At 39.5% G+C, this 144,179-nt stretch overlaps 1 protein-coding gene across 1 annotated transcript; it reads right to left on the minus strand.

Annotated features, from left to right (window-relative positions):
• Positions 1-7,155: 7,155 nt before the first annotated feature.
• On the minus strand, positions 7,156-100,448 carry SAMSN1 (SAM domain, SH3 domain and nuclear localization signals 1). The gene is made up of 17 exons (XM_026107973.2): positions 100,295-100,448; positions 96,555-96,691; positions 88,852-88,989; positions 81,868-81,908; positions 79,478-79,515; positions 77,926-78,012; positions 73,281-73,357; positions 67,739-67,807; positions 62,428-62,551; positions 60,920-61,296; positions 24,799-24,870; positions 24,087-24,242; positions 21,849-21,969; positions 20,315-20,466; positions 18,837-19,043; positions 17,636-17,786; positions 7,156-8,365 (listed from the first exon to the last, which is right to left on the minus strand). Exons 2-17 carry the CDS (start codon positions 96,576-96,578, stop codon positions 8,160-8,162), a joined length of 2,040 nt encoding a protein of 679 aa, XP_025963758.2. The 5' UTR covers positions 96,579-96,691; positions 100,295-100,448; the 3' UTR covers positions 7,156-8,159.
• Between the last annotated feature and the right edge of the window lie 43,731 nt (positions 100,449-144,179).

Here is a 144,179-nt window from a genome sequence, read left to right on the forward strand (position 1 = left end):
TCCTCTCTTATATTAGAGATGTGAGCAAACTTAGGAGGAGGTAAAGTAGTGAGGTAATATGCAGAGATATTTCTCTGAAAGCATGCAAGCTCTTCTGTTTTGTTGCATTAATTTTTCTATAAAGCATATTTTCCCCACGAGTGGCTTGCTTTTACCATTTCTTTTACATTTGCACTCTGTAAAATAGAAGGTTATTGCTGATAGTATTTTAGGAAGTGCTTCTCCTGCAGGATGTTTTTTTTTTATAGCCAGCAAGGGACTGCTCTCAAATATGATGGTGATCATTTTAGAGACATCTGCAACACAATGTGTGTCACAGACACACCTGGCAGGTACCTTGTTTGTTTTTACAGAAAAGTGGCAAAAGGCTGGGGGCCTGATTTTTCAGGGCTGACTGAGATCCTGGCTAACCAACTCCAGAAGCAGTTGCTGAGAGACACGCTGAGTACCAGGCGTCCAAGCAAAGCAGGTCACTAGCATCTAGATGAGGATGCTCAGAGAACTGAGACAGCAGGAGCAGCAGAGGATGTTTGTCACGACAGCTGAGTATAGACTGCGGGGTCTCCAGGTCACACTCAAGCCCAAGTCCCCCAGTGACTTGTAACGCTATGTGCGATTCACGCAGTTTGGCTCCTTTCGCAGGAAAGCTAGGGATTGGGAATGATTCATGTTGAAGTCTTCCCACTCCTTCCCTAGGCAATATGGACATGACTAGTAGCCAAACAGTGTCAACCAACTTAACCGTGGTTTGCCCAAACTAACTACCCCATGCACCTTCCTGACCTGTCCCCATGACCTAATACTGAGTTGTGCCACATTGCTAGTGCTTCGGTGTACCACCCAAAGAAGTCACATATGACAGACAATAATACAGTCCTTTCATATTTGAACACCTCTAAATACCAGTGACTGAGGAAGGGGGATAGGTATTCCGGAAAAAAAAAAGAGTTAGCCCAGTGAATGCATAACTTCTCTGATGGAAAATAATGAGACAGTAGTAAGGGTTCATCTAACCCTCACTTGCTATGAACACAAAGGAGCCATGGAGGATCAGATTTTGAGCTCTCTGAATGTGGACTGTCTAAGAAAACCCAAGGTTTCCCACAGCCGTGCCTCAGATCACCTGTCAGTGTGGGGGCATTAGTGTAGTTGGTTGACATGGGACATGGGCCTTCAGAGGTGAGGACACGTGGGGTCTGCCTGGGGAAAACATGCATTGTGGGACACTGGCCAGGTTCAAATCAGGCAGCCAAGGTATGACAGCCGGTAAAACACACCGCTTGCCCTCCGCTTGCCCTCCAACTCTCTTGTCCCTCATTTGGACATGACTTTCTGGCCTAAGCAGATTTGCTGTATTCTTACTGTCTCCAGGCAGCAGAGATAGCTAGACAGGCCAGACCAAATTCTGCCTAGCTGCCTAGCCACAAAAGATGAAATGACCGTCTAGGATCCCCTCAGTATATCACTGACCACCTCCCCCCACTCAGTTCCTCCTAGAGTATATGCATTTCCGAAGAAATTCATGCTCATTGCCATGACTATTGTTGATTATACAAACAAGACATGACCCTGTAGAGTTACCAGTTGCGTTTCTATCCCCGATACCAGTTGTATTACTATCCCCATCCCTTTTGCCACATGCTCAGAGTGAAATTTCTTGGCCTTTCCTACTCGGGAGGAAATGGAAGTTTTGATACCACTTTTGGTCTTCCAGTGAATAGCCAATCCCTTCTTCTGGGGCTGGGTAAAATATAGAGCTTGACAGGATCACTGGCTAGCCATCAGTATGTGGCAAAGATGCCAGCCAGCATCTCCCCTTTGGCTGGCCCTCAGGACTCCAGGGTCAGACATGGAGCTCTAGGCTAGCAGGTTCATCACAAAAGATGAGCATGGGAGACAGGTACCAATGAATGCACTATGCAGAGGGCAGGCACTGAAGGGGAGCCCTTCCACAACCTCTTCCATGTGTCCCCTCTGCATTGTAGGGAACAGTTTGTTCATCGCCTACCGGGCACCAAAGAGCAGGGACGTAAACAAACACCTCATGCAATAGGAACTCTTAGACCGAAAGAAGCAGCTTATAGTATCCTAAGTAACAAATTCCTGGAACTGCTCAATAAGTGTCATTGCACAAAGCAGTGGTACAACATACATATGGCTGGCAGAGGTCAGAGCCTGATGCACAGACTGCTTCAGTAGCTAATGTAATCCAAAATCTCAGCTTCAGGCTGTGAAAAGAGAACAGAGCTTTTTTTTTTTTTTTTTTTTTTTTTTTTTTTTTTTTTTGCCATGCTGTTAGTAAGCCTGATGGAACTATTTCCTGCTAACGTTAAAGAAGGCTCAGCCATCTATAACAACATATGAACCAGTTGGGAAACTGCCACTGAATCCCTTTTAGGGCAGACACCATGCCACTAATATGACCCAAGGCACTGAAACAGTCTATGGCACCTCTTCCATGGCATGCACACATCACTGATCTCTCTGTGTGTGTGTGTGTGTGTGTTTCTGTGGGCAGAAGGAGCTATATAACCTTGATCTAATGGAACAGCCATTTCCTAAGGAAAGGGGCAGATTGTGCTCACCCCATTAACCTAAAGGTGACATCTAGAAACTGGCCTGTCTGGTCCATAGCACCTGAGGAAACCCTTTTTTCTTTCAATATTGTTTTGCACTCCCTGCACCAGCCTTTTTCTCCACTATTATCATACAAATCCCCTGATGATGCCAGAAATTCTTTTGATGGTCACTAGTGGGGAACAAGTGCTATGGTATAAAGGGCTCCCTTTTATATCATAGCTACTGAGCTTGGGCCTTCACGTTGCAGGAGAGACTGGCCACTCAGCGGTAGGAGTCAGGGAACTAGCTAGCTGACAGAGAATGAGGATTGTTCATTTGGATATCATGTTAGGGGCTTTGAAATACCTTGCATAGCTTGATGTCAGCAAGGCCTTTCACACAGTGTCCCATCATCTTCTTATCACCAAATTGGTGAGGTATGAGCTGTATAAGCGGATGGTAAGTAGGTGGAAAGCTGGCTGGACTGCTGTGCTCTATGGGTTGTGCGAGAGGTGCAAAGTCCAGCTGGTACCTGGTAACTAGGGGAGTCCCTTATGGATCAGTATTGGGACCGATACTGTTCAAAGTTTTCGTTAGTGATCCAGACAACGAGTCAGATTGCACTCAGGAGTTTTGCAGACGCAACCAGATTGGGGAGGGATGTCAATACGCTGGAGGGCAGGGCTGCTATTCAGACCTAGATGGCTGAAGAAACGGGCTGGCAGGAACCTCATGAAACTGAACAGAAGCAAATATGACATCCTGCATCTGAGGCTCAGTAACCCCATGCAAAAATACAGGCTGTCTATCCAGGCCAACCCACTGCAAAGCAGCTTTGCAGAAAAGGCCCTGGGGATACTGGTGGACAATAAATTGACCATGAGCCAGCAATATGCCCTTGTGGCAAAGAAGGCCAACAGCATCCTGGGCTGCATTAGGAAGAGTGCAACTTGAGGAGGATGATGGTGGGGGGGTGATCAAGAACAGGCACATGTTGACCAGAGATGTTGTGGGATTTCTGTCCTTGGGGGAGATCAAGACTCAACTGGACACAGCCTTGAGCAACCACATCTAATTACACCTGCTTTGAGCAGGGGGTTGGACTAGAGACCTCCAGAGGCCCCTTCCACCCTTAGTGATGCTGTGATGTGAATAAAGGTATAGGCAATCTCTGTAGAGGATCATTTGGGGCAGTATTTAATCCCAAAGGTACAGTAGAGACTGAGGGGCAACATCAACCTCTGTCCCCCAGTGCAAATTCCTTTTTGTCACTGGGGACCTTGTACAGCCCCATAGCAGCTGTAAAAAGCAACATGCAGTTGGACAGTGAGACACTGTATGCACAGCTACTTGTATGGGGAGTCCTGGAGGACCACAGGACAAGCGAAGCATGGAGGATGAGTAGAAAATAAGGGCTTATTGCAGTGGAGTGCAAACATGCAGAGGATAGTTGGTTAGAACAAGTTTTCTTCTAACAAAAACAGTGGGAGCCAAAACACAGTGTACATGCTCCTTGGCGCTGAAAACCTGGTTCAGGTTTGCATATGAACGACAAAAGACAGTATTAGAAAAATGATTTGCTCAACATCACAAAGTGTGTCAGAGCACGCTCTGGAAACAAAATGTGGGCCTTTAAGTCCAGTGATCTAACAGTATAGCAATGGCATCAGCCACTCACTTTCTCTGCAGCCGGAAACTTTCTCAGCAGCTAGAAAAGGCAGATGGAAAACACAGAACTTGGGCCAGACATGAATGACATTAATACAAGAGTACAGAATTGTTCTTACATTTGACTCCTGAGAGTTCAACTACAATAAAGCAGTCATAAATGTTTATATGCATTTGTTTTCATGAATAACTACACTAAAGAAAGTCTTCTGTCATTTGTTTATGAAGTCAGTCTCCCCCCAGTCTTCAGCATCAACAAGATGCAAGCATTTACTCTGTATTTTATACATGGGGAGAGGAAGGTGCTGAACTGCAATCCAGTATGATTTATACATACTTTAAACACTGTTGGCAGTGCTTAAAAGAAAAAAGGATAAAGGCAAAAAAAAATCTCCTCCAGCTTTTCCACACACATACCCATGTTCTGCCTTATACTTCATGCACTCATTCATACCAAAGCAAAAGGAGTGCTAAACCCTCCTGTTTCTAACCTCTGTGCCAATGCATTTATACCCACTGAAATTCATAAGCTTTATGACAAAACCTGGAGAACAGGACACAGATTCCTGAGGTTTGCAGGCTAGTCCACATGGATCACAGGGCCTCAGTCTGACATGCTGCTACCCTTATACTAAAGGAGCCCTCCACTAAAGTGATTGCAGCTGTAAGCAGCAGCCAACTGGGGCTGAGCATGAGGAGATGCTGCTAAAAGCAACACTAACTGCACCCATAGGCAGTTCTTCAAGAGGGAAAAGGGGGCCCCTGCTACCACCTGAGCTTTACCAAGGGTCACTTTGGGCAAGCCTTTCTGAGTTACAGCCTTTTCGCTAAGCACCGGTGGCAGCACACGTGCCAGCGGTGAGCCCAGCACCCCAGATGTGGAGGGGGATGTGTGCTGCACCTGCATCGCAGCACTCAGCGGCGCGGGGCAATCCCCACAGGGCAAAGCCCAGCAGAGCCACTGCTAGCTTCAGCAAGATTACTCATGTTAGCTTAGCCTCTGCCGGATGGTTTTGTGCCTCTTTGCACACCATATAACCACAGGGAATGGTGGACTTGCAGTTATCTCCCAATCAGAGAATTACAAACGTTATGGCCCACCACCACCCTCATAGAGGAAAGTAATTAAAAATGAGAAGGGACATGACACCATGGAGCAAGTAGTAGAGAAGAACAAAACCTCTGCTGCTTGCTTCTCTTCCTTACCTCCAGGACCTTTTGAGCTTCCTTACAGGCAGTTCGGTTCTCCACCAGACCTTCTCTAAATTTGTAATAATTGCTATAAAAAAATCCTTAAAAAGAAGAAAAAACAGTTACACCTCTTATTCAGGTTAGCCAGCACTAAAGCCAGTGAGAGGAATGTTTATGCAGAGACAAACATTTTAATCCATGATCAGTATGGTTAGCAAGACCACCGTGAGATGAAAGACAGTTGGGCATGCTTTTTGTAGGAAACCTGCATTTTTTACTCTTTGTGGTATGAAATTTCCTCATTCTTTTTCTCAGAATAGCTTGAGAGAACGGAAGTTTCTCAGTTTGAGATCTAATCTATGCTGCCTTCACAGGAAGTTACAAATGTCTTGAACAAGCTTTCAGTTGACACGTTTTTCTAAGCAAGAAACCCTTTGGACAAAGCCTTACTGATTAAAGGCAGAAGTGGGTAAACCGCAGCTCCTGGCCATAGTTACCAATTAGTTAATCTTACATGTTTAGAGCTTACATGCTCTTGCCATCTATGCAAGTTTATGAAAGGTTTGATTCTTGTAAAATAGTAATAGCAGTTGGGTATTTTAGTCCACTGAAAGTCAGCCTTAACTGCCTGACTGTAACTAGTTAAGGAGACATGTTTTCATTTCTAAATCTATGCAAATAAACATTTCTTAGTGTGTTTGTATCACGGCATATCTCTGGTCTCTGCGGTTGTTAGCCCTTGACACAGTTAACTCAACTGTTTCTTGACGGTCATAATCATATTTAAACTCACTTCAATATATTTTTCCATGTTCAGCATTTGCACAGATAGAAGTAATCTGAAGAGTAAGCACTTCTATTGCAAAAGCCAAAAAATAACCCACTCTTAGAGGAATTCAAGCAGATTTTAGTCATTCTGTAGAATGAGGAGATGATACAAGCCAATCCAAGAGCATTATTTCAGAAAAGTTTACTGGACTCATACTACTTAAAGTCAGTACTATGTGTGAGGACACGTTACTCATTAGGAATGCATTAAGAAATGAACATAGCTGCTTGGTACAAGTTTGCGTGTACTTCATCCCTTCAAGGGATTAAATTCTGGCTCTGCATCACCAGCACACCTGGCAATATGGGGTCATTGCTGTTAAATGATGATGATTGTTGCCAGCTGAAGCTTACAAGGTAAGAAGTTAAAAACAGAAACAAATCTCAGCATCTCCCATGGTTATTTTCTAACCTATGTTAATTTTTAATCAAAAACTTTGAAATTTAGTGTATGTAATTTTTTATAATTGCCACTTTCATACTATAATTTTCAAAGTAGATCTGTGTATTAGGAATCTGACAACAGCAGCCATGTGAGGTGTCATGAAAACTACAGAAAGCATTTCTATCCAAAAGAAAAAAAAAAGAGAGAGAAAAGTTTTCCACTTGTTTATAGCTTCTTCAGAAATACTTTTTTTGGGTGGAACTTTCCATGTTTGGTCCATTCTGAAAATGATTTTAAGTTGATAGCAATCTGTGGAAATTATTTAACATAAATACAAAATGCCATAAATTATGAAAACTGTGTGACTAATTAGTGAACAGAAAGTTTCTATATTGATTTGATACACAGATGATTATTCATGATAAAAGTGTTCAGTGTACTTGCCATTTACTGTGTTAATGTTTGAACAGAGCGGTCTTTGCAATGTAATGACCACATTAAAAATCAACTAGTTTTTAAAGGGCTCAAACACATAATTCTGTTTATTTTCAAAGGAAGTACTTTAAAAGAAGACAGGCAAATACAATGTGTATTCCAGTGCAAAATATGCTGAGAAATGACAAATATCATATGAAAGACAGTAATGTACAATAACCTTATTAGCTTCTGAGATTTGTTCACAAACAAGTATTTCTATTAACAAATTTCACACAACACACAAAAGGCAAGCGCTTCACAAAAAAAAATCATAAAAGCATAGCATTGATACTGGTCTTTTGCTCTGAGCTTGCATTATTTTTACAATGTTTGGAAAGTATCAGAACAGTTGTGAAAATAACAGTAGAGAAATTGCCAGTGTATAAGTTCAGATGGCTATATACTCCTAAAAGGTATTGACAGGTAGAGTTTGATTCAGATTCATGCTAAAGTTCTTTTGTACCTTTAGGACAAAGTGTAGAAGACTGTCTGCTTTAGAGCCCATTTTGGAGAAGAACAGTATGAAACAGCTTTAATATTAATGAGAATTAGCTTAGTACTTTCCAAAGTAGGACATGAATGTAGCCACCTTTTTATTACAATATTAATGAAAATACGTTCTGTACAAATACCAGTGAAACACATCTGAAAATAAAGACAGTGTGATGTCTTTATCTTTTTAAAATAATGAAGATGTACAATATTTACAACATTTGCTTCAGAAATGAACATGTCCTGATTATATACCACTACCTAAAACAATTTCCATTATAGAAAATGCATTTGCTGTACAAATATAAATATATAGATAAAAATTGCAGTCAAACATCTGTGGATTCATTAAAAAGAAAAACATAAGATATTCTTATTATCAGCTAAGATTTAGCCATCAAATGTTCATATTTTAAACAGTCTAGAGCACCATACTTCAGAGGGAAGCAGACTTTTGGTGTTGAGAATATTTTGTGCTCTGCTTCTGTGGTGTCATACCAGCACATTAACTTATTTAATCGTCCTTTCTGGAAATCTGCAGAAAAGCACCAGGATGGGATCAGTTTGACTCAGTGATCACTATTGACTGTACCATGTCAGACAGGGTTTCTGGATCTACTTCTTCTTTACCATTATCTGAATTTTCTGATGAAACGTAACAGCCAGAATCTCTTGGACAGTCATTTGACTGTGTTTTGTCAAAGCTGTGGTGAGGGCTTAAGCTCTGGGACTCTTGACCATCTTCACTTTCATGCTGTTGTTCAGCTATAAAGAACAAAAAGAGAAAGAAACGTCTAAACAAGTACTCTGGGAAAGAGTTTGAGATAGCAATGTAGCTAATCTTGAAGAACTGTAGAAACAAAGTTGGTAATATATGCATGACTAGATCATTAACTTTTGTCTATCAGAAACAGAAACCTCAGCATAAGGAACTAAAAATATCATTACATGAATATAACAACATCTAAGTTCCTGTTCAGGCTGGCTTTGATCCTGTGCTATATTGCACAGTGATGAACGCCTAAGGCTTTGGCCTCACCTAGCGAAGTCCTTTAGACTGTACACGGGTGCAACAGTTTGCATGGTCACAATGTCCTGAAACAGTAGATTTAGGTAGCAGTCTTCCCCCTCCTACACATATATATCCCAAAGACTTGTAAGACACCCCCCAGTGCTCATTCAACATCATAATTAATGATGTAGCCTTCTGTGCCTTCTTCATCCTATATTAGAGATGTTGTGTCTTCTGAATGTATCCCCCAATATTTTACCTAATTCCTGCACTGCATAGCAACGTATAGTTGGCTGATCCTCAGAAGTGCTCAGCATCAGAATGAAGTACTTAGATTTTCTAAAGCACTCGACTTTTCAGTGGGAGTTGCTGGCTGAATGAAACTTCCTAACCTTAGCTTGATATCCAAAAAGGAGATTTTCCAAAAGGCATCTAGCTCTCTGAGGCCTTTGCATAACTCCTGCTACACCTTTGAAAACCCCTCCACATATAAGTAGAAGCAAATTCACTTGCTAATAATTTGTCCTTGTTTCGCTGTTAGGTGACCAATCTGTTCAAACTCAAAAATCTGCAGCTTAGAAAGAGTATCAACAGACCTCTCAAAAACATTCAACAACTTGGTGTCTTGTAGACAGGACATACCTGCGTACCATGAATCTGATATATCTTGTAGATAAAGTTTATGTTTCTATTTTTTGGCCATGAAATACATGATGTTTACTCACAATAACTTTCTTCAGAAAACAAACTATAAAATACAAAATCTTTCTCATTCATTTGTTCTTTTTTTCTTACTTCCTTCTTGTGACTGTATTGTTACTTCAGACTTTCTCTTGCTTTCCAAACAAAGCATGAGGAACAGGTCTCACAGAAAACAGATGCTTTTACCCCAGATTTTAATCTTTCAGAAAAATGATACCTTTCTTTTAGAGCGAATGTCCTGTTATTTCACTTATACTGTTACTCCATTGTAAAATAGTGAGATTCAGATCTTCGGTGTTGACTCTGATTTATATTGTCCCAACTCAAGTAAGGCAGAATGGAAGTCCTGGTTTACGAATGATTTTATTTTGAAATCTAGCTTAGTTCCAGGTGGAACCCCCAAATTATAAAATTTCCACAAGGAAAGTTCCTACCAAAATTTGTTTCAGCTGTTGGAAACTGTAAGCTTTGGCAACAGGGGAAAGATTTTCAGTTTGGATTTGTTTCTACTCGTGTTATGTTGTACAACTAAGAGGAATTTAGAAATGAAAAACTGAAATGTTTTACTCTGAAAATATTGAAATGGGTGAGTAAGTAAGACCTTTTTCATTTTATAAATGGGATTTCAATACACTTATTTCAAAGAGCATTTTGATATATTTAGGAACATTTTTAGATTAGAAACATTAGAAACATTTTTAGGTCCTCATGGAAGTCTCATAGATTTGTTTGGACTGATTAGTACTGTTTAATATTTTCGAACTTTTAATTAACTAATTAAGTTAATAAACTAATCTGATTTTTGAAGAGAAGAATCCAAAGTTTCAAGTCAATCATTTTTCCATTAAGCCTGATGTTATAGGCATAACCTTATGTATTTAGAAGGAGATCTAGGATTACTTTAAACATTTTCCAAGGAGTAGAAGTCCCACCTTGTTCCTAGATAAATTAATGGTTAATTGCACTTGCATGAAAAAATACACCTTTCAGCAGCTTTAATTGATTCCTATAACTGTTTGATCTCTTTCTCATTTTACAGAACATAGTTTGCCATGTCAAATGTTATCTCTCTTTGCAGGGAAAATATTTGATCATGAAGGGTCAAATTGATTTCTGATTTAAGTCAGAAAGGAATTACTGAAGGAATTACACCAGTGAAGGCATTACTGCTGCTATTAGTAGCAGCAGAAGCAGTTTAGCACAAATAACAGCAGATGCCTAAGTAAAGCCTTGCCTAAACTGTCTCATTAGCTCATAGCATCCATCCTCACAGTGCCGGGATGCCCAGCATCTGCCTGGTCACCGCGAGCTGACCGAACTCAGCCTGCGCCTGTACGAACGCCTCCTTTGCTGCAGCATGCTGGTCTCCCACTTCCTCCCTCCTAATCCTCCGATCAGCCGTAATACTGCTTGCTAGTACTTTTATCAGCTTCTGTACAATCATCTGCTGTCCTGTCAAGCAGTGACCTAAAAAGTGTTAATCCTGTTTACATTTTCAAGGTCAAAGAGGAATCTCCATCCACTTTGTTTATTTTACAGTGGGAAAGAAGACCAAGTAACTAGTGGATTAAAAAAAAATCCGATTTTGGTCAATATATTAGAGCCCAAAAACTAGTTGTGATAATCCAAGTAGTTCTATGTGAAAAACATAGCTTATGTTCTCTTGTAGCAATGCCTTCCCCCTGTGTATTTCAGTGTTAGAGATGCAAACAAACCAGAAACTGCCATTTTTATTAAATCTGAATTTAGCTTTCAAATAGATCAGCTATTTTTGAATAGCTATATACTCAGTAGCTACAGGCAAAACTATCTGTAACCTTCTGAAAGGAGGGTGTCTTTGTGCAGATCTTTGTAACAAAGCTACCATATGTCTCTGCTAATTTAACTTGTAAGTGATATACAGCAAAGCTTTGAGCTCACGCAGCATGTGACTTCACATAGTAACAGAAATATTTCAGATCTGTTAGAAAAATAACAAATTTCTATGAAGAAAACGTATATGGAAATGTAAAACTTCTACCTCCTCCCATAACGTTGAGAATTTTTTACACGAAAATCTGAAAACCAAAAGTGTTCAGATACTTGAGAAAATGAAAAATAGAAAATATCGCATTTTCACTGTGAATAGAAAAAGTTGAGGAGAAAACATGTTTAAGAAGAAAAGATGGAAAGCAAACTTTTTTTTTAAGGCAGCCCTAGGTATTATGCAGTAACTACGAAACCACTTGAACAGGACACTGAGTATTAAAAAAGTGGAGCATACAGCTTTGGCTGTTGCTTCACAGAAAAAGAAACTATGCTTTTTTTAGCTTTTGGCTTTTACATTCAGTTGTTGTTAATTCCTTCATCTAAAAAATACATGTTCAAGTTGCACGTTAGTAAAGGTAAATTTGCTGGTGTAATCTTTTGGCTTAAGCAGAAGAAAGATACAATTCACAGGAAACAGGAATTGATAAAATTAAACTGCCGTTAGATGTTGCAGAATCATCAGAAATCACTATCCTATCAACAAATGGAAGCCCTATCATTTTTCTATAGTAAAGGAGTTTCATATAAGATAAATAGCTTTCAGTCACTGTTGTCTACGATATGGCCAGAAGAGTCCAAGATATGCATCATTTTGACACGTATATTCTAATACTACTTTACACTGTAGGATTATATTCAGAATACTGAAAAAAAGTTAGGCTTTTAGCCTTGGCAATAGCTGTGTGATACATATGAATTTTCCTCGTTATTTAGATCTTGGAAATGAACTTTTTTTGATGCAGTGGCATAGATGTGCTCTGGCACATGAGTGGAGGGATTTCTTTTTTTCTTCTCGTCTTCTTATTTTTCCTTCTTCTTTAATCAGTTTAAAGTCCTGATTAGGAGAGCACTTTAAGCTCAGGTTTAAAGCAATTCTGCTTGAGAACATACTGAGGTCAGAGTGACACTGGTGCAGTTATGTCAGTTTAAACCAGATGAGTGGTAGAAGGCTTAATTATTGTCTTAAAAAAAAAGGTACTCAGCAATGAGCCATACTTCCTGAATGTGCCCTCTGAGTTTTGCCAGATCCCAGAAGGCAAATGGGACGGGGAGGTTATCTGTGACCGATCCTTTAGCTGAGCCACTTCTGTGCCTTCCTGAGAGGTGCTTTGGTGTCACGCTGATCAGCGTAAAAGAAGGCCCAAACAGAACAAAATGTGTCTCGAAGGCTGAACAAGAGCTCCTAAGCACATATGAAAGCCACGTATCAACCTGTAGTGCTGGTACCAGTCAGACTTTCTAACCATTAAAATGAAACAAAACCTCATAAAGAATCATTTTAAAGAAGTAAATGGTGAGACTTCTTGAAAAAGAAGAGAAACCTGAAGCAAATCTATAGACACTTTAGGGAATCAAAGGAATAAGTCTTTTGTGCATATTTACAGACATGCAAAATAAAAAAAATTGCACTTGCTGAAGTCAGCTGCACAGATTCTTATGAGCTCAGTAGCAGAGGTTGCATTGACTTCAGTGGGGCCATCTCATCCTGATGGCAAAGGTTCTCCAGCTCTCAGAGCAGATTACAAATGGTGGGATACTGAACTGATATGAGAGGAGCTCTACAGTGAAAACAGAGAGGTGAGAAGCTCCTTTTTCTCTAAAACCAAGAAACAAACAGACATGCCTGAAAATAGGTGAAAAATACTATTACTCAAGCAAGGAAGATTTGTTCATTAGTAGCACTCTTTTCCACTAGATGCATGTCCCTCAGAAAAGTAACTTTTGGTGTAAGTTCCTGGGGAAATCTGAAAATATTACTTACAGATCAATGAATTGCAACTACCACAGTTCAGGAAGGGAGTGCTATTTTGAATACTATTTGACTTGGACATGATGTCTGTGTAATTCCACTTACATAAAAGGACTGAACAGTGTAAAGTGGTATGTTAATTTACACTTGGTGCTAGGTCCTTACACAAGGAATGCAACTAAAACTCAAAGCCATGTCCTTACAGCTATCTACTATCCTGCTGTCTAAGCACAGTAAATAAAGAAACAACTTTCTGTGTTACTAGCAGTAGGAATTTAGGATCTGGCTCTCACTCAGATATGAAAAGTATGCTAAGGAAGGAATGGATGTGGGGGATATGGGTAGAATGATTATCTCAAAGATTATACCCTGCACCTTTTTTCTGTATAATTAACTATATGCACATACTCAGTAAAGTCTAATTCTTCACTGTTTTTTTCAGAAGCTTCAAAATAATGTAACCCCTCAGACTTCAGGAATTAGCCTCTTGACTTGCATCATCTAAGTGAGAAGAGAATCAAGCCTATTTTACACACGTGTGCACACACACACACACGTATGTCCCAGGAAGCGGTCAAGAAAGAACTTACAAACTTCTTTTATTACTTTATTCATTAACCAGCCAGCAACAGCTTCACTTTAAAAACAGCATCCTAGGAAAGCACAGACATCCATCTCCTGTCTAGAAGCCATCTGGGAGAAGAATGGATGGCTATTAAGAAATACTTTCTGAAGAAGGGCCTTCCCCCCCCCCCCCAGCCAGGCATTCATGGAACCTACTCATTCTATGCCAAATATGTAGGTCTGATCAACTTATAGCAACTAAACCTCTAAAACAAAAGAGGTTTGTGGGGAAGGTTGTGAGAAGTTTACAAGACATTCTTATTCTATGATAATCTTGCTCCTCAAGTACTTGCAGGTGGTGAATTTGAGCCTTCTCAGCTCCCAAAGGTAAAAGTGCAGTGCAGTCCCAGGAAGCAAAATTTGTTTAAAAAACACTTTGTGGTAGCATTTTTAGGTAAAACTAATTAAAAACTTAGTTTTTAATTCCTGGCATGAGATGGGTAAAACTTTTTATTTTCAAACTCCTTCAGATCTAAACCATATGTAAAATGGAAAAAACATATTCTCACTCCCAGAAATCTTACATTTTGGCCAGCTTTAAGGAATATATAATTTGGAGACTATTGCTGCAGGTCTCTTGGTGAGAACACTCAATAACAGTTTTTTTCTGCAGCATGAATTATATAGTCTCAAGTATATAGTATAGAGAAATCACTCAGCATAACATATAATAAATGTCAAGAAAAATCCAAGAAAAGAGAAGAAAAGCCCAGTAAAAACATCTGAACACTTCACAGTGGCAGATTTCACATTAAAGAAATATTAAATTGTGTTTTATTACATTTATAGTAAAATCAACTAAATGGAAGCTATGCTCCAGTATACTTGGCTATTGTGAGTAATATTAGCATCACAGAAATTCAGAAGCTCCTGCTTTTTAACTCTGGACGGTATCTTAGACTCCATCCATGAATCAAACACAGGTTTCACGGAAATATGAATATAATGCAAAAATGTGGAACTATTCCAAGCTCTATGAGAAAGGTGGGCTTAGAAGAGAAAATGTGACCTATGGCATTAGTATTTTTTTCTATGAAGCTTATAAAAAGAATGAACTTTTACCTGGAAGAACGCTGGCTTACATCTGGAATACTTCAGTGTATTCTTGGCCAGTAAACAGATTACCTTGTAGCTGTGGGTAATTATACTGCTCACTTCTAAGCAATGCAGAAAATCAATTTTAATTAAGAAATCATTTATGCTGGACTGAGTCATGCCCACTGCAGGAGGAGGGGGAATATTGACCTAGGAAAGTTCAGTTCAGATGCAGAATTCACTTATACAGTAGCACCCAGCTCTTTCAACCCAATTTTCCAATTGGACTGACAGAAGCACAGGGAGGTCAAATGATTAGGACAAGGTCAGGCAAATGCTGAGCTTATCCCCAAGATCATCTTGACTCCCCATCTTTCATTATAACTGCTTAACAGATGGCTTCTATCAGTTTTAGTCTTTAATATCTTCCTTCTCAGAGCAGGTTGTTAAATCCTGTTCTTGCACTACCAGTCATATGACAAACAAGAATCTTTGGCAACTAGATAAGGCAAGGACTTGATACAGCCCTGAATCAAGAGAGCATCCCAAACCAAGAAATTATTTGTGTGGCTTGCCTTAAAATATACATAAGTATTTTGAAATTCAATTACACTTAAATGACTACATATAGCTAGGACTGTATCTAAGGAGCTGTCTTAGATACTGGTCCCTGTGAGTATTCATAATTTCTAGGAACATTATTTTATTGAATTCAAATACTAGAAAAGTTGGCTATACCTAAGGTGGATGTGAAGCAAATATTCATTACATTTCTTGATCTAAGAATGCAATATTGCCAGTTTTGATGCACGGACCACTTTAGAGGATTTAATATTATTATTTCCAGAACTGTTAGAAGAATTTAAACTATTAAGCTACCATACAGATATCATCAGGAATACCATTCTGCCTGGAGAAAAGTGGCTTAATCTCATGCTGTCAATCAGGAAAAACCCTATTTGGATAATTAGGATAAACTTGTTAATGTTCAGTATACAGGACATGCATACTTCTCAGGTTTGCTCCTTGCAGAGGAATATGAAGTGATTAAGACACCTTGAAAAAAAAATTCTTTGTGGTGTCATCTTAAGTGGTTAAGAGTCTAAGGCTGCTTGCTATGCTTTTTATTACACAAGGAGCATAAATGGTAAACCATAGCTATGCTATCTCAGAATAGTTTGACACTTGCACGGCCTGTTAAAAACCACTATGTTTTGGTCTTGTTCTTCAGATTGATGGAAAACTCTGCAAGAACTATAATGTAGCATCTTCCATTAAAGTTTTTTCATGTTAAATATTGATATAAAAAAACAAATGTCATAAAATGTCCAGGAAGTACAGCAAGGCTAGTTACCAAGACGTAGACACACAGACACTCAATTCAAGGGCAAAGCAAGGAAGCAAGCATATTTTCATGCGACTCCCAGCTAGATCTCTGCAGCATAATTCTTGGAGAATTTAACTCTTTCTTACTCAGATTAACTCTTTCAATCACTACCTCTGTACAGAGTCCTTCAAGAGTCCTCTCCTAGCCCTTAGCCTCATAAAGCTATAGGCCAAAAAGTAGTAGTGATCCTGGTGGGCAAAGAAAAAAATTTAAATGCTTTTCCAACATGTTTGCAAGGACCTTACCTTCTTTCTGGTATCTATTTAAGAGAATAGGAAAGACTGCATGTATAAATGGGGTCCAGAAAGACCCAGACGTAGAGTCAAAAACAAGATCAACAAAGACCCAAAGAGGGAGATTTGAGAACATCTGCAGTGAAAGTTGAATGGATGAGGCAGACAAAGATATGCTTAGAAACTCAGAGAAATTTATGTACTGAAAGCATATGTGTACATGCAGGTATGTGTGTATGTATGTACATGTGTTGGAATAAGGAATGGAAATTCACCTATGTATCAAGGAGAGAAAAACTGGACAGCTGAAAATCGACTGATATTAAAATATCCCAGGAAGGCATTGCTGTTCTAAGTCTCTTTTTATATTTCAGATGCTTCACAATGGAGATGCTTTCGATCAAGCAATTGCTCAGGATAGCGATGACTGTGCATGAATATCAATGAAGAGGAAAATCTTTCCTGTTTTGGTTGAATATCTAATTATATAGATGCTTAACTGAAGTTTCTAGGAACTTGACACAAATGGTTTCAAACTAGAAGCTAAGCTGGAAATATCATGAAAATATCACGAGAACAGCATTTCCTGTTCTGTATTCTGGCACTCCCATTCCCAATGAAAGGAACAACCAAAGAAAACATAATGGCAACCAATACACATCCATGTACACACACACAGAGTAAAATCAGTTTTCTGAAGCTCACAGGAAGCTTGAGTCTGTTTGTTCTGCTTGTTTTTTTCCAAACCCTTCCTACAAGTGACACTGATTTGGCTAGGAATTTAAGTGTGGGATGATGTGCGAGAAGGAAAACTATTCTTCTGCAGACAAAATTTCACAAAAATAAAGAAAAATCTTCATTGTACTTTTTGAAAATGGCTCTATTTTGGTTAAGATGCTAGCCCAGAGTTTGGGATGTTTGATTATCTGCTCTGCCACAAACCTTGTGACTTTTGGCAAGTCACTCAACCTCTCTGGGTGGTGGTTACCCAACCATAAGTAGGAGATAATAATGTTTAGTTGCTGTTTGCCTGTAGTTTAGGATCTATAAATGAGAAGTTTTAAAGCATTCGGGTGTAACTAGCACAGTAATCATGTACATAGCTAGAAGAGACATAGTTAGTCACCTAAAAAAAATAAAAAAACCACCTAACTCTCCATTTCATATTTAAAAGAAGAATCATTTAATAGATCAATGTAGGAATCACTATTTCTTTAAACGTGTTTCTTCAAATAAAATGTACTCTTAAAGCTTAAATACTTACTGTCATAGTCCTGTAGATTTTCAATTGCTGATAATAATCTTGCCCTGTCTTCTGGGTTTGAAATATTTAATTCAATCAAATGGCTCTCCTGTAGATCCTTTAAGTCCTCTAGAGTTTCGTAGCCATTTAGCAAGAGGGCTGAGGCATAATCCTACAAAAAGAAACAAGTAAATCCTCTTACAAACAAGCACTATGTTTAGTAAAGGAATAAACACAAATTCTATTTAATTTTTTTTGTCAGGTTAAGAAAGATGGGTTCCATTCTCCAGTCTGATTGATCTGCTTTTGGCATAAAACCAGAGAGTAAGAGGATGAGAGGACAGAGGCAGAGGTGCCCTGGAGTCTGTTTGGCCATCCCAGAATCTGTGGCTGAGTTTTCAACCCAGAGTCTGGCAGCAAATTGGATCAGGACAGAGCTCTGCTATAAATCATAAAATCTGCCCAGCTTCTGCACGTTCCTGGGGTCACCCCATAGACTACTTTCCACGCTGGGTCCAGGAGGGCCTCTGAAACAAGGTCTGCTCTGCCTTTGCAAAGAAGGAGCCCTTGGATATATGAGAGAGTGAGAAGCTGAGAGAGCCCTCAGCTGTGCTGCATTCATTGCACATGGTCCTCCTTCAGCTGTGTATCAATGCAGTATGAAACTCTGTGTACTCCAGGAAAAGAAGTGTTCGCCTCAGCACAAAAGCAATAACCATTATTAGAAGGGTTGCTTGTAAATCATGATATAAGAATGCTTTGAAGCCTAGTCAAGAACTAGGGTTCCAGAGGGGGAGAGAGGCACAACACAACCACAGTGTAGAAAAAATATTTCTCCCTAAAGATCATAAAAATTAGAAAAAAAGAATTACGATGTTGGCAATGGAGTCAGACCGCAGTTCTGCCTCTGAGACTTCCATGTATTCACACACCTCCTACCCTTAGGCACACAATCACGTTCAAGTTACCATGACTTGACAAGTCACCACTCTTGAACTGAGTGCCTCTTTGCATGGACTCTTTTAGCTTAACCAAGTCACGTGGTAAAATGCAGTTATACAAACCACTCACATAGCATAAAAGATGGAAATGAAGCTTCTTTACTTTACTGACTTCAAAACTGCTGAAACCTGCCGTTCTAGTTCTGTCCATAAATTACCTCCAAGCCCAAGTGCACTCAAATCAAATATTTCAAATACGACTGGGAAACATGTTTGCTGACCTGCAGATGGACACATTCCAAGAGTTCTTGCAAAGTTTTAGGCTTGATCCTTTTGCTTCCTCTGTGCAGCTTTATCTTTCTGGGTGCAGTTTCCTCTTCCAAAATTATATCCACATAAATGAACTTAAAGTTTCCTACTTTGTTGTTCAGCATGCCTGTCCAGATGCCCATAGGGGTTTTACAGATGATGTCTATAATATCTCCTTTCTAGAACAATAAAAAAGAACACCACTGCTTACACATCTGGTTTGTGATACGTGTCTTTTCCTTTATGGAGCAAAAATAGCATGGACAGCACAGAATCATGACTAGCCAGAGCAAAGTAACTTTTTAAAATAACCCAGATCAAGGTCCTCTGCTTTTATAAAATCCCTGCAAACAGAATTACAGATAATGGTGTTAGTTCTTATCTCCAAACTTTGCAAAGGAAAGGTAAGGATGAACAGCACCCTCCACAGATTGTATGCCCTACTTGGTCCTTGAAAAGGGGTAAGGTCACATCCAGCAAGCAACTACTGCCATGGATAGTGGGAATAGCTTTGCCAAAAAAGCAAGAGTACCTGAGTGACTTAAAAATGAACCTGTATGATCCAGCACAAGTTTGCCATTTCTGGACTAGTTAAAAGTTTTTGAAAGAAATGGCCCGTGTGTGTGTGGAAGTGGGGGGGCAAGCAGTGAAGACTGCAAGTACTGGCACAGCAACAGCTGTTATCCAGGCTGGAGAGGAGAGAGAGACTGCAATGAGATGTGGCTGAGGATTTTGACAAAAAAAGGCTATGAAGAAGAAAAGATGATGAAGTATGGCTATAATCTGGATATGAAAGTGTTTAAAAAGAGGGAAGAGAAAGAAGTCCAGCTTACAGATGTGCCTGATCTGAAGGGCAGTGATATCACCAGTACCTGCACATGGAGGGAGAAGAAAAGGACTGGGCCTTTTTAGCACTGTTTAACTGGGCACTTCAGGAGTTCCTTTTTTGCACTGACACAGCCCAGACATCCCTGCCAGGATGTCAGGGCCAGGGAATAATTCAAAAGTATGCTTACAGAAAGGCTTAAAGGAATGGCAAGCTTTTCCTTTAAGGACAATGAGTGCCACTGAGTTTCTGATATTCATTCCCCAGCTGAGACTGAAAAACTAGGGAGGTTACTTGCATGTCTCATGAGACCCACGTTATTCTTACTCCAGACCTCGCAGGGTGTAGGAAGCAACTTGCGTTTTACTCTGAAGAAAGCTGCATAATACACTATGATGAGATACCTACTACATGGAGTTTATGACCTAAGAGCCCTTTGCAGCCATTGGGTTGGCAGCACTATCTGAACTAAGTCCTTACAGAAACATTGCTAAAATAGATCTGTGTTGCTTTTTAAAGTGCACATCCTTAACAGTTAAAAATGCTGTAGTAAACATAATCTTCACATGCAAAAATAGCCCTCTGGTATGCTTACTGGAAAAGAAATCCTGACGGTTGTCTTACCTTAATTTTCAGAGAGTCGGTGTCATAGGGACTTGGTGTGAAGTCAGTGTGTACTTTGGCTCGGCCACAGAACGGCCCGCTGTAAGGGACTTCGTCATCAAACCTCAGGCTATCCCTGTTGCTGGTTCCATCAGAGCAGCTGGTGACTCCACCTGACAGAGATTCAAGTGAAAATTTAGATGTCCTGAACTAGATGACCAGATATCCAATTTTGCACAGCAGCAAAGAGAAAACATACAAAAGCACAGAATTAAGAAAGAGTGTGTTCTATATGGTTTTGACATATCCCAGGAAAAATACATTGCACAAAATACATACTACAAGAGACTGAACAAAATAGGTTGGAGACCTTTCATTAACATCTTCCCTGCAATAATCTTTTTCTGGTGATGATACTAATAGACTACATATTTTACTTACAGACTTTTTGAAATATTACCTCTGCAGATTAATAATATGTACTCTAAAAGTGCAATTTAGGGAATTAATTCTGCTGAACTTCTCCTGTTTATTCAGCGAAATGAAAACAAGTACTGTAGAAATTGTTTTATTTCATTACAGAGCTAGCTAAAACATCAAAGGAACCTGCATTGCAGAGGGAAATTTTAATCTTATCAACATTTCTGCCTGTCATTTTATCCAAGTCGAGCAATAAAATATCGGCACAGTACTTCAAGCAAATTTGAGCAAGCTCTGCAATATCCCATCCAAATATGTTTTTAGATAACAGCAACAGTGTGTTGGAAGTAAACTCTCACATACAATTTTCACAAATCATATCATAAAAAATGATCATAAAAATGGTTTTGTTTGAGGTGATTGCTTAAGTGCACAGCTCCGTCTGAGGGCCAGATTAATGCCTACCTGCAAATGGCCTGCACTGCAATTTGAGTCCTCGATTACGGCTCACGTGACGCCTGCAGTGACGGCACAGCAATGTCATCATGGACAGCTGTGACCTGCTGCCACAGCAGAGCAATTGATAGATATGCGGACACAAACTCCACTTCTCCTCAGAGATTTGTCTACTCTCCAATGGAGACTGCCTTGTTGGGTGAGGCTTTTTGGTGGGTTTACAGAGCTCCCCAACCACCTAGCATTTCAGACAGGCTTCTCACATTGTCTATCTGCAGAGCGAAGAACAAGCGCACAAACACCATCTCCAGCTTGTGCAGCTGGACCCAGTAACCACAATTTCACAGGTGCCAGTGCCACAGCAGTGCTAGCCATAAAAACCATGTATGGCATATATATCAGCTACATTTCCCACAGTCCTTGGTGGGGGGGGGGGGGCTTGTTGTTGTTTTGTTTTTAACTGCTGTTAATATCTCCGCTCTTAAAAACACTCAGCTTATTTCTGGAGCGAGAGAAACCTAGTCTAGCTGCTACCCATTTGATCAAATTACACTTTTGTCTGCCAGACTACAGATCTCTCTGCTATCACATTTTGGATCACCAACTCTGACACCTCAGACTTAAACAAAAATAATATTGAACCACAGACTGAACAGAAGGATGGATATCTTATACTTACTAGATGAGCTTTGGCCACTATTCAGACTGTACAGACTGTCCATAGAGTCACTGTTTTTTAGGGAGACCTTCTCTGTGTGTATTCCACCACCAGGATCACCATCATCTTTTCCTTCTTCATTCTTTAATGCAAAATTCAGATGTTAACCACCATGAGATATATATCATACAAACATTTGTGGTTTTTTTAATTATCATTGCCCTGGCAGTTTAATTTGGGTTCCTTTATTAAGAACCACTCTGAGACAGAAAGCATTTTAGAAGCTGATGCATGGCATTAAGGATGCCCAACACCACCATTAACACACTGATCTTGGAGAAATCACTTGTTTCCTCTCTGCCCCACTCATTTCATTCTATTCCTGTTCAAGTAGCCAAATTGATTCTCCATCTTAAAAGATTGCAATGGTGAATATACCACAGTGCAACAAAGGCTTATAATGAGAAATTCAGAGGTAACCAGATAGGATGTTTTTTCTGGCTATCTCTGAGGAGGAAGCATAAAGTTTAATTCTCAAAGCACATGGTGAAGTACATTCTGACACAGCTATATTTTGCATTGAACTTCTGAAAATCATAGGCACTTAGAGGCCCACTGGATCCCGGATGAGAGCATTCCAGAGGCAGCGCGCACACATGAACGGCATCAATGCATTTTAGCACCATACTCGGTAAGTTGCCCAACCTACAGAACATTAGCTTCAAAACCCAGTGTATTTCAGAATTAACAGAAACCTGTCTTTCACACAAAATCTAATGGTGTGGTGTAGCAAATTGGCCCATTGAAGTTATTGCATCAAATCACACCTCAGAAATCAAAGCTTATAGACATAATAAATTCAAAACAGTAAGATCCATACTTCAGTCACAGCTAACTTAGAGATGATGTAACAGCTAAAAGAATTACAGTGAGCTTGCAAAGGAAGCAATTTCTTCATCTAATTGCATCACATTGTCAATGTGCGTGATATCCTGATGCAACTGAGACGTCACCTAGTACTTAGGATGTTACATCAGAACATCCAGTTCTATTCAGAACACGGTCACTTTTCAGAAAAATGTTAATCACTCATCAGTCAACTGATGAAGTCAAGCAAAGGTGACAGTGCATATATGAAGTAGAGACCTATACAGGTGCATATATGGCATATCACCAAAATTAAAGATTATATTGGTTTTCAACAAGGAGAGTGCTAGTTACACCCATCAGGAGCACAACCCACTGATTAATCAGTGGACCAGTACTGATTGTCATCAGCTACTGCAGGAATGAAGATTGCACCATATGTGTGCCCAGTGAGATATTTCATTGAATTCCTGTCACGTGAACAGTTGCAGTAAATGTGCAGAATGTAAATGCTGAACTTTTGATTTTTCTCTCCAAAAATCATGGATTGCATCCTCCTGAATTTTAGCACAAAGTACAAACTAAGCTCATAACAGGGAAATACAATAGCCTGTAAAACACTATGTTATGGTTGCAAAGTTTCTTCTTCATTTTTCCTAATTATTTGATATTGACCCATGTATGAGATAGGATGCAGGCCTAGGTAGGCTGAGTCAGGATGACCAGTCCTTTTTTATGTGTTTTAAAATTTGGAACTCATTGACCCAAGCCATTGAGAAAACAGGGTTTGCAGGGTGCATAAAGGATTAGATGTTTTTATGTTTAATAAAGATATTACCTTGAAGATCACTTTGATTAGATAAGGTAAAAGCAAATAAGGCACAGGAGCTGTCATGCTCTAGGATGCTGGCTACCCTCTGCAGAATGGGCTTTGGAAAAAATTCTTGTATTCAAAACATTTGATAAATTCTCCTAATAAAGCATTTTGTATAGGTTGGGTATCAGACTAGACTGGGTTCATCCAGCACTCCCAAGTGTTCACATCAAGAGGTTTTTTTGTAATGGTTATACAAATGTGGAATTATTGATTTTGTAAGACACACTTCCACTTATTGATGACAAAGCAAAATCTTCAATGATATAAAACACTTATGTCTATCTTGGGCCTTTATGGTGTGAGGCTGTAAGTGTATATATGCATGTGCATATACATTAATACACACAGGAAAGAGAAGGTGCATATTAAAAGCTGTTTTAATTCAGTATGTGTAACCATGTTTTTATGGATCCTTGTAACTCACAGCTGCTTGAAACATGAAAAAGGAAAAAGCACAAAACATTTTTACTTCACATGCATTATCATCAAATACATTATTCTTGAGCTGTATTTACCATCTCCTCAGAGAGTGCCTTGATGTACTTTTTACCCATCTTTTTCTTCATGGTAAGGGAAATGGCTCTCATCTTCTTACCCAAGCTTCCTCCATTACTTGCTGCTTTACCATGTACTGCATATCCAACATCGCTTATAGTCTCCAATTCAGATATCTGGTTTGAAATAGAAAAGTAAGCAACAACTCGCCATGAAAATAAAATCTGGTGTCCTGGAGTAAAAATTACAGAAAAATACTTAGGACACCCATGCCATTAGGATGACTAAAGTCATAGCCATTTTCCTGAGGAACTGTGTACCTAAACAGTTTTGCAACAAACCACTGTATGTGTGAATGACAGAAAGAAAATACGTATTATGCTAGAAAAAGTTGTTTCTCTTTGTCTATGGTCCTCGATCCAAAAAGAGGTGAGGTAATTTATGTAGGGTACTTGAAAACAAACAAGAAACATCTCTGGATTGCATGAATGTATAAATTACTTTGGGAACATGCCAACCTGAGGTGTATTTTTGTGTTTTTGAAAAATTGTTTCTAATCTTCATATCAAAGTAACAAAATTTACATGCAATTCTCTTGTTCATTTTCACAAGGACTCAATCACCCAAATAAGAGCCAGGTACATCACTGAAGTTCTCACCAGTGTAAAATTTACACACAAGTTCTCTGTCATGGGAAAGAACTGAAGAAAGTGAAGTAGTGGTGGTACAGACCTCAGCTGAATCATCTGCCTTTGATATTGAGTGATGTCTGAAACGGTCAAAGCTTCCAAAACTGCTTGTGCGCTGTAAAGAAACAAAAGAAAAAATTTAACTTAGTGACAGTATTTTGTTATATTATTAAGACTTAAATACAACTGAAAGTCACCTGTTTCTGTTAAAAATTCCTTGCAGATTAGTAGACCATGAACTACTACAGTTAACTGGAAAAAAACTAGGAGGTAACTAGAGGGACGAATTATGCCTGTACAGCTGGAAACACGAGAATGAGTAAGAGAAATAACACTGCTTCATATACGAATTAGATAATGGCTATGATCTGAGTTCTGCATCAGTTCCACAGCAGTTATACACTGACATCAGTGAGTTACTTCTAGGTTACATTGCTCTCTGCGAGATCAGTATAAAACTATTTGCATAAGCATCAAGCGAGCTGGAGAATTGGCTATGGTGCTGCAAACTGTTGCAATTTAGTTTTATAGTTTTCTTTCTCAACCAGGGACAGCTGCTGGAGACTGTTGAAGGCCTCAGTCAGCAGGAATCGTCTGGGACCTTTGAGAATTCTGAATATATTTTGTCTGAAATACACACTTTGGGGAGGGAACTTTGGGTTATTATGTAAAATAAACTATGTAAGAGAATAATCCAGCGGGTCCTATGTTTTTTATCCAATCCTCCAATTTGAAAATCTGATTCTTAAACATAAAGGGTACAATTTTTTCCCCTGTGCCACGGCTGTGCTTAACATAAGAAAGGCTGTACTACCTGCACTGTGCATTAGGACCATGAATGGGTTGCTCTTATTTCCTTCTCATCTGGGCTCTTTCCGACGTGGATAATTGACATGGTAAGAATGGCACAGCACATTTTTGCAATAGGGAGTGCTGTTTCTCCCACAGAACTACCGGCCGGGTATCCCCATGCAGGATCCCCTGGCACTGCCCTGCTGGATTGGCAAACTGCACAAAGCTGGCATCGATGACAAGTCAGAAGTCTCTTTTGAAAGTATGGACCTAAATCACAGCCAAAATTCTGACATTTATCAACAATACAGTATCTTTTAAGGGCTTGTTTTACATTTTCACTAGTACTCAATACTAAGTTAAGACCAACTCCTTCCTTTAATTTTCAGTCTTCCGTAGTAAATGGAAGTCTTTTAATACAGTACTGATACTTGAACAGGATTTATTATCTTATACTACTCAATAACATCTCAGTATGTATCTCAGTACCCAAAATCCTCTCTGGAGGAAAGAACACTAAACTAAATGGTGACCCACAAACTGAATCATGACCCACATCTTGAATCATTTAATCAGCAATGATTTGAAACTACCTGGCTACAAGATTTCCCTGTATGGATTCTTCCATTTTCCTCACCCATGTGATTTCAGCCAAAGTGCTTCCTTGCTCCACTGCTCTCTTCCCACCTACTCATATCAGCACTCTCCTCATCTGCCCCAGGTTTCTACTGTGCCTGGCATGCCCCTTTCCCCTGGCATCTCCAGCCAACTCCTTCAGCTTTCTGCCTGGGAATTAACTGCACAAGACCGAGAAGGGCCTGCTAGCTCTTTGGCCTGGTCAACTGTTTCAAGAAGCTTTCAAGTCTTCTCTATCAGGTCAGAGCCTGAATATCTGACAGTTTTCACCAGTTAGTCTCAGACATGACAGAGGTAGATCATCCTTTGGGCGACAGATGAGGAGGAGGAAAGAACTGGTTTCATAGCTGGTGCATTGCCCGTGTTCATGTCATCAGACATGTTTAATGCTGGCGTGAACCTGCTTCCAGTAATGCTAACGAGAAATCACTCAGTGAACTCTAATTACACGAACACCGAGTGCCTCTGAAGACATCCTGTGCCACATCCATCCTCAGTTCCCCATCCAGCAACAGGGCACGCTGTGGAGCTGCCATGCTCTGAAAAGCTGCAAAACCAAATCCCTTCTTGAGCTGAGACCTAAGTAAAAATTTCAGTGTCTGGCAAATTTCTGATTGCTAATATAGTACTGTACCTATTCTGCCCACAGTTACCAAGCCACTCTTTCCTTACACTCTCTTTTTCTGGCTCCAGTTACTCCTCTGAGGGGCTCATCGGTAAAAATATTGTGCTGCTGATGGTGCACAGGGTGAGAAGTTAGCATTCAGGCTTAGCGCTTGTGGTGTTAAGGAAGGAGCTCATCAGAGTGATCCCAACTATGCAGAGTACACACACACCTCCCCTGGGTATTTCCATTCCCGAAGGACCCCATCTTATTCTGTCCCTGCTCATAAATCACAGGGTTACTACCCATATTAGCTCCTTCAGCTCTTACATACAGTTGTCTTTAAACTAAAAATAGTTGGCAGAGAGGGCGAAAAATAAGACAAAAAAAAGCTGTGGGAAACCATATGAAAACATTTGGTCTTAAAGTCTCCATTTAAAAAGACAAAAAAATCAGCATCCTCTGGAACACAACTGAAAATAAAAGCTCCTTGCTGTTTCTTTTCCCTGTTTTCCCCACACTTTTTTTTTTTTTTTTTTTTTTTTTACTAACTAGCTCTCTTCCCCCCCCCCCCCCCAAAAAAAAAAAAATAATAATAATGTGGACACAGCAGTGCAACAGGCCTGAGCACAGCCAGGAAGAGGAGGAAGGTGTACCCACATTTTGAGTATATGTTCTAACCATTGCAACTTAAGAGAAACTGAGACCGCATTTTTTCAACTAACATTTCTGTGCATATCTAACCTGAAAAAATCTTTCCAGCTAAAGGTTATTTGGAGAAGCTGACCAAGATTTGTGAATATTTTTGGACAAGTAAAATGACATATACTATTCACTAGGGAGAAAAGAAAAAAGAAAAAAATCACACAGCTCTCTTCTTAATTGATTGTAATCTCTCAGAAAATCTCTGTTGGTGAAACACTGGTTTATTTGTTTGGTTTTTTTGCTATGAAATTGAAAAAGGACAGTTTAGCCTGTACACTTAAATTTTATCTAAAATTCCCAGGAAGACCTTTGCTATTAACTAGCTGAACAATATCCTGTGACAGGGGGTTAGTTCAATAGTATGATATAAAAACATAGCCCCAAGGATTATGGTTCTATTAGACAGGATTAACACCTTTCCCTGGCTTGTCAACCCAGCCAAATACGCCCTGCAGCATGGAGCAGGAGGGACAGACCGAGGGAGGCTGGGCTGGGATTCGCGACAACATTGGGAAAGTATAAAGTAGTTTCACACGGTGATCTCTGAACATACACTGACCTTTCTGTTGCATTCAATCATTTCAAGATGTCTAGTAGGAATAACTGTATATTAAAGTGCAGATATGCTGCAAATACTTTAGAAGAAATAGAGGGAAAACAGTGTTTATTGTTGGTCTTGCTCATAAACAGCTTGAGCATGGGGAAATCAGTTATTCTTTTTCGACTCTTGAAGCAACTTTATATCCTGCATGGGCAGAAGCCTTGGGCTATTTTGTAGTGTACCTCAGTGTTGCTTCATACCTATTAAATATTAATAAGGGTTACAGGATGATTTCCACTATTCTAGATAATGGTCTTGTTGCACTAGAGAGCACTAAATAGGGCTGCTTCAGCAATTCCTTATACTAACTTTTTCCATTAAGTAATCAATAGCTACCACCTTTTAAAAATGTATTCAACCCCATTATACTGATAACAAAAGGTAGATTTAGAAGCCACGGGCTACAAAGGGAACAGGACTATTACTTTCAGCAGCGTCAGTCACTGCATTAGTGTCAGGGAACACCTATTTTGTGAAGATAAGGCAGGCCTTACTTCCAGGTGAAGGGAAGCTTTTAAAGTAAATGCAAAACTACTAGGAGAAAATATGCTATTGATTTTTGATAACAGTATTCTACAAAATTAAGTGATTTTGCTGGCTAAATTCATGCAAGACCTACTGATGGACACATTAAGCAAATATGAATTTGCTCAGTAAAAGCTAATGCAGGCATGCGAAGAAAAAAAAAAAAAAAAAAATCAAAAAACCACACTTGTTTTTCCACAAAAGGACTGATCAACTGATGCCTACAAATCAATGCATTAACTTTCATGTTTTCCTTTCTGGTATTCCAAATTAGTATAATGGAAAATATCAAAGACATTTCAGTATTTTAACTCCTTCTTCCACCTCTTCCCGTATCTATAATTCCCTGAAATCCAGGAACTCTAAATAATCATTTTAAGGAGATAAATGGCATATAATTGTTTTTAATTTTAATTTGGACATTCTACAGTTTGTGATCAGGCTTGTCTGCAAATAGCCTATCATTTTCCCCAGAAAATGGCATAGTATACAAACAGAAAAGCAGCAACAACAGACTCTGCAATCCTTGCCTTTCTGTTATAAAATAAGCTGGCCTCGTAGAGCAAATCATAGGATAGTTCTTATGATAAACTAGTCAGAGCTTCTCCAGGTCTAAAGACAACCTTTTAGCCAAAACTGACAGCAGTCATCCTGCTAAATAATCATATTTGGATAATTTACACTACTCAGATCTGTTTCCCTGCTGTGAGAAATTCTGGCCCATTTCGTTTTGCTTCAGTCCTATTCAAAATAGCATTTAAGTCCAGTGTGACGCAATGCCTTCGTACTGACCCTCTCACACAAGTAAATCTCCTGAAATTCCTCTGTACATTTTTCATTTTTAGCTTCCATTCATCCCTAGACTGCCCAGACCAGGTAAGCTGTATAGGGGCAAATGCAATAATAAGGGAGCTCAGCAGGCTGCCCAATTTCCTCGCCTGCTGCAGACACTTTTATTCTTCCCTCTCTGCACACAAGAAGCCCCAGTAGCTCCCAAGAGGACAGACTGTGCCCACTACTCCGATCTACGGAGATAAGTGGAGGTAGGGAAGGCTCAGTATTTGATTCATTTCATCTATTCTCTGATGTTTCCAGTCCCTTCAAAATGAGGGGACCATTCTGGGAATGAAATTTAGGGTTAGCAAAGTATGCATGATTATGACTCTGCTAGCTTATTTTACCTCTTGCATCAAAGAAAATTGTCTCCTGCTTTCCTAGAAGGAAAGATAGCAAATTTTAAGTTTTGGGATGTTCTGTGGGGAAGAAGAAAACAACCCTCACTTATGTATAAAGAATTACTATTTGCATACATGATTCAGTAACTCTCAAAAGTGTAATCAAGAAGTGGGGAAAAAAAAGACATCATGACCTCCTTACCTTAGAGATTTTTCCTATTTACACATTAGTTACACATATACAACATCTGACCACTAACCAAGCTATTAATATTACTTCATAGCCCACACAAAATGTGGTCTAAACCTTGTTCTTCACTAGTCAAAAGCAATAAAAAAGATACACCTTGTTCTTGCTAACTCAAATAGGGCAATCTACTGAAATGGCATTTTTAACTGGCTTAAAAATGACTCTATAAAAGACTCTTGTTGTTAACGTGGCCTGGTATTCAGTAACTGTATGGGGGTGGGGAGACAGAGGCAGAGAGGTCTTGGAACAAAACTGCAACCATGAAGCATCAGAGCAAACACCATGATTTTAATGATGGAAAATGACTGGAAAATAAAAAGGTGTATAAAAAAAATGAGTTAATCATAGTTAGCACTCCTCCAGGTCAACCAACATCACGTTTCAAAGTAAACATTGAGCAGTTGTTTTATCAGACTCTCTATCTGTTACGAGCCGCAGCCTCCTCTCAAGCCATAACCAATGCTTGCATAAAACTTGTGGCTCCTGATAACTCACTCTGCATGTCAGCATTTCCCCTGGAAACCCGCTTTCTCCGGTGCTTTCGAAACTGTGGCCCCATCCCGAAGATGCTTTGTACAGGGGACTGGCTCAGCTGAGAGCAAGAGAGAAGCTGGAGTTTATAAAGGCAGAAGAGGACACGATGGCTTGCAGGAGCAGAGCCCATTTCTGTATGTCTCCCTGTGGAAGATGCAAAGCTCATAAGAAGCCTGAGCAAAAATGGCAATTTGACCCAGCAAAAAATGTTCGTATTGGTTTAACAAGGTAGTGAGGAACTAAATAAAGAGGTAATTCAAGAAACAGTGATCTTACCATTGAGAATGGTTTTTACAACTGAGTTTTACAAAATGTGGAAGGGGGGAGGGATCTGACTGCTCATTCTTTAAGTGCACATTGACCCCGAAATTCAAACACCTGCCTGGTTACTGCAGAGCACTCGCAGCTCCCTGGGAAAAAAGGCACCGCAAGTGCTCTTTTGGCAATCTGTCCAATTCTGGGAGTGTGCACACAGGTATTTGCAATAATTATGTAATTAAGACTTTATTATTTATATGACATTTAATTAAAAGTGACTTTCAGTGGCACACAAAACCATGAAAAGAAAATGACTTTAAAAGAAGGTTAAGGATGTGTGACAAACTCCGAGGAGCTATGAAAGTGACAGTTAAGGACTTGGCACGATGTGCACTTCTACCGCGCTGTTACCCTTTTCTACCCTTCGTTTACACGTGGGCAGAAACAGCTAGGGACAAACCTTGAAATCCACCCTCCACAAAGCCATACCTGCAGTAAAAGGGAGTGCTGTCTGAGTAAAGACTGGTTAAACTCTACATATGAATTGCAGGCTATGATCTTTATTCCCTTAAATACCAACATCTTTTCTCTCCTGAAACGTCCTCCTCCCTGAACCAGAGTAATTCACACGCAAATTCCCATATTTTAAATGCATCACCTTGTTTTAATTAAAGTCCTTCCACTACTTACTTATACAGCATGATTTTATTAACGCTGCGTTTTATCTAGGCCCTGATCTTGCAGAGTGCAATTGGATTTCTCATGTGAGAGAAATCGCTCTCGTGCACGTTTGCAGGACAGGCTTCACAGAACAAAGAAAATGTATACACCAAATATGAGCTAAGAAGATTGCACTCCCAGAGTACTCCATTTTAAAGGGAACCCAGGGCCTCTCCAGCATGCACAGAACAGGACAGGGTTTGTGGCCAACGTACTCTCCTAGCCAAGGTGGAAATCGCCTGTGTGTGTTTATCACTGAATACTCCCACACTAGAACAGAAGCAGCAATAAGGAACCTACTGCCTTGTTGTGCTATAGATAGACCATACACAGAATAGTCCAGGGAAACACAGCACGTCAGAGGGCTTTGCTGTTCCCTTCTGCAAGGGTGAAAAGTGGTGGCAGCTGCTGATGGTGGCATACTTGCCTGCCAACCCCGGAGTAAAGCAGCAAGGGCTAGGCAGATAATATTCCTGCCTGGTATGATAGTGTTTTGATCAGCAGTTCTGAGGCTGTTGTACCCCAGCCATACAAGACCCTTCACAGAGGTTATTTGGATAGCAGGACGAGCCTCCTTGCCTATCTTATGTTTCATTCACGCCAGACATGGGAGCTGGTCCTGCTCCCAGGGAGGTCACCAAGAATGAAATGCAGCTTCTATATTCCTTGGTAGGGAGAGGCACAAATACTCCTTTGAATGACCTTGCAAAGGGAACCAAGATTAAAAGGTAACTTCTAAGTCACAGTTAAATCTGACCATCCTGAAAGCTCATTTGGTTTTTGAGGAGTAAGCAAACTTTGGAAAACCCTTACACAAGTTTTACTGCAGTCCTACAGACTTATCCTTGACAACAGGTAATGACCAACAATAAGCTAATTCTAAGAAAGTTGGGGAGAGGGAGAGTTAGTTTTTATTACTTTTAAATGAGTGTTTGATACATCATGTTGGTTCCCCTGATTAATGTTCACAGCAAACTCAGCCATTGGAGTTGTAATGTTTCTGCAAGCTTCCCTACAGCAAAGCTTAGCCATTAATTCAGTGGCATATGTCAGCTCAGCAGAGCAAGGTCACTCTTCTCTTTCAAGGGGAACCTTTTTAGAAATAATAAAACTGACAGAAAGTTCTTTTTTGCATGCTTTATGTCACCTGAGGTTGAGTGCTGCAGTTAATATCACAGAGCTTATAAACATTCCCATCTTCAGCAGTCTCCAACCACACTGAGCTTTTGGAACCTAAATTCTTCTTTTTTTTTCCCTCCTCTCTCCTCTTTTTTTTTTGGGGGGGGGGGGGGAAGGGGAGGGTGTAATATAATGACAGTTTTATCTGGGACAGATATACTGTATGTAATCCTAAATGAGAAAAAAAAACCCAAATCTTTTCTTAGGCTCTTTAGAGGAGAAATTTTGGAAGCCATTAAGATACTGCTGATCTGCTTGTAGTTTGCATTAGGATGTTAGTGCTTAGAGAAGATGACATAGATTAAGGTCTTTGTCTCCATCTGTTTCTACCTTTGGCTAAAAGGTGTGAAAATTTACTTAAAATATTACTGGTTCATCTTGTTTTCATTTTACTGTCAACTGATACTGCAGGCTGGAAATATGTATAAACACATAACGTAAACAAGAACACAAAGTTAACTGATGTATTTATAGAATCATTTTAAGATGCAAGTAAATAAAGATGCATTAGTCATCTGTTATGATGGCTAATTGCAACTGGAACTTATTTATTGGGATACAAATATTGCAGAGAATGATAAACAAGAACTAACTGAAGAATAAGATCTAAACAATAGGCCAATTTTTCCCCCTCATTATCTCCCTTCAGACATCCTGACTACCTTTGATTAATGAATCTGTAGCAAGATTAGCTGAAATTGCCTTAATGGAGATGCACTATAGTGGAGTAGCAAAATTCAGAACGCTATCTGCCATCAGTCACTGTGAATTTTAGTGTTTCATCAAATTTATATAGCCATTTATTTACATTATTTTTATCCTGGAGAACAATAAAAAAACAAAAACAAATGACTACTCTTATTACAGTGGGCTAATCCTTGACTCCTCTACAGCGATGACAAAAGTCACCATCTTTTTTTCCCTGCATCTATGCTCCCCTGTCAGAAGGCTTACTTTCTGTGTTTGCTTATTGCCATCGATGGGTCATAGTTGTCCTTACCATCCTGTTGAAGGTACTGGCACACTTATTTCATTGCAGCCTTCCAACTGCACATACATGCACAAAATATGCCTGGGAATTTAAAATAGGCTCATTGGAGATTTGAATTCATAAAATAAACTTGATAAGCTTTTGGCATGGGGACCACTAAGCTGAAAGAAGGCTTCCAGCTCAGACTTTCTTAGTGATTTAGCAATGCCTAAAAATATTTCTTAGTACAGCATATACAAGTTAAATTCTAGGTTTATTGCTTTTGTAACGTAAGTTCCATAACTGCAATTCCAGGAAAAAAAAATCTAGTCTTCTGAAGACAAGATAGCATCCTAATTCTGTTCAGGACATTTTTATACCAGAAATGAATGTATACAAGCAACAGCTCCCTGGGGGTGCTGGATGCAGCAAATAGTGTGAGTCTAGTACTGGCGCATCAGTTCCCCTCTCTCCATTCAATTATCTCTGTGGCAGTGGGTTTATTGTGATTGCAGCTCAGCTGAAAACTATAGTTTCATTTCATGGAAGACAAATGAACCAGACACTTGAACTGCATTTCCATTCTGGTGCAGTACAAAATTGAAACTAAGCTTTTCTTCTCCTCCTGCTCCTCCAGCCTCCATGAAAAACACACATAACAGAGAACCACACAAATGAGATGATTCTACCAACACACAGACACCAGTAAGCACTTCTAGGTGATAGGTGTCAAGGCCATACTCCAAATCCCACAGGGACTCAGATCAGGTCTACAGCTGTGAAGGTAATTACACCAGCTACAGGGTTTTAAGCTTTCATGAGCAGATAGGAACCCTTCCATTCTTCCCATACCCTCAGATGCTAACCAATATCCCATACATATAGTTTTCACATATTTTACCCACATAGACAGAAACATTCTCCAACACTACAAAAAGACACTCAGCAAGCATATGTAAGAGCTACTACAGAGAAGGGAAGAAAACTACGGAAATATCCCACCAGACAGTATCAAAGCAGCCTTACCTCACATTTATGATTACAACTGACTGCCCGCTCAACTGTTAACAGTCATTTTACACACCCACTTCACAGGCTCTGAGCTGCTCATCCATCAGTGAACCATGTACCCTCTTTGACTCTATGAAGCCCTTTCTGGGCTTCACATCTGACCTTAAAAAGGAGACAGACAGACAGAATAATGAGAGAAAAACAGCTCAGCTGTGGAGAGCAAAAGCAATTCATGAGTGGTAAAGCTCAACATCCTCTTTGCACAGGTGAAGACAGCAGAGAATCGAGCTTCCTGAGTTCTTTCAGCTGTCTTGGCCACCTTGTTATCTCATCTTCACACATCTGCTTCCGGCTGTGCTGTTGCTAAGCAAAGCCGACTCCTTTATCTCACTGCTGCAAGCTATCTGTGATAAAGCTCTATCTCAGTCTCAAACATAATGAAAGAGGGGAAAACAAGGGAAAGCAAGACACTGCATCATCATTTTTCCTTGCTTTCTGGTTGAACAACACTCCTGTGGTAATTCTTCTGCCTGAAGATGCCATGAGAAACCCTACAGAAAACCCCCAAACCAAGTACTCAGATATTTCAGTAGCCCGAGATCTCACTTACCTTTCAACATACTAGAAAAGCAGTCCCACAGCACCCTTTGAATGAAGTCAGTATAACCAAGTAGAGGAACTCACTACTTCCTATAGTTCTCAAGCAAGTAATCATTCAGCATCCAATGGAAATCAAGGACAGGAGACTGAGATTACATTGATTTTCTTGTGAAGAGATGATAAAAGAGATGAAGGCATAAAACGGTAGAAAAGAGACTGAGAATGCATAAAGAAGACATAATGGTGCAGAACATCAGTTGCATCTCCAGATCTTTTTTCCCAGAGAAGGGCTTTCTTGTCAGCCTCTGAATGCTGGATGATAGTTAAAGATGACAAACTCCTTGCTGTTGACATTCACCTTACCAAAAAGATGCCAGTGCTTGTTAGGACTGGCAACCAAGCACCTTAAAGACTGCGTACAGGTGAAATTGTTATCCATCTTTCTGTATATCCATGGAATAAACCAAAGAGATACAAGGAAGAAAAATGGCAGTGTGGTGTGTATATGTACAGTCAAAGCAGCAGCTTGCTGAAGCAGTTCAAAATCTCCAGACTTTTCCCTAGGATGGAATTTCAGTCTCAGATTTAAGAATAAAAAAAATAAAAATATGCTCTTGGGCACACTGTAAGTGGAGGAAGATATAAAAACCTAGAAAGGTAACAGTAGGTGGATATATATGAAAGATTTCACTTGGAAAAAGGTTGTTGACGACTCATCTTCCTTTAGAATACCAACACGCATGCACACCATCTCCTTCATCTGATGTGTGAAACACAGTTTTCCATTACGATTATTTAAAGAGCACATGACTAAATATTCAGAGCGTATGTAATCTGCAACCTCATGCAAAGCAGCAAAATGTCCAGAGCAAAACCACTGACATTGCTAATTTGTGGAAAACAGTGCAACTGTTCCTGATATCGAAAGTAACTCTGCTGTCTCTGCTGCAAGCTTTCAGAAGATAAAGGTAAAGAGATATCGTGAGGACAGAGGCCCAGAATACTTTTGTTTTCTCTTCCCGGAATAGTTAACGCCTGTGATTCCAGCTCACATCAAATGAGCGATTCTTCTGGCTAAAGTGTTTGTAGCCATCCACAAATTGCATATACCTCCTGGGCAGTGATTACCCTATAATGACTTAAAGCTGGATTTACACTCTGACGTAGTTTACTAGAAAAATGTTTAAAACCTATGAAGAACTATAGGCCACATCCTCTGCCTTTCCTGTCCCTATACAGCTACTACTGTTTTTCAAGCAATGATGGGTCTCCTGGTCAATGTTTGATCTGGGGTCTTCTTGGTTTCCTAGAAACATGATATTGAAGCAAGTCAAATGCTCTATAAAACTACTTAAAGAAGTAGGAGATAAATAGGTTTCAGTGGATGTATGCTGATATATTTCACCTTAGTATTTGTGTGGCAGTATTTATTGGAGAGTGGAGTTATATGCTGGTGTGGTTGATAGTCCAGTTTTCAAAAATGGCCCTAGAAGGCAGTTCAGGCATGCTCCTTGAAATGCTTTTGCTTGCTTAGAGAAACAGATGACAAACTTAACTGGGATTGTAACTGTCAGCAAAACTTCTATTTCTATGAAAATATTTCCTTCAGGAAATTTGTTTTCACTTGTTTTAAAATACTCAAATATCTAAGGATTTAAGTCTGACTAGTGATACAGAATCAAGGCAAGGAATTATTTTTTCCACAAAGTTGGTCAACATTTGAAAGGTGCTATAATCAAGGGAATTCTCTACCACAAAAGAGGCCAGGACTGGACCAGGCCACAGATTTTCCTTGCTTTTTCCTCTGACAGGTAAGGTAGTCAGTAGTTGTGTGGGCCCTCAATGTACCTATGTATCAATCTGAACACCAGAATGGGGAGTCTGGACATCCTCATCCACCTACTGGCAAGGGGGAGAAGACTGTTCTTTTCCCCCAAGACCACAAAAACCCTGGAATTTTAGAACCTTTTATAAGATATACATTAACTTACATATTAAGACACAAGCAGCCTGAAAAGAAAACTTTCTGAGCCTGCTATTGATGAAAATCCCCAAATTAATGCATTTTGGCTGAAGATCAATAGTTAAAAACAAGATCCTAATACAAATGAAAAAAGAGATATAAGAGGAGCAGCAGTACGATTGTGAAGCCTTCCACTCACACAGGAAAAATAATCCAAGGTTAACTCTAACCTTGTTCTAGTTTTTTATGAAGCCTGAGGGAGACAGGAAACACCTTTTGATGAGTCACTTGTAATCCCCTTTTTCCCCATCTACACATACATGGTTATTTCTAGTATCATTTTTTTCTTTCTCCAAACCTTTTTGGATAAAGGCCCACAGGTATTTCCACTATAAACCAGATTCTTAAAACTACTTCCCAGATGTTGTCATCTGTGTCTGGTTATTTTAACGGAGTTCAAATGTATTTTGACAAATAGTCTTTCTTCAAGAGGCAATGCAGTAAAGACCTTTAATGACAAAACTATGTGTCATCTTTGCCTATGAGCATAAATTTGCACAGCGGGCAGTACGGTGAAAACAGCTTATCATCAACTCATCACCTCTCATCATTGTTAGAATGAAATGCAAATGGAAGTGAACATCACTTCAGTCATGGTTGTGAAAATTAGCATTTGTGACATTAACAGTGGCTCATCTATTATGCACTCAAAATTTCAGGGGGAAAGAAAAGAATATAAAACTTGCTATTTTCAGAACTGTACCAGTCTATACCTTTGAAATAAAATTAAAACCTCAGCTTTCCCCACTCAAGGATAAATCCTATTTAATATTCATTAACACTGAGCAATCTCTTCAGTGCAGATCTTGTCCTACAGAAGATCTAATTATGTCACGAATTATTTTTGGTGTTTAGGTTTGCTGTACCTATTTTCTAGTTTCTTTTCTTTAATACGTATTCTACATTAGAGAATGCTGCACAAGCCACAGTCTGAGAAAAAAGCAGCACCAGAAAACTTGCCTATAGAATCTGTCTGTACTACAGGCTCCAAACACTTAGGCAAGTGATAAACTTTACTCAGATGACAAATCCCATTGAAATCAATGGGATCACAGCTAATTTATTCATTTAAGTGTCTTCAGGATCAGGCCTTCTGTGAAGAATATATACAAAGGGGAAATCCTGGGCTTAATAAATCTATGGGAAAATGTGCAATGATTTCCATGGAGGCAGGATTAATTTAAAGCTTATAAAAAGTAAAATTATTGGTATAAAATAGTACTAGGGAATAAAGTTGCACAGTAAAATATTTTCTTGCATTGGATTTGCCTCTTTATTCTCGTAACCCTGAAAATAAATAATAGTTTATCACCTAAATAAACTAACATGGATGTAATTAGAAGCTTGAACATATTTTTGCCTAAACAAAACACATTGACACTGACCCTAAATTGCTGAATGCCAAAACTAAGCTGTGTGTCAAGCACTAAGCATATTTGGAAGCAGAGTAAGAGAACTAAAATGTCTCAAACCCTTAGCATAAACATAGCTCAGCTGTGTTTCTTCAGTCGAGCCTGGAAAACATGGCATAAAGTTGTATTTACTTCAGCTTGAACTACAGTGGAGAATCATCATGCAGTTCTCAAGTTTACTCTTATTTGTAGGAATTTCAGAGAGAGAAAGAAAGGAATAGGTCTTGTTCAGCACATTACATTGTGTGAAGTGTGCAAGACCAATGCAGGGTGATTTTACAGATTATTTGCACCTTCCCCTGTCATTTACACCTGGTCAAAGGTGTAAAACAGTGCAGAGTGGAATGCAGAGTAGCTGCAAAATGCTTTAACAAGAGGACTAATGTTTTTTTGTTCTTGTGGTGCCAGCGTATGGTGCTGCCCAAAGGACATAAAAGAGAAGATCCTGTATTATTTCTTAGAATGGTTCTCTTACCACCTTTCTAACCCTGCTTCATGCTGCTCCCCAGACAGATACATGGAAATCTGTAATGTCATAAGGGCCAAAGGCTAAAATCAGGTGATTTCAGAGGACATTGTTTCCTTCTCTAAATCAATTGCTCTTCTCCTCCTCTACTCTCTAAGAGGCAGTGGGACAGACTGCACAAACCCATAGCCGAAATACATCTAGTAAAAGCCTCCGTTTCCCCGCTTGCTATAGTCATCTCCTACTCTGCAACTAAAGCTCCACATTTACGGCAGCCACAGGCTATCTCTGCAGCGAGCTGCCGGGTCCGAGGCTGCCTCCGGGAGATCAGTGTGACCACGAACTGTAGGGTTAGGTGCAAGAGCTAGTTTGTTTGACTTCACCGATCCACAAATAATACCACAGCTCAGAAGAGCTACACCAAACAAACCAAGCCCTGTCTCAGCTGACTGCAAAGAAAGGGGGGCCAGAGAGAATGGAAAGGAGGCGCTGATAGAGAGCTGCCTCTTGCTGGATGCATTGATGGGAGATGCTCAGGTTCCATCAGGATAGAAAAGTCATTTAAGGACCTGGACAGAAAGAGGTTAGATTAGAAAGAGGAAAGGCTTGAAAGAGACAGCTGAACCCTACAGTTAAATTGAATTTCTCTAATAATGTGCAGAATATTTTTAAGCCTTAGGACTTTTCCTTTACATTTCAACTCTCTGGGTCCTCAGCTGATGTATAAGGTACAAATGGATAATTCCACAGCAGGAAGTGCAGCTACAACGTTAAACATTAGCAAAAGATCAGACTCCCTCCAGTACCTCTTTCGAAAACACATCCCTCACAACCTGGTAGTCAATTTAACCAGATGGATTAAAAAACAAAAAATTGTCACAACCCTCTTCCCACAAAACCCACAATTTTTCTTTACATTTTATGAGACACAGTATACTTCTGGGATGACACCATGTGTAGAAAATTTTTCTCAAAAATGATTGTTTATTTATTTAGTTTTTACATAAAACATACAGTAGTTCTATAATATATATCCCTGCATATGCATAAGCTGCCAGAAATGTGAAGTGGTTATTACTGTGGTACTATAGAAATATTCTATAAGGAATAATTACTCTGTAAGTAATAACTATGAATACTGATATTTCATAGCAGTGGACAAGTATCAACCTTTTAATAGCAGAAACTGAGAGCTGTAAGATGCTACCTTTTATCTAACCAGCATCTAACACATCTGCAGAAGTCCCTTACACACTACAGAAATAAATGAGGTAAAGTAAATGCATTTTACACTGAGAACTGGAACCTAGATACTGAAAATCCATACTACTCCTGTGCTGCCCATTGACTTGCCCACCACTATGAAAAGCTTTATACGGACAAGGACTGCAGATTGCCTAGAGAGGGGTTTTGACACGAGCCTTGCATGGTTTTCCTTCATCCCCATCAAATGGCATAACTGGATGCCAGACACTCTTCATGGACATACATGGGACATCTAAACTTCACACTAGTAAGTAATACAAAAATAAAGGCTTAAAAAGAAAAACCTGGTGAAACACTTAAATTAATTCACAGACGTTCATACAATTATGGTAAAGACAACTGGTCACTGTGGGTAAGATTCAGTTGCCTAAAAAGATAGTTTGGGGGTCATCTTAGAGGGCCTAAGGTAGTAAACCTGACCTTCATCCAGCACTCCAGACCATGGCTCTCCCACAGGTCTTGAGTCCTATCTGCCAGCCCCCTGTGGATGTCTTGGATATACCAGGGTGCCTAAGACAGCCACCTAAAGGCAAGGCGAGATAGCCCAAGGCCCCCACTATGACAACATCCTTCCCTGGGAGTATAAGAAGATACCTGATTTTGCCTATGTAAAGGCAAGGTAGCCAGGAAATAACCTAAGGAAGTCACTTGTGAAATTCTGTAACTTCTGCCATGAGGTAAAGACCTGCACCCCATGTTAGCCAACTCTACATTGAGTAAGTTAGGTAGCTGCCTTGCTTAAATGATGCATGTTTTGAAATGTGCTTCAATGAACTAAGATAATATATTTTGTGCGACAGCAGGGGCTCTCTCCTCCCACACCTTTTTTTTGAATAGCACCTTCAGCAAAACATTCTCATTGTGGAAAGTTCACACAATTCTGTGCAAAAGTGGGCCTACAGACGGAGAAGTGTTTCAATCCCAAGCCACTTCACTGGGACCTTTCATTTTTTCGTAAACATTTACAAAAAGACAAAGTCAGCATAGCAAAGTCAGCAGGTCTGATAATCCGGCATTCTGTTTAGACACGTTTTATCCCTGCTTTACACATATGGTGAATCAAATCTGTGAGCCTGATATATATTTTTTTGAGAAGCTACAATGCCAGCATTTTAACAGCATGGCATGCATTCATGAATGAGTAACCAGCCGTGGGGAAAAAAAAATCAGCTGTTTGTTAAGGAAAGTATTACTCTGGAAGATGAGAATGACCAAATCTGGATTTTGCAAATATTTACTAGAAAATAAAATAAAGCCCATCCACAGAGTGTCTCATGCTCATTTCTTCTTTAACCTATAGTTCCATTAGCCAGTATTTATACCGGTTCCTCGCTTATAAAATATAGCATGATAATTGAACAGAAGAAAATACATACCATATAAACAATTTAAATGCTTAAAAAACATGCAATAGAATAATCTAGAGCTGTTTCAAATCCATGGAAAAAACATTTATTTTAATCATTAATGAGTCATAGTCTAAAACTGCAAGTGTGATACATAAAAGCCACTGCTGGGTAAAACCAGAAAACATTCTTGATGAAATAGTCTGCAGTAATCTTTCAGTACCTAGAAGTCAAAAAGTGAGGTGTACTCCCAAACAATGAGAAAACAGGTCTATAAACTAGGCGACACTGAGTTATTAAGAGCAGAGAGATGCTGAAAGGAGTTTTCTAATCTTAGTTAAATTTTCAGCACTGGCAAATTGAAATTGAAAAGAAAACTCAAGGGTTTGGGTCTAGCAGTAGTGATTTCTCTCCACACTCACAATATACTTTAAAAAGCCATTCTGCACCCAGTCCCAGGGGCTGAGATAAATTCCCAAGGCAGAACACATCCTTACACAGCTTGGAAAACCCTTACTTTCTGTCTTGCAACTTTAGATTGTAAAAAGTGTCCACTGTAGCACATTATGAATTTATTCAGAGTATTTCTTTCAGGCTGAGAGTATAGGCATTTCCAGAAAAGTGAAGATGTCAAACACTGATTGTCAAGGGCCCTCTCCTCTTTTTGCTATGATGACGAAAAAGCAAATTTATTAAATGAGGTACAAACTTAATAGTGTCTCTTATCCTTCACTAATTCTCACATGCTTTCTTGGGACATCCTCAGTTTATCATAAGTGAAAAGGGAGATAGGGAATTTTTGTGAGCCTCTCTGTTAAAACACTGACGCAGAACATATCACAATGGAGAAAGACCACTACCAGGACTCGTTAACACAACAATAGCAGCTTCATAAAAATGATTCCTTGAATTGGATCATTACGTTTCTAAATTGAGTATATACAAATAGATTCTTGAGATTATACCAGTGAAACACTGTCCAGCACATCATGAAATCCTGAAGTACTCATGGTCATATTTTCCAACTCCACATTTCTGTAGAGGCTGCAAAATCTTCAGAGCTACTTCGCTGCATTATGACCAGTCTTGGACCCTTTCAAACACCATTTAAACACTCCTCTTAAAAACTGTGAAGAATTCCCTTTATTGTTAATATAACTCAAGCGTTCCTACCTTTGGCTTTTGACTTTTCTCCTTATCAGACACGTTGGATGGTTTTCTCTTCAACATGTTTAATTCAGGTTTATCCAACTGATGGGCAACTGCCTCTAGACTGCAACCAAACTGAGTACGACAAGACGTACTGCACAAGTGTACATCAGTTGCAGTAGTTCCTTATTCTGTCAGGATGTGACTTCACCCAGCTGCTTTGCAGAATGGGTGAGCAAGTTGAAATACTTGTTCGGGGAGGCAGTTAGGAACGAAGGGAGGAAGTGACGGGGAAAGAGAAAAGTGTGCTAAGGGATTTGTCGAAGAAGAAGAGACAGGGTTCAGAGTGAGAAATGCTTTAAAGGTATTCCCTTCTGTGTCACCAGCAGGCCTCACTAAGACTTTGCACACTCTCAAGAAAATCCACCTCTTCTCCTCTCTCATTTTTCCCCCTCAGCCTTGTGGCACTAACTGCACCCTTCATTTCAACTTGTGCTGGGACTCAAATGTGAAGAAGGTACTGCTGTTTGACCCTCCAGTAATCCTATTTCCCAGAAGATTTGCACCGCGTTGTGCTACCTGGTTGAGCTGTTCCCTAACTCATCCCTTTCTCTCTTAGCTCTATAGCAATGCAGTAAATGCAAAGAGATTAAAGGACACTATTTGGGAGAGAAAGGATGCTTTCTAAAGCCTTTTTTTTTCACAGTGGAATAATTTTTGGCCTTTTATCACAAAATTTGGACACCCTGAAATGGCACTTCTCAGTCCTCCACTCTCATAAATCAATGCCATCAAATCAGATGGCAAAGTTAGAGGGCGAAGCAGTAAGTCTTACAGAACACTTAAAGAGTCAGAGGAGAACAACAAATTTAAGTCCTTTATACTGCCTTTAAACATAGCCAAGAAGCTAAATGAGCTTAGCTAAATGAGCTAAGACTTAGCTTTGAATTCCTGCTTCATTTTGTTTGATATTATTAGCCAAAGTCAAACAAACAAACAAAGTCTTGAGTATCTTAAATATAACTTATTTGATTGTGAATCATTACCCACAAAACCTGAAACCATCCAAAATTCCCTACTTTTTGCTGAAAGAGGGAAACAAATTCTCAATTTCAAACCCAAAACTTTTGAGTCACACATACAGCTTCAATTAAATATTAGTTTAATGTTCTACAAATGGACCAAGAAAGCTATTTCAAAGTTAGCTGTAGAAAGAGCTAATGAAAAAAATGAAAGAAAATCTTTAGTAAAATTTCATTTCTTTCAAAATTTTGGTAACATTTTTCCAAAATGAAAATACATTTTTTTCAACCTAATCTACTTTACACATCACAAATTTCAAAAGGTAAGAACTCTTAAAAAAAAGTCACGGTGGAGGTCTCCTGCACCAAACGAACACTGAGTCCAAACACTCAGTGCACATATCTTAGTAAAACTCATCTGCATGTCATCCTTTTAATATTAGATCTGGGTGAGATCAAACTTCAAGGGAAGCTAAAACAAAAAACCATATCAACTGAAAACCAAAAGAATTGACAGTTGAAAGGTGGTAAGAGATGCACAGATCTTATTTTGTAAAGTTGCATTTCTCAGTCCCATAAACACTTTTAACTTTTTGAAACATTAATGAAGGTGACAATGCTAGATAGGCAGATAGTCCCTCTGCTGAAAAGCTCTCTTCCTCTGCCACATGAATACTCTAGGGAAAAGACACTACTCATCAGATGAATTCCCATATCAATTTGCTATTTGGACTACTGTTTATATGTTTAAGCAAAGTTTTGGAGGCCTTCTTGGATTCTGATGGATGGGCAACTGAATGGACTGAGACCGACTAATGAAAAAATAATTATTTTATGTTAATGGCAAAACGAGGTTTTCTTTCTCAGACCTCCTAAGAACTAGGTGGGTAGTAAGGGGAGGAGGAACTGGGGTTAAGGAACAAGACTGCCAAATATAATACAAGATTATTCTTTGGGTTAGCTGGATTGCAATGAAGTGCATGTCGAAGTTTAACCCTTCAACCAAGACATTTCATTTCACATTTTAATCAGAGCTACAGTCATTTAAAAAAGAGATTTTTTTATTAATACCAATAATAATGAACTGTGAGGGGTATGTTTCTTTCATATATCTGATAACAACCTTTGAAAAGTCCATTTAAATTTCATACCATACGGAGGTTTTACCATAGATTTTTAATCAACCTTGGTAATTCAGTCAGGCCATATGTTGTTATAAAAGCTGTATGTATGTCTATAGTAATTAAACTTGATTATTTATCTACATAGATATATAGATGTATAATGCAGTATATTGGTTTTCTTTATAATCTGATCCAAACACCAGGATTTTATCAGACTGTGCTGATCATTAGACTGTGATTTCCTGTCTCAGGTCACTGTTAAAATCTTCATGAGTAATAAAATGGGAACTCATCTGAAGAGTAATATATGAGCTTCCTTTCTGTAGAATATTTATTGTTAAACAGGAAGAAAGAGGCCATTTCAAGAGATATAGTACCCACCCATATCTATTTCCTCTCCTCATCCACATATCAGAAAAATTATAGCAGCTTGAAAGCTGACCTGATTATGTTCTTGCCCTTGGAAAGTTGACCCACACACTAGTTTTAAAAAGTAACAAAGTGAAGAAAAATCAAACATATATAACACTAAGTTCACTTAATTTAGTTAACCAATACATTTCAAAGAGGGCTCTTCTGAATTAAAAATTAATCATATGCTTAGTGTTTATACCCTCTGTATTTCAAGCTGATTTTCAAAGGAGAATGAATGTATGTAAAATTAAAATAAAAATTCTCATATTCTGTTTTCTGTTGGACATGATTACAGGGAACTCACTCCTCCTTGCTGCTCCTTGGGCCTGATCCAAACCCCAGTGAAATCAATAGAAGTTTTTCAGCTGAATTTGATGGGGCTTGAATTCCATCCTAAAATACCCAGATAATGCTACTCTTCTATGTGGAAAGTCTTATGGGGAAGAAGGTTTTCCACGTAAAAAATGATTAAGAAGAACCCAAGAAAATTATTCTCACTGTCAAGAGATTTATAAGAGGCAACATACATTATAATTTATTATCTTGTATTCAGTTTTAAAAAATGGCACATGGATGGCCCTGGATACTCGAGTACTTTATGTGTCTCCCACATAATATCAAATACAGCAACAGTGTCATATCACCTCAGTGGCTCCATCCAGTTACCTTGCCTTGAATGGAGAGGCCATTTCCAGGAATGAAAGTGTAAACTTACCAACTTGTAAACTTATGTGCTTGAAAGGGTATTCTGATAAAACTAAAGGTAGAATGCAAAGTAAAAGGAATGGTTTAGCATAGTGGTCACTTGTCTAAAAGCAAATGAAAGGAGACTCTTTTTTCATATTAGCAGCTCATTTTTTCATAGCCGATCACACAAATCTGGCCTGTAGTTTAAACAGATACTCAGAGATACCTTTGGGCTGTGCATTGCTTTCCTTTGTGTTAGGCAGTCCCAAACTGTGTTGCTCTATTTTTTTTTTTAATTAAAGTAAGAATTGCATTTTGTAGTGGAGAAAGAATCACTGCTTTCACAGCCGTGCCTCTCTCCCTGTGTGATCCAGCTTGCTTAGATATTGCAGAAGTCTCAGAATACCAAGTACAGCTGAATAATTTGCAGTGAATAATTTACTCAACAAATTTAGTCCTTATTTCCTCAAGGAATGATCATGAGCAGAACACAATTTCCTCAAATGTATTAATTATGGGTCAGAATATAGCTAGATACTTCCCTCTCCTGGTCTAATCTGTGCAAGGGTCAGACACAGTTAGAGTCACTGTTACTTGCCAGTACAGATCCTGTTCTCTCCATAAACAACCACAGCAAAGACACTGCAGAAACTAAAAGGAACAAGCACGAAAAAGTGAAGTTAAGCTCTTCCTCCCCCACAGCAGCCCATGAAAGAAGCCAGATGTTGCAGGCTGGGCTGTCTTTATAACTATTTAAACACCGACTTTTTTTCTTTTAACTCCAGAGACTGGGGCTGTGATTTTCCATGTTTAAGGTCCCATCTTTAAAACTCGGCGCAAACTGTAAGCATTCAGTACTTAGCATGGCAAATTGGTCTGTAATGCTTAGGGGCTTTTTTTCATGCACCCCAGTGTGTAATTTCCTATCGAATAGGCACCCATATGCTTTCTGTCAGAAGAAAAAATGAAGAAGCTACAGAAACTCAGAATCTTTGAGAAGCAAGACAGGATTAAAAAACATTTTAAGCCTACATCCTTGATTTAGTAGAGAGTTGAAAATCATCTTTGTCTGGACACTATATCAAGAAGACTCCTTTCTTGTAAAAAGTATGATTCTTACAAAGTCTGCAGAAACTGGCTATTCAGCAAAGCTAATAACTAAGTATCTCAAGTTTGCATCAAAAAATTTGACCTTCTTGAAATAATTTAAAATCATGCCATACATTCACTGAAACAGCATCAGGGAACAAAAACAGAGTAGAGTCTAAAGCTTGTTTAGGCAACAGTCAGGGCGCAGAGTGGCAGGAATACCCTCATTGTGCAGAGTCTCTGGAACTCTGGATTCAGCCTCTCGGAAACTCTCGGTCTTCCTTCTCTTCCTGAAAAAATAATTTTGTGTTTCTTTCTTCTCTTATGCTAATCCTTTGCCACTAAGATCAATGGAATCACAGTGAAATATAGCAGGGACAGGCTCCAGAGTGTCACTACCAAAGCTCCTACTGAATTTAAAGGCATGTCTGGTACCAACAGCAGTTGCTTACTGGGCAAGTAAGAAAAAGTGTCTCTTTGCCAGGCCCTCAGAATATGTCCTTGGCATGCTTCCAACATCTCCTGGTCTAGAGGGGAAATGAAGTACCAAAAAGTTATCTCAAACTTTGATCCCAACACATTCTCTTGTATTAACCTTAGATGAACAGATCAGTCATACCTAGACTATGTCAGGTTAGCACTAACACTAATAAAAATCTATACTATTGTGACAGTAGGATTCTCAAGGAGATTGGCTTTCACCTATTGAATAAATCCCTTTCTTATTACCTTGAAGAGTAAGGGCCAAAGCTGTATTATATCTTCTAGATATTCCTGTCGGGAAAACTCAGAGTCAGCAGGTGTCTTGTAAAGGTTGGTGTCTTGTAAAACACAGCCACAGGCTTATCCAGCATCCGTGTAATAATTTCCAACAGATATATGTGCGTCACTGGTGGTTTTCCTGTACAATTTATTGTAAGCAGAACACATTTTACTGTCTGTGACGAATAACAGAAAGTAACTGGCAGGACGATTCTGTGGGTTCAGGTATGTATGTGAACAGCACTCTTTCTCAGAGTGAAAGTTAAAACGTAGTTAAAAGCCGCATTGCAATGTTCATGCTTAGGACATCTCACTGGATTCTGTTAGTGAGCACTGGGATTACTAATCACCTACAAGAGCATTTTATCCATTTATCCATTTAATTTGCAGGTTTATACAGCTGCAGCTCAGCCTCCCTGAAATGCATTTACAAATAAAGAATGATCGCTGCCTTGCACATCTATTCAGAAAGCCCAAATATGAAATTTTCGGTAAAGGGAACTCATATAAAAACATATTTAGGTTCTCTGTGTTAATCTTACATGCAAAACATGACATGCTTCATTCGACACTGAAGGTCAGTTTAGCGCACAAGCACTGGCAACACAGCAAGGGATTTTTTCTAGGTATGTACATGATGTCTGCCTGCCTATCTCTGATTAGAATCAAATTCTGATTAACTGTAAAGCACAGCCTGCCGTCAGGAAACTCTTTGTAGTTTGAGCCATCTTTTACCAGTAAACATCTCCTGCTGAAATTCTTCCTTGCTGTCAGAATGTCAAGTTGCTGCACCACCGTAGCATTAGAACCGCTGTTTAAATGCTAACTTGAAAAGGAATAAAGGGTAGTGCACTCTGTATTCACTTGCAGGGCTCCAAAATCTCATTTTGCTTCTAGTGGAAAAGGCTATTCTTCCTTTCTCCTTCAACACAGTTTCAAGCAGGTAAAAATCAAAATCACGCTGTATGAAGGTCTCTCTCCTGTGCTGAGTCCACTTGGCATACGCAGCTGGTTGGCCCGACCTGCGGTCTGCTAACCATTCACTACCGGGAAATGGGGCCACAGAGGACAGGCAGACTGCAGGCGGTGCTGAGCTCCCTCGTGCAGAAGGGGAGGCGCATTGCCCACTGGAGTGCGGCAACTGGTCCTCCCCTGGCTCTGCTCCCAGTGTGTGATGCACCGGGAGGGGGGACACCTGTCCGGCCTGCAGGAAGGCAATGTCGGGGCTCTGATGTTTAGGTCTGGATCTGGCTGCCTGGGCTCAGGGTGGTGCAGGCATCTGGATGCAAGAGAGCTCCGCAATGGCCTGCCCCTCCTTCACTTGGGAGCTGTTTTTAAGCTCAGACTCTCACCTTTGGCCTTTGCCTGAGCAACTTGGCAGCTCTACCTGTGCTAGTCTTGCACCTTTCTGGTCCTGGTCCTGGTCCTGGCTCTCTGACTTGACTTCTTAGCTTGATCATGCACCAGCCTCACCGGTATGGGCTGGCCTGGAGGTCACTGCACCCATCACCGATCATAGGTGCTGCCCCTGGCTGTGCCCTGCTCAGTGAGGACGCTGCCCTGCCAGCCTCGCTGTCTCTTTTGTCTCCCTGCTGATCTCCCCTTTTGGGGTAGCCTGTCTTTGCTGCTCACCAACATGGAGACTAGCTGGGAGTGGCTCTTTGGTTCAGGGGATTTGGAAGAACCAAGACAGATCCAGGCCTAGAAAAAAGGCCCTTAGGGTTAGCTATGCTCAAAGGAAGCATTTACCTTGATGGTGACAGGCTGCTTGGGCTTCATTGGGAGGCTTCAGGCTCAGGCTGAATAATCAAAATTGAATAAAATTGCCTCAAGTCAGCTGTGCCTCACTAACTGAGTGGTAACATGCTCTTAGCCCTTCACAAAGATGAAGTAAAACACATTCACATAAATTTATTTCATTAAGGATTTAAGATAATGTGTTTTATCTCAGCTTTACTGTGGGCTAAAAGCACTCATAGGGACAATCATGGTACTTAATAGGTATAAAATAATTAACTATGTTTCAGTAACTTGTCTTGGGGGGCAGAGAGGGTGGAATGAGAAGGGCCTCCCCTATATCCAAAGTCTGTGTTGTGTGGAAAGACAGATGCATACTTTGCCTCTTTACAAACACCCACTTTTGTCCTGAATCCCCTCTGCCAATCTTGATTATTTTCAATGTATCATCAAACTCTTCCCTTTTTCTTCCCTCAAAAGTATATGAGCGTTTTGGTTCAATCCTTGTATACTGCTTCTCTAGAGAGTTTTTTAGTACCTTACTCTTACATATCTGATCCTTGTTACTTCTTTTGCACACATTATCTTGTGTGTCTTCTAGGTCCTTGCCTTGCTGCTGCCAAGGAAAGCAGAGGTAGATGAAAAAAGCTACACAGCTTTTTCTTCCAACTGCTCCATGATCTTCTACTGAGCTGCAGAGTGGAAAAGCAAACTGGAGAACAGTCTCACTCAAGGAGTAGCAAAACTCTGAAAGTTAGCTTTAGGTCTTTTAGTTTACAGCAAATAAAATAAAAATGTTTATATGCATAAAACTGGTAAAGACTGGTAAAACTGGGAGGTAGCTCCTCTAGTTTGGGAGGTTAAGGTTCACAAAAATCTTTGAACCATTTTTGGGATCAAACACCTCTGTAAACCCAAATGATAAAATAAAATCACTCTCAGGTAGCATATACATACAAACTCTTTACAATAAAATTAAAAAAAAAATGTTTTAAAACCAAGGATCAAGGACTCAGGGAAGACAGAATTAATGTTATCTGTGCAACCTGAATCTCACCCCTTTGCATGTGTGTGTTATGATGCAGTTTTAAATATGTGATTACTTACTACATTTTCTCCACTGAATCTCTGATTCATTCAATGTGAAGGATGAATCTGAATGGAGGCATCAGAGCCTGCAAATAAACTGTTTGAACTCTTGCTCTCCTGTGGCACAAATGGGAATGCGTGTTCTTGTTCTTGCAACAACCATCTGATGTGCAAAATAACACACTATCCCCATCTTGCAAATGGGGCCTGAGGCAGACAAGTTAAATGATTTGTCTAGTATCACACAGGAGGTCTACAAAAGTGTAGGGAATTGAATCTGCAGTATCTACATCCTTAATCACTGGGTCATGATTCGTAGTGTTAAGATAGTAGAATGCTGCTATGGAGTATGAGAATAAGGATATATTTCTTCATTATAGTCAGTGCACACTAAAAAAGTGTGTTAAAACATATTTGCTTTGCAACTGACCGCTGACTGCAAGTATTCCTCAGTTTTTGACCCCATGGTTAGATGCGCAGAAAATCTGAGTGCATGTAGCTGCAAGTGAAGTTTGGGGAGCTGGACTCTAAACATTTTCAAGGCTTTCAGACTAAAAAAGAACATCCTAGCTACTTTAAAATGGTCATGCAAAATGAATTGATTTTGACCTTTTCCACTTGTACATTTCCAGCTGTAGGACTTAAGCTTTATGTATCTGGGGACAAGAACTGTCACAGCTGGCATAGCAGCTAATGCCCTAGTCACCTGTCATAACTGAGGGCACATGTATTGCTGCATCGCTATGATTAATTTTTAGGTGGGTCATGTGAAAGCAAGGATGATCTGTGAGAAAGGAAATCCATGTATTATTAAAACACCTACACAATTCAGAACTAAATATAGAAGACACAAAAATATCCACAATAAAGTCTGTCTCATGATCTTAAACTATCTGAACTCTCGATTTTCCCACTTCCCACACACTGTTTGTCGTCATTTCTTGTAGTATACTTCTAAATGCAAGTTGTAAGTGGAAGTGAACAAGAAGTTTCATGTCATTTAACCTAATTAATTTGATTCCTTCACGAAAAATATTCAGCCAGATTTCTTCAAATGGATTACAGTGTAAGCACTTCCAACAAGAATTACATTCAAGTTTCCAATTTGCTTTGTTCATGTATTAGAGAAGGTGAACTTTTTCAATCAGTTAAATGTTTACAGAAAGTCAGTCCAGCAATTTCATTACCATAGGTGAATTCTTTTCAAAATAAAAGGGCATATTCAGATACAAGTCATTGCTCAGTTCTTACTGAAAAGCCCTGGTCTCTGACTTCTAATGATCTGTTCGTGTAATTGAAAGTATTTAACTAGCGGACTTAGGGGTGCGTGTCCATTGTTTCACTTATAAACTTATTTTTCAGGCACTATTCTTGTTCATTTTGCTTACAATTCTTTTTTCAAAGCTGGATGAAAACCCACTATTCAAATTAAATTTCTAATTTCTAAAAACAAGTTTGAAATTATGCAAAACATGCCCACCCACCTCTAGCTTAAAATATATTTGCCCTGTTTTTGGTGAATGTCATAACAGAACTTCTTTTACTGGACTTTAAAACACACTGATTATAATAATGCTCCAGCACTGGAAATCTTAATGTCTTTCTGGCACTGAAAATCTGCGCTCTTCCATTTATGCCATTGCTGAGCACTGATATGATGTGACTTTTCCAACATTTCTATGCGAGGGAGACGAAAACAACAGTACTTTAATTTCTTCTGATTTATGAAAGACTTATTTCACAAATAGGCTTTACAGGAACACTTTAAAGCGTACAGAAGTGACTTACCAGAGAGAATAGTTAGCCCAATCTACACTCACAAAACAAGCAAGCACAGACAGTCAGCTCCTGAGCCAACTCAGAAGCTCAAGAAAATGAATGTTCCTTCAATGAAAAGTAATTTAAATTACTTGGAGAAGACAAGGAATATAAGGCTTCGATGTATGCCCTGCTACCTACCACCTATATATTCCTGTAAATTAAGAGGACTGGCAATAAGGATCCCTGGGTCATCTTAGGCTGTGGCTTTCTTAACCCTACATTCAATCAAATCCTTATCAAGTTAGTAATATAGGTAGCACTTCAACTTCAGCTTCACCAGGTACATTGAAGAAATCTGAAGCTGGGCTTATACTCCTGAATGAAGACAAGCACACATAAAAGGTATACCGAGCTAACGCAAGCAAAATGAAGATCAAACATTTTGACCATAAATGGAAAGCTTGTCACCGACTCAACAAGCATAAGATGAGGCCAAAATTTAAGTTTCAAAAGTGAATCTATACAGAAGAAAAACTGCATTACTCTGTGTAATAAATTGCACGTAAAAAGTTGCAGTCTCAGATAGCCAGATCCCAAGCAATTGATGATGGCTTCATTGGTCAACCACCACGAGCACCACGAGCACCAGGAGCTACTGTGCTAGCGCCAGACAGCATCAAAACACAGCTATGTTACAGCTGAATCATTTATTGGAATCACTACTCAATCAAAGTTACAGATGCTTCATGTTGTTTTCCATGATGTATGGGAAGAAACAATAACTCTTTATAAATTTGTTAATATTTAAAAAAAAGAAGAAAAATGTCAAATATGAAATACTGGACTGACAACAGATCCCCTGAAAGGTAGCATTTTCGAAGTATAGGTATCTAAAGTAGCAGACAGACAATACAATTTAATTTTCTTTTGGTAGGCAAAAGTGCATCATTTTGGCAATTCTAAAAGATGCTAACAGGAAGTCATGCTTCCATTAGACAGTTTGTTGTCAACAACTGCACTTAGTTTAATTATGTTTTGACTCTTAGTCATGTTTCGTGAAGTAGGTAGATCCCTTTTTTCTATTACAAATTCACATGCCATTTACAAAGAGTAAGTATACGAAATCCACAGTTTTCTCTGTGCTTTCAACAGTTGCGCCCCCCTTCATACTGCATTCACAACAGCAATACAAAATAACCTTTCATTTCTCTTTCCATCTGTAGCTCAGCAGTACCAAACAACTACGTCAGAAACGAAACCATGAAATCTTCTGAGAGGAACTGAAATGTCCTTCTACAGCTATCTGAAATTGTATTAATGATGCTGCTGCATTTTAAAATATACTGTAAAAAAATTCCCTTAAATATTGTTGTTCTCTATATATACTGGCAATCCAACTGTATAGAACAGTCCTGCAACGTTTGGAGGGAAAAGTTTGGAATTGTTAATCTGTTTAGTAGAGTAAGGTACGTGTGCAACTAAGATTATCGGAAAACGTGATACCACTCCCTAGACAGCTATAAAAACTCCAACGAGGTGTTAAAATACACTATAGGGCAAGAGTTAGCATGGTGAAGAGTAGTGGTATCACATTTTCCATATTTTTTAAATCCTGCTTTGAGATTGTATGGTCAAAGCCACCATAGAGGAAGACACTAAATTTTTGTGGAGATATATAAATCCATCCCACAAAATGCCAGAAGTAGTTAAAATCATTGCATGATGCAGAAGGGCAGTGGTGGGAATTCCGTATCAACACAGTTCAACAATGATAGCGAGGTTGGAAGAGTGGAGATTCAGTCAGACCCTCCCAGGCGCCTCTCTTCCAAGCGTTAAACTTGAGGGAAGAGAGCTTGTGCTTTAAGAGGTGATTTTTACTCATTTCATATACTCAACTGCAGCAAGCCATACAACAGTCAGCAACTTCCCTCTATAATAATTTCTTAAATAAAGGTCCCAGTGACAGGAGACAAAGTAAGACTCTACAGACACTGAAGCATCTGGAAAATGACAGCTCTGTAGCTTAAGTTCACTAGTTTACACATGTGTCTGGCTGAGTTCATACCCTGCTTGGTATTTCAAGGAAAAGTAAACTCTGAACATTTAGTTACAGTTCTTGGCTTTTCACTTGTTTGAGAATCAAAGCCATTCAAATTTCAGCAGCATTTGCCTGCAACAGACAACACTTACGAATTTATCTCAATCCCCATCCTCTCACAGGGCTTAAAATTCTTAATAAGCTTTCACAAGCTCTTGGACAGGGTTTCAATAGTGAAATAGTGAGTACCTTTGAATTTAACCTTATGTTAGATTTAACTACACCGCTGATCCTTCTTGCCTATCTGTCCATGCAGCTTCACAGTCTACAGTCTGGAGACTGCTCAGGGGTTTCTAGTGATCTCTTTGCACTCAGGAGAGGTGTTCAGTCTGCAGGGTGAAAGGCTGAGCTGGTGGACTCATGGGGAGATCCAACCAACAGGTGAACTTAGCTAGAATTTTATAAAAAGCAACAGGAAACCTGTTCAGGGGCTTGTAAATCAAGATATGATGAGACAGGGGGACGCTTTTATTTCTTAGAAAACAAATCCTGTTTTCATGTCTCAGCCACAGCCTACCACCTGAATACTCATCATCATGGTCCTGACTACTTTGTTTACCGCCATCCTTTCAGCTGCTCTTCCCCTCAGTTGGATGTTTTTCAGACTTTTGGTTCTGTGGGGAAAGACTTTGGGCCTCAGCTTGGCTATGGGTGACCAGGGCTTCCTTAACACCAGTAGAACAAGAGATTTATACAAGGTGAGGATCTAGCTCCCTATCCTGCCACTGAAATAGGAATAACTAACAGCTACAGCTTTGAAAAGCACCAGTTATTACTGGAACTCGTCTAGAGTAATTAGAGCATTTGAAAATTGGCATCTCAGAAAAGCAATCTGGGGATTTCCAAACTTTCTTATTAGTGCTATACTTGTGCCAAATAAGAATTCTACATATAATTGGCAAAGTTCTTTTAAGGCATGCACATGGTTCTCTCAACAGAAAGACACAGGCTGAGGAAAGAAAAAAAAAATGCAGAAAACAGTCAAACATCTTAAGAAAACTGAGCAGCCAGAAAGCCCATTAAACCCCACAGTGTATTCTAGTGCGCACGAACAACTGCCATCTGAAATGATGTAGAAATCTTCCCTTAACCATTCTCTGGGCTGAGCAAAAAGCAGAACTGGACAAATGCAGCTCTCAGTTCTGCAGTACCTTTTGCTGAAGAAGAGCATTCTCTGTCCTATTTGTTCAATACAGGCTTCCCTCCCCACTCCGCTAACCTAGAGAATGGTGATTCATCACTGGTGCTACAACAGCTCCAATAACCCACACAAACCTCTAGGCGATATACAGCACTTAAACTGAGAACCAAGATGAACAGGGACAGCAAGTGGCAATACAGAGTGTAAGATGTAAGCAATCATAGCAAACAAACAAGGCTGTTGTGGGGCAGCTGGGAAGCAGAACCTATTATATAGAATATGTCTGGAAAAGCTGGGACAAGAAAATGTCCATAAAAAGAGCTGAGGGGAAGAGCATTTTGACAAAGAACTAAGTGTCAAACCATGCACGTCTTCTAAGCGCTCAAAGGCAGATGCTGAGAGATGGCTTGTCCAGCAAGAAAGCAAGTGAAACCAGGAGGAGAGCAAAATGCCACATGGTCACTGAAATTGCATAGAACCATAGCCATAATAGCAGGGCTCATGTAACCATCAGAAGACCATAATACATTCTTTACAGGAACATAGGGTGAATGAACACAGGCTTTGGCATAGACAGTCACCTGCAATTTTCTCAACTTACTGTCCATCCCACTACTATGTAATTCATTCATACAGGATTCAAATCAATCTTTTGAAGCTTTCTACTCTCCTCTTACCTGCAAATGGGACAAAAAAGGGTATCTTGATCTGCAGCACCCTAAGACCTTTCTTTCTCCTCACCAAAATCCCAGATCTCCTCTAATTCTGGGAAACACCACTCAGCTTTTCATTCTCACTGAATACCAAACACAGGCTGCAACAGCTAGACATTCTTACGGTATTAATGACTAAATCCTTCTTTTGTTAAACCTAACCATGCCTCTAAGATACTGTGAGAAGAGAGAAACCTCCTTCCTACAGATCTCTGCCTGTCTTCAACAGGAAATTATTTCCCAAGTCCTCTCTTCCTCCCTCCCTCTGAAGGATGATTGTGGCATCCTACAATCACAGCTTCCATATTACACAGTTATAGGGAGAGTGGATGGGTCAGCTAGTGAAGTAACATGTTCCTAAATGTTTAAAATATTAAGGGAGAGGAGTAAGGACTAATTAGCCTTGTCTCAAGGCTGTCCAAGATAGCCTGGGAATCCTTTTTTTGAAGAGAAACTCCCAGTTGGGACCCCCACTGTGTGCTCCACCGTGTGCCTCTTTCAGGGCCAGGCAAGCCTAGTGAAGCTCCTGTACTTTTCAAGGGTCCAACCCTAGATTTCAATGCCTTACATAAGGATGCAAAAGTCTTATTCAATTGCAGAGGCTGAGAAAAAGCAACAGAAGGCTGAAATGGCTTGTATAAAAGTCAAATGGACGTGGCATTTCTAAGTATACTACTTTGTTAGAGTAGTGAGGTTCTTAGCATGCAATTAACAAAAGAGCAGCTTCTACTAACCACAATTAAAAAAAAACAACAAAAGGAAGTCTGAGACATAGACAGCTGACCTATTTTTCTGCAGGGCATAGCTTGAGGAATAAAAGAAGTATAAAAACCAATAACCTTTCACATTAGGGTCAAGTGCTTGTTAAAGTGGTGTCTCGACAGTTTTTTCTTGCATCCCCTGCCTGACTTTCAGCTGATTCATAACATTACAAACACCTGGATCACTCATCTCTCTCCCCAGTGTTCTTTGTGGTAATATGCAGCTATATGCAGCAATATGTAACATAGTAGTTTCTTTATCCAGGAGCAATTGTTTCTTTTTTTGCTAAAATAGTCAGTATTTCCTTACACATATTATTCCATTTTCTAAGGAAGAACTATTTACAAATTACATCTCCTTAGGAAGAATATCAGTAACAATAATTTCACATGGCAATCTTGACGGTTCAAAAAAAAAGCAATGCTTTGTGTCGCCCCTAGCAAAGCTTTGGCCAACCACTAATTATATTGTAAACAGCTGAACAATGCAGAAAAGTATGACCTATGTCTAAGTTAACTTTGCACAGAGCTGCTAACAGTGGCACTGTGCCTATAAAATGATAACGCAGCACATTCAGTTCTGTATTTAATTATTGGACAGAAATACGGAATTGTAAAATGTTTCCTAATGCAAGAAGGAGGGCAGGATGGGTAAGAGTCTAAATGCCTCTGATGTCCCTTTCCCAGAGACAGTCCGAATAACACAGATGCCTGACATGTATGTAACTGTGTGTATCGGGGCGGGGGGGGGGGGGGGAAGAGGAAGGCTAGCTGGAGGAGTTTGGTCAGTTTGCTGCAGCTGGAGATGGATGGCTTTTGCCATCTATTCTCAGTTCTTGTTTGGTGATCAGCTTGAATGCTCTCTGTCAGCCTTTTTATTCATTTAGGTAAGATAAACAATGGCAACATGAAACACAGTAAGTGAAGCCATGTAAAGTGCTGAGGAGGAAGAAAGAAAGAAGGGAAAGAAGTCAGGCGAAGAACCTGGGAGAAGGGAATTAGGATTGCTCATTTTTCTCTCTCTAAACAGTAAGCTATGACAAAGAGATCCAGGTCTTTTTCCTTGTGATTAAAGGGAGAGCACTACTTAATTAACTATCTGCAGTTCAAGCTTTAATTAAGGCTACATTCAGCTTTGCATATGTTGCTGAGATGCGTCTGAATGATATGCATCCAAACTAGACATTTCTCTGGATCCCAAACCAGATCAGCTCCAGTTTGTTTGTTAACGGAATGGGAAAGTCTTCGACCTTAGTCTTGCATACACCAGTTTTGCCCATTTGCCTCAGGTTCATGAGATACCTACTAACATTTCAGTACTGTATCTACTTCAGGCTATCTCCACATCATGTTGCAGCAAAGACAATAGAACAGTAGCCAAGCCAAGATCAGCCAAGAAAATGAAATGATACTTTAGTTATAGAATCTGAAAGAGTATTATGGAGTAGACCGTTTTTCCCTCTAATAAGTAAATCACCATCAGAATGAACATCTGCATCATCCTCTATGTCCCCACAGCAAAACCAGCAGTGTTGGCTTTTGTTGATTCTTAAAAAGCAAAACTGAAAATCCAGTCTTTGTAATCTTCAATTGAGCCATTTGGTAGAATGCAAATACAAGGAATGAGATGTCTTGCCATTGCCTATAATCTACATCTAAAGAGACTAAGCCCACAGAGATAAATTAAAGTCAGGGAGCAAACTGCCCGTCAGGAAAGCAGATGGCAAAATAAATAATAATGCAGAAAAAAAGCACTAAAGCTCTTGCTGGCACTTAATATAAACATGGGTAGGACAAATCTTACCAGGGTAGAGAATGTTAACAGACTGTTTGTGACAAAAATGAAATAAAATTATTTGAATTGACACTTATGTTCTCGTAAATCTGACCCACACATCCATATTATTACTATTTTACCCCGGGGCTTCAGCCTTTGGGATGCTACAAGTTGCTTTCATTAGGAGCAGGCTTATGACAGAGCTCAGTTGCTCCCAGCACAATCCTGTTTCTATAGAGATTCCTATCTACTGGCAGACAGAAGGATTCAGCCAACAGAGCACAGTCTCTTTGTTCACCATTCCCAACTTCTTTCTGCCAACACTCTGCCCCAAAGGTCCCTCTCCAAGGATGACTTCTCAGAGTCTGCAGTGCTGTGGCTCTCTACGGTTTCACTGCTGCACCCTTCCCAAGTTTTCTTAAGGGCAGTTCACTTTTTCTCTTTCCTCAGTTACAGTTCCACTAGTCAATGCTTCAGCCTTTCTGTTTTCTATATCTACCCCCGTGAAAATCTGTTGGGCTATATTAAGCTAGCCACATCCCATGTTTCGGGTATCACCTTCTGTTAAGCCAGCTACCTACTCATTTAATACGGCTGAATGACTACCTCCCTGTATTCAAAAATGTGGTTGCTATATCGACCCACTTCATCGCAACAATGCTCCAGGTGTGTGTACCTTTCCTGATGAATGCATATGATAGAGAAAATGTACAAAAACTTGCCATGTTTTGAGCATACACCAAAACAGGACAGGAGAATCTTTGCTCTAACATTCCAGTTACTCAGGTCTCCTTCTGAACACTCAGCTGACAGATGTCTGCAGATTTTTCTCCTCCTGTGATTTATAGTCACTTTTCTGGGACCTGGGCTTTTTGTTCTGCGTGACCCTTTTTTTTCTGTCCCTTATCATAGTATGAGCGAACAGGTGTAAAGGGAAAAGGGGCTAATATTTACCTCTTTTCTGGTATTCTTCAGTCAACCAGTCACTCTCCATGTGGATACCACTATGTGGAGTGCCAGAAGACCTGCTGTGTCCAGTGAGGAGAATCTCATCGCAGTGTTCACTCTTTGTGTCTCTCTCCAACTATGGATTTTCTTGTTTTTGCTTTTCTAGTTTTAATTAGCCCTTTTAAAAAGTCAGCAATTAAAATAGAAAAGCCTTCTCCAGATAGCTATCCAGAAAAATAACTTCAGATTGAGATTGAACTCTGCCCCTTTGCATCTGGCCCCAAAAACTTCTTGCTGCCACAGAGATAATTGCAAAAATAGGCTCTACCAGCTGAGTTGATTCAAGAAGGCAGAAACATCAATACGTCTTCAACCTCTGACATTTCTCTAAATAACTCTAGTGTCCTTTACTAGCATTGCAGTGACCTCTAGGGGCCTGTTCAAAGTCCACTGGCTTCATTGACCTTTACTGACTTCACCTTACCTCAGACTTCCAGAAAGTTTTCTAAGACTGGAAGGCTTAAAAAGTATTTAATGAGTATTTAATGTACAGATTAAAAAAATCAGTCCATCTGATGAGAAACAGAATGGTGTAAAGTCTTCCAACTCCATGTTGTTGGCATCTACATGGTCGAAAATGAACTATCTAGGACTATCTGAAACCCCTTGTGTTAGCCTGTACAACAGTCACATCCATTCACCTAAATTTGGTTTACTGCATTTCATAACCACTTGGAAAATGACAGCATCTCTTTAATGCTAAATCAGAGCAAAAAGTTTCCACTTTTTAGTAATTTGAGCACAAAAGAAACCACTTACCCACGTGTACTGTAGATCCATATCAGTTAAGGAGTATGTAAGATGTGGGTGATGAGAAGAACAAGTACAGTTTTCCCTTTCTTCTATTTTTGAAATCAAGAAATCACAAGGACAGAGCTGGTTATCAGGAAATGGCTTCCAGTCACTCCACAAGTGAAATTCAGTTTCTGAATGGATTGAAATCGTTCCTAAGTTGTTCAGTCTGGAAGCATAAGATCGGCCCAAAGAAGCAGAAATAAAATCTGACCTAGTCTCAGTCTCTTCTTTTCTCCTCATGTTGTCTTTCCAGATCTTCTTTTCCTGAGGCTTTGTTAGTTTCATGCAAGAAGTTAGTGCTTCCTCATCCTCTTCAGGGAGATAAGCATCTTCCAATGTATCTTTAAAAATACAAATAGTTCTGTTATAATATGGTGCAATTTATACAAAAATAGCTGTTTTTTTTTTCTTAAATACACTCTGTTACACTCTAAACAATGAAACAGCCAAGGACTTCATAAAAAACAAATAATCCTAATTAGGGAGATGGAAAGAATTTTGTATTCTGTCAGATACCATGAGTCAAAAGCATGATTTATTCTCCATTTGGTAAATTTGTGTTGTTCCTGCAAAAACCTGGAAGACTATATTGGTTCTGCAATGAACATGAAATTTTGCTAAGTAAATATCATACTCCTGCAATATTTGCATGGAACATGAATTTGGTTTAAATAGTGGAAAAGTTTAGGAAGTTTTTCTGAATAATTCCTCCCCCTTCCCAGTCTGTATGTGGAAGTTTTAAAGCAGTTGCTGACCTCTGAATTTCTTCATGTTTCAACTCCAACAATGATTTGGCTGGAGTAGCAGTTCATTAGGCAGTCTAAACTCATTTTGCGGGTATTAGTTTAAAAATAATCATATACACAAATACATTGTATATCAAATGCATGCACTGCTAAATTAATGTTGGCAAAATGAGTTCAGATGAAGAACTGCTGCACAGTCAGATCAGTGATCTATAGCAGATTCATGAAAATAACCTGAGTTCAGCATCAGTTAAAAATACCTGGGTCTTATGGCCTGAGGCAATCAGGTATGATGAAAGGCTCGCTTGCTTATCATACCACAGACCTTCTTGCACTCCCAGCTGATACTGACTCAATGATTGATACTGAATATTATCTTTGCATTTCTGAGTTTTGCCTTCCTCATATGAAACGTGATACAAAACTGGGAACCGCTCTAAAAACAAATTTTCCCCAGCACATAGGCCCCACTGTTATACAATTTTATTTAGCTAAAATCTCCACTTGCAAGATATACTATTACAAAACTCAAGCCAGTGTGACAGGAGACAGGTTTTTGCACTATGAGGAAGTCAATACTAAAGTGGTATCACAGTAACATCTCAGTTGGGGTTTGGAGCGCGTAGGTGGTGAATGACAGACCAGGACAGGATTGTTTATAGTTATGTTCAATACAGTGCTATTTGCCAAATGTTGGAAAGAATACTAATACAGTGCTTCACTTACTGAGGGGGATCAAAACATGCTTGACATCCTCCAGACTATGTGTACTAGTTTTTTTGGTTCGTACCAATTTCTGCAATCGTTTTAATGTTCCCATGGACTCCGCTTTATCATCTGGTTCTGTACCCTGGCAAAAAACAGAGACATGAAAAGTAGTAAGTATTAAAAACTCACAAATAAAAAAGAAGGGTAACATGCTGCTTATTTTGAGAAGCAGAAAAGCTCAGCATCAAAGACAAGCAGTTTGGATTAGTGATTGAGAGATGATGAGAATCAATCATCTCTACAATTCTTTAAAAGTTAGGGACTTGCTTGCTTGTGACCAATAGATATGAAAAGGGAAAAAGGCAAGTCACAAGAAGCATCAGATTTAGATCAGTGTTTGCATTGTGGCTTACATATTACTTTTCCTTAATACCCCAATATTACTTAATGCTACACTTAATCCCCCCAAAACATTTAAATGTGTGCATCCATCACATTAATCAGGAGCATTTTAAGTACGCACAGAAGTCCCAGATGCAGTGAGCTATATGGGACTGTGTTCTGAAATAGTGATGCTTTCTTTAAAGCAAGGCCTTCTTTTCTTTTCTAGATTGAATGACAGTAATGTGAACAATAATTCAAACCTGTTATTATACATTCCAGCAATAACCTGTTAGAGAAACTGAAGGCTTGGGTTTTGTTTCCTAGAGCTAAGAACTTCCTGAATATGCATCCATCTCACACACATTGAATTACATCAAACCAGTAGTAGTTTTATTGCAAACTAGTCCAGAAATTCTTGAGTTCTCTTCCAGTCTGACTCTGAATTTCCCTGTGAACATCAGAGAGACATTTCACACTTCAACAGCTATTTCCATAGTCATGTGCTGTGTTTTACGTAGGATAACTGATTTTCATTAAAAACAAACAGAAGTAAATATGTGAGATGAGTAAAACCATCATTCACTCCATTTCATGATGGCTACTTTTTGTTACAATACTGTCTGGCTTCAACAGATGTTCATCTGTTTACACCAATAAAGAATGTGGCCTATTGTGGCAATGCATCTTTAGTGATATTAAAAGAAATTAAGTGCTAGTGAAGGTAGAAGTGCAGAGACCTTCATTGCACTCTCCCCAACAATTAGGTCACACATCATAGATTTTCCCTGCTTCCTCATATGCATAATCCTTTGAGACAAAGTCATCAGGGAGGTTTGCCAGCACAGCCTAATGTATGCTGCGTAGGTTACTTAGGGCTTGATCTCAAGAGATTCTGAACTCCTCAGCTTTCAGTTGGGTTAAAGGCTTTTCACAAAGTCTTAGCGTGAAGCACTTCTGAAGCCCCAGCATTCATGTACTGCAAGTTACATACATCCCAGTCGCAATGATAAGGGAGAGGGGGTATGCTAAAGGTTCAGATATTTTTCTATAAAGACACAAGAGTTCTGTAAGCAGAAATAGAGGTTCAGGAGAAAGGCAAAGGGCATTTTTATCTGTATTTAGTTAGCTTTACATTGCTAGACAATTGCGTAAGTTGTTGAAACTGTAATAAGTGAAGCAGAGTTATAGTGAAAGCTAAGGAAGAATAGGTGAGATGCCTCCTTGCATAATCAGATGTTTGATTTCAAAGCTTGTAAGGATTTGTAACAAAGTATTTGCACAACCAAAACTTTTTGGTCCAGCGATAAACTGGACTGGGGAGTTAAAAGCTTATAGGATTTGGTATGCCCTCCTCATGTAAGACCAATGGACCATTTATCCTCAGTTACACTTTGGACTTTCTGATAACAGAGGATCATCTGCATCCTTAAACACAGGTCCTAAATTGCAAACCAATACGGAGTTTATAGGTAATGGGCAGGGTAAAAGAGTGAAAAGAAGATAGCAGAATAAAGATTACAAGGTAGAAAGGATCTTGAGGTGTAACAGAATATGAGAAATTGTGTTGAACCAAGCATGACCTTGTGAAATAAATATATACACATACCCATATCTGTATAATTCCATACAAAAAAAATGAAGTTGTTTTTATTTTTCAGGCCCTGTTCTGATGAAATTTTCTTAGCTTTGTAAAACCTTATTTTTAATCCATCTCTAGATACACCATTACTGGCCTTCTTCATGGCTGAAATCAATTAGCATTATTCCATTGATTTTGATGGACTTATTTGGGATTCCTTCCTTAGCTAAAGATAGAACCTTAGAAATCCTCCTCATGATAAATAAATACAGTGAATGATCCAAAGCTCACACAGTGTGTAGCACTTGGACTTAAGCTCTCCTGTTCGCAGCAGCATGTTACATTCCTTTAAGAAGAGCAGATATAACCCTCTCAAAAGGGGCTGCCGAGCCTGCTCTCCATAGGTGCTGTGGGCAGTAAAAGCAGACAACAGAGTCCAGGGAAGCAGCTGGCAGCCTGCAACTCAGCAGAGGGCGGTGCTAGGAGAGAAGACTTTCCTAGGGGCCAGAAAAGACAGCCTGCAGACTCTCCTGGAAACAAGGACTCTCCCACAGTGAAACAGCGGGAAGTGGGAGAGTTGTATGTAAACAGCTTTGTATGTCTCCACTGTCCTTCATAAGTTATAGCAAAGTTAGTATTTTAGTTTCTATCAGGCGTGTGTATTTGAAGTAAATCTCACAGTCATCCCCCTACAGTGCAATTTGGTTTCAAAATGCCACAAACTGGATTCCTTTCAGAAGAAATTAAGATGAAAGATGCTCTCCAGAGGTCAACTGATCATCAGTTGATGAGCTCCAGCTAATAATGTGTGGTCAGTACAGAGGACCTGAACACAGGTAGACCTCCCATAACGCACCAAGCGTTCCGCTGTGCAGATCCTCACATATTATTCCGTGCTACTTACTAGTGTGGACAAAAATAGGTGCATTCAGTTTTTGCCATTTGGAGAGTTAAATATTTTGATTTATAGACCAATAAAATACATTTTTTTTGCGTTTAAAACCCTTTCAGTCTTCCTGGGGAGCTTACTTCAGGCTAAGGTCTAAGCAGAGCCACCTTAAAACTCTAGTCAGCTTAGGGTCCTTTCACAGCTTGTACCTAACTGCTCAACATCAACCGTGGGCCAAATCCAAACATCCGTAAATTAGGCATGTTCTGATTGAATTTCAAGCCCCTCCTCCTGCCCTGCAAACTGAGGATAGTAAAACTGCAATTTTGGCTGATCTAAAGACAGAAATGGAGGTGTAATTTTTTCAGTCTCCCATTGCGATATGTCACTGCAAAATGAATCACAGTGGGTGAAAAATGCTGACATTGCTCTGTTAGATGAGAACTCTTGCAGTAATAATCATTTGTTCACTTATAAGTAACTACACAAAGGCAACATCAGGACTTTGAGTTATGATCTGGATTTCCGTCATGGAGACATCAAGATGAAGCAGAAGATAATCTATTCAGATAATTTTATTAATGGTAAACTCTAATCCTCTTTGCTTTAAAAGCACTCATTGGGCAGAATCTATTGTTAGTTAAATGTCATATGTGCCTAAATAACAAATACAGTAACCACATTTTATGGAGAAAAAAAGCTCATGCAATATCAGTTAGTGATGGGACAGCTTTTAAATTTACAGCATTTTATTTTGATTTACCTAACTATTCAAATCCAGAAGTTTAGCTGCATATCCAAACAGAGGTAAAACATTACTTGGTGTAGGAATCAGACAGATTGTATTGTCCTTGCAACTCTCAGCCACAACTACTGAAAGCATGCATAAAAGTGAGAAAAACTGTTAGATGTTATGCTCTAGTTTCAGGCAATTTTCTAGTTGCTGCTTCTGTTACCTGGGAGCTAGTACCTCTAGTTGCCACTGTCCAGAATATGACAGAAGGACGTGTGGTACACCTGTGTATGAGGTATGCACAGAAGGTGCGCAGTGCTACTGTTTGGAAGAGTAATGTTCACCATTTTGGAGTATGCTACTGTCCAGTACCTTTCCTCTGTGTGGAACAGGAATGTTACTGAACAAGGAGCCCTGTGGAAATACTGAAAACCAGGGCACAGAGCAATATGTCTTCATTCATACAATTGTTCATTTCAAGCACATTTAAAGACTTTTTTACCTCTGTGTTCCAGGGAATGAGCATTTGCTTACTTGAACATTACAGGTATGCTTCTGTTTTACACAGCTACCAATGAGCAAAGAATTCCTTCACAAACAGGAGTATTCTTTGTTTCCCTGCTTTAAGGGGTCATAGTCTTGCAAAATGGTGACACACCACAAATAGAAAATGAATTGCATAAGAAAAGAAATCACAGGCTGTCCATTAGTTGCAAATAATTTGCATGAAGAGTTTGAATACTTACAGACAAGAAAATACACATTAAAGAAATGTGCTTACAAAAATGCATGAACAGAAAAAGAGCTAAATCATGTCTGATGATCTGATCTGTTTCCAGTTTATCCTAAGATATTCCAAATACCTTAGAAGTCTTTGCTCACTGAGATACTACAAAGATTTATCTGATGAGAGAAAGACAAAAATTCAAAAACTAAGTGTAAAACACTGTTGGCCAGATTCCAGCAATCTCACTCTCGTTGAGCCCTCCCTTTCCTGGGTGTAGCTGCATTAATTTCAACAGGAGTACTTACACAGCATGTCACTTCTCCGCATAAAGAATTTAGTCATGGCAAAGTCTAATGCCTGTGACTTTTCCTGAACTGGTTTGCCATGATTTTATCATGATTAGGTATGCAGTTAAGTTCAGACTACAGTATACATTGAGAAGACAAAAATTACTGTATGTTTACTGTGTCCATAGTGCTATTACAATTGTACCATAGAAATATTTAGAAAGTTCCAGTAATATTCCTCCACATTGTGAATGTATTAAAATAGTATAGGATAGAGAACTTTTTACTCTATTTATACAGAGAGTTAGTTCTGTAAAATACACTGAATTTTTTTTTTTTTTGTTAAAAATGTCACTAAAGCCACAGTGAACCAGTATGCAGACGATTACTGCACAAACTTCTTTCACACACTCCTGCCCATACATATTAGTCTGACCAGTCTAGCCTGTTGCCATTACTGTAGTCTGGTAGCCCATCTACTCAAAAAATGACTCCAGAGCCAAACTAATCAGGATAGGATTATAAGTAGATTTGCTTGTGGGAATCCCACAGCAATAATAAGATATTCTACAAGAGAGAAATAAATATCACAATGAATAGCATGGACCTGGGTAGAGGAGTTTCAGCTTTTGGGGAAGTAACATATAGTAAAGGAAATGCTATTAAAACAGTGTGTTTTTCCAAGCTGCTAAGCAGTGATGAAAAAAATGAAGTTTTCATGGGAACTTACCATTTCATCATTACCAACCACACTTGGATTTTGAACTCGTGGTGGAATCCACTGCTCATAGTTTATCACCTGGATGGCAAGAACAGTAAGTAAAACCCAACACAAACATGATGAATAAATATAATTAGTATCATGTCATTGAATACAGTTTGAGAGCTCAGCAATCTTTCAACACAAAACTACATGCATATAAAAGCAGTGGCTGACTCATACTAGCTGACACCCATTGATATATCAGAAATCAGTTTGATATCAAGCTGTGTTAATTTCTTCAGTTGTATGGGACTCAGTCACATCCTGAAAGCATCATAGCATAGGTGGTGCAGTGAGGGAACATTGTGAGCTGCTTGGGTCTCATCCTAGATCTTGAAAGACAGAGGTTTTCCTCTCTCTGTGAGTAGGAAAGCCACAGAAGTCTTTCCTCAGTAGTGACTGCCCAGCTGAGGAGCAAGTGTCACTAATGGATTGCTAAAGAGGCCCTGGTTCAGTTTGCCTCATTTTGCTTGGGATGTTGAGCCCTGAGGGTGAGAGTTTGAACTACATTAACAATGCAGAGAAAATGGGAGGATCTTCAGAACTGAGCAAAGACGAGGCTATATACACTTTCATCATTTTCCCATAATCCATTTCTTGGTCACAATGTCCTCGTGATAGGAACACCATGAGAATACACTTTCCCTGGGGCACTGAGGCAGTCCCTGGTGGGCAAGCCTGACAGTGCTTATAGCTTATCAGTGAAAGTAATGAACACCAGCCTTTTTTCTTCATGAATATGAATGACACTTTGAAGGCCAAATGCAACCTAAGAATTTACGTGAGAAATGAGGCATGAAACATTTTTGGAAATGCATTAGCCCAAAGACTGTATTACTTCATATTTTATGTCCTTCCCAATATGCTACAAAGGGTTTGAGCCATCAAGTGAGCCCTGCTAGAGATGAACAAATGAGAACAAGGATATGAAAATAACTGTGGAAAGCAAAGCTATTTTTTATGATAACATACAATTATTACAGTTTGCTTATGCTGTGTCCCTCAAACTATACTTCCATTCCAATGCTATACTTCCAATCCAAGCCCCTGTTTTCAGGTACTTTTTCAAGAAGCTTATTTACACATTTCTATTTAGAGAGGAAAAAAACCAAAATTTTAATTTATTCTATTGAGTTTTTCTTGGAGATTTGGCTCTTCCATGTCTCAGAAGCATAGAACAGTTGAAGTTGGAAAGCACCTCTGGAGGTCATCTAGTTCAATCCCCCTTCTGAGAGCATGGTCAGCTAGAGCAGGTGCTCAGGGTGTTGAAAATCTCCAAGGATGGAGACTTCATAACCTCTCTGGGCAACCTGTTCCAGGGTTTGACCGCCCTCACAGTAAAATAGTGTTTTCTGATGTTTAAAAGGGAGTTCCTGTGTTTCAGTTTGTGCCCATTGCCTCTCATCCTGTCACTGGGCACCACTAAGAAGTGTCTGGCTCCATCTCCTTCAACCTCCCCATCAAGTATTTGCACACATTGATAAGATCCCCCTGAGCCTTCTGTGCTTGAGGCTGAGCAGTCCCAGCTTTCTCAGCCACTCCTTATATCAGAGATGTTCCAGTCTCTTAATCACCTTCATGATCCTTTGCTAGACTCACTCCAGCATGTCCAGCACCCTGACCCACCACCCAGCTCATTAATGTTAAACAGTATTGGCCATTGGATTGACCCCTGGCGTGAACCGCTGGGGACTGGCCTCCAGCTGGATTTTGTGCTGCTAATCACAACTCTCTGAGCCTCAACAGTTCTGCCAGTTTACAACCCACCTCGCTATCCACTATCTAAGCTGTTCTTCATCAGTTTGTTTATGAGGACGCTATGCGAGACTGTGTGAAAAGCCTTGCTAAAGGCAAGATAATCAACATCCACCCTTCTTCCCTGCTCCACCAAGCTAGTCATTTCATCATAGAAGGCTATGAGGTTGATCAGGCAGGATTTCACCTTCATAAATCCATCCTGACTACTCTCAATCACATTCTTGTCCTTCGTATGTTTAGAAATGGTTTCCAGGAGGGTTTGCTCCACCACCTTCCCAGGGATAAAGGTGAGGCTGTCAAGCTGTAGTTCCCCTGTCACCTAGGGGTGACATTTGCTTTCTTCCAGTTCTCAAGAACCTCCCTGATTGCCATGATCTTTCAAAAAATATTGACAGTGGCCTTGCAGGAACATCATCCAACTCCCTCAGCACTTGTGGGTGCATCTTGTCAGGTCTCATGGACTTTTATATGTCCAGATTGTTTAAATGTTCCCTAACCTGATCCTCCTCCACAGAGGGTAAGTCTTCCTTGCTCCAGACTTTCCCATCGGTCTCAAGGGCCTGGGATTCCTGAGGGCAAATCTCACCAGTAAAGACTAGGGTGAAGAAGGCATTGAGTACCTTGGCCTTTTCCATGTTCTTTGTCACCAAGTCCCCTGCCCCATTCAGCCACAGGTACACATTTACCGTAGCCTTCCTTTTGCTGCTGATGTATCTGTGGAAGTCCTTCTTTTTGCCCTTCATGTCCCCTCAAATACAACACCAGGTGGGCTTTGGCTTTCCTAAACCCATCCTCACACTCTGAGACAATGTCTCTAGATTCCTCCTGGCCCACCTGTCCCTGCTTCCACCCCTTGTATACTTTTTTTTTTTATGTTTGAATTCCATCAGGAACTCCTTGTTTATCCATGTAGGACTCCTGCCACCTTTGCTTGATTCCTGCGTGTGGGGATGGACTGTTCTTGAGTTTGGTGGTCTTTGAAAAATCAACCACGTCTCCTGCACCTGCTTCTCTCCAGAACTGTATCCCACAGGATCCTTCCAAGCAGGTTCCCGAACAGGCCAAAGTCTGCTATCTTGAAGTCCAGGGCTGTGATCCTGTTTTTTGCCTTGTTCCCTTCTCTCAGGCTTCCAACTGCCACTTTCTCATGGTCACTACACCCTAGGCTGCCCCTGACATTAACATCCCTGAATAGTCCTTCCTAAGCATCAGGCCCAGTGGAGTATCTCCCCTCAGCAGCTCCTCGATCATCCATGTCAGGAAGTTGTGTCAGCAATGCACTCCCAAAACCTCCTGGGTTGCTTGTGCCCTGCTGTGTTGTCCTGCCAGCAGATATCAGGGTTGTTCCCTATGAGGACCAGGTCCTGCAAATGTGAGGCTTCTTCTAGTTGTCTGAAGAAGGCCTCATCTACTACATCTTCCTGAACAGGTGGTCTGTAGCAGACACTCACCACAAGTCTCCCATGTTGGTCTGCCTACCAATCCTGACCCAGGACCTCTCACCTGGCTCGTCATCCATCCCTAGGCAGAGGCCTATGCATTCCTGCTGGTCTCTTGCATAAAGGGCAACTTCCTCCCTTGCCTTCCTAGACCATCCTTCCTAAAGAGACTGTATTCATCCACAGCTACAATCCTGTCATGTGAGCTAGCCCATCATGTCCCTGTGATCTCAGTGAGATTGTAGCTCTGCAGTGGAGACGTCTAATTCCTCCTCTTTGTTCCCCACGCTGTGTACATTAGCATACAAATGGTTATAGGGGCATCCAGTCATGCTGTTTCCTCAGAAAAGGTATGAATGCTTCCTCCATCATGCTGTCCTGTAGGCACTTCCTTATTTCTATGCATGATGCAGTAGAGCAAATGAAAATAATCGGAATATTTTGTAAGTTTAAAAGGCCATTTTATCAATGTTACCTTGATGATGATGAAAGCCAGAAACAATAATGGCCAAAAGCCAAAATAATGCCATAAAGAGATGACATTTCTAAAAAGAAAGCTGTAAGAATTAGGCTCAGTAAGTCCTAAACTGGTACCAAAACTCGGAGGTATCAAAGTTTCTACAGATTCTCAATGATGTGGCCCCAAAAGTGTCTTTAAGTAATTAGGGAAGTTGAAAATAGAACTTTGCTTTTAAAGTTGGGCCAGTGGTTATCAGGGAAATGCTTTAAGAGGTTTTAAAGAAATCCCTTCACATCCCTTCAGTAACGGGTCTTATTCCTTATTATACCCTCTTCCTTTTCTCCCCTTGTTCTGTCCTGCCTGGGAAGGGCCTCCAGAATTTTGACCAAGAGTCATCCCGAAGACTGCTGTGGCAGAACGGGGCATTCCTGGAGATCACTTAAATTAAGGGGAGCACAAGGAACAGGGGAAAATCATGGAACACAGACAAAATCCTACTCCACTGCCATGGGAAATCAGGGAAAACTGTGACTTCTTGTAAGTATCAAGAAGTGATACCTTGCTAAGTATGCAGGAAAGGAAGAGAACAGAGAAAGAGAATGAGAGGCAGAAGAGAAAAGATGTCTTTCCTCTTCTTCTCTCTCCCCACCTACTTTTTGAGGGCAGGGAGAGGAGGCACTAACGGGAATAAATTAACAATACAAAGATTAATAAAACCCTGAAGGAAAGCAGGAGAAGCCAGGAATGTACTGGTTTTCCAGTCACCAGTTTTCCATATTGTTGTCTGCTCCCAAAGCACAGATGCTTTGACATGTCTTCTCTTTAATGCCAGATTGCATCTGTGGCCTGCACTGAAGCTGAGCACAGCCTGAAGTCTGGGCCTACACAGCTCTGTCTCATCTCAGATGCCTTCCATATGATGCGCGTACAACTTCTCTTTCTTTTAACTTTGACGTCCGAAGGGCTTCCTGACATTGTACAGAAAGAGCATAGGAAGCTTAGCTCTGAGCCTTTTATAAAGTTTAATATTCACCTTGAATATAATATACTTCTATAAAGCAATATTTACCAGATTTACAGCTTTTAAATAATTTATTCTATTAATTCCTCATTTAGGCACCCCCCTCACACACACACATAGGTGTGGGTTATGCACATTTAGTCAGACTACCAAACTGGGTTAATTGCTGTATCATGGCACCAAAATCAGCAGAGCTAAGCTGATTTGCAACAGATAAGAGCTGGCCCTCTAAGTAACATATTACTAGGACAAACGCTGGACTGGAAGTAAAAAGAAAAGAAAATGCCAATCACTCCAGTTCCTCAGCTACAGCTCTTTCTCCTCTGCCTCTCTGTTGCTCAGTGCTCACCAGCTGACAGGATCTTAAATACTTTGATGGTGTTATTATTATGTAAACCCAAGGGTCAGAATTTCTTAATTGCTCATACTAGTGGGCTAATTAATGTAGTCTTATGAAGAGGAGTGTCAGGAGACACAATATATATTTATATAAATTCAGAAAGTATTAGGATCCATAGGCCAATGTGGATCATGCAAGACTGATCTAAACATTTAGCACAGATCTTGCTAGATAAAATTCCAGCACATGAATGGCATTTGCTCATGAAAATAAAAAGGTTTCTAAGTATTAAAATCCATGTGGTTTGCATAATGAAAATGGCGTACACCCAGGTAAGTCACCAGAGTCTTCTTTTAAACTTAGCTTCTCAAATATATAGGCCCGCTGAGTGTGAAGTCAAGCCTTGGCAAATCCACACTGAATGGAAGCAAGAAATACATTATCTATTTGAATGGCATTTTAGATTATGGAGAGAAGAGTAGTTCTTTCACCTGGCATGTGGTTTCTTCTATCTTTTTCCCTCGCAGCAAATGTATTCCATCACCAATAACATTGTCTTCCGTGAATTCTGACAAAAAGAAAAAAGAAAACATGCTTAAAAATGTCCCGTTTTAATTTTTTCTGAGGAATATCATTTGAATTTCACTCTATGCTTTGACATGGCTTTTTGACTCTCTGAGGTTACTCTTACATCATTTAAACATGCATTTTATCTCAAACTGCTTTGAATGAAGACTGCAAAACAAATTGGCAAACTGGCTCATATAAATAAAACTCATTCATTTTTACTTCTTCATCTGCACTTGGTCCTCAATTTACTAATCCAGAATCCCTGCCAAGCACTTCCTATTGCCCTGCTATTTTACAGTGGCAGAATGTGGAATATTTACAGAAAAAGAAGGCCCTGAGCAAAAAATGATCTTTGTGATTGAGCTCTGTTTAACTTCAGAATATGAACTGCTTTCAACTTCCTCGCACTTCTTCCAAAAAATTAATGCTTTGCATGGAAGAATAATAGTCTTCATTAGAACAATGAACAATAATAGGTCAAATGACTCTTTCAAAAGTCTACTTTTTAACAGGTCTACTCTGAAAGACCTACTCTTACACCCACGTTTCAGTCAAGACAAACTTTCCACCACTATACTACTGAAGAAAGGCCCTAGAGATTAGATTCCAGCAACACATATTGGAGGTACTCAGTTATCCTACAGAAAAAAAGAAAAATGATCTGGTAATCACAGCAAGAAGTGCTAACCTGTTTTTCCAAAGCTGAGAAACCAGTAGGAATTTTTTTTTCTCATGAATGCCATGAGTTGGCATTCTTATTGCTGCTGAGGAATACCTTACAACATCAGTAATTCTCCTGCTTTCAAAAGTACAACTAACTTAACGTATGTACTCATAAAGGCTAACTGTATTCAGGCGAGACTGCACTGTTTTCTCTACAATCAGCAGAAAAAGAAAGATTCATTCAGTTAATAATTCAAAGTGGCTAACAGAGATTCCTGAAGCTGTCATATGAAGACAAGTGTTTGTTTGAATATGACCATGAAAATTTATTCAAAGAGCTAAATAGAGCCCAGTCCTGGAAATGCCTACACTTATCTTGGCACTAAATGAGACCGCAATATGTGTAAAGCTATTCAAAATACACCCCATACTCACATGAGTGAAACAGTTAAGGGGTCACTGTATAGGCAAGTTAGCACCTACATTTTTTAATGCTATTTTTAAAGCAAATTCTGAATCAAGAGATATTCTTATGATTGTTATTTTTCTTAAAAGAAAATCCTTTGCAAACAAAAATTTTAACACTATGACAAATAATCTTCCCTGTAATTTTGCAAGGCATATTGTAATGCTGGGTGAAAACTTGTGAGTTAAAATTTGATCATTGGACATAAAAAGAAGCAACACTTGCTTCACATCCTAGTTCCGCCTTTAAATCTTAGGTCAGCTGCATAGAAAGCCCCATCAAACAATTTCCTTTATTTGCCGTGTGCGTCAACAGGAAGAGGAAAAATGATTCACAGAAAATTTTATTTCACAAGTTTACCATTAGAGACTTATGCAAGAGCTTATACATGTTTATAGGACAGTGTCTTTCTCCTACAGACCTGATAGTTATAGTAACATAAATGGCTTTTCCAAATAGTATGTTAGATTCCAAAAATCTAACAACACGAGTGACCGGATTTTAGGATGTTGCAAGCATCACAAATCTCCTCGAAGTCATTGAGGGCTAGGCATCTGCTAATCCTGCTGTTGGATTGCATACAGAGCTAGATGGACTTCTAGAAGTGACATAACTGAAGCTGAGCAGGGCTTATGCATTGCCAGATTAACATAACTAAACTGTTTTGGATCCTCAGGCTAACTTGTTTTGATCTCCTGCAGGCATCTCTGCATGCTGCAGCACTGTGCTCTGTAAGCTTACTCTAAAAGTTAAGTCTTGCAGTGTTCAGTGCTGTGGCCCACAAGTCCTGTTCTAATCTAAGCCAAAAGGCTATTATTTGGTGTCTGTTCACAGTTGACTCATAAAGAACCATGGAGCAATACATAATGGCCTTAGCACAAAAAACTTGATACTGTGACACTGCTTTTAACATAATTTTGTTCAAAATCAAATGAACAACAGCAAGTTGATACAAACAAACCTTAGTGGTCTGTCCCCACCCCCAACCACAATCTCTTTTGCTACCCCTGACATACATCAGCAGTACTCTCAGACCTTGCTTGTACACGCTGCCTGAGCTCTCCAATCTACCGTTGTGCAGAATAGGATATTTGGGCAAAACAATATTCAAAAAATATGAGCGTGAGCTGCAAAGTTCTTTTCTTCCTGGTTTAGCAATGGGTTTCACTCACTTTATTGTGGAGTAAAGATGGAGAAAAGGAGAATCATGCTCTTCAAGTTTGAGAGATGCCAATTCTTCTCTGTTTGTCTCATTAATAGTCTTTCATGGAAGCCCAATGACTGTGACTTGCATGGTCAACTTTTTCAACAATGTTACTTTTAGAAGTTGCTAGCAAATCTAGTACTGAGGATTTGGCTTGGGATCATGAGTGAAGACAGGTATTTCCACTATTCTGTCTGTGGGATACATGTGGCTTTGCTGCCTTATGAATCTGAAAAGCTGGTTTTTGTAAAAGTTACACAAACAGCTGCATTAGGATCTATTTCAAAGCCTGCCAAAGTCAGTGGATGTCTTTTCATTGCCTTCAGTAAGATTTGGATCAGGTCCGTGACTGCAGATCTCAAGTAAGCAGAGCAGCCTATACTGGCCACCATGCATGGCTTATTACATCTAACGGGAATTCGTATTATGCAATAGACTTGCAGACCTTGAAGGATTATCTCTGTTAGGAGAAAGGTTTGATCAATAGTGACAAATTATCTTGATCAATAGTGATACACTGTAAATCTTCTAATGGTTTTCACCACTGTGTGAAGGGGACTTCTCTTAAAATAATTCTACTGCAGTGGGGGAAAGGGAGATTTTTATTTAGCTGCCAGCCTTGCTTCCTGTTCCCTCTGGGCCCCTGCCCTTCAATTACAACACTTGTCAGCTTTTAAAATGTGCACTGCTTCTTTTGCATGCTTTGGATATTTAAAAGGGTAAAAAAAAAAAAAAAAAAAAAAAAAAAAAAAAAAGTCTCCAGTAGAAAAGACACTGGAGGAAGGTCAAAAAGTTCTGTTCTCTGATTCAGCCTTTTTCCACCTCCAAACTGACAACTTAAGAAGTAGTTAGAAGAATCATTCTGAAATGCTTTTGGCTTGTTAAAAATAAGACTTGTCTGGAGATCATTACAACCTTTTCCCTTGCAAGCCAATGAGACCCACTGAAAGCCATTTTTTTACCTCATCAGTTTATTGCAGGAGCAGAGTTCCTCTAAATTTTTCTCTCACCTCTTCTTTCTGGTTCAGGTTCCTGAAAGCCCAATTTGCCCATACATTGGAGGAGTATCAAAAGTTGGGTTGGATGCATGCACACAGTATCATATACTCAAGTGTACAACCTTGAGGTCAATTCACAAGACTGCTGCAGTTAACAGAGACTCCTCCCTCCCCCACCAACCTCATAGCACTCTAGATTAGACCCATTTCAGAGCTGTTTTCCAGTCATGTAAATTTTATCTTCAAGTGGTGAGGCAAATGAAATCCAGAGGATAACCTGATGCTCTGTCCTCTGCTTATTTTAGCAAAACCAGGTGACAGTGGCATCTCCAAACAGTGAATGATTTCTAGACCACTTGTACAGGAGATATTAAAGGTGAAGGCAGTGGCCATCTTCCCCCTGTCTAATGCTTTGTTGACTTAAGGAGAGAACAAAGGTGCAGCCCCTTTAATCTCATGTATCTGAGTTTCTGTTTCTGCTAATACATGTGCTGAACTTTGTCTGCTTTGGTCTGACAAGGCAATTATAATGTCTCAACCTTGACCTTTAAAAGTATAAATACAAACTTCATTCCTGGGAGCAATGTTAAGTAGATTCTCAAAGCATTTTGATGTTCAAAAGTCCAGTTTATGTTTAAACGTTCATGGTGATTGCTCACTTATTTCTCATATATACTTTGATGAATTCATACATGTCAACACTTAAACAGTACCAATGGCAACTGCCCATATACTAGCTACAAGGTTGTTTCAACATGGTTGGTCAAAATGAGCTCTAGAAACAAAATTAGAAAAAATAGTTGCATGAAAAATTTTGCCAAATCTCTTTTGCACCTGCCATAAGAATATCTTCTACTTTGAAACAAGATTTTTTGTTCTGGGAAAAGGTACATTAGTTTCCTGTTAAATACATAGGATAGAATTCCTTCTACATGCTCATATTACAGTTGGCAAGCCCTATACAACACCACTATGACAATTCACTGTAGTGGAAGTCTTCTTTGACCCATGGACTGCACAGTGAATTGTTCGCAGACTGTGTTCTTAGCTTCCTAGTTTTAAGGAAAGCTTTATTTAAACTACTTTTTTCTTCCCCTTGAGGAAAAGGTAAATCTCAAAAGGACTTGACAAATTATTTAGCTAGATTATTGGTGAAAAATGAGAAATTTTCCTAGGTGCCCTTTAAAATACTTTGTGGAAAATGCAAAATCAGCTGAAATACATTTAGCAATTACCTTCAAGCTGACAGTGCCTTCTGATGTAGGAATCATTCTCTGGCTCCCTGGAACCCTGCCAAAGTGTGCCATTCACATTTTTCCTGTCTAAAATAAAAGCACAGTGAGCAGTCACCTGAATTCATAGCATACCTGTGAAATAACAGGAAAATCTATAAAAATAGCATCAGAATGCAAATCAAACAGGCCAACAGAACACTGTAGCATCTGCTCAAACAGAGAAATGAATAGATGATTTTGCCATGTAAGAAATCTGATGGATGGATGGAATTTATTGTGGGAAGACTTCGACTTCTATGATCTTTTGCCACCATCTAATATCTCATTTAACACTATTAAAACACAATCAGAATGATTGTTATCTTAACCCTGGTTTCAAGACAGCAGCTCACAGAACATCAGTGCCTTTATTTTGCTTCTAGGGAGTATATAAATAGTATTTAATTTTACAACACAGCTAGCCAGCTAGTGTGTTAGCATGAGTAAGAAACAGCATTAAAGATGCCCAGATCCATATCACACACACTCTAAGGCTGATATTGTCTCAGCTTGAACAGAAAAAGATAGGTAGTCTTTGAGAACAAGATAACTATTCTTCTGTTCCCTCAGTGAACTTCAAAACAGTCATGTTTTGCAGCATATTGATAACTATAAAGCTCTTATGCTTTTATTTTTTTAATGTTGGGTTGCACTCTAACAATGAACAGAATTTTTTTTTTAGGACAGCACTTGTCGACTCCGTCAAGTGCTGGGAATTCATTACAGACTGGGAATTCATTACAGACTGGGTGCTACAGTCCAATGATACTGTTTTGCATGAAAGTTCTTCCCAGTGCAGGGCTTCAGAATTATGTCTTAATGTAAGGAAGCTTTCAGATATCTGGGACATATTGTTATGGTATATACCTGCATAGGTGCAGACAGATGTAATAACCTCTCTAATAAGGACTGGATATGACAACTAAAACAATCCCCCAAAGAAAAAACAATAGAATGTTAAAAAAAAGTCTCACTGAAAAAAAATAGTATTTTTAACATTTTAAGAAATTGATGATTATTTTCTCCAGAGGGTTTACAAAATAGAACCCACTGATTCACAAGTGTAGAAGATAATATATTGTGTCAGGATGGGTTGATAAAAACCCTGAATTTCTTCCTCTGCAAACTTGGTTGTGAAAGCTGAAGCAAACCAGTTTAACACAGGAAATGGCAAGGCACTTGATTTGATTAGAGCAGAGGGATTTCAATTTTTTATTTTAACGATTAAAAGAAATTCTGGACATTCTGAATATCTCTCTCCTTCTGTCCCGTAATAGGTTCATTAAATCTCAGTTTGATTTCTATATTCAACTAGTTTGGTTTACATCTAACTACAAATGTGTGTATAGGATGAGGGAGGAATATACTGGTAGCTTAACTGTAGAGCTAGGGACGTACATTTTCCTTTTTCTTTGCATTTGCTCCAACAGCTCTAAAGTAAATCAGATCCTTAATTAAAGTTGACTCTGTGAGATTAGCAAGTACATAGTAAATGATTTAAACAGTTACTAACCAAATGCTTCATTTTCAGACATGGACTTCTGGATGGATCTGAAAGAAATTAAAAGAATTTACCAGTAGCTGAAAGTCAGAAGGAAAAAGGAAAGTGCATTTAATCAAATATGGATACTTTCAACCTAATTCTTCAAAGCAGGGCACAGAGATTTAGCTGTGCAATTCTCACTGGCTTTAATTGGAGTTACTTGGCTTTTCTCCTTCACCCAATCATCCACTCCCACATGCCATACGAAGCTCTGAAAGCTTCTGTTTTCATTCTGTACTGCTAGTTATTCAAGCTTCTTTTTGGAATGAAGAATTCATGACCACAGAGGGGAGCCCATCCGAAAGAACAAGAAATGATACCTTTCTTCAGGTGTGATCTGTAGTGTCCTACAATCGTGGCAAATTTGTCTGAAATTTGGTGATGAAATAATGAATTTAAACAAAGAGTTACATATGAAAACACAGTCCCCGCAACGCACAGGGACATTTTAATGCTCAAATACACTTTGAGTTCTTTGCACGTTTACACAGAGAAACAGTGCTAACTCATGCTTCCATCTGTGGTCAATGGCTTATAGAGTATGAGTTAAAGAGTACACTAAGTCAAACTTTAGAAGAAAAAGAAATCTCTGAATGAATGAAGATTTAGCCTGTGAATTAATGTTTCCTTTTATCCATAAAACCCACAAATTATAGTAGTAAGTTATGAGTTATAGGATGTGGCCAGAAGATTATACGAGACGAGACCAGAGACTCCCTAGTCTGTGATAATGCTCAGCAGAAGAGAAAGAGCACAAAAACTGAGATCCACCTCCCAGCTTCAGGCAATTAGGTGCTGGAGAGTTTCCTGAGGTGGAGGCTACAAATGAACCATTATTTTTAATGGAACTGGTTCCATTAACACCAGCTCCTTTTCGAAACCATTGATATTTTTTGATTTCGAGAGCAATCGGTTTCACAATTTAATTTTTACTGTTAAAAAAAAATGCTTCTCTTTATTTTATTTTTGTTACTCTACTTCATTGGGTACTTCCTTGTTGCTCTGTTGTAAGAAAAAGAGAAGGATCATTCCCTATTCACTTTCTCCATATCTATGGAAAAGGCCAATAAAATGATTATAATTTCTACATCATTGATGGAGGTATCATACCAGGGTAGCGATGGCAGGAAATTCACTATGAAATAATATTAATTATAAAATATTTTCAAGTTGAGTGAAATTATTTTCCTCCAACTTTATGCATTCTTTATAGTTACTAGCCAAATTACCTAGATAACTTTTCTAAATTCCAGTTAATAACTCGGAATTTTCATAGTTTTATTTACATTGTAAGATTTGACATTGGAGCTATAGATTACTATTTATATCCATGGGGCAGACTCAGTTCTGATCTAAACAGAACACCTTTAGGGACAGGGCTTGCATCCAGATGACTGCATCATATTTGGTAGAGCTATTTCGAATGAAGCCCTTGGCTAAACCCATGCCAGCCTATGCAGTGGTTTGGATTCCTAGAAAGTATTAAAGAATGATGAAAAAAGCTGGAATAATAGAGTGATGCTGGTTGATCACAAACAACTAAGATCTCACTGCTCTGAGTGCATAGACCTTGTGTTTGCAGTTGATAAATTACAAGTATTTTTATCATTTGATCAGAAATAGATTAAAACTGTTTATTAAGACAAAAGAGCTCTTGGTTTTCTTTAAACTAATTGTTATCTGTTCTGAAATTTCTCAGCGATATGCATTAATAACATTGATGTTTTGAATTTAGTGGAGACCACCTAAAAATGAAAAAGAAAAAAAAAGATTCACAAAGATTTTCATGTCTGGCACAGTCGGCCAGACGATATCTGTGTCTATCGTTCCATTAGGCAGGATTTCATTTGAAAGAGACAACTTCAGTAATGCAATAACCTTCAATCTCCAGCCAAAAAAAATTTTCAGAATAATTTCTTCTGCTTACTAATATATATTGATTATTAGCCCAAACCATAATGTTGTCTCCTACAGAATGGATGTGAAGCATGCTGCTGTCACAAATATACTTGATAAAATAGTCTGACCTGCTTAACCAGAATCATTTTGCAAACTGATTTTTATTTGGATTAAAAACACAAACAAAAAACTCTTCAGAAGATTATCAGGTCAATGCTACAAACATGCTATAAAATAGGTTACCACTTCAATCTTTCAGAAAAGCAGACATATGGTTAAACCAAGCTCAGATTAACTGCAATGCATTACAAGCTTGTTACTTGCTTTCCAGCTGCAACATTAATACATCTACTCTGAGAGAATTAATGCAACATTGGCAAACACATTAATAAAACAACAAGGGTGAAAGGTACAGACAAACATAGGGACACTGTGTAGACCTTGAACTGGTCTCAACTTACGTTCTTTTTTTGGTCACAGTGTTCTCAAAGTCAGGAAATTCCTTTTGGAAAGATAGAGAAAAAAAGTTGATGAGAATCAAAAATGTTTAATGCAACTATAATATTTTCCCTGTTGGAAGGACACTGAAAGATGCTTCCATGTACTTTTGATCTGTGTTTTTAATAGCCACTAACATTTCCATTTTTTTCTTTTTTTTTCAACAGCTGAAGCTGTGGGGGAAACAGTGCAGCAGAGAATATCTGTAGTTAGGTATCCTGATTTTCAGAGGTTTCAATGACAATGGTTCCCAAGAGGTTGACATTGACATCTGTAACACCCCTGAAAAATCAGAGCACACTACCCTCACCCAAGAACTAATATCATATTACTTCCATAATATGATTCTTTAAAATATTGCCTCTGAAATGCAAAATTTTATGAAGACAAAATACCCACACGTCACAATGGAACGTGGCTTTACACAGGACACAAAAGGATACACAGTTTATAACTCTGGAGTGGAGTTTATAACTCCACTGCCTGCAGAGGAAGTCTACATGGGGAAGAGAACAGGAAACACTAAAGGAAAAAATTGAAAGCTGTTTAAGTCAGCCTGGCAAAGCTCTGAGAGGCAGAATCAAGTACTGGGCTGAAGGCAAGATTGCAACCTCCAGGGTCCCAAACCACACCACCAGCTTATATGTCTACACCTCCCTGTGCTCCAGGAAGCACATCCTGGTTGGACTGTGCTTGCGCACAGATGCTTAATCCTTTTTTCACCACCTGCTTCCTGTGTGTCCTCCGTACCACTGAGAAATCCCCAGGATCCAGTTTTCTGGATCATGAAGTATTTTCTTGTCCTTCTTGAGAGGCTGAGCATTATGGGCTGCAGACCACAGAGTTTGAGACCTTCTTTGACAAAGTCCATAAAGAGAGGAAAGATGTGCCAAGACGTGGGAAGGAAGAGAGGGGTTAAGCATGTGTTGAAAGACTGAACAAAAGGATGCCTCACTCTGCTGTTTGTGCCAAAACATCTCACTGCATCTTTGCTGCCACAGTCACCCTGGGACTTGAAGCTAATTTTAAGAAAACCTGAGGATGTCAAGCTAGGACAGAAGAGATCTCTCATCCCAACACTATTTTGATACCACCTTAGACAGAATGTCAAAGCACTGTATCACCGTCATATCTACTGCTTCCAGCCTTGGAAGGAGAAACTGGGGTAAAAATGTCCATGATGAATGCCTTTTCAGTCTGGTGTACAACAAGACATAGTTGAAAATAATATAGTGACATATGACATAGGTAAAAAGATTATAACCATTCATTATTTTATAAATATGAAAACTTCAGTGTATGACCTATTTCACATATTCTTATATTTAATTTATTTTCTTCATGCAATATCATCTACATCTATGTGGCTCTGACCACAGTAATTTAAAAATATCATCTAGGTTGCATGATGAAAAGCCAAAACATGTAATATATAAAACAATGTAGGTACATAATTGAGCATTTTCCCCCTCTCTCCCATCAGAGGTTTTTGTGGTTTTTTTGGTTTTTTTTGTTTTTTTTAAGCCTCTTCAGAAGAGTCCATTAAGGAAGGGCTGTTTTACTGTACTGAGATCATTTTGGCTGAAGATAGGAGGTCCTGCTAGCACCTGGACATTTGTGAATGATAATAATTGTATGCAGTTTCCACAGAATTTTTTTGCATGTATAGATTTGTTCACAGATGCAGTGTACAGATCAAAAAAGTAAACAGAATTTATGCTTTGCTTTGAAATGCTGCAAGCTATTTAAGATTAATTTCTTGTTGATAAGAAGCCCAGCATTTTAGTCTTGGGAGAAATCTTCTCAATAGCTGTAAAGAAATGGCTAGATGAGGTTAAAAATCTGCATTTGAGGCTGAAGTCTCAACACAGACAAGTCCACATCATTAAAAAAAGATTTCAGTAATATAATTTCAAGTAGAGTAGTTAAGGAATTTAGTCCATATACAAAATTATTTTTGTAACGTTTCAAACTTGTCTCATCATGCTTTCCATCAGGCAACTGTATTGCATGAGAACCTAGAAAGTTTGTTGGTGTTACCTGCAAGCCTTTTAAGGAATGGCTTCTGGTAAAGCTACAGACACAGCTCTTGGAAGGATCTGAGTTTCCTTTCATCAGTTTCCAGAGTGCACACAGAGAAGTTGAAAAACGTTCAAAAAGTGATTTTAAGGCACCTTAGCAAAGGTAGTGTCAACACCTCATTTAAAAAATGTTAACATTTTGATTTCAAAAAGGGTCATTAAAAGAAATATCAAACACCAAAGGATATTATAAGTCAGAATTTGTATATGATCCAAGGCAAAATTTGAGACATGATCCTTTCCAAACCTCAGCGTGGTCATATACCTAGAAAGACTATTAATTCACATCTTTGCATGCCAAACACCTGGCGTGGGACATGAAACGTGAAATTGTAGGTTTAACTTTTTGTTCCATGATTTGAGACCAATGCCTCAGCACCAGTTTCTTAAAATCTACCAAAAGATGCATGTATGTCATTATGTGATATTGAGGTCAGCTCACTACATATCATGAGATGCAATGTCATAGTGAAAAATGACAGTGGATTTAAATAGCCATTTAAAAATGGCACCTTTTATTCAACACACCTGTTCCTGCCATATCTGAATCAGCTGGCAAACTTGGAGTACAAGAATAAATAATGCTTGTTCATACTTCCTTTTAAGTCTCTTTTCAGTATTTGATTACACTTTAAATCCTTTATAAATTTAATCTGAAACTGGGAAGTAAATATTTTTACAAATATGTTTTAACTTAGAATGTACATTAAATATTATCCAGAATCTACTGTCTACATTCTCTCAAGTGAAGAATTACCTTGTTTATAGGAATAATTCACTCCTTGCCTACACCAAATATGAATTATCTGGGTTTTTTGTGTGTCCTAAAAAATAAACTATGTATATGGAAACTCAGCATTATGAAATTATTAATAAAGCCCTTTCCTCACTGCTTTTACTGAATAATTCTGAATTAAAAAACTGAATGGGCTCCTCTGGTGTTTACAAGCTGGCTGAAATAGCTAGAGCTTATGCGTCTGTTAGACTTGAAAACCAGGATGTGATCATTTCAGATAATCAGCCCTTTTCTTTCCCTTGCTGAAATCAAATGCCAATTATAACACTGCAGATTAAAGCAGGTATCATGACTGATAGTGATTTTCTGGCAATAACTTAGAAAGACTGATAAACTGTTTGGCACTTTTCTGATATACTGGGTAGTCGATTATATCATGGTCAGCAGTTGAAAAATATGTGGATCTCATGACATTTGACGATTGCAATCTAACAGGAAATATATGAAAATAGTTTCAATATTGGAGACTTTCATCTTGAGAAGCTTAAGACAGCTCACGAGGTAGAAGACTGGAACACCAGGCTGCAAGATGTAGCAAGATGAAGGAATTCAGTTCCCCGGTTAGCAAAATAGCTACAGACAATGAATACCCATACGATCTTTATGTACTCTTGGCTACCAGTTGTTTCTGAGGAAGATCCGATTCATCTCTACTTTTCATAAGGTTCAAAACTAACTCTGTACATCTATTTTTTCCTCACTGCCTGCAAATACAACTGAAGCTGAATGGCAGGCAAAGCAACCAAACAGTTAACAGGCTGATTCCCTGAGGGGATTATAATCAAAGGGTAGTGTGTAAAACACAGGCATAACACAGTACCACAGCAACCTAAAGTGGGAACATCCCATGCAAAACCTGTCATATATTAAGCGGGTCTTCTGAGTTACATGAAGGAGAAACACAGTGTACATGAAAGGGAGATTATTCTTCATCCAGGATGCATCATTTGGGCGGATATTTGACCAGGAACAGAAATAACCACAGTTCAAAAGTGTGTCCAAAGAGTATGTTCACTGAAACATGTCCTGCACAGCTTCAGTTACCAAAGTACACCATATTTTCCATGTTTCTGGTGAAATGTCACAGCCCAGCCACAATTAGGGCAAATTACAATGGACAAGATAACTGCAAGAAAATACTTTGCTGCAGTATAAGGAAAATGTTCCTCTACCACTAGCCTCCCTCTTTCAAGTTGAGGGGTACGGACCTTGAATACTTGCCCTGCTGATTTCTTAAGTTGTAGAAAGGGGACAAAGTCTCATATGAGGGAACTGAATACTTCCAGGCTGCTCCACCCTAAGGAGATTTAACAGTTATGTGGAATCTGCATGGCCATGGTTCAGCCAAGCATTTAAACATTCACTCAAGCCCATACCTACTTAGCAATGCACTTAAGTAAGTGCATTACCGAATAATGATAGATGACTGAATCAGGGCCTGAGGGAACCAATAATGTTCAGAATTTATCATGCTATGGGGACCGCCTTGCAGTGTGGAATCAAGTGACGGAATTAAAAATGAGGAAGAAGTACAAATGGGCTCAGTTAATAAGCTTAACGGCTTCATCTAAGGTGTATGTCTAATAACTCACATGCTAGAAATAGCAGATAAGATTACACATAGTGCTTTGGCCTTAGCAGCATTTTTCCATAGGTCTTACTGCTGACACGTCATCACTAATCTTGTTTTCCATTTCTAGAGTATTTTATAAATAGCCATGTTGATTCTACAGCCAGCACAGTGACACAGCATCCAGCCGTTATTTTTAGTTAAGTGCTGAACTGAATATTCTCTCAAAACAGAACAAAATAAAACCCACCACCAGTCTTATGAAGCTTCTTATTAGTATCTAGTGAACCAACAGTTTGCTTACCAATTTACCCTTACTTTTATTGATGATAAATTTTAAATTTAGTGAGGAAAATATGCATTGTCACTAAAATATCCCCTCTAGGAAAACTGAAATGTATGCTAAGAGTTAGCAGAAACCAAAGTGCTGGATTCTTCTATTCACTGCTGAACATGTATCTTCATGGACTATGCATTGCCATCTGACAAAAACAGCATTAAACAATGTCAAAAATGTTTTGATGCAACATGTTCACATTAACATCCTGGATTTTCTAGTGCAGTTTGGCAGCAAATCTGCTTCTCTAGGCTGGCCCAGTGAAAAAAAACAGTTTTATATTGGATGGGTTGATCAGTTTTGTTTAGCCAAAAAATTTCTGAAGCCTAACTCTGCATTAAAATCATAAAGAGCTTGAAGTGATCTTGCTGAATAAGAAAACTGAACGAAACAAGAAAAGCAAGAAAAAAAAAACCATGAGGTAAACTATCATTTCCACTTTAATTCTTAGTCTTACACATTGTAACATCCTGGGGCAGAGCACAGTGTTATGGATCTGTCTCTACCACAGCTTGGCTAGGTAAAGGATAATTTCTAGTAGCTATCTACTACAAAGTGTCACTTATGTTAGGAGGTCATATACCCCATGTTACAATATTGTAGCTGGGCACCAACCAATAAACTCATCTGCTTTTAATTTTCAACTTACTTTGTCTAAAGCCAATTCCCAGCAGATAAACATCTACCTGACAAACAAATAAGAGTGTAGTTGTCATTAACTAGTAACCTGGTTAGCAGTCACAGCAAAAGAGAAAAAGACTGAACGGACGTAGGAGCTGAACCAAAATGTCCCACGTTTGTTAGAGGAATAGTGTTTCAATATCGTAGTGTAACATAGCCATAGCCAAATAGCTAGAGCTTCTCACAACTGAAATACTGCAAGCATCCTAGGATGAGGTTATAACCGTATTTCCTTATGTGGCTCATTTTTATGGTAATAAACCTGATAATGGGGAGAAACCCTGTCATGCAGGAGAGCATCTCCCACCTACTAAGGTAAAATTATAATGCAGGGACACCTCAGAGCCCAGGCTGATCAATGGGGAACCATCTTGAGATCTCTGCACTGTTACACTCTCAAAACCAGGATCATTATACAAAGCTTCCAGGTGGTCTGGGAGATAGAGACATGCAAGGAGTGAGATGGTTGCAGCAGCAAGGTCTGAGAAGAACAAGTTATTTCCATTCCTTTAGGAATTCAGAAAAGTGCACACCACAGCTCCCCAACCATTCTCCTATTCCTCCAGCTTCAACACTTTCTCTGTACAAGTCCTATCTGCAAACCTGCTTTGTGACAATGAAACATCATAGGCCCAACAGACATGCATGTACATGGTACCCAAGCCAGAGTGCACATGGGTAAAACCTGGCATAGTTTCTGAAGGGAAGACAGTTTGTCTTCCTTGTATAACGAACATCCTAGTTTCTCTTTATTCCTTAACCAGACTGTATCATATGTCACTATTTTACAAAGATATAGTAATTATAAATGAAGGAGCATTGTTAAGCAGAGAAAAGAGATTATGAAATGAAAGAAAAGAGATTATGAAATTTAATATGCTATATTAAAGTATTTGCCAGAGCCCCAATGACATATTATGCCAAAAACATACCAGTAGTAAAGGATTAAGTAGGTAACATTATTTAGGAAGAAAAAAAAAAGAAGATGACAACTGTCTTCACATGTTTACCTAATGAGGTCTCGCAAAATGTAAAAGCAATTCTACATAGGCCATCAGTTACAAAATTCATATAATTCACTGTTTAGAAAGGCATTTTTTGTTAACAAAAAAGAAAAGCAGAGACACTGATAGTATATCCTGTAGAGACAAACTCTACAAATAGATGTATCCAGCACTTTCATATTCTGGGTTTTTGCAAAGAGAAATTCCCTTGTACAGTGAAGCTGCGCTAATCTCAGCTTCCTGCTAGCTGTATAGAAACTCATGACCTGTTTCTAAAGTGTGCTTGCTAAGACTGGACAGAGTTCAGTTCATTGGATACAGAGATGAGATTTGATTTGTGGCTCTAAAGAGCTTAAAGATTTCAAACTAGCAGTTAAACCAGCTGAGCACACATACACCTACATACACATGTGCAGGCATAGAGAGTAACAGTTCTGTGCAAAAGAGATTACATACTTTGCAGTTGAGTTTTACTTACCAAAGACATAGACCTATCGGGTGGTCCACAGCTGACATACGTGCTTGCTGGAGTGCTAGCTTGGCTGCTGATACTAATTGTATCCTTAGGTTCTTGATGTTCTGGGACAGGCTCATACAAGCTGTCCATTGAACCTTCCTAAAACAGATTTAAATGTTGTTAGATGTACACTTGTAAACTTGTAAACACATTAAAAAAAAAGCAAGACTTTTCTATGATTTAGAGTAGAGAGATTACAATTACAGGGATTTTCTTCCCCTGTCTTTTGAAACTCTTTCTTCCTCCCATCTCTCTAAACAGCATATAGTAATTGCTAACAATAAGTGCCAGAATGCTAGTTTGCAGTATTACAGCATAGATTCCACAGACTGGCAGAAGCAAAGCTGAGGGTACAGTAAAAACAAACAATACCTGCTCAGAAAGAGTAAAATCAGGCATATATCTCCTCCCATATATTATGTGAAAATTTCAGTATATATCTATAGTTAATACTTTTTCTTGATGGGAAAAAGTTAACCTGATGCAAGCAAGTTAACTCTATCTCTTAAAAGTAGAGAGAAGGAGTGCTGCCAGTTCCCAGATTCTGATAGTCATGGTTTAGGCCCCAAAATCATGAGAATGGCTAAAAATGTATTTAAAATATATATTATTTGCATTCAAATTTTTGAACTCTACGTTATATTATATATAAAGGTTCTTTTCTCCAACCACCAAGAATATAAACATTTTAATGGCAACTAAGATTCTCACTTTAATCCTACAACTCCAAGAGCCAAAGATTTCAGACACACACCACCATCCCACAGTTCAAGAGTTAAATGAAAACAGATGGCAAAACCAAAGACACTAAGTAATTTTCCTAGGTTTTAGATGTTGCCACTTTGACTTACATTGAATAGTCATTTTCCCAGTGAATCTTGATCACTGATTTTAACTGCCCTAATTAAGGAATAAATCAAATTTATAGCGGTACCCCTTACAGCAGAACACCACCAGTGAAATTAACAGGGCATATTATTATATAATAGCATTTATCCATCTAGTACAGGAGATAAACACGCACATATACTTGAAGCAATACAGTTAATATGTTAAAGCTTTACCAGCTAGAAAGCACTCTGAGATTGGACAAAGTCTGTCTGGGATTACAGGAGCAATATTATTGGCTGGTGAAACAGTAGTTCAAAGACATGACTGACTTTTTTAACTGCACTCTCTAGCTACTGATCTTCACTTGCTTCAGTCTACTACAGTCTTAATAAGCCCAGATAAATGTTGTGGGAGAAACATTGTAAGTTAAAGCTGCTTGGGTTATATACCAGAATTTATTCTAGGAACTAATGATTCAGTACTTCCTAGGAAAGTAGAACTGCCTTATAAAGCCCACCATGTACTGCTGGTGCTCCTAACAGCCAGCTAACCTGGGGTCTGACCATGCAACTGCATTTATTTCTGCACGGCCCTGCCTGAATATTAGGAGGGTTTTGTTGTCCCACACCTCCACTTTCTAAAAAAGAGTGCCCACTAGAAAGGACTGTTTGCAAAGAAAGCACTGGTTAGGTAGTTCTTTTAAAAGCCCGCATTAGTAGGAAAGTTGAACCTTTGGGTTATGGAAATGTGATACTGGCATATACAGCAGTCAATCATACGCAGCCTGTATTCAGATCAAAAACCTTTAAGAGCTTCTCCTATCTGAGAGAGACATTTTTCCTCTGCACATCAGCCAAGCAGTAGAGCCTGCATAGTTCAGGCTAAAGTGGCTGGCATGCTACCCGACACACAGACTTTTTTGGACTAGATTGCAGGAAATGCTGTCTCTCTCAATATGCAACATTTTTTTCTATCTCATTCCTGCTAAAAAAAATATGTAGAGTACCTATTGTAAAGATGCATGTACATCTTTTCTTAATCTTTAACAAGAGGCTGGGTAGGAGAAATCCTGCAGAGAAGCTTTCCAAAAAATACTTTTTTCCTTACTATAACTGTCTAGCCATGTAGCGACGGCAGTTCAGGCCCCAGGTTTGAAATTGTGGAGTGAACATTTCTGCACTTGACTGATAAGTTTCAGACCTTGTTACCCAGTCAGTTCCTGGTTTCTACAACATAAAATTTAATCGAATACTTCTGCTTGCTCAGGGAAGAATTCAGGAGCTTGGTGAAGAGAGTTTTTAATTCTGAGATTGAACTATAAAAGACAGAAAGGGGGAAAGAGAGGAAAAGAGAGAGAGAGCAAAAGAGTGAAAGCAAGAACGGAGAGCCTTCAGTGTGCAGAAGAAAAGAATTGTTTGCTGGCTGGTGTTTTATTTTTTTGGGAAGGGGGGAGGGAAACATTGAAAGAAATACTTGCTTTCAGGGCAATCCAAAGTATTTCACCTAACTTGAAATTTTCTTTCTTCCTCTTTTTTTACCTGACATCTGTTTTTATGCCCCCAAATTTAATGTCAATAAATATTTTCATTTCACATTGAAAAGACTAAAAGTCTAGTTTAAAAACTTTCAGTATGAAAAACCTCCAAAAACACTACCCTTTTTTTAGTCATAACTCTCATCATTTGAGAGCACCACTATCCTGTTAACTTCCTAAAACCTAGTTTTTCACTACTGTTTCACCTGAAAGTCACACACAAAACAGAAGTTGTTTGGGGATATTGGGAACTCTTTGGATACACAGAGATACAAGTTTCTTTATCTGGCAAAATAAGGCAAATACCTATGCTGAAAAAGGAAATTAGGAAGCATATTGGTGAGCAAAGGATATAGCTAGTCTGTGGGGGGTTTGCTAGGGGCACAAAGCTCATTCACAAACCATCTTCCAACCCCCCTCCCAAACATCAAATAATGAAAGAAAATACTATACAGACCTGAGCTGCTGTAGATTTAGCATTTAATATTAACTCCTTTTGTAGTCCTGAGCACACTAAATAGCACAGGGTAATATAAGAGATAGTAGAAGAAAACATTAACTTAATTCTGGAAGAGTTAGTATTTTTGCTTTCTCCTACATGGGATGCGAAAGACTTTTTAAGCCCTTTGCACCAGGAGTTTTATGGCAGAAAAGATCCCAGTTCAGAGTTAGAAGAAAATAATTGCTTGTAGTTCTTTTCTTTGTGAAACATCATTATCATGGTGCGCAGAGACTACATCGATCAGGGTGGGGGAGGAACATTTAGTAAGGCAATGAGGTCATTCTCCAACTCATAGATTAAATGTGAACTCCTGTGTATGGTGGGGTGACCACAGTTCAGCTAAGAAGAGCAAGGAGTGTATGAAGATGATTACCTGGAAAGTACCACAGCTCGAGCACTCAGAACTCTTCTACTCACAATACACTTCAGAGGACGTTGTTCATACATTCAAGTAATCCTTCTTAGTTAAAATGTGTATTTCAAATAAGTCAAATCCGTTTCTAAATAACATCATGTCCCACTAGCCATAAGAGCATTAGGATCTTTCTGTTTGCTCTAAGATTTCTTTAACATATGGAGGCTTTGTCTAATTAATAATATTCCAATTATACCACTTTCGTTAGTAATTATTTTCTCTGCATCTTTCATAGTAGAAGCCTTAGTTTATTGCCAAGGGCTATTTCAGTTTATAACATTAGATGTAAAATATTTTACACTGTGCTGTCAGCAATATGCATCTTTACACCATCTATCAAGATAAAACACATACATAACTAGTTCTATGCCACTGAAAATTGCTAAGATGAATAGACTTCCCCTCACTACTTAACTTTACATTTTACTAGCAAAACTGGTAGTTAGAAAGCTGCTATATGGAAGAGAAATGGGAAAATGAAAGGGATCTTATTTGGCTTAAACTGTTAGTGTCAGCGCTCAACTTGAATAACTGATCTGAACATCCCTGTGCTTAGGCATGTTGTATCCTTTCCATACTGCACTTCTCTCACTGATTTCTGACACACAGGATGTTGGCAACTCTTGAGCATCTGAAATTCTTCCCTGTCTTCCTCAACTCAATTGCTAACATCACTGTTCATTGGGAAATAAAGTAGCATCTAGCCTTGTATGAGGACATTTTTCATGCCCCTCACATCCACTTTCTTATGGAAATTTTACTGGAATTCAGTTTGCCTTCGAAATGGAAATACAGCTGACTGCACCTCCCATAGTAAATTAAATGATAGACATGAATGATCCAGGTTGCTGTAATGTGATCATCTGCACTGCTAGCCTGCCAAAACAGTCCCTGGCCTATGCTTGCCTCATGGCAACTGTTATAGCTTCCAAACAACTCTTTAGCACAGTTGTTAAAACACCAACCTAAAGGCAGGCTGCATGCAGCCACCCTGTTCTGGAGCGCAACATAGTTTACTAGAACAGACACAGGTTCTTCTGTGCCAATGGTCCTCAATGCCTGGAACTTTCCTGGACAAGCTTTATTGATAGAGTTGTAGCCTCTGTGCTCCTTGTGAAGCCAAAAGTAGAGAAATATCTAAAAAGCCGGTAATTTGGGCTAAGTTTACACCCTTGTTCAAAGATAGTCCCATCAAAGGAGACCCTTTTGCTGCTTCTGGGGTTATGGTACAAAATCAATAAAAGTATATCCTCTCAAAAGAAGAAGAACCCAGAGCAGGATTATTTGGTAGTGTTGCAGGTGAATGGGTGCTAACCCCAATATATATATCCTGGATATTAGACACATGATCCAGGAAAATAATGTAGGAAATATTTCTACCTTGATTAAAGGACCAGGCAATTTAATACTATCTTTTATGTCTCAGATTTGTAGGATTCTGCCATTTATTAGGCAGGCTATCAAATTAGGTGTTCTGAAGACAAAACTTCCTGCAACTAATACAGAAGTAGTGCTTGATTTGGGCACCTGCCTGTATATTGTCCATCATGCAGTGTTGTTCTGATTGAATCCTCTGACAAGCTAATCACCATAAGATGGGCAAGACATTGCAAGTTTGGGAACCAAGATTAACATTTCATCATGGGATGCTTGCACAGAAAGGGGGAGACAGGGTTTTGAAGAAGAATCTAATTTGTCTGGAAATCTCTTGAGACCAAGGCAATGAGTCTATTGCAAAATTAATCTCACTCGAGAAATCATATCATTCTGAAGTCAACTCAGGACACAAAGTGCTGCTAGGGAACCACCCCATGCTGGACTGCTCTTACTAGAAGATCACAGGGCTTGCAGGCTGCAACAGGCTGGAATAATTTCTATCTGCCTCCCTGGGAAGGATAGAGTCCAGTCCAGGCTGCCAGAACCTTTACAATCACCTTCTGACTCTTGGGTGTCTTCAACCTCCTTGTCATCATTTGCTGGACAGGCCCATAACGCTGCTTCTGTCATGCTGCAAATCTGTCTTAGGTTTACGGACAGGTACAACAGCAAGCCCACAGAAAGACAAATTTCCTACCACAAGTTAATGCTGCTCCTTTAAAAACCACAGTATTCCACCACTTCATATTAGCCAAAAGTCTGGTCCAGCCCTGTTTTTAAATAGGATGTTCTTGGCATTCCCTCAAATTATAGCTTACTTCACCCAACATACTCAGAAAGGTAGAAAATTATTGTCTAACACTTAAACCTAAATATTTTAAAAATATATGCATATGTACACACACACACACTTGTTGCAGTATAAAGACCTATCAGTCAGTCTCTGTGTGGGGAAAATACTTCCAAGCAAACACTGTTTTTTTGAAAAGCTCTTTTTTTTTCCCTATGTCTGCTGATAGTCTAAGGTTCTCTTCTGAGGTTCCAGGTTCAGTACTTCCTCCAAATGTTCACTTGGTATAAATCAGCAATGATTTCAATTCATCAGTGACCATTTACATCTACTAAGGAAATGATTCCTATAGCGTCTCTAAAAGATATTTTTGAAGCCTAACTATTTTGCTGCTGTACATAATTTATGATGTGCCTCTCTTGAAGAGAAAAATATTGTGACAGCTTTTTTGATATTTTAACCACTTTGTTGCCAGATTTTTCACAGTCAATTGATTGATGGAGAAAAAGTGGCTAGGGTAAATACTGGGACCAGCTCATTTCCAATGTAGACAATCTAATTACGGAAAACAACTGCACTGTGTCACATGCATAGGGATGAGTGCATGCACAGAGCTCTGAGTTTTATGAAATACAGATCTACATTAATGATTTATGACTTAAGACAGTTTTTGATAACATGTGAGATGTTTTGCCAGGTGCTCAAAAGATTACTACAGTGATCAGAGTGGCTCACAAGGAAAGCTTGTAAAGAATGGAGGTTATCTTCTTAGCATCAATCTTTAAACAGAACTAATTATTTCATTACAGAAACTATCATGGTACTAGCTTTCACTTGTCTGAACCATCCATTATCACTGCAGTCATTATGTCTTTCACAAAACCTCCAGCTGCTGCACATCCAGTTTAAGAGAATATCTGCATCTTGACCCACTCTCACCTACACAATCTATCCCTCATTTTGTTTAAATGCTGATTCCTCCACTGAATGCTCAGCAACTTCTTAAAAACTGAACCACATAGAAAATAAGAAGCTGCCCCAATGGAACAATAAAACACTGATTGAACAGTTCTGTCCTAAAGAACTGCAGAAATGAATATTTGCAAACTGTTATACTGGGCGCCACAGAACCACTGTTAACTTTGATCAGATTCACAGGTATTCACATTAAACTGCGATTAAAAGTATTATTGAATTCCCAGATAATTACTTTTTATAAAGGGACTTGCTTAATAAAATACTAAAATACTACTGCACTTTACTTTAAGCACTCTAAAACAGCTTTTAATCCTTTCTGTCTGGAGAACACCAACACTCTGTGCTAAGATAGCATTAGCAATCAGGAACAGCAGTTTACACAAACCAGTTCCCCCAGTACTTGAATTTTTATCAGTGCAGTTTGAATATTGATTTTTATTTTTCTTTCTAAACATATGGGGAAGATATTCTAAATATCTGGGCAAAAGATGAAAAATGGGCGAACAGATCTACTGTGCTCTGCAAATACAGCAAATACACTCACCTAGCAGTCACTACTAATACTGAGCATTGTAATAATACTTGGCAGGTGGTTAAGCTTTGAAAACAGAATCAGTTTCGATGGATTTCCTACCCTGATTTTACTTGTTCATTCTAACCGGTTGTCTTGGGATAAGAAAAGAGGGAAAAAGAAAAACAATAAACTAAAGAGATCAACTCCTCTGTCCTTGAGTGAATACAGCCATATGACTGGATTAGCCCAGATGACTGTGTATTCATGCTTGGCTAATAGAAAACTAGTGCTAGGAAAGTTCTAATAGCTCTCTCAAATTACTTAGCAAAGAAAATAGAGATAGTAGTACCTCAAACAAAACAGCTTAAAGCCAATTATAGCATACACATATTTAGTCATTTTGACATACACATGAGACTTTTTACTGTTTTGGGGTCAAAAGCCTCGCATTAAAATCTGCAAATTTTTGCAGTTGTCACAGCGCACACCACATTTTCAAACCTATAGATAGCTTTTTCTTTTTTACTTTATGTGATTTACTATGTTTTATTTTTACTGAATCATATTTTGCTCTGTATAAAGTCTCAAACTCTTTCCTGTATGCTAGGGAGACTTGCTGCCATTACACAACCCTTGAACTTTTTTTTCCTTCTAAACACACCCACTAATTCAGTTTATCAACTGAGTCACCTGGTAAAGGAAAACGCGTGCACGTAGACTTACCAGAGAAAAACAGAAAAGATTCATGTCGCTTCCGAGATCCACTCCAGCACCCCAAAATCTGCTCCAGAGAATTTCCCTCGCACACTGCAGCTCCTCCTTGCCCTCCCAGCTGTTTGTACATTTCTCCCTGGAGATTACTGCAAGATAAAATCCCTGCAATAATCCACTGGATTGAGAGCCCATTATCAAATGAGGCAGGCTTGCCAATGCCAGTACAGGCTGTTTTCTGAATTAAAGAATGATGTTTACCAACAAAATAAAAGTGTGGTCTGAATAATCATGATGGGCTCAGGAAATAGCCTCTTACAGATTGTTGTTCCCATTTCATTCATCATCTAATAGACATTAAACTATTTCTGCCTAAGATGACTGGAACGTATAGCTAACTTTAAGGCAAACCTGCTCGACTGTCTCATATTTTCCAAAAATAAACAGAAATTCTTGGGAAATGCTAAATTTCTATATGGAGGAAATAAATTATAAAATACAGTAACTATTGCTGACTACATTTTGAATTGATATCTTACATAGGGACCTAAAAAGACAGACATCTCCATGCCAAGATCAAATTAAAATGAAAAAGAAAACACAGTTTGGAGGTGTATGCTAGTATTACCAAATGAGTTACTGACATGCCAACTGCTTGATATTGCAGATTAGGACTAAACCAATTTTGCTATTAGAAAATATGGCAAATCTGGAAATTAAAAAATTGAGTGTATTCAAAGATGACCCATAGGTTACAATGAAAGGTATTATACTGTACAGAGGCAAATGGATGAAGGATAAGCAAATCCAGTAGCCTATGTCACTAACTGGTATAAATCAGCAAAATTCCATCAGCCCAAGGAATTCACATTTATTCGCCTGTAATGGAGTAGAAGTACAGTCTGAGGAAGTAATAATGACATTAGTACTATGAGACTCAAATTGTTTCAGATTATGAAACACCTAAAACTAGACTGATTTTGGAATAACATTCCCTTCCAACCCACCAATTAATTTCCCATACCTCTTCTGTGAATACTATGACATTTGGAATATGAATAAGCAGTAGTCAGTACCAAAGAGACAATCTGAAATTTACTATAAATGAAGAGGTGCTCTCATTTTTTGATTGAGATCTTGATTTCCTTTCTCTGGGCCCAGAGCTTCGCATTTGTAAATGTCAAGCATCTCTTTATTGCTCATACTTCTGACTACTTCAGTTTCTTCAAGTCATTTTGCAGTCTCATCCTGCACCCTAGCGATTTTGAAACTTCCTTTTTTTGCCAGGATGAACACTTTGTACTACAACTTAGTTTCTGCCGAATAGAACCCCAAAAATGCACAAAGGCACACATGCATGCGTGCACACACACACACAGAAGACAGACAGATCTTTAGTATGTGCTGTACTTATTTACTGTGATGTATATGAAAGTCTTCCCAGGCCTCCTTTTCAGTTGTGATTTCAAGTTAGTTTCACATATTGAAAAAGTAGGACTTGGCTACGAAGAGCTTCATGAAAACTGTTATACATAAGAAGCCAATTACATGGGAGGCTTCTTATTTACTCCTCCTACAAACCCAAGGAAAACTAACACATTTTGTCAACTACCACCTAGTGACACTTTCCTAACATGATTATACAAAAATAGACATATAAGAGACCTAGTTTATGACAGATGGGCTTGCATGTGCTTTGTGGCTTGCTCACTAGTTTCCTCTTGAGGGGGCATGTTGTTATCCTTCCTGTGCCTCAGGTTCTCCAGCTGGAAATACTGAAATAACAGTACAAACCTCATTTGCAAAATACTGTGAAAGTGCACCCTATCCCAGCTAGGGAGAATTACTCCCCCCCACACACACACTCTGCATATTAATAGTTACAGCTATCTGGAAAATTCTAGGAGGACTGGAGAACTAGTAAGATGACAAGAGATATTAAGGAACCAAAAACTAAGTAACTCAGGAAAATGTGTTTTTCATTCAGACTGGTTTAATCTCTGAATCTTGGGGTTGTAGTTTGTGCTAGTTTTTCATTCGTTTGCTTGCTTTGCATATTTATCTGAAAGCCTTAGAAGGAAGCTTCTTTTATGCCACAGCTGCTGAAGATGGGAATAGCTGAGAAATCACAGCTCTTATACTGAGCTATTCAGTTCTCATTTTGCTTATATTTGCAGACAAAAGAACAAGGATAATTTAAAAAGCAAACAAATTAAAAGGTTAAAATAAAAACAACCTGAATCCATACTTTCAGACACACACATGTATGGCAAGCAACCATGTAGCAAGGTGAAAATGCAGAGCTGTACATGGGAACTTTCTGTGAAGAGGGATGCTCATCTGGAAACTTTCTAGGGCATTTGACCAACTCTTACTTCAGTTGTTCTTGCTTCATCATTTGGACAGGAGCAGTTTAGCACACCAAGTGTGAAATCTATTGAGCTAGGGCACTATTCCACTGAAGTCAAATGTAAAAAATAGGGGCAGGCTTTTCTCAAATGCAGAGCTGGAGACTGAAACTGGGAATCGTATCAGGTTTAGACTCTGCAGTAGCACCTCCTGACTGCATGCCCAGACGGCTTGTTTGGTTCCTTCATTCCCCGAAAGGGTGGACCACCAGAGTTCAGCTGCTCTCATTTCATATCCTGGGGCAATAGTCCTTTTGTTTCCAGATGCATCAGCTCTCTGGATATATCTACATTGAAGGGATAACACTGACAGTGCTGGGTGAAAGTTATTCAAGTGAGCTTTAAAATATTCAGTTTGAATATCCGGCCTGAGAAGCAGAGAAAGTTAAACCACTCTGATTTCCATTCTGCTGGGGTAATAGCCTTACGAGTTTAACAAAGCCTTCAAGCTGGATTCCAAAGCAATGTTACAGATACTCTAGATGCAAGCCACTAAGGCCCTAAGGCTAAAGACCTCAATTTTGTTATTACAGGTTTTTGAATACTTACAATAGTAAGACTCCTCTTATGAAGAGGTAAGATTTTAGACCGCTGCTAATTCACTGATATAACCATCTCTAAGGGCCAAGTCTGTTGATAGGTCTAAACTACAGGTGAGACAATCCATAGGGTTCCTGTCCTAGACTAATGGAAAAAATTGTCAACTGTGAAGAACACCTACTATAATAATTAAAACAAGATGCAACAGCTAACAATTGGTTTTTCAGGATGAACAACATAAGTGGAATATTCAGCAGGAGTTCTTAATACCACTTGATATCACAGCTATCTGTGGAAAGAATTTGAGTTAAAAAAAAAGTAACTGAATAGAACAAATTCAAAGGTAAGGTCAATGCTGTGACATCTATGTACATTTTATCTGCCATAAATAGAACAATTGCAGCAGCAGTGTACCAGAACAGCAACACTACACTACAAAAGTGTTAGACAAACCCGTTATACCAAACAGGAAACGTTTGAACCTTCACTTCCTAGCTCCAAAACTTGTATTACTGTTAGCATTTAATTTTCTTTGCCCATTTCTACACAATTTCTACATGCTTGGGCTCTACATGCATGCAAGTAGTTCAAACACCTTAAAAAAGAAAAGATGCCCACAAATCCAGGCTTTCATATATTTAGGTTTCTATTCCTGCACAATGAAAAGACGGCACAGCTGAGATCTCCAGGCATCCTTGGCCTTTTCAAGAGGCTGGATTTCAGCTGTGTATTCACAGTAAGTACAACATATAATCTAGCCTGGTATACAAGCAGTCAAGGTCAAGCCATGATTCAGGTACTCACAATTCAGTCTTGGCTCCAGACTCAGTTCTTTGCAGCCGTTGGTGCAGCTTCCATCTGTCACAGCAGAGCTGTGTGACTTATAGATTTCTGTGGTTTGCTGAACAAAAAATAGTATATTCAGTAGTATTTAACCTAGCACATTTCAGTCAACCTGGAACTAATACTTATCCCTCTTTTCTTCCACCTCCTTTTTCTCCCCACAGCACATCTACTCTCAATGAAAAAGTGCACCTACTTATCCTCTGATCATCATCTATTTATCATCTGAGCATCTGCATACAAATTTAAAACTAAGAAGAACAATGCTACTGTCTCATAAAGTATTAGTGTTTAATATATAAACAAATTGTTATATGATAAGTGACATTCCTCTATTCGCTGCACATAAAAATCTGAATTCTTTCTTTAACATGAGCTCAAGGTAAACATAGTGTTTTGCTACTATACTCCATGGGCTATCCTGGTACGAATCGGAGGATCCAGAAATTATAAGTCAGTCATAGGCTTCGTTTCACTCTCCCATTCCTTTGGAGAGAGAACGTGTATCTGCTTTCAGCAGGTGTGTACCCAATACACTACATATTCCCTAACATATGAGGGCAACCATGTAGGTTGCACATTGGATAAAGCCCCTGCCTCTTTTCACCTCCTTCTGTACATTTACGAAAAGCAGATGACAAAGCAGTTCTGTGCAGAACGCTTTCCATATTGACCCACAGTGACCCATGACCAGTGCTGTATGATAAGCCACTATTTGACCCTAGGAAACTGCAGTCAGAAAACAAGTTTAACTCTTTCTATCACAAACATCCCCTGAAGACACCCTGAATGATAGAAAGTTCCATTTCAGACCACATGCACAATAGTAACTTTAAGACAGGAGTGTAATATTCCAGAATGAAATATTCCAGTCACTGACTCTAAATTACATCTACTTAATGGTTTGGAAAGGACCCATGAAGTACTAACTAAAAATCTGATTCTTTAAACGTTATTGATTTTTTTTCTTTTAGAATCCCCTTTAATTTAGAAACAGCTTCTTCATTTCCTCCTTTCACATTCAGCACCTAATTAAAAATTGGTAGGGAAAGAGCCTCACAACTCCCTCCACCAAACTGCAATATTCCCCTCCTCCTTTGAAAAGACAATTTTACAGACGCAACAGTCCATCCAGCATGGCAGCTTTTACACTTTTGCAACAAAGACCTGCAACAGAGTTTAGTTAAACAGTGAAAAATTATTTTAGGCTCACTCAGAACAAATAACCTTAACATCTACTCCAGACCAGAAAATCAAGCAAATAAACACATGGAGAGCCAACATGCTATAGCTCAAAATCAAACAGATGAATAAGATGCTTTCACAACTTCCAGAAATCTGGTAAAGGCCTAAAAGTCAATGGCAAAATTCCCATCAAATTCAGTGGAATCAAATTTCATGTGCCTTCTCCGACTAACTAATCATATTTAATCACAACATCGCAAAAGCACATGTTGTTTCCCATGCAATTCATTGTCACCTCCAGCCATGCCTTGAAGCTAACATTCCTTTTAGGAAGAACAATCTCATTTTTCTTTCCCCCATTCCAGAAGATTTACATTCTTTTACAGCAGTTATATTTTAATCAAAGGAAAAACTGTATCTCTGTTGCCTGTACTAGAGAGGAAATGTGTATTTCCTAAGTGGGAGGGCCAAATCCTCTGGCTGTATAATTTTACTGAAACTCAAAGAATCTGGCCCATACATTCTTTATTGCTATCTAACACTAGTTTGCAATACAGAGTGAAAACTGCTAACTTTTATTGTCAGGCCAATTTATATATTACCAGACAAAACTGATGTCTACAGTGAATTATGGCTATAGGAGTCATTATCTTCCAGGAGCACCTTGAAAACGAGATGTCTAATCTCAATAATGTAAGTTTTCTGGCTAAATAAATCCCCTGTGCTTAGTAATTCTGTGCATTTATAGAAGAGATGTCAACCCCCCACCTCCTTAGACCTTTAAAAACATTTTAAAGCCTCAAGGGGATTTGAATCCTCACTAAACAGAATTGATTTCTGTACTTACTACTTAGTATTCTTAATCACACAGTTCATGCATTTTTGTTACGTAATGGATTGGGAAATTCAAAGAACCAGCCTGTTTTGCAAACATTTGGTTTCCCATCACCCCACTCTCCTTTTATTTTTGATGGCATTTTTTTAATAGCGAGATGACAGTCTTATTAAGCACACGCCACTTGAAGCAGCTCCAGACAACTGACACTGCCCTCTAAGTCTGTAGCCACCCAGGTCTTGTGCAAGCTTTTAAGAGCAGAACTTTGAAAGGCCAGCAGAGGTTTTCCAATCCACTCTGCAAGAAAGATTGCCTCTCTGCTTTTACCTATGAGGATTTAGGTTAAGGCTTCAGGCATCTATTTCTTTATTGAGAGCCTGATCCAAAGCTAAATGAAGCCAAAAGGAATCCATCTACTGATCTGAGCACTTTTGGCAAGTTAACTCAGGATTCCTCTACCAGTTCTTGGTACATGCTACATTCTTCAGTTGGATACAGTCTGAGGACAATCTTTCTAACCCAACTTGCACCTGCTCCCTGCTGCCATAGCCCCTGTCCCACATACCTGCCTACCTCCAGGAGACTAAGTACCTAAGTAGACTTAAGTAGATGGCTGCTGACAGCCCCAAGCTCCAAGTGAAGCAGAAAAAAAGCCAGCTGGATCATAGAAAGAAACAACTGCGGAAGCAGAAAGACAACCTAGATGAGGAGCCTCTGAGCAGAACGTACTATTTCATCCATACCACCATCCTATCTGCAGTCTTCTGGGCAGGAGCTGGTGTATAGCCAGCCAGTTCAAAGCTTGCATCTGCCTATATTTGTAGACAGTCCCAGATTAAAAGTCCCTTTCTGTACCTCAGGAGTCTACACTGGGACTCTTGGGTCCTCTCTCTGCTCTCGCTCTTGTACTAATCAGGAGTAATTCACTGGAAGCCAGGGAAGCGACACTAGCATATACAACAGACCAAAGCCTAAGAATTTCATTTGTAAGCTTCTAGCTTATGTTTTAAGAAGTTTCTCATCAGGTTTGTGTGAGTCTCACCTTTTTGGAAATCAAAATTAGGAACTCAGAAATTCCTCATCAGGTTTTCTCAAATGGCTCACGGATCCTTAGCTGATTTAGAATGTGCCTGCTATCAGTATTCTGTTCCCTTATGAATTATTCCAGATAGATTCTGCTGTACAAGCACCACATTTTGATCACTCTAAGTTAGATTCAACAGCTTTTCAAAACCATTCTCCCGATAAAAGAAAGGTAATCTTCTTTTATACAATCAGGGAAGATCAGGAATCCACCCCAGCTGTACATTAAAGGCTACACAGTTGTTATTGTGTCAAATAAAGCTTTTCTCTAATACTCTGTAACTTAAGTTTCAATCCCTGCTTAGTAAAATATAGCAAAATAGACTAATGATCTAGATGAGTTATGGAGCGTGAGTATAAATGCATCTGGGAAGGAAAAAATTTGATTAAATCACAATGGTCTAGGTCTTTAGGACTGTAAATATACCTATGATCTGGAATCAACCAGGAGGGAATACATGCTGCTACACAGCATATAGTTATGTCTTTAATGCACTTTTCCCCACCTTACTCTTTTTACACAGCATAACAGCCCAGTGCTGTTTGGACAGACCCATTATATACCTTGGAAGTCACTCTGGATAGACCCTTAGTTGGTAGATACTAGCAGAGCTCCATATTTTTCATCCCAGTTATGCCCGTTCATCCAATGTCACCAAACAGTTACAAGTGTGCAGCTAATTTTTACGACTGCTATTTTTTAGAGGCAAGGATACATCAACTAACGCAGCAGCAATTTGAGCTGTTTACATCCATGTGCATGTGATTCACAGAGCCTCCAGCTTGGAGTGTCCTCATTTCTGACTAGCCACGACCCTGCTTTACTGTCTTATTGCCTCTCCATGTGTTCTAGCACTTTCTTTCACTTTTACAAACTTACCCTGCCATGTGACAGTCAAGCTGCATTTGGCTCTTAGATCTCCTTTAAAAAAAAGTGGCAGACCCCATTCCCTTTAGTGACCCACACTCTACATACCTGCAAAATTTGCCCCTTTTGTACCCACAGGTGGAGAATTTACTGGCTTTTATTAAGATAATTGAATATGCAGAAGACACTGATGTGAAGGGGAAGAAATCTCTCCATTGCTGTCAGGACACATTACAGAAACAACACATAAGATATCAGTACATTCTAAAATGTCTTGGGAAGACAAAAATTTAAATTTGATTACCACATACCAGTAAAAAATTGCATCAGCTATTCACTGTCTGCACCACTCACATTAAACCCAGGCTTATACAGTGGGAACTGCTGATGCCATCTGCAGCCCTAGAATAACCTTGGCAGTATACCAGCACATATTCATTTCTATGGAGAAGAGCATTTGAAGCTGTAGCTGAGTCCTCATGGTACACCAGACTGCCAAATTGTCTCAGAGCTAGTAAATGGATATTATCACTTGTTTTAAATCCATCGTAGTTAAACAAGGTGCTTAGAGTTGGAAATTCCTGAAACTTTATTACAGGTTGAGTAGGTGCCTTTTTTCTCCCCCAAATTTAGCAGAACACACCAGGCAAGTCACCAAAAGTCTATGATGGATAGCTTGAAAACTGGAACATAAAAGAAAAAAATATTCTAGAAAAAAAACTATTGTTGAAATTTCAGTGTTGTTCTGCTTTAGATAGAATAGGGCCTTTCTGCAGAATTACTATTGTCTTAGTGAATTATAGATGGATTGAGAGGGGAGAAAGAGGGAAATTGTACAAAGCTGTTTCTAAGTTTGCCTAGGAGCTTGTACCTGGGTAGCCTAACTTTTTATACCTTAGGAGAGAAACAAAGAAGTCAGGTTCTGAAGGCAACGGCATCCAGAGATCCAAAAAGGCTACAGACAGCAGAGACAGTCACAGATCTAAGATTTGTACATCCAAGAATTACCCCCAACCCCCTGTGACTCCCCCGCTCTTATATCACTCAAATTCTTCAAAGTAGGATTCAACAGAATAGATGACCTTTTTATCCTGGATAACCATGGAACTGCCAAGATTTACCGTAACTCTATTGAACCCACATGTGGTCCAACAACCTCTTACTCTAATAATGCCTGAAAGAAAGCACTGCTGTATGCAGAAAGTAATGCCCAACAATAAGTTCCAAATGTCCATCAGGAACAGATTAATGAATTGCATGCACTGGTTTAGTGCTACAGAAGCAGTTTTACTCAATATACTCAGTGTATAGCTAGCACTTCAAAGACGGTTCTGTTTGTTAAATGTACAACCCAGCTTCATCTTTGGTAGTTACATAGTACCATTACTATCACATCTAAAAGCTCACAATCTTTAGCATGTCCTTTGAACCTCCCTGTGACAGGAAAAGTAGTATTATTACTATATTACTGCACAGCTGAGCCCATTGCCTGTATTACTGAGAGACATAGTCACGTACATGCCATCTAAGTGTTGCTAACAATCAAATGCTTGAACCCAAAACATTGATTTTCAAATCTGCAGTTAAGTTGCTTCTTTACCATGCAGGTGCTTGAAGATGCCCAGAAATATAAAGTCTGCCCATGAAGAGATCTCGACACTGTAGAAATCATGACACAGTTGGGCAGTTAGACAACTGCCTCACATTTAAGTCAAATAGGAATCCACAATTTATGCATTTGTATGTAGTTAATCTGATTGCTTTCCTCAGAACAAACTGATCTAAATGAGCTTTGTACAGAATAAGGATGAAGAAGTGGATGGGACTTCCCCCTCCTGCTGCCTCTTACTCAGCAACCCACTGATTGCAGCATCCATTCTCAGTATGGGGACTAGGGTTCAAGTTTTTCTCTTCCTGGTTTCTGATCTTCTCTTCTGTGTGATTTGTCTAACCACCACCAGGTGAGACATCTGTCTGGCCTGCGTTTCTCCTACTCCAGAATCTTAAACTAGCTGTTCTACTTTATACAGACTAATTATATACCTGTTGAGCAACAGGGTGTGTGTGTGTGTATGTGTGTGTGCGTGCGCATGAGCGCACATATGTTTGCAGAAGATGCTCTGGCCTGGTTGCTAGAGCAGTCACTTGCCAGAGAATACAATTGGTTTATCCAGGCCCTGCTCCCATAAGCATTAAATATTTATTTAGTTCAGTGAAGAAGAAATGAAAGTTGGTGCAGCAAGTCAAATGTTGTGGATAACCTGGCTCTAGGCACTCAGGCAAGGAATCTGCACAAGGCCAGAAACCTGAACCAGACTCTCCAGAGTTGCAAATTTGTATCCTATGCACTCAGTGAAGATATTTGCTTTTCCACAGAATGAAACAGGAAACAGTATAATTCTCCAGTAGTTTGCATACTGTGCAGTATATGTTGTACAATTACTGTCCTCTGATGTTATTATCTTTTCTGTAAAACCTCTGGAGGGACAAACGACAGCATGCATTTTCTTCCTCCCTCAGATCCTTTACTTGATACTTACCTCCTTTCTCCAACTTCTGGGAACTTACAGGCAAGAAATTGTCAGAGTAAGGTGTGTGCTACTTCATAAAGAAAATGGAAATGTCAAATGCAGTGATCTGATTGTAGTAGCTTGCTACAAGTGTAGCATCAACCACTGGCATGCCAGATTGTTTTGTCAATAGCACCTTGCTGTAAAAACCCAGTCAGACTGGGTAGGTGTGAGGAATCTTATTTCAAAGAGAATGATGATGCTACGTGAAAACTGGATAGGAGAGAATAAATGTGTATGTGTGTCTTAGCCCAGAGCTGGGAACTGGTAACAAATTATTAACGGATGAGATAGTCAAAAAGAAATAACAATATAAGGGCTGGAATTGTTTTTCTGAATATGGCTAATGACAATCTTGGCCATTGTTGGAGACAGAATACTCAGCTGTTCTTGTCTGAACATCTCAGGTTACTCTGCCAGTATGGTTGCTCATGTGGTCTTAAGTAGTCAAGACATGTTCTCCCATATTCAGAAGATATCCTACACTTACATATTACCTGTTGATTTTATATTAATCCTAGTACTGGAAGACAGGCTAGAATCCAGCCTACAAAAATCCAGCAGGAGCAAAGATGAACAGGACAAAAAATAGGGGATGACAAACAGATGTGGCACCAAGTGTTTGCAATGGAAGCTGAGGCTAAAACAGTATTAGAGAGGCTCAGTGTAGGTGTCTACCAGATTTCACATAGAACTCATACTGAATTTGAAAGAGAAGCGTTATGGAAGATTTTAAAATAAACCTACAACTTTTGGAATGAAGTGTATACTCTTGAAGCAGAGAAAGACATATATTCTAACTGTTGAATTCCATAAGCAGGTTTAGGGTAACATCGAGAGAACACTGCAAGTATGGAAGTGCTGGTCTCTTATTAAAGTCCGTGTTATATTAATGGGTTTATTTACCAATTGAACAAGAACTCTGATGTCATGAGTTTTATAGAAAAACATGGTAAACTTAAAACTTTAGCATTATAATTTTGGATTTGTAGAAACTCAGAAATAATTGAAAAATTAATGCAGTTATAAAGCTCTGCTAAATCTAAATGCACAGTTTAAATAAAAGTGTCTAGAAAAAGTATCAAAGCATACAAGTGAAAACAAACATGAAGAGGCTATAATTATAGCCAAAGTCCTATTATCCTGTGTAATCTCTTGCCTATATTGGTAGTATCAGCTGAATTTTTTGATGGACCTCATCCAAAGTCTGTTAAATGTTAATTAGAGTCTTTCTTTTGATTTAGTAGTTTCTGAACTAAATTATTTGTTCTAAGATGAAGTTCATTAAGTCATGTTTTCATGATGTGAAACGAGGTGTATAGACACAAACCTGGGATGGCAGGAAGTATCACAGATAGTGCCTCATTATTCTTTATTTGTAATGCAGCAAAAATATCCTTTCTAGATATGAAGACTCAGGAATATAAACTTTTAGCAATGTATTTCTTGGGTCTATGCACTTAGATTTTGGCTGAAATGCACTATGGTCAATATTTCCAGGTGAAGCAATTCATTTCCTCTGTGTGGCATGTGAATAAAACTCTTCCTGTTTAAATTTTGACTTCCATTTCAGTTGCAGTCTGTTATTACTAATGAGGAAAAAAAAAAACCCCAAAACTTTCCAGCTCTTCTAATGTATCAGCTAGATAAATTGTTAACACTTAGGAACTCCCCAGGCAGTAATGAATGACACAGTTTGCTGTCTTATCCCTGATAAAGTTTAGGATATGGAAAGCAGCGTAATCCTCTTTCTATACTCTCCCATCTGTGCTTTAGAGCTACCATAGTGAATTACTACATACCAAAGCACTGCTTCGCATGCAATTTCATATTTTCAAAGCTGAGATAATTTTACTCCACAGTGTATTTTTTAATCTCTATAAAAAGAACAAAATATTTAAGGAAGCCAGGTCAAATAAAGCTGTTGAATTTAAGAGATGGATGGCAGCTTTCAGTAAAGTAGAGGTTTCATAAAGGTTGCTCGGAATACAGAGCTAAGCCAAACTAATCACTTTGTTTACAGAAAATCTGCAATGCAGAGTGTTAAGATTTAACTCAATCGTAATCTTCCATTAATTATAAACCACTTTTTATGCAAGAATAGATGCTGACAAATAGGGCTCGAGGCACTCTTTTAATTGTACTTTACATGTGCTATTGCCTATGCCTAATGTCTTTGATTCAGCTTTAATACTGTAGATTGAATTTACTTGGTGTATTTTGCCATTAACCTGCCTAGTCACAGTTAGGGCTCATTTCTTTCTCTGTGAGAGAAGCTTAGGTTTTGTGTTTGATTCCTCCACATTTTATCAGATCTGCATTTTGCCTGTTATCTAATCGTTATGGATAAAGGGACTGATACAGTATCTATTGGAGTCAACTGACTGACTCAGTTCAGAGTGTGAGCATAAGCAGCTGCTCCAAGTGTAGAAGTGAATACAGAGAAAGAGTCTGATTTAATAAACTGTTCTTTATACTGCCATTTTTCTGCATCTATATAAAAATTTACTACATAACATAAAATAACACCACAGAAACCCAGGCAGTCCAGTGTCTTGCTCCGGTCACCATATGGTTGTGGAACAGCTGGTTAATATTAAACTTTAGCAAAATTGAGATTATACTTACAGGAAGCAGAAGATACTTTGAAGACTCTGCAGCCGTAGTGCAGTATCTACACATCTAATATTGCAATAAATCATCAAAACATACTGCCAGAGAAAAAGTCCCTTGGTAACTCTTTTGTTGTTTTGAGTTCCCAGCTACAGCTTACTACCTCTCTTATGCCCTGGGACTAGTCTGTAGAGTATAGCCCATCCTGTCCAATGACCCAGTTAAACATATGTCTATCACCTTGCAACCAGATTACAGCAAGCCAGCACTTTTTCTGAGACTTGATACTTGCTTCTAAGACCACTGAATTGTCAAATGTAAAGTTAGACCTCCTGAAATGAGGGTGGAGTTAAAGCTTTGGCCATGCATCCTCTTTAAGTTACCTGTGGGAACGTGGGGCTACCAGCAGTCAGAGCCAGCCTGCTGGCTGCGCCTGAAACGGATGAGTGAGATTACTGGGAGCCAAAGCAGCTGCAGAAGTACAATAGCTCTGCAAAACTCTGTGCACCCTCTCAGCCCCTGAAATTCCATCTAGTTGCCATAGATCTGCAGGCTGGTGGAAGGTACTGAGCTCTGTTGCATAGAGATATAGCACTTTCATGCCTCAGAGGAACATGTGCAGCCAATAGGGAGCAGGGAGAGAAACTCCATGAGGGGGTCCGTAGATTTTTCTGTGGGAACAGATAACCCAGCTCTGCAGAGGATTTTGCCGACAAGGAAACAGCTGCTCCAGGCTGTGTATGCTGTTAAGAAACTTCTGTTCATTTGACTTTCTCTAGGTCAAACACACACCTGCTGCTGGGATTGCTAAGGAACAGGCTTCTGTCTTCACCACTCTACCCACATGCACCTGCTCCTCCAGTACAGTGTGGGATGGGTGGTGAGGAAAGACAACGCCAGAGGGAAAACAAGGATTTGCACTCACTGGCAGGAAGAGTGACACATGGAACTGAAGACAACCTGGTAGCAACAGAAAACTAGCCAGTTTGGCTGAATTATAATTGCACACTGTTGAAAGAACACTGAAGTTGCAAAGTTATGCTCTTGTAAAGATGAAAGTGTCAGAAAGCTCTTGAAAGGCTAGAAATGCCTGAATATAAGCTGTCCATGTAGCCTTATTTCTGCCCCCTTGGGTAACATGTGACACATGTTACATCACATGTGTTGACAGTGATCTAAGAGATCACTTAAGAGTGATCACTTCAAAGCTGATGCCTCCAGAGATGAGAGAATGAGTTACCATAAGCTTGAAATGGTCCAAGAACAGGGAGAACTGTTTGCAACAGCCTATTTATCTCCTCGCTTCCCTCCTCCAGAAATCTGATTATAGCCTGCACTGCTCTCCTTCTCTCAGCAAAGATCCAGCTCTCTAGAGACAACTGTTAAGCTCCTTGGGTACCCCAGGGTGCCTCTGAAGAATAGAATGGGGGAAACAAAAATGGAGGAGGAGGACCTGGCTATTCTCCCACAGTTTAACCTAAATGTAGTTTCTTAAAATTAAACAACAGATGGTCAAGTTCATGACGCATTCTAGAGACCTGCTTGAACTAGGGTAAGTGTTAAAGCTTTCCAAAACAGGTTGCCAGACTTTCTGATAATGGCAAATGAAGCAATCTAAAAACATTCTACCAGTTACCCCTACAATCAGGTACAGGTAGATCATAGCATTTTTGTAAACGCTAAAGCAGCTTGTCCTGATATGATTAGCACTTTAAGACACTGATAGAAGAAGAGCTATTTATGAATATTCCAGGGCTACCAGGACAAGCAAAACATGTAAGCAGATTGATACAAACATTTTTAATAACTGTCAACCAGACCCAAACAAAAATAATTCATGGTTCACAGTCCCGACCTTTTGACTTTGCAGTTATGATATTACTTGACTATTTGTAGTCTATGTTACGGCTTTGAGCAATGATGATATAGAAGTATACAAATAGAAATCAATTAGGTTTTAGAAAGCCCAGCTAAAAGTTATTTGGTTTTTGTAACTTGTTGATTAAAGAATAGGTATAGCAGAAATTAAACTTAGGCCTTGGTAACAAATATAGAAGACAACATGTGGTTTTCCCAGTGGAACAATAAAAGGAGTTAGCCTTTAAGTGAATTCTTGTGTTAGGCTTGAAATCTTTGTAAACAAGATAATTGAGATATTTTGGAATTCAGCATTCTCATAAGCTACTAATGAAGTAATGCTGAGGTTTCAGAGAAGTGCAAAGTTACTCTTTGAAGGACACTGTGACTCTGCTGACATCATGATATAGGAGGGATGTAAATAAAATGCTAAGTATTCAAAGTACATTGTGGAGCATCAGGCCAATGGCTGGAGCAAAAGTAAATCAGGTGATTTAAGCATGAAAGCAGCAGGGTGTTCAGTTAGAGCACGAGCTGTTTCTATAGGACATCTCTGACATGTCTTTTCAAGGCAGAGTAGTCCTGACTGGGGGTTAGGGAGTTACTTAATAGTAAAGTACATTAGTAATAAAGTGTTTAACTTATATGTTGCTATGTCTACCATGCAAGTGTACCATATTTCCTATACACTTCTTTACTAATTATTCATGGAACTGTTTAGAAGGAAGAGTTGCATTCAATAGAAATATTTAACTGGCATACCATTATCTAACAATCAACACCTCTTCACTGAAGCTTGGGATACAGACAACCAAAGATACACTGTGAAACCAGAATATATGACATGAACAGCTGCAATAATGTTTAACCAAAGAGCAAAATGACAGGTAAAAAGCTTTTGATAAAACTATGAAAAGAATTATTTTTTAAAGGAAAACTTGTGCTTCCTCTCAAAATGCTTTCCAGGAAATAGTTATTTGCTAATCGGCTCTAATCATAAGTTATTAAGGCCACTAGTCTATTTTTCTCTCTCAGAAGAAAAGAAAAAAGCAACTAAATGACACAGATGTCACTTGTTCTCATGAGTGTGTCTAACTGTGCCAAAATAGTATTACCCATAAAAGACAGTAAGCAGCATTTGAAAACATTAGTATAACCAGTCAGGGACAGATTACAGCTGGGCTCACGAAGAAACAAGAGCAACAAGAAGGGAGGGAGAGGAGGCAGAAGCAGATACAAGATCGCTTCATTCATTTCCTGCCTTGAGTTCAGCTGCAGACACCAGACACAGTCTGTTTTTCGCAGCTTTGTAGAAATGTCAAGAATGTTGAAAACAGCATCCATCATTTCACCAAAGGGGACAGGAATTTGACCCTACCCACTCACGCATTGGCCCACAGAACTGGCTGTGTACGTAGGCGGTGTATGTATATGTACTCTATTACGAAGACTGTGTCAGAGGCTATTAGAGGGCTTTCAGAAGAATTGTGTAACGCTCTCTGAGTGACTCCCTCTGTTCTTTGGAGATGAGGTGTCAAAGGGGTAGTTAGCCCCAGACAGACCAAAGAAGCCTTGAACTTTGAACGCCTTCGCATTGGTTAATGCTGAGCTTTCTATGTAGCATGTACAGCCAGGCTATACACTAAGTTAAATAAATTGTGGTTAATCAGTGGCCGTCTTAATTAAACTTTTGCCAACCAAATTTAGTTAATCGTTCAAAACACATTTGTGAGATTCTGCAAAATGAGCAGCTTACCCTCCACCTTTGTGAAATTACTGTTAATCATTCACTAATGTCTGCATCATCCTATTTAAACCTTTCCCCTGTGGTTTTAGACTTCGTTCTGCTTGCTAATCCACCACAGGGGAGTGACATGTAAACATGCAAATATATTTTTATAGGCTTTTCCTATTTGTGATGGTAGGTTCTATCAAGCCATATTTATAGCCTCACCAAGAATTATTTATAATTCATTCACCTCACATTCAATTGAATTAATTTAAAGGTATAATTCAATTTAACAAACATGCAGCTCAGTGTACTGAACAGTAAGACGTACTGCAGCTGTTTCAGGTATCCTGCACTTCATCTCATCTTTCTCTTTTCTGCCAGCCTCCCAACTCAGTAGTATTCTTATGTATCACAACAAGTATCATGCTAGAACAATCGACCATAATAAGACAACAGCTTTTAAACCTCCAAGTTGTGTAACTATTATTTAGCTATCCAAAATTTCCCTGAATTCTCCTTCTCCATGAAGACTATGTCCTTTACTGTGCAGCTCTCTCTTATAAAATTCTGTTGATATGAACTACTGCACTCTTTCTCCTAACTCTGCTGAAGTCCATTATAGACAACCCTTTTCTGTGATTTATGCCTCATTATAAAAATCAAATTTCTTGGTTGTCAGAAGTAAATTGACTGCAGCAAGCTGAAGGAACTAGCTCCCTGACATACAAAGTCATCACGTCAGCCTAAGGGTGTAACTTTGAATGTGATGGAAGGATATCCTATAAATACAAAGCCCTCTTGGAAAAGAGAAAGAAAAACTAATCATCAGGTTGAGTACAGACAGTGCAAACTCTCTCTCTCCTAACCCTAACCACCTGCACGAGCTAAGCCTTACCCCATGCCCACAAGGCATCACCCAGATGAAGAAGTTGTCAGGGGAGAAACCCTTCTGCAGGTTACCGCTCCTTTTGTCAACATTTTGGCAGTCCCACTGCAGCTGGAGGCCTGGGCACCATCTCTCTCCTAACGCTAATCCTAGTCTTAACTGTACCTCGAACTATAACCCTAAAACCAGGTATGGGCTGCTGCACAGCCCAGGACCCCAGACCATGGCAGAGAGGAAAAAGTTATCAGAAGAGAAAATGTTTTGCAGCCTACCCCTTTCCCTTGACAGCTCAGAGGCAACCACACTCCACCCAGAGCTCTAGGACTTGTTTCTCTCCTAACCCTACATCTAGTCATAATGCTGACCATAACTGTTGATACAGGCTCAGCTTTAGACAAGGATGCACAGCCATGCCCAAGAGGAAAATGTTTGCTAGGAAGAAATATTTTGGCAGCCTACCCTTTCCCTTAGCAATCTCTTTACATCCCTACTCCAATGGGAAATCTAGGCTTTGTCTCTCTCTCTCCTAAACCTGACCCTAGTTCTAAAGCGAAGGGTAAGCTGAGCCTTAACCCAGGATGTCAGCCAAGGCCCAGATGAAAACAATGTCAGGAGATAAATATTTAGCAGCCTAATCCTTTGCTTGACTGTCCCTTTGCAGACACACTCCAACAGAAGCTCTATGCTTTGTCACTGTCCTAACCCTAACCCAAAAGCTAATTGCCATCATGGGCTCACCCTTTACAAAGGACACATCAGCCATAGCCTAGATGAAAAACTTGCTGGGGGGAATATTTTTTGTAACCCACCACACTTCCTTTGACAGACCCTTTGCAGACCCACTCCAACACGATCTAGAGGCTTTGTCTCTCTCCTAACCCCAACCATAACCCCAATATTAGGGATGAGCTCAGCTTTAGTCCAGGATCCCCAGCAGTGGCCCAAGTGAAAAATTTTTTGGGCGGGGGGATCTTTTTGCACCCTATTCCTTCCCTTGGCAGTCCCTTTACAGAACCACTCCAAATGAAGAGCTAGGCTTTCTCTCTCTGCTGACCCTAACCTCAGCCCTAGAGGGTAGCCTGAGCCTTATGCTGGGAAGATACCCAGCCATGGCCAGCATGAATGAGGCATCAGGGGAGTACTATTTTTGTAGCCCACCACTTCCTTGGCAGCCCCTTTTCAACCTTGCTGTCAAGAGAGCTCTAGGCTTTGTTTCTCTACTAACCGTAACACGAACGCTAAGTGTGTTAGCGGGTTCAGCCTTACCCCAGGATCCCTGGGCATGGACAAAATGAAAAAGTGTCTGGGGAGCCTGGGGAGTAATCTTTTTGTAGCCCACCACTTCTCTTGTAGTCCCTTTCCAGCCCTGCTTGAACAGGAACTCCACACTTTGTCTTTCTCATGGACCTAACCCTAATTCTAACCATCACAGAGGGCTCAGCCTTACCCCAGAATTCCCAGGCATGGCCCAAAAGAGAAAGTTGTCAGGGTTATAATCTTTCGTAGCCCAACACTTCCACTGGAAGTTCCTTTGCTGACCCACCCCAACAGGAAACCTGGGCTTTCTCTCTCTCCTAACCCTAAAACTAAACAGAGCCCTAAAGGTGGTCTAAGCCTTACCTATGACACCCAAGAATAGCCCTAATTAAAAAAAAAAAATTCAGGGGAGAAATCTTTCTGAAGCCTATCATTTCCCTTGGCAGACCCTTTCCAGTCCCACTCTTATGGGAGCTCTAGCCTTCCTCTCTCCCCTAACCCTCTTCCCAACCCTATGTCTTGGCTGGGCCTTAGGACAAGACACTCCGGCAATGTCCTAGATGAAGCTGTCAGAGGAGTAACCTTTTCATAGTCTGTTACATCTCTAGCAGTTCCTTTGCATCCCCACTCCGAAAGGAGCCTTTCAATCCCTCCTAACGCTAACGCTCACCATCACAGAAGGCTCAGCCTCAGATCAGGACTCCCAGGCATGATCTATATAAAAATGTAGTTGGGGAAAAAGTCTTTCCATAGCCCACTCCTTGGGAGTCCCTTTGCCACCCCACTCCAATTAGAGCACTGGGATTTGTTTTTCTCCTAACCTTTACCCTAAATATAGGTTTGGGCTGAGCACTACCCCAGGACCCTTGCTTTCTACCTTTTATTCCACATAATACCATCCAAAAGGTCACTTTGAAAAACAAAGAAAATTATGGGTAACTATTCTAATTTCGGAGTAAGACTGCATTTTTGTTTTACATATAAATCACTGATTTTTATAGCAAATTATTTGCTGAACTAAAAAAAAGAAGCACAGTATATATTCAACAGATCATTCACTACCTTTTTCTTCATTGATCTAATCCACTATTCCTCATCAGCATTGAATCCTGACCTATTCCAACCCTCTTTTCAACCACTGGCAACTCTAGCAAGAGAACAGTTTAAAGATGGAGAAGAATACTGTATGGGTCATACATTTAAAACAAAAAATCCAGGTTTACTTTGTCCCGTAAAAACAATAGAGATATAATCACAAATTTGTTTTATTGGACATTTTTCCATTGAAATTAATAACACTATTTCATTACATAAAGACACACAGTCTTTCTTATGCACATGGGTAAGTGTTACAGGATCTAGCCCTAAACATTTTTCCTCAGATTTTCTTCATTTTTCCTCAGCTGTTTCACAATCATTTTGGCTTATTTTCTGTGTTTTATCAGTTTTCAAACATGATTTTCTTCTATTTACTTTGAGAACACGCAAGTTAACCATTTGAAGGCACTGATACTGTTAGAGGTCCACAGGCTGTCCACATGTCCCTGACCCTTTTGTTCTAGAGTGGTTGAGTTACTCCAGTTTCTGCAGCCAATAGCACTAGAATATCTATGGCCTGACAGGTGTTTCTTGAACTGACATGCCCCTTTAAACTTCTCTTTAAAGGCAATCATCCTCCAAGCACAGATTCTGACTTCAGTAAGACCTGAAATTAGCAACTATATTAGGCTTTGGACCAAAATGGTTTATCAGTGGTCCATTCCCCTCACCCCCCTGCATCATATCTGAAGAATGTCATGGCCCTATGATAGCACGCTTTTTGAACCCTTTCCAATTTCAGATATTTCCTATCTCTTTTAATACCTCATTGCTTTTGCATCAATTACAGCCTGACCTAAAGCCACACTAGCAGTGAATGTGATATATAGTGGAATCCATTTAAATGAATTTCTGATGAAAGAATAAAACTGTTAAAAGAATAAATTTACTGCACACGGATTTATACAAATCCTGTATATGCAATGAAATCCTCTTAAAGGAAAAACTGATGGAAGATTAAAATGTTAAATGAATTAAAACCCTGCATCCTAGTAAAATATAATGATTATTTGACCTATCAAATGAATAGCTTCAATGACCATATAATGGTAAGTATTCAAATATATGTCAATTTTAAATATGTAGTGAAAAAATATAAAGCAAACAACAATCAATGGGTACATCTATTAAGACAGTAAACTTACAGAACAGCAGTGAAAAGTTCTTGAAAGGTTTTTGTAGAAGGCCTGCAGTTAGCAAGTCCTTTATTTCTGTTGAGGAAGAGAAACGTTCAATGATTATTAAAAGTTATTAATTGTATGGTGTAAATGTAGTATTTCCTTTGCTCAGTTTCAACATATTCAACTTTGTCAAGATGAAGATCCAAGAAAGCCACTCTCATTCCTTTCAGCTGGCTCTCCACCTGTGGCAAATTTTTAGGGACCTTTTTTATAAAAAAAGATACTGAGCAGCATCTGCCATTAGGCCTGGCTCTTTCTCATGCTATGGAAAATACCTTTTAAAATTGTGCCAAAGAGCTGACATTTGCCATCACCAATGAAACAAAAAACACCCGTCAAAGTCATAAGCACTATAACATTTGCTTAGCTTTTGTAATTTTAATTTAAATAACAGCATACACATACATTTCTGATAAATATTGTGTCAATGTATTTCAATGCTAAAATAAAAATTTATCATTTTGCTTCTCCCCATCAAAAGGGTTATTTTAAACAATAAAGTCCTGTGAAATTATTCCATTTTGAAAAAATATATACTTTATAAAAAATATATACTCTACAAGTAACTAGTTTCAGTTTTAAATCCCAGATTAAACCACTAAAAACGTGCATTGTAAATCCCTTGGCAATGAGTTCAGAATGATTTTGTGCATCAGCTTCCTACCTAAGATGATGTGAGTTCATGTTCAGTTTAGGTCATAGGTGAAATGAGTTTGTCAGTCACAATCCAGTCTATAATGAATTTATATCTTGATCACAAAATTACTCTACTACCCAATTAAATATTGCCTGAAGCCAGTGATCTTTAGAGATGGAGACCCAGCAAAGGGTATTAGAGACTGAAGTGCATTTTCAGTATAAGGAGATCTGTACAATCCCTTTAACATCCATACTCATGTCTAGACAGTACTGTCTCAGTACCAAGATGCTACGCTTGGAAATGGCATACTTCCCTCTGTCAAGTCTTTGTATTTGTATCACGTTATCTAGCTGAAGTGTTTATTTGACCTTCATTACTGTTGAAACCAAGTGCCAAATATTTTCATATGAAGAAACATTAAAAATCTTAGGTCACAGCCTTCTTTGCAGAAAATACTTTGTAGAAATTCAAGTATTTTTAGTGAATATGTATGCAAACACTTTTTCTATCAAGCAACAATGCAACCGTGATTATCCACACATCATTTAGTCCAAAGCCTATATTTTTGAAAATGGGATGTATGCATAAGGGAAAGTATTTATTGCACGGTTCTGGCTGGCAGTGAAGCATGCTGAAAGGCAGAACTTCTCTGTACTGAGGGAAAAAAGTACATGAATGAACTGCAGCCACCAGAAAAATACATACATAGGGTGCAAATGTATCAGTCCTTTCCTTTGAGAGAAAGTGTCTGTTGCCTATACCCCTCCTGAAAGCAAAGGCAGCTGGACATGAAAGTCCAGAATGTGTACTTAAGCCTCTTCAGTGGGGTTAATTTTGAGTCCTATGAGTTTTCCTGTGAGTTTCAGGAAAATCTGGGGAAGGGAAAGTTTCTACTGCCTCATTGACAAAATCCAAGGAAAATAGGTCTGGGGAGATTTGATAGTGGAAACTTTTCAAGGTACAATTTCTCATGGAATTTCCCTTCTTACATGAGCTATATCCTCACTTGTGTTCCATTCACAGTGAGATCTGGGACTACAGACAAAATTTAAATTTACAAGAACTAGTCCATCCACTGTTATGTTCTTATAAGCAATATGCAATAATAACCATAAACAAGAAAGCTGGAAATAATCATGCAAATACTCCACTCATCCCTAAAATTGCATACTACTTTACCTTAGAGAGCAAAAAAATGTTGACTTCACAAACAGAAGCACACCGAAAACACAAGTAGATGATAATAAGTAGACACAGAAGCTTAACTCAACAGAAGACAGACATTAGGCAAGGGTTTTGCACTTTAGAAGTGTGATGAAGGAATGATTGGACTTGCACTTTGATGCTCACATTAAAATAGTCTGTGAGACTATCTTCTTGAGAAATGCAAACTACTTGGGAGTTTGGAACAGATCACTCCTGTTGATAAGCTGCTGGACATGTCAAGTGGCTGAAAAGAACAGGAGCTGGATGGGCAAGAAACAGAAGGTACCCAAAACCAACTTGGAGTCAGTGGGGCTCAGGTGAGAGGCCGCATGAGAAATAAAGTTACAGAACCCCAGTTTTGGTAATGGGTTTAGTGTGCTAGACAGAATAGGCTGTTTTTCTTAACAATTTAGTGACAAACTACGTGAAGTGTGGAACACATTTCAAGAAGCCATTCAATGCAAGGATGGAGAAGATGCCACACATATATGGCAGGTCTTGAATACCTTTTCAGAGCTATACAAATGTTACTGGCTTTATGATATGGCAGAAAAGTGTTAAGACGAGGTAGGTCTTGGCTGTTCAGTTACCACACATAAATAACAGGTTTCATAATCCAGTATTCACAGCAAAATCTCTGGCCATACTCCAGGGAAAACTGCATTTTCATCCTTGTCTCTCAGGAGTCCTCTTCTTCTGAAAGATTCCTCCTTTTTAGTAGTTCAGCCCACATCCCTTTCTATCAGTATAAAGAGGAGACTCAGCTCACCATAGCTGATTATCCTTCTGCTGTTTGAACACTCAGAGCAGGTAGCTGCAACTTGTCCTCTAACTCCCTCTTTGCCAAACCCTTCTCTTAACTCCTTGCTTGTCACAGTGATAAAAAAGACTGAACTGACAGCAGGAGGACTTAGATATCTTTTGGCTACCAGAAAAGAAATAACTATGGATCTGAAGCTACAAATGGTGTTCAGAGGGTTAATCTGATTTAAGCCAAGAAAATCAGACTCAGGTCATGCTCATTAAGAAGACTTTAAAAAAAATTAAGAAACATCTGAATTCCGCACTATAATTTCTCTGTATTATTTATAAGAATTTTGGAAGGTGCTGATTACATTGCTGAATGTCAATAGGATTCTATCTACTATTAACATTATTACTATTGCTGTAGTTCTTAGAAGCTATAATTATGGCTGTTAGTGAGTTTGGTGGGAAAGGTCTGATGAAGCAAAAGGGTGAGAAGGAAGAAGTAAGTAAGAAGAAGGAAGGAGAAAGGAAGAGAAGTAAAACACATAGAAGGGAGAGAATAAAAAAAGATAAGAGGGAGACTGAGGACAAAATAGGATGGTATCGAGGCAACTGAAGGTGGTTAAAGAAGTAGCACAACTCAAGAACTTGCATCTGAGTCAGGCGAGAAGATGACACCTGTAGAACTAGCAGGAAGCGTGGAAGGCAAGCTGAAGAGAGGACAAATGGTCACTTCATGGGAGAAAGGCACATACTCTTCAGTTTTCTCTGGAATAAATTGCTGTAAAAATGTGCAGAGAAGTGAGGAGTAAGGGTGTAGAAGATTTCAGAAAGAGATTAAAGGTGGGAAAAATGTGACCAAGGCTGTAGGCATAGGGTTCAATGGAGCTGGAAGAGAAAAAAATGGTTAGTTAGGAAGACTGCAGAACTGAAAGGAAAAAGAAAAGGGTTTTGCAGTGGGGGAGATAAGCCTGGAGAATTAGTTTTCACTGAAACACTGCAACATATATGCAGGAGTGGAGGAAGTAAATACTGGGAGTGAATCAGAGTTGCATCTTTCTGGGACAGACCATCAGTTGGAGAAAGAACTAATGGTAAAAGAGAATGAAGAGGGAACAACCTAGCAATCTACAAAAAAAATTAAAGGTTAAGAGCAGACACGAAGTTATCTGCTATTGGCTATCAGAAATTCTGAGAAAAAGATCAAGCGAGGAGTACTGTGGGTGACACTGAACTTTGATAATAAATAGTTTTGATAATAAATAAATTCTTACAGCACTTTCTGCAGGGTGGAGAAATACCATGCTTCAGTTCAATTCTATTGATGAAGAACAGGAATGCATAATGATTAAAAGATTTCTGTGAGGTCACACAGAAATCAGAGACATTGACCCCAAGACTCCTGAATCCCAGGTCAGACAGTTCATGCGCTAATTACTGTCTGTTGGCTGGTAAGAACAGAGGTCTGACATCCCTCTACACTTGTACAGCCCCTCTTTCTTTTCCCAGTATAGGCCTGTTAATGAAAGGGTGTGTTTATTAAGATGCTACTCAAGCTAAATAAGAACAGTAGACTATGTCTCAAAATATTTTGCCTTCCTCGGTTTTCTGTACTCCATATGAACTCTGAAATAGTAAGAACAAGAGCACACCCAGAAATGGCTCATTTTTTATCTGCTGAAAGGTTGGCAGGGAGGAAAGCAACTCTGCCCCATCACATCAAAGAGTTTAATGCTTCCCATAGCATATAGAAACAAAAGGTAAAAATTCACTACTGGGGAAGCATCTATGCCGACAGCTAATTTAGGTCCAATATACATGCTATGCAGAAAGAATAAATTCTTATGACACATCAAGTCTGGAATCCAGGGCAGCCTGGTACTGATATTGAAGCAACACACTGTTTGCATACTGATTTTTATGTTACTGCTCTTTTTTTTGAAAAACTTCTTTATGCAGTTTCATTGGGAGCATAATTGTCACATCCAAATAAATCAGGAAATCCAGCCATAATGACTAGTTTGTTAACAGCTCATTCTTTAACTGGAAAAGACACTCTCTAGGGTTTTGGGGGCTTGGTTCTGTTTTTAAAATGAAAGTTATAGCAACTATTCTTTTTTCCTCCTTTCAAATTTTGGATATTTAAAATACCTCCTCATCTACTTTTATAGATTCTGACCGTGTACCCTGTGGAGTCATTTTAGGAATAATTTTGATCAGCTGATAGTTCTCTGAACATTTAGGAACTTAATATAATTTATTAGCTTCTTATTTTTTATTTGAAGGATCTTAGAGACTCTTTCATCTGCTTTTTAGCTAAGTACTTCTTCAGCCCCTTATGTTCAGTATTTTGAAAGTTGCTTTTAATAGATAGGATCTTGCATGCACTTCACCTGCAGAACTCCTCCTCAAGAAATCACATCACATTACAGTGCAATAAACAAATAATAGGACTTCACCTTAGTGTGTCTCCTCAGTGTTTTCGCATGACTTTCACTTCACTGCTTGAACCTCTTCAACACACTGTCAAACTGACTGTACTCTCTGCTTATCTGAGATTACTTTCCCTCCACTGAAATGCAGTTCATTACTTTCTTCAATGGAATTTTAAATCTGTTCTCTAATAGATTTATAATCCTTAGCAAGCCCATGCATTACGAAGCAACCACTGTGCTAGCCATATGGTTAACCTGATTTTCAGTGACCCTGCCACATAATTTTCATTAAGAGCATGTGATTAGGAAAATACCTCACCAATAGGAATATGATTCCCCTTTCCAGATTTCCCTTATCATTCTCAGTAGATTCTGATTGTCACATACCCTCCAATCTCTATGGAGAACTACCAGCGCTTCCACTCAGAAACCTCCTTTTCTCACTTCTAGTATTTTCAAGAGCAATGTAAGACATTACTTCCTAAGCTCTGGGTGATGGGTGCACTTTCCCTGGGACATGCAAAGTTCACCTGCTCATAGAAGAAAAGAGATAATCAAACTTTCTATCTATTCCAATAAGGATGGCGCTATCATATGAAGCTTCTTTTCCTACTAGCCCACTGTTAAAATAAAGATGTTGCATTCCATATCAGCCCAGTGTTAAAATAAAGATCTTGTCTGTTATTTTCATGCTACTTCTGACCAAGAAAAACATTTTGACCAGTAGTAATCATTAATAATCCTGTGCTACTTTTCACAGCAATAGAGGATTTCATCAAAATTTCCTTGGGGAATTCCAGCTCATATAATTGTATATCACCTAACCACATCCTTATTTCACCAGCTATGGGATTCTATCTCACATCCTATCCAAAGCTATTATGTGATTATACTGCATGTTGTTCAATAGTAGCAGTTGTTAACCTCCAAAGTACAAGAATTTCTGTTTTGAAAGGAGTAAAAAATAAAAATACATACACACATCAAGCGAAAGCAATACACAATAAGTATTTGTTGCAATAAAAACAAAAGATGGAATTGGAATAATTTGTCTGCTTAATATTCAAAGAAACCTAAAAATAAAAATTAAAGATAGTTGGAATGACTACATTTAGCAAGTGCTTTGAGATCCATGGGTGGAAAGTATTATATAACTTCTGAAGTTTTCATGTTTTTAATCCTTTTTTTTGCTCATTGATTAGTGTGGTGGAGATTTTTTTTTTAAATCATTACTTGAATATTCATTTTAGAGGTACTTCCCAATGCCAGGCTACAGCAGGTATCTTTGGAATGAGTTCTGCTCAAGAAAGGCTTTTAGAAGGTAATTATTAGGTACTCAGGTATATGAACATATTGTTCTTTTCACAATCAAAAGATACAGAATATCCTGTTTTCAATTAATATTCTGTTACCATGATAGAACAATTACCCCTTATTCTGTATATACATTGGAGTCAAGACTAATAGCACCAGGGTAATGGGGGCAAGAATCAGTCACAGTGAGTGAACAGGCAGCTGAGAAGGCATGACAACAGTTCCAAAGCATGGATATAAACATGCAATGATGCAGTGCTTGAATAAACATATCTCTCAGCATTTTGTGCATCATCAGCTATTTATTTCAATATTCTGTATGTCATCAGCACTTTGGCAGACAGCCCATTTTTTCATTTTTAATACTTCTTTTGTATAAACAGCATATATAAAAGCTCAGTTTTAGAATAGCACATTAATCTTCACTTGTTAAGGGCTGGCTTGTCAAAATGCACTTGCTAGCTGCATCATTCGTGTTATGACATCATCCCAACTTGTGAAGATAAATGCTATAAAAAAAATTCAAATAAACGTGTTATAAATCTTATGTTTGAATCATAATTTTGCAATGGAAAAATGTCTGGGTTATCGCTTTCTACAGGCACAATGTCTGCATTTCCACAACATCCAAACATGTTCCACTGCCTACTTGCATGGCGTTTTCCCTGCCGATGTGAGTAGCTAGACAGAATAGAACTTTAAATGTCACCATAGACAGAGTGATTTCCTTGTGGGAGTAAGGCTGATCAGCATACGCTACAAGTTTTAGACAATTTTAAAATAGCCTCTTTTCATTCAAAGAGGTCTCCAGGGCTTCTATTACACCTGCCTTGATTCAGCTGTTTTAGTTGGAAGAGCAGGTTCTGCCCTGCTTATGACTGAGGCTTCAGTACTGTAAATAAGCTGCATACAGGCTTCTGAAGATGCTCCCAGTTTGCAAACCTGTACCAAATTTACGTCAGCTACTTGGTTTGCCTGTCACTTTTACGAGTGAAAGCTAGTCTCAGAGTATTTTAAGTGGCTCAGGCCTGTATTTTTAAGTGAGATGGAAAACTAGCAACTACATAATTTTTTCTGTGCCTTTGAATTGACTAATGACCTCAGTGAATAGCACTGACTGTAGTAAAGCAAGGTTCAGGCCCTAAAAGCTATTTACTGAGAACCACCTCCCTTACAGATAGAAGAACGTTTGTCTATGACCCCCTTGCATCATTAACACTTCACTCGGACAGGGTGCTCAGCTCAGACGGGAGCTTCAAGAGCCCACTACCCTTAGAAAAAGCTTTGCCTATCAAGACTGACATTTTCCAGTTGGAACTGTATTTGCTTCTAGGAAGACGGGAAGGCAGGTGTAGCTCAACGCTATTAAATACTAATTATTTGACGTGCATCCTTCACTCATGCTGGTGACCTAACCCCAGTGGAGCCAATGTGAAAGAAGGAGAGAAGACAATTCATGGCCCCTAAAACACCCACTCACCCATTCAGAAATCTTCCAGTATGCTGCTTGCAGATGAGTTACAGGGGTGTGAATTATTTACAGGAACAATCTGGCAAATAATTTAAAGTAAGGAACACAGCTGAGAAAACTGTGATCTCTTCCAGACAATTCATGAAGAAATGAACAGACAAAGAAACATTCATCATTTACATTATTCATGAATAATTAGTCTTTCAGCTCTCCTCTTTGTCCATCAGTTGCCAGTGAGGGTCATGCCATAACCACAACCACATGCCCTTTTCTTGTTTAATATTTTTATCTCCTATGTTCTTCAGAAACCTTGTCAGACTTGCAGCTAGTGCAAACAGGTATCCCTCACTGACTTCAGCTGAGGTATATGATTTACATCAGCTAAGGACCTAGCTCATGCTCTGCTTCTCTCTCTTTTCTTTAACTTGAGTGAAGTATTTACTAAATCACATACACTGGTGAATAATTCAATGAGATTATGTGAGCAAAGGTTACATGATCGAGCTCACTGATGTGACCATTGAGCGGCAAACTTTTTTCTTTCCAAAAAAGTGCATGGACAAAGAGAGGCACACTGCAAGAGAATATTCTAAATAGCCATGGGCAGTTCTCCACCCCCGTTTTGCTCTTTATCCAGCTCTCCTAACTGCTACCGTCACTCATTGTGGATTCACCTAGAACCACACCTAGGTGGAAGGGAATCCTTTGAGTCTTAAATATTTAACTCCAGGCTTTAATTTCTGTGGATATCTCAAAATTGCCAAGTTGTGGTACATTCTGGAAATCATGATTCACCTCATCATCTTCCTGTATCTCTGAACACCTGATAAATACATGCAAGTCACTCCTGCTTCTTGCAGGACTTCACTTCCATGGGAGCACTGCACACACAGCATTTGTAAAATGGGCTCCACATCATGCCTATTGCCACCATATCTGCCAGCAGGTATCATTCAGGACCATAGCGCTGGTTGTCACCTGACTCCTGAGCAATGCATATAAGCCTGAGAGTTCAAAACTGTAAAACGCTGCCACCTGCAGTCAGCTGAGATCTGAGGTGTATTTCATCTGCAATATTTGATTCCCTTCCTCTTATTTAAGATCCATAAAGTTTCCTAATGAGCATCACTATGAGAGACTGGACTTCTATCTAACTCTCTTAACAGAATTATCCATCACTTTGGAGACTCTGAAAACAGTGTGTCCTATGAACCTGTAGGGACAAAGAAGCCACAGGTACCAGAGGATTACATATTCACATTCATAAACGATGAAGCCAGAAAGAACCATTACAGTAATGAGGCAACCTACTATTTAGGTCAGATAACTTCATTCAGCTATCCATGGATTGAGCACACTAACACATTTGCATAACTGCCAGAAAGGCACCAAAACATCAAGAGATGGTAAGCTCACTCTCCATAGTTCTTTCAGCAGTTATTGAAACCCACTTTTCAGTGTCAGGCCCCCCCGCCATATTACCTTTGGTGATACTGTTAAGGGAAGAGTATCTTTGGATTAATGGGTTATACAATCAGAAGTTGCTCGGAGAAACTGAAATACAAAGCTCAGCTCCAGTCTCTGACTTGCAGGTGAAGCCTCCTCATTGAGTTAGGGCAATTTCAAGATCTCTTGAAGCTATGTTGAGTTGTGTCATGTCAGTGTATCTCAGAGCCATTTTAAATTGGAGTCTGCCAAAAGCTCCAAGGGGTCATTACGACAGTTAGAGATTACCACTGAATAAAGATTTCTGGTATGTCCCCTTCATACTTGCTGCAGGGTTGTAGGATGAAAATTTAGGACACTATCTCCTTAAAGCTCTTCCATGTTTTCTGACTTTTCAGATAATCTTCTCTGCTTCAAATCCCTTTATCATTTTTATCTCATTTCCTCTGGCTCCTTCCATTGGCCTCACCCCTGGTTTGTTCTAAAAACTGCGTCCTTCCCTCCTGATCCTGCCCTCAGCAGCTCCTGTTCCCACGGAAAGCCCTCTCCAGCGCTAGCTTTCGGCCGTGCCAGGTATGCTTTAGGCCACTGTCAGCTTGCCTCACACTCAAGGCTCATCTTTCTCCCTGCTCCCCATGTCTTCCCCCCCCCCCCCCATCAACTACCATGGGCTGCTACAAATTAATTGCATACATTTTCTTCCTTCCTGAGCTTCTTCAACATATGAACTGCAGTTTCTTTCAGTCTATCCGTATTTCTGCCCTCCTCAGAGGCTAGGTGTTCAGAGAAATACTTGCATCTGAAGATCCTTATCCAAAACAGGAGCTTCACCACAACAATCTTCTCTCACCTCGTCCCAGCAATGACCCCTCCTACCTCTTCAAATAAATATGCCCACTAAAAAGCTGAGCTGGAGGTAAAATTTCAACTGTTTGAGTAGAGTGTCTGGGAGTCCTTTTCTTTCCCCACAAAATGACTTTTTAAAGCTGAGCAGAATACCCACTTCTTCTGGGGTAGGTGACCCAAAATCCGACTTGACTAGCAATCTACAGTACTATCTCTTTCAAAAGGCAAGGTGCTTACTTAAGTCCTCCTTTGCTTCATCTCCCTTTAATAGGATCACACAAGAGAAACTATCCAGTATCATTCAACAAAGGATCGGAGTGCCAAACCTTTCCCAAGTGCAAGTCAAGTTGATTTTTAAGCATAGAGGACAGCTATTTTTCCTGCTGCTGAAATACACGTAAAAATTTCTAGTGAAAACTCATTTGCTGAAGTTTTAATACATGAAAGTATGTCAGAGGCACAGGAAGTGGAATTCTTATTAAACTTAAGGAATATACAGCAAACACAGCATTTAGCAATTTAGCTGTTAAAGTGGCGTCTTATTTCTGCCTAATTTCTAATGTATCTTCCACATTTGTCTTTCGAACCAGAGCAGATACATTCAGTGAGGAAACTGTGCGGAAATTTTGTTCTGCTAGTGAAACCACTAAAACCTTAGTGTCTTGTTTTACTAAGGGAAAAAATCTACAAAATTGGTATAGGGCCGAATTGGTTGTTATAATCAAAAGCAGACCTCCAATTTGAAAATGCCCTTTTGGGTGAAAAAATAGCATGAACTATGCAAAACCAGAAATAGAAATATCTCAAAGATATTTGGACTAATGGCTTAGTGATGAAGCAACTCATTGGTAGATCAGGATGCTGTTTGCAATTTTTTTCCCTTGTTCTTGCCAGGAGATGAAAGCAAACAACCCGTGAGAAAGGGAGAACCCTGTACTGCCTGTAGGATGGGAGATAGTATGGAGAGAGAAGGTCTAAAATTCTGGAAGGGGGAGATTCCTCCAAGGAACAACGTCTTTCCTGGACTTTCTGCACAGGACATGCCATTTCCCAAAGTATGAGTCAGAGGGCTGGTCACATGAGGTTGGATGTTGACTTGTGCTCAGAGCAGAGGAACTTTACACCCAGAATGCCTGTTTTCAAGTGAGAAACAGGACACAAATATAATGTTCCTTGAAAGACCCTCTGAGGCTGCCTCCGAGAGGAAGCTGCTAGTAAATTAATGGCTGCTGCCTCTGGCATGCTGCCTCTGGCATGCTCCCCCAGTTCAACTGGAACTTCGTACTGCAAAGTAATGATTCCTGTAACCATCACACTTGGTTAAGATGATGCTTGAATAATAGTATCTAAAAAGAAAAAAAGGTTATAGGACAGCAGATTCATGTCAGAAGCTCTACATAACAAGGCAATACATAAGTGATCAGTAGGTTTTTCTCATGCCTTTTTTTTTTTTTCTAAATGATGTCTCTCCTGCTAAGCTTATAGGGCTTATGGATCTGAGCCTTCCTGAGGTTGTGGCCAGCCTTTGTGTCAGTATGTTTAGTTTGTTAAACTCAAATATTTAAGCCCATGGAAACTTTGTGAAAGCCTAAATTTATGAACCTATTCATTAATTTTGGAGCCTTCACGCTGTGGGTGTCAGGGTCCCAAGGGTGTCTCTCACCAAGCTTCGGCTGCCGGGGCTTGGGGCCTGCGGCATTGGGAGGCCACAGCCAGAGCTGGCCCTGGCCCAGGAGCTGTTCTGGAGGGACGCCTGGGGGAGGCTCCATGGCATCCAGCTCCGGGGGACCGAGGCTGGAGCCAGGCCCAGCAGCAGCTGCCCCGTGGCTCAGTGCTGTGCAGCTGTGCTCCCCGCAGCCCCAGTGGGACAGGGCAGCCCTCACTTGGCTCCACCGGCTCCTCCAGGCCCTGGCAGCAGGGACCCAGTGCAGGACACAGCCTGTTGTCAAATGGAAATGCCAAACTAAAAATGCAATTCAATAGGGCAAGGTTGCTTATGCAATGTTTTATCCTACTGAAGAAAAAAAAGAAAAAAGAAAAAAGAAAAGATTTCTGAGGGACTCTCAGGCAACTGCTATGCAGGTAGCCAATTTTTCTAACAGTCTGACTTTTAAAGTGCTGGTAACACAAAGACCAGGGGCAGCTCTTACCTTGGGGACAGCAGGGTCCCTCCTCACCACAACGTCACGGTCCTCAGTAAAACCCTTCCGAGGCCAATTTCCCTCTGGCACCAAGGGTTGCAGCGCAGACACCAGCACTGGCCCGGCACCAGGGCGCATTGCTCCCATGGGGGGCATGCTCACCTGCTCCAGTCATTACAGCTGCCACCACCAAAGACAGCTTCAGAATGACAATTTTAAATTTTGGACCACCGACAACCCTGCCACAGCCTCTTTCTGACCAGTCGCTTGCCTAGAGGTCTATCGAATGGCATTTTGCTTAAAACTGGTAGGAGCTGTTTAATTTTCCTCTCAAGACTTTTGCTTTTTACCCTTTTATATCCCCCCCGCCCCCAATGAAGCAAGTTCTGCAGGGTGGTTCAGACTAGTCCTGCTGACAAACCAGGAGCCTACTTGGCTGAGCCCTGCTGGGTGCAGCCGTGCCATCAACAACATGCCTAATTCCAGTCCGTATTGGTAGCAGACAGGCAAGCCAGAACAACAGCTTGGGTTTCAGATGAGATGTTACCGAGTCTGCTCTGGCTTAGCTGAAAAGCAGGGGCTAGCAGCTGCCTTGCCATAGATACGCAGGTCGGCACAGAGGAGTAAGGCTTCAATGCCGCCCTGATCAAAGCAGCTCCCCAGCCGAGGCGAGCACCAGAGGGGAGAGGCTGGATGGCTGGAGAGCAATGGGGACTCAGGTGCACCCTCCGATCCATTTCTGGGGCAGCTCTGGTATAACCTAGCTCTTAATATGCAAGGTGCTGGTGGAGAATACTATAAATATGGAACATCAAAATGTCATTTGCACAGTCACTTTAAACAGATATGTCCCAGCACTTGCTTCCTTCTGCGCAGGAAAGATAATAATCTGTTAAACTTTCTCCTGGAACCATATTTTAGCATTTTAATTAGAGACCCAACACAGGCACTAAACACACTGGCAATAAAGGGCGCGCCTTAATAAAGTCAGTACGGCATGCTTCTGCGACCCACCAAGGTCACCACTACCTGAGGGGAATTACCAACACGACAACCAGCTCCCAGCCAGGGCGGCTGGCAAAGTTGTGAGGGCCCCTTTTAGGAGAGCCCTGCCCCGTACTGGTAGTTATTTACACTAGCGTTCACCCACACTGGAGCAAATTAATTTAATTGTAGTTTTTATTTCTTTCTAATGGAGGGCTGCTACTGGTCTGAACATTATTCCCGGGGTGATTACCAGCAATCATTGCGCTGTGGAGGAATCCTCACCCTTTCTTCCTCTGAGCACTATCTCCCTCTGCTGTCCTGCTGCAGCTCTGCACTTTGACTCCAAAAGATGACCACTATGGCTTAACCAAAAACTTGGACAAAACCATTGCAAAATTTATGCTTAACAGTATATGGTTTTGTTAGAAACAATTCCATGTCAGGAAGGATCAGTCCAAGACAGTAGAGGCTTTCCAGTTGGGGTGGGGCACTAAAAAAACAGCTAGAAAATAGATTTTCTCCATGCGTAGGTATCCAATCAGGTTGCCATAATGAGTAAGAAGTAATGTGCAGTAACAGCTACTTCTCTGGGAGGAAAGTAACATGAATTTCAAAGCAGCAGAGATCTTCTGAGGAGAAGCAAATATGGAAAATGTTTTCAACTTTTTCTTTTTGATGGAAAGAGTACACAGGGCAAAGGTCATGCCAAAACAGGGGCAGTTCTTCCATGTCCTTGTATCCATATGCAAGATATCAGGACTCAGAGGAACAATCCAAAGTATGGTCTGTGATGAGAGTGGGCAAATGCCTCTGAGAAACCTAAAATAAGTTTTAATAAGGGTGCTATTCTTTCAGAGTTTCCATTGGTACAGATGCAGAAGTTCCCTGCGAGTTTGGTTGTCTTCCTCACTACTTCAGACAGTATGTTATCCACCTCTCCAAGAGGCCTTGGGTGCCTCATTATTTATAGATTGGCAAAACATCCAAGTCAGCCTCAGTACTGAAAGGTAAAGTGCAAATATTCTTGGGATTTTGTTTTGATTGATATTTTTCCATGTTTCGGATGAAAAAAAATCCAAGAGTTAATCTCTCCGTAAGCCCACAATAAATATAATATTCTTGAAGCAGTAAGGTGAGCTCACATGAGGTTTGCAGTATCAACAGCTATTTTTATGTATGTTCTCCATACCAAGTTGGGTGAACCATGACAATAAGGTCCTGACTGATAAAATGCTTATTAAATCATGGATCGCAGGCATGAGGCTACAGTCCTGTTGGTCTGCTATTCCAAACCCAAGTAACATAGCAATTTGCTGATTGCACTAGGCTGAATTCTTGCAGGCATTCTCCCGAGTGCTGTTGTGATTTACAAAGGGCCAACATTTATTCTTATTTGGTTGTGAATCTTTCAGCATAGTCAGTGTATTCATGTGAGGGCAGATTTTGACCCTTGCTATTTAATACACACATACAGCTCAGATTCTTCTCTTGTACATACTTTGTGTGAGATACAATGAATCATATTTTATTTTCGCTAGCAGTGGGTGAGGTGCTGAAAATTTCATTATTCTAGTTTGTAAAACTGTCAAAAAAGGAGTGTCATGTCTCTCAGTCAGCACCATTTTTTTTCCTGCAACTTTAAGCAGAAATACTGGGAGAATCTAGCTCCATATAAATAAGGACAGAGACTGGAGAAGAGGTTTAGGATCATTCAGTAGCTCTATGCAGCCCCCATGCATCCTACAACTAATTAGTGATACCTGAAAAAAGTGTGCGTGAGTGAGAGTGAAAGTGTATTTCCCCTCCCTCTTCATAACGCTCTCCCAATCTGTGACTGACCAGGGTGTTCAGACAGCAGTGGCACTGCCCTGTTGGAGTCGTAATGTATAGTAAAAAACAAGGGTGCAGTGGCAGACTAGAGAGAAACCCAGCTCGGGGAAATAATCCCTATCAGTGAGGATCCAGAAGAACAACAGGCTTTCAAAATCCTGTGTCTTGCTCTGGCTCTCAATAGCTCATTGGCAGAAGTCTAAACCCGTCATGAGTCATGTCACAACAGCTTCCTCAGGCTTCTAGTACCTAAATAAACCAATAACATTGTGCTCTTCCTGATAGCATAAAAAGTCTTCCCTAAAAATTACATAGCCTTTTAATTCACATATTGAGTGACTGGTTTATATCTGCTTTTACCCCAGCTTGCACATCATTCCAGAGGAAAAAAAAAAAAGCAACAAAAACCCCACACAAACCAAGCAGCAGAAGCAAAACAATTGCAGTGGTTCTCTGCTATATGTGGATTCAACATTCACACACTCCTGAATTAGTATACTAATGATGCTACTGCTTTAATTAACCATGCTACTGTGCCTGTACTGGACTCTTTCCGAAGAGCTGTTCAGGTTACTGCATAAGACAAGGACACTGATTTTCTTTTAATTCTTTTTCTTTTTTTTTTCCTGCCTTTATTGACAGGGCTGCCAAGTTCACAGAAGAATCAATAACCAAGGATATTCACATAGGATAAGATTTACAGTGCACGTTTTACAGACAGTAACAACTGAGACCTCGGAGTATTTACTGAAACCAAGAAAATGACAACTGATATGTCCTCCAGTGAATCCATGTTAAGACGTTCTGTCTGTAGTAATTAAAAACTAGGTAATCTCACCTGTGCAAAAAGCCCACCATAAAATCAGCTCCATTTAGTAGTGTCACTTGACATGTTGACTTTTTAAATCAGCAGCTATGTCCTTAAAGCCGGACTCTGGCCCCATTATGATATGTAGCAACTCCCTTAATAAAGAACCCATTCAAATTAAGTAAAGCAGAGTGATGTGCTATTCAGGGTACATGGGTACCTGAATCCATACAGCTAAGTGCCCTCCTCTCAAGCGTTGCTTTTTTCTTGTTATTGCTTTCTGTCAGCACTACATATGTGATGGACTGGTAACCCACTAATCACACCTGAACAAAATATTTTTCATGCAGTTCATTTTGTCTTATACATAATTTTGTAGTGATTATATTTCTCTTTCAATTGTTTAAGTTTATTTAAGCAAATGTACCTGCTGTCAGCAAAATATACAAGCTCTCTGTTGTGTACTAATAGCTATGTAAGACTTAGATATCACTGAACACAAGGACTCCCTAGACATCAGTAGTGTACAGTATTAAATTAAATTGATTCTATTTATTACTTCCGATACTACAAAAACCCCTTAAACTTATGTCAAAATCAGAACAAACACATTGAAACAGAGACTCCTTCCCATACTTATCTGATACACATATTTGTACTAACTTCATGCAGCAACTTTTACACAAAGAAATAATGAAAAAAAAGAACTAACCTTATCATAGGTTATTGCATATAGGAAGCATTATAAATATTATTAATTGCTTGGCTCTCTTCCTTCTCTGTCATATTTTCCTCAGGTGTCTGTTCCATGCTCAAGGCCATTATTTGATGGGGGAGGTATAAAGTCATAACAGGCTGATGTAAATTTCCTTTGAGATGTCTTATATATCAGAGGGACCATGAGGGAGATGAAACAGCGATTTTGTTCCCCTTTATAAGTAAGGATGGAAGAAATGCTTCATCTGAAGAGAAACAAACTGATGCCCAGTCTCTAATTGGGGCCAGGATAGTATATTATTCTTCAGGTAAATCTTTGATAACACTTACTGCCTTTTTCAAGTAAATCTTTGATAATGCTTATTGCCTTTTTCAAGATCCTTTCTGGAATGCAGGGCCTATAATTCTGGGGAGGAAATGAACAGCTCCAAAACTGAAGGAGATAAAAGAAGATATCTGCGTCAAGATTCTCAGACGTGCTCTATCAGCATACTGAATTTTAGGTTTCTGATAAATCAAAATAAAAAACTTAGTACAGAAATGAAAATAAAAGAGTAGCTCAGGCAGTTAGTTTTTTTTAAGATCACCCTCTGCACCACACAACACTAATGCAAGATACCTGGGTTGTGGGTGCTAAAATACCTAGGATTCTGACAGGGATACTTTGGGCGTCTTGGCTTTCCTCAGCATGCCAAGAAAAAGACGTATTGAGCTTAAATTTACAAAAAATGGTAAAACCTGTTGGGAACATTCATTCCACATATACTGTAATGGTCCATTCAGGGAGGTAAAACAACACTTTGGATCAGCACGTTCAACGTCATGAGCAGGTCCATGTCCAATATCCATTTCATCTCCACCTGCTTCCCTGAGAAAGCACCCATTATTGGGTCTTCTTATGTCAGAAGGCCTCTTAATGAAACACCAGAGAACTGGCATTTAAATGTGATTCCAGCTTACCGCTGTCTCCAGCTTCTGACCAGCAGCGCATTTGTGATATTCAACTGGTTACCTGATTTTTATTCCCAAGGAATTCCACCACCCATATTAGCAATAAGGTAGATCCTGTGCAGATGCAAATATGTACAAGCCTACTGCTGACAAGGGAGGTAATATTTCTTCACACCATTTGAGGATGTATTCCAGAAACAATTTAGACTTTGATCCATTTGTAACTGTCATAGTTATGCTTTCAGATCAGCAAATTCATTTCAATAAACTGAGAAAGGGGGAAAGGACACTGTTTGTCCTACAGCTGTTTTCAAAACTGGGTGATAAATGCCACCTTTGCTACCATTCTCCCCTGTTAAAATTGCATAGCGCAGCTCAAGAGGAAAAGAATTTGCCGAACCCCCGCCCCCCCCCCCCCTTTTCTTTTTCCACAAATGTGGACAGGAAGCTACTTTTGCTCTTTGATGTCTTTGCATCCTGTCTCCCTCTATTTTTTGTAAACAGATAGAGTCTTTGTCCAGTCCCCTCCAGAATTTGTATGCTGTCCAAATTCCCTGATTATAGTCGCTATCTTTGTGTGTTGCCCCACAAAAACTAAAAAACAAAAGTTCTCGAACAATACCTGTGCTTACAACATTCCCTCCCTGTTCTTAGCCCAAACTCTAGTTGCTGAGGCAATGTTTTGAAACTTTGTGTGTTGGTCTTCCCCTGCAGACCTCTGTGGCCTCATTTCCAACCTCCTACCTGAAACAAGAAGGCTTATTTCTCTGCATTAGAGCTATGGGATGCAACAGATACTGTCACCAAAGCAGTTCTCCAGAAAAGAAAAGAAAAAGGAAAAAAAAATCCCTCTCTCCAGTGACCCCAAATCCTCTCAAAATAGAAGCAAAGCTTCGTGAAAGAAATAAGTGTAGATAAAATAACTTACAAATTGGTAGTTTACACCAGATTCCCCTGTTCTTATTTAGTCCTTATTCTGGCAAGACTGTAGAGGTTTGCTTCTCTTCCATCACTGAGATTAGAGCCAGGACAAGCTGTTGGGTAGGGGTGGAGAAGAAGACAGGAGGTGTTAAGCATGTGCAAATCCTACTATAGACACAAATACTCAAGCCTTTCAGGAGGAAAAAATCCCTCTCAGAGCTAGGGAGAAAGGAAGCTGGGTTTTGCTCCTTACTTGTTTCACATTATCCACAGCATTGTGTACAAACTGCCATTGTATGCCTGGCGCTACTGAAAGTCAGGCTCTCAATGCAGTAAAAGAAGCATCACAGCTGCGCAGAAGGACAGAGCCTCTGCTCTGAAGACTTCACACTGTGAAGGCAGAAAAGACAAGGGGGGAAAATGCAATAGATGTGTATGTTAGGTGAAGAAACAGTTTCTTCCATTCAAACAGGTCACAAGAGCAAAAAGGGAGACACTGAAAATGAGGTAGGAAATGATCTGAAATGAATGAGACTTTCAAAAGCAATCATCAATAGCCAGAGAATGGTCCTAGTGTAGCAGGGACATGGAAAGCGCAGCAGGTCATAAGCAGGTAAAAAGATGAAAGGACCATCAAGGCCAGGCAAGGAACATAGTATGCATACTAAAGACAGGACTGAAATAGCTGCACTCACAGCAACTTAATCAGTGAGGTAGAAATATATTTGTTCAACTAACTAGGATCTTACCTTTGATGGGAAGGATTATTATCTGTTCAACATACATAGACATAATCACAGTATTTTGCCATTGAAATCAATGGCAGCACTTTATGAGCAGAGTAAAACTGAGGATTAGAATGGGTATCAAAATCTAAGTGGATAATATTGGCTGAAAAGAAGGCAGGAGGGGAACCAGGCAGTCTTTTAAAACACAGCATCAGGAATTGATGAGAAATGAGGCGGGGAGCCAGGAAAGTGTCTCGATAGCAGAGGCTGGCATAGCTGATTATTGAGCTACATAGTCAAGAAGATAAAACGTATGTGTATGTTTCCTGGAGAAAGGGTTTCCCAGAATTTCGTGTGCTATTGATTTTTTTTTTCCTTTCATTTAAATGACACATTTGGTTTTCTAAACTGCTGTCACTGAGGCTCTGTAGTGGCAAAGCCAGAACTGGACAAAAAAGCTGGTGATACATTCAAGTATGACAGTGAAATGAACCACACAGGGGCTTGAACAGGCAGAAACTGGCAATGTTGTAGATATTCTTAAAATTTCAAGGGTCAGGCTCCACTATCACATTTAATCCAATTAATTTCAGTGGAAGTCTTCACTGGTTAATACCTTAATCAGTAGAACTATGGAGAGCAGCAACCCACCCTTAAAGGGAGACATCATTGTAAGAATTCTGGGTCTATTACAGGGCCATTATAACGGTTCTAATATTTATCTTTATCGGTATATTACATTTTTAAAATTACTTTACCTTATTTTATCCAGGTCTTAATCCTATATATTTGGAATCTCAAGATTTATCTTCTGTACTAAAATTTTTCACTATCTGGTGCTGTACTGTAGAGGACTATCATATCTCCATCTTCAACACATACTTTCAAAATGCTGGTAATACTGTGTGATAAGACTGTCATATATAATTACCAAGCAAGCAGTTATGAGGACGTTGGTATCTGATTCCCTTAGGTCTACAAATACATGACCATAATGTTGCAAACAGCTGTTCATCAACAGCTCTGCTTATCAACGTCTATGTGGAAGGGTTTAAATATCTTTTGTCAATGCTCACAAGCTAATATTCTCTCCTGCCTTTTCTGTGGCCCCACAGGGCCAGCCTAACTGCCAATCCATGCTCTAATCCCAGTGAGACCAGAGAAGAAGGAGGAAAAAAAAAAAAAAAAAAACTTACTGCACTGTATTTAGAAAGATAGTGAAGGTCAGACTAATCAATCTAAAGTAAAAATGACACTACATGAAAATGCCCATTTTGTCTAAATCCATATTCATTCCTCTTCTACCAGAATGCTGAACTGCTGCTTCCATCTTCACAGAACCAAGTCTCAGGACCATTTCTAGGAAACTGCTTGCATCTTTTTTATAATCAGCTGCTGAAATATCCTCCCAGTTTATCTGATGCCTGTACCCATGCATCCCATTCCATACAAAATATCATATTCCCTGCAGTGTGATATAGCATCATCTATTTCAGTCACATTGCTAAAAACATTTCATCTACTTTTTGTAAGCCAGACAAAGTCATGCAAGAATCTAATGCTGTCTGCGTATAGCAGCTGGCAGCCCAAAACTTCTCGGGCTTTCAGTGATGTGGTTACTCAGCACACTAAGAGGATCGGTTCCTTTAGAAATACATTATTTATTTATTTATTTATTCTACTCAATTTTAAATCTAACTCTTCAGCTGGTGTGAGTTAGCAAAGATCCACTGACTTTGTGTTAATTCATCCATCACTGGCCGTAATGGAGTAATCCTACCTGGGGATCTGGCCCCAACCAGCTGATCCTCTGGAGGCTGCAGACCTCAGGATCTGCCTGTGAAGGCTCAGAAAAGAGTCCTAGTAATTTTTAGTCACACAAATCCTTTCTAACCACATTCCGAATGACTTATTTTTAGGCTGGCTCCCTAAAGAAATAAGGTTTATGCTGTCATGCTAAGCATGCGTATGTCTCACCGGCACATCAGAACCACTGGCTAATGACAAACCCCTCAAACAGGGGCATCACTCTCAAAGTCATTAAGTTCCAAGAAATTTCATGAGCATGTGTAGCTGGGTGGGAGAGGACTGCCACAATTGGAAGACTGCAATAGAATTTAACTGTTCGGCTACAACAGAGAATTCATGCGGGAAACACTACAAACATTTCATCTCAGAGCAAGGCTTTCATTAAAGACCTTCTTAGATCCAAGTGAACCCAACCACCAAGCAGAGAGCCTTTGGAAACCAGGCTTCATTAGTTTCACCACATGTGGATCTGCTTCTTATGTTAGCTTTTGATTACTTATTTTGATCAGTAAAGTTTAATTTATACTAGGTAACATGAAATACAACCTTCCATTCAGGTTCTTCCTTACTGCTCATTGAAACACTGTCCTTTGTGGGGGTTTACCACATCTTCCATCCCTGTTTTAAGCATTTACAAAATTATTTTCTGTTTTCAGCATTTTTAGTGGGTTTTGCAGCCTCTTTCTATAGTAACACTGAAGTCCTGGCTTGGCAATTTATGAGGAGCTTCCTTAAAATCCAGATAAATTATGAACTGTCAATGTCAGTCTTGAATGTAATCTTACCAAAAAACTTGGGGTTAATTAGGAAGGATCTCATCCTTCTAAATCCATATAAGCTTAACATAATAACTGAAAATTGAGATCAATTACTCATGGTATGTCAAGGGTATGAACTTATGTGGTAATAATCGAATACTCAGCCTGAATGCTCAAAAGTCAAGGTCAGAAAGCATGCCAAGCACACATACAAGTTTCTTGAAGTCACAAGTGGTGGTGAGGGGGAGGTGAAAGTTTATGTACAGGACTAATGGCTAAGGTGTATACTGATCTGAACCCTCAAGGCCAAGTTCAAATGACATTGTAACAGTAAATAAGTAAATAGAGATGATGAGGCTTAGCAAGTCTGAAAATGAGATCAGCTGCAGTTTAGAAGCATTTTCATGAAGTAATTGAGAAGTCTCATTTCACAAACAAGAAGAAATTTATCTAGTTTTCACAGTAGGTTAAAAGCTTTAAACTGAGGTAAAAGTAAGGCCCTCTGTCCTATGCATTGCAAGAAACATTCACTGTGCCACAGATTTCACATTAACATAACACTGATCTTCCCTTCTAAGCACAACCTCCAGCACATTCTCCAGTCCTTGGAAAACACACTGCCACTCCTACTTTAATTGTATCAGGACAAGGGGGAAAGGAGAGTCCTAACACAGTCCTCCTCACTCTGGGAGATAATATAGCTGGGAAAAAGAGTCATCTTGTTATTTATCCTTTTTTGTTATTTTTCATTTTTTGCCGTTTTTCACTGTTGGGAGGGAGGTTTGGTTGCTTGCTTTGTTTTTGACACAATCTGTAAAACATATTGTCATCAGTACCCTTGAAGGAGTTGTCTGACAACTGAACCAGTGAAACAAAGAGCGGAGTAGATGTGTATTAGTCTGCAGCTTTCTTGTTCTAGAAGACAGGAATAAAAATCTTCAAGACGGGGATGCAAATTTATAACAAATTATTATTATAGCCTCGGATATGGCATTAGACCGCAACTGGGATTATCACAGTCTAAAGCAGGCTTTATAGCCTTACACTACAGTCAGAGGCGATAAGGACTTCCAGAGGGGAATTCACCCCAAAACTCTCAGACACCATGGCACTGGTAGTCTCCTATGCCTAATTCCCCCCCATCCTAAAAACAGGATGATCTCACAGGGAGATTGCAAGACTAAGCACACTGTGAGAATATCTCCACTGATACAACACAGTGTACTGCAAAAGATTAAAATCAGACCTGTACAAGCTAGCTCAGGTACCAGGAGCAATATAAGCATGTTAATGCAGGGCTCTAGGGCTCTCCCAGGCTAATTTTCTTCGTAAGCAAGTTCCTGTTCAGCAGAGCACTGCCCAGACAGGGCTATACAGTCCCAGTGCCCAGGCTAGCCCAGTGAAGCATACTGTCACTCCAAGGTAGCCTGGGACTCTCTAATGGCAATGTAGTGTTGACATAACCTTTAAGGAGCGAGGTGCTTCAGCTCTGCAGCATATGGGTACCATATGGCAAGGCAAGTACGTGCGAGACTTGCAGAATGGCTCAGACACTTGGCAGTCACATGTTAACCTTTGCATATGCAGGCTCGGGGTGAGCACTCCCTGTAAGCCAGCACAACTGCCCCAGAGCGCACACAAAACCCATGCACCCGAGGCCGCAACTTCAGTGAGAGTTAAGGCTACAGCCAGTTTGGTGGCTCCATTATTATGTGTAGGCAACTATGGCTCGAGCCTTTTAGTCAGCTAACTTTGATATTGCACGCTTTGAATACAGGTTGCCACGTAGGAACCTGGGATTCCAGATTTTTGACCAGGTTACTGCATGCCGGCTGTGCCAATGCAACTCTTGGTTTGTATGGTTCTAGCAAGATGACAGAGGTTTGCCTTCTCATTGGCAGTGAGCTAAGATGCATGCAGCAATGGCACAGCTGATATCAAGTAATCGTTCAAGCCACAGTAACTTCATAAAGTGTTCGCCCTGTAAGGAGCATGAAAAATTAAGTAAATATAGAGTGGAAAGAAGGTGGTGTGAGTGTAAGAACAGGGAACTGGGGAGAAGAGAGAAAAGGGAAGAAGGGAAGAACACTGTGTCAAGAAAGAGAAGGGAGGGAAGTGATGAAAATAAGAAAGGGCAGAAAAGCAAGCTTTTCCTCTCACTCCTTTTCCCAACTGCAAAACCTCCTGGTAACTGCATGTGGACCCACTCTGAAGCACTATCTGAAGAGCTCTCCAACCTCAGAGGTAAATTTTCTATTTTCTTTTGCCCCTACAAACCTAGTCTTTGCATTCACCTCTTTCCATTTCCAAACTGATTACTTCAAAACACATAGAAGCTTAAATATTTACAGTAATACAAACTCAGACAAGGCAAAGATCTGAAAAACCGTTTTTGGATATTCAGACAACAGATTTATCAGACAGCTGTGTGAAAGCCCTTCTGAGAGTCTCTATTCTGCTGGTATCATTGCAAATCCTCAGGGTACAGCTTGGCACACTGAAGACCTCAAGCAGATCTTCATTAGTATACTTTCCAGAGAGCCAACTTACTCTACAGAGTAACTGCATTTCCTTAACAGTGCCAGCTATTCCATACAACATAGTTACACGTATCATTTGCAATTAGGCTGAATCTCTGTAGTGATCAGCTGTAGATTAGTGGCCTCTTTCTCAGTTCCTCAAAGTCAGAAGATGTATTTTTGTCATCTGCTATCTCTCCAGTTGCCAGCTCATTGCTTTACTGGTTATATAAGGTCTGTAAAAGAGGTTTTGAATGCTGCCCCATGCTAATGCTTCAGGACTACAGCTGTCATGACTACTCAGCACCTGTACAAGGACTGCGTTGGACAGCTATGGTGGCAATTCCTTGGTATTTTCCTTAACCATTACTATCCTGACTCAAAGACTTCTTTTACAGTTTCTGAGACACTAGACACAGAGACAATCTTGTCATCTAATGGAGGAGGCACTGCAATATCAATCTGAAGCTGGCCACTGTGCAGACATGTGCAAACATGAGGCTCCTTTGAGCATGTCACTGTGCTAAATGACATTTTCCTGGTAGCAACACGATGCAAAGTCTCTGTGCCTCCCTGAGAGCCAAAACACCATCACCAGCTAATCTAACCAGCCCTACCTGCCATGTTCAGCATGCAGAATAGGAGAAATGGAGAGGGGCCATGGCATTTCTCTGCAAATGTGCCAGAAAAATACTGGCACATAGCCATAGCACAAAGGGTCAATTTAGGAGCCTATGAAGTGAGGTTTGACGCGTCAAGGTACAGATCTTTTCATTTCCTTTAATAAAGTGAGGTATGATATGGCCACAGCCTTTTTACACATGCCTCCCCTGGCATCTATTTCAAACACTCTTCAGAAACCAAGACCTGTAACTCTCCCTACAACCCCTTTCTGGCTTCCAGAGGTGTATCACAATACCGGTGACCTAGAACCTTAGGTTCAAGATGAATATTTGGGTGCTAGAAGTAATGGCAGAACAGTGCTTCATTTCATTGCTTCTAGACAGGGTTCTGACATTAGCTTGACTCACAAATCAAAGACTGTCTTTGAGAAAACTGTCTGCTGGGGTTGACAGACAGCTAGCACACTCTAAGGCATTTTCTTCTACATTACTTGGCAGGAAGCCTGAGACAGTTTGAACAACACTGTGCACAACATGCCCAGCTCAGCCAAAACTCATTAAGGGTCTTGTCTTCTCTTGTGTGCTTTGTGAAGCACATTACTGCACCCCTGATGGGCAGCAGTTATGCTAAGATTAAAGATCACCAAATACCTTTAATGTACCAGTCAAATTGCATTTCTCTGCTGTATATACATTGGTAAACATTCTGCTGCTTTATCAGATGAAGGATGGAGATGTAATGGCTGTTCTGCAGGTACTGAGATCAGTTAAAGAGCTGCTCTGAAACAGGTTTCATGGGATGGTAATTTCAACAAAGTGTGAGACAGTTGCTGAAAGATGCTCAAGTTCATGACTACATTAACTCTGGTTGTTCACTAGGGAGGAATCTTTCAATAGCAAAGTGAGACATATGTCTTTGATCACTTTGAAATATATGTTTTAAAAGTTGCTCTGAATTTTGCCCTCAATCTCACTAACTTGCAAGACAATCACTTTAGTTAAAACTCCATTCAGAGTTAACTTGGGAACATTGCCAATTTGCAGCACTACAGAGAGCAGAAATAAGACTGTGCATTCTCCCTTCGGATGAAACAGGGTGTTACAAATACCCTCTTTTCTTTCTTCATGTACCTTGTTTTCCCTTTTCAAGCTGGGGGAGTGTTCAGCTTCTGTAGTATTTGCTAACAAAAAAAAAAGAATCAAACTGCTTTAGGTGTTTTAATATTGCCAAACAACTACCACAACCATCCTATTTTCAGATGTTTATAGAAGTAGACTTTCCTATCTATGTCAGACAGTTTATGACAGGGGCGCCTTAAGCAAAAACAGGCTTCTTGATAAAGGCTAGTTACCAGATCTTGGCATGCTAATTTGATTTTTTTTTTTTTAACGCAAGAAATAAAGGGAAAAAAACCTTCTAAAACTGGTACTTTGTGATACCTTCCTACATTGGACTTATCTGCGCCTGCAGCTTACAGCATCTGAACTAAGGGCATTTGTGTCTGATGAGTGTCTGAAAAAAAGAAACAATTCAGACAATGATGGGAGGAATGACAAAGCCTACTTACAGCTGGTGGACACAGTTCAGCTTATTTAGGAAAGGATGGTAGGTCACAATATGGACTTAAGAATACGATAAATTTCAGCAACAGAAATAAATGGATTGGCCTTATGTAAACTCTGCCTGCTAATATACAGGTCAAAACAGCAGATGAACTGGAAGAGTGAAGAGGAGGGAACACATTCTGCCATAGGGATTTGCTCTACCATTCTTACTTTTACTG

The sequence above is a fragment of the Dromaius novaehollandiae genome, chromosome 1 (assembly GCF_036370855.1).
Source record: "Dromaius novaehollandiae isolate bDroNov1 chromosome 1, bDroNov1.hap1, whole genome shotgun sequence".
Lineage (NCBI taxonomy): Eukaryota > Metazoa > Chordata > Aves > Casuariiformes > Dromaiidae > Dromaius > Dromaius novaehollandiae.

Coding starts and splice junctions, on each gene's coding strand:
- SAMSN1 (XM_026107973.2), bottom strand. CDS start 96,578: ATGAATCTTTTCTGTTTTTCTCTG. Junction 88,990..96,554: donor ATCTTTTCTGTTTTTCTCTG/GTAAGTCTACGT, acceptor AATCTGTTTTAG/GAAGGTTCAATGGACAGCTT. Junction 21,970..24,086: donor AGGCACTCTCTGAGGAGATG/GTAAATACAGCT, acceptor TTTGCATTAAAG/AATGAAGAAGGAAAAGATGA.